Genomic DNA, 144,179 nt, shown 5'->3' on the forward strand with positions numbered 1-144,179 from the left:
GTAGAGTTGGAAGGGACCCCAAGGGTCATCTAGTCCAGTGTTCCCCAACCGGGGGCCATATGGCCCCCCGCCCCCCCCCGAATATTCCATGGGGGCCACAGATGAAAAATGTGTAAATGGGGGGCCACAGTGGAATGTGAGAAAAGAAGAAAAAAAACATATTTTTTAAAAATCCTGATTGGCTGGCTAACTACTTGCCAATCACAAGCAGGATGTAGCCTACCTTGATTTCAGCAAGGCATTTGACAAGGTGCCCCATGATATTCTTGTAAAGAAGCTGGTAAAATGCGGACTTGACTATGCTACCACTCAGTGGATTTGTAACTGGCTGACTGACCGAACCCAAAGGGTGCTCATCAATGGTTCCTCTTCATCCTGGAGAAGAGTGACTAGTGGGGTGCCACAGGGTTCTGTCTTGGGCCCGGTCATATTCAACATCTTTATCAATGACTTGGATGATGGACTCAAGGGCATCCTGATCAAATTTGCAGATGACACCAAACTGGGAGGGGTGGCTAACACCCCAGAGGACAGGATCACACTTCAAAACGACCTTGACAGATTAGAGAACTGGGTCAAAACAAACAAGATGAATTTTAACAGTGAGAAATGTAAAGTATTGCATTTGGGCAAAAAAAATGAGAGGCACAAATACAAGATGGGTGACACCTGGCTTGAGAGCAGTACATGTGAAAAGGATCTAGGAGTCTTGGTTGACCACAAACTTGACATGAGCCAACAGTGTGACGCGGCAGCTAAAAAACCAATGCAATTCTGGGCTGCATCAATAGGAGTATAGCATCTAGATCAAGGGAAGTAATAGTGCCACTGTATTCTGCTCTGGTCAGACCTCACCTGGAGTACTGTGTCCAGTTCTGGGCACCACAGTTCAAGAAGGACACTGACAAACTGGAACGTGTCCAGAGGAGGGCAACCAAAATGGTCAAAGGCCTGGAAACGATGCCTTATGAGGAACGGCTAAGGGAGCTGGGCATGTTTAACCTGGAGAAGAGGAGGTTAAGGGGTGATATGATAGCCATGTTCAAATATATAAAAGGATGTCACATAGAGGAGGGAGAAAGGTTGTTTTCTGCTGCTCCAGAGAAGCGGACACGGAGCAATGGTTCCAAACTACAAGAAAGAAGATTCCACCTAAACATTAGGAAGAACTTCCTGACAGTAAGAGCTGTTTGACAGTGGAATTTGCTGCCAAGGAGTGTGGTGGTGTCTCCTTCTTTGGAGGTCTTTAAGCAGAGGCTTGACAACCATATGTCAGGAGTGCTCTGATGGTGTTTCCTGCTTGGCAGGGGGTTGGACTCGATGGCCCTTGTGGTCTCTTCCAACTCTATGATTCTATGATTCTATTCTATGATTCTAGGTAAGGGGGGTGGGGCTCACCGGGGCCTAATGCTCCTTTTTGCCACATGCATTTTCTTGAAGCAGTCCTGGTTTTTTCCCTTTAGGAGAGGGCAATCGCTGAGCCTCCCATTTTGACCAGTAGAGCCCGCAATCCAGAACCCCCAGGTCAGGTTAAGTGCTGTGGTGGGGTGGCAATGGGTAGGGCTGGGCGAGCCAGAACTGCTTGTTGCTGCCCCCAGTGCTGGGCCTAGTGGCAGCCTGGGCCTGACTCTGCAAAGTGCAGGGTGCAATCCACCCCAGCGCCCAGTGGATCAGGGCCTTTGGATGTTGCCAAGGGGCACAGGGCCCATCAGCAGTGCCAGCCCGACTCTGCAAGGCATGGGGTGAAATCCACCCCAGCCCCTAGCCAAACAGGGTTGTCCGGTGCTGCCGACATGCATCTAGTAAATAACTGTCTACTCAGAAGAAAGCCGCACTGAGTTCAGTGGGCCTTACTCCCAGGTAAGGGTGTGGGGGGCTTTAGTGTTTTATCTAGGCAGCCAGGACTCCTTCGGATGACAAGATCTTTTTGCACCAGGTCAGTGAGGACCACTTGCTTTTTAAAATTTCCCCATATTTACAGAACACCTTGTGCATCTTTTGGACTGTATCTGTAGCTTTCCCACTTTGTGTCAAATAACTGGTGTCACATGAGTGCTGTTTACTTTTTATAGTACATGGAAGATGGATCTGGCTTGCGAGGTTCTGGACTCTCCTTCTTTGGAGGTTTCTAAGCAGAGGTTGGGTGGCCATCGGTCAGGGATGCTTCAGCTGAGTTTCCTGCATTGCAGGGGGTTGCACTAGGAAGATGGCCCTCGGGGTCCCTTCCAGCCCCAGGCTTCAACAATATTGAAGATCCTTTTTCACATAGACTACTCGACAGCCAGTTCTCCCCCAAGGTTTTCCTTGGTTGTTCTCTCTCTGCTTGAGAAACTTGAGGATGAGTCTTCTGGAAAGGCTCTGTGCTGTTTGCTCTGCTTGAGAGTCCTGCTTGGAGCGCCCCTTAGATCTGGGTGCGCCGCAAAGAGCTACTTGCTGGGCGACATGGGGTGGGTTTGTGTCTTGCTGTGGACTAGGGAGGGCATTTGGAGCCTGAAATGAGGGAGACAGGTTTAACATTGGTTAAGAAAGTAAAATACCTGGGGGTTAGTATGACTGCTAAGAATGTGAATTTATTTAAAGATAATTATGAAAAATGCTGGACAGAAGTGAAAAAGGATTTAGAAATAGGGTCAAACTTGAAGCTTTCTTTACTAGGCCGTATCGCTGCTATAAAAATGAATATATTGCCAAGAATGTTGTTTTTGTTTCAATCATTGCAAATTTTGCATAAAATGGACTGTTTCAAGAAGTGGCAGAGAGATATTTCTAGATTTGTCTGGCAGGGCAAGAAGCCCAGAATAAAATTTAAAATACTAACTGATGCAAAAGAAAGAGGTGGATTTGCCCTGCCAGACTTTAAACTTTACTATGAATCAGCTGCATTTTGTTGGCAGAAAGAATGGCTGCTTCTTGAAAACACAGACATTTTGGATTTAGAAGGTTTCAATAATGTATTTGGGTGGCATGCATATTTGTGGTATGATAAGGTCAAAGCACATAAAGCGTTTAAAAATCATATTGTTAGGAAAGCATTGTTTAATGTTTGGACAAGATATAAGGACTTACTTGAAAATAAAACCCCAAGGTGGCTGTCACCGATGGAAGCGAAGGCTCAGAAAAAGCTCAATATGGAGGCCAAATGGCCGAAATATTGGGAAATTTTGGAACAAGAGGGAGATAAATTAAAATTGCAGAGCTTTGAAAAACTAAAAAACAAAGTGCGAGATTGGCTTCATTATTATCAAATAATGGAGGCATATAATTTGGATAAGAAAATTGGCTTCCAGGCGGAAAAATCAAAATTAGAAACAGAACTGTTAGATCCCCAAACTAAGATTTTGTCAAGAATGTATAACTTGCTGTTGAAATGGAACACTCAAGATGAAACGGTGAAATCTGCTATGATTAAATGGGCTCAAGATGTTGGACACAACATTATGTTGACTGACTGGGAACAGTTATGGACCACAGATATGAAGTTCACGGCATGTAATGCCTTAAGAGAGAATATTATGAAAATGATATACAGGTGGTACATGACACCAGTCAAGCTTGCTAAAATATATCATTTGTCTGATAATAAATGTTGGAAATGTAAAGCGACTGAAGGAACATTCTTTCACCTTTGGTGGACGTGCCCAAAGATTAAGGCTTTCTGGGAGATGATCTATAATGAAATGAAAAAGGTATTTAAATATACCTTCCTGAAGAAACCAGAGGCCTTTCTCCTGGGCATGGTCGGCCAATTGGTGCCAAAGGATAGAAATTTTTTTATGTATGCAACAACAGCAGCAAGGATACTTATTGCAAAGTATTGGAAGACACAAGATCTACCCACCCGGGAAGAATGGCAGATGAAGGTGATGGATTACATGGAATTGGCGGAAATGACTGGCAGAATCCGAGACCAGGGAGAAGAGTCGGTAGAAGAAGACTGGAAGAAATTTAAAGTCTATCTACAGAAACATTGTAAAATTAAGGAATGTTAGAAGGATGCTGGAATGAAGCTATGTGGTTTTAGTAGTAATGTTATAAAGTAAAAATGGATTGTTAACAGGTCAGAATGTAAAGTTACAATATATTAAGATAAATTAGTAAGATAAAAACAAAGAAGGAAAGGAATTGCTGAAACAACTAATGAACTAGAATACAAAAAAGGGAGGTGTGAGGAGGTCAAGGAAACAAGCAAATGATAGATAAGATATGGAAAGATGGATTGGTTTTTAATTGTTTTTTTTATTTTTTCTGTATTTTGTATTTTCTGTTTTTCTTTTTCTTTCTTTTTTATTCTTGTAACTTCTTGAAACACCAATAAATATTATTTTTTAAAAAATGAAATGAGCCCCTGCTTGCTGCTATCCTTTGCTTGTTTGTTTATTCATTTATTTCATAAAATTATCAGTAAAAAATTTACAACCACTAAAGGGACCAGGAGACAGCTTATAGTGAGGGATGTAAGGCATTCCTGGGTGCTCAAGCTTCCTGGCTTCCAGTCATGCCACCTCTGCTGCTGTTCTTTAGTTAGAGAAACGACATCCCTCCTCCCACCCTAGTAATCCTCAAAATGTCTCTTGCAGCAAAAGGACCAGGGCTGCTGTTCTGTTGGGCATCTTATGGTGAGGGGGACACATTTTCCACTGCTTCCAGCCACCTGCTTTGCCCCGCCCTCGATTGTGCTTGCCCGGCTGGAATGAGTCCTCCTTCGACTTGGATTCCTGCTTGCCTGGATGGGGAGAGAGAGGTCAAGCCAGGGACCACACAGGTAGAAACTGTACAAAGATAAAATTCACATTGGTTGCTCTGCCCACCTTTGCTCTCACCCCACCTTCAAGCTATTATTTTGTGCTGTGCATTTAAGTATGGAAGCTACGTATTGTGTAAGTATCACACACAAATTAATTGATACTGAATCATTCCAGGCTCATTCACTTTCAAAGTATTCATGTTAGTTCATAAAGCTGTTGTTGCAAGCAACAAGTTGTATAGCTTTTTCCTTTGTGTGAACAAAATAATCAGCTTCAGATGATGGCTTGAAGAAGCGTAACTTCTCCTTCTGTGGAGTGCTGGTTTGCTCAGTGTTTTAACTTCACACAGGAAGTCAACTCATTTCCTGTTCACTTAAGTAATGTTAATGTTAACTAAGGTCTCTGGCATAGATGTACCATTATCAATCTCTGAACTCTGTTTAGGAGATCAGGGGCACGCAGCAGGCTTTTTCATTCCTGTCCTCTTCCCCATCTAATGAACACCTTTCTCTTTGAACATAAGAAGAGCCTGCTGGATCCAACCAATGGTCCATCTAGTCTAGCCTTCTGTTCCCATAGAGGCTAACCAAATGCTTGTGGGAAACCAGGCAGCAGAACATGAGCACATGAGCCCCACTCTTCCCTCCTGCAGTTTCCAGTAAGGGGTGTCCAGAAGTATTGCTGCCTCCAGCTGCAGACGTAGAGCATAACCATTATGGCTAGGAGCCATTGAGAGCTGTCTCCTCCTCCTCTGTGAATTTGTCTGATCATCTTTCAAAGCCATCTAAGTTGGTGGCTATCCCTGCCTCCTGGGGAGTCTGCAGGTGGACTATGTGCTGCACGAAGAAATCTTTTCTTTTACCCATCCTGAAGCTTCCAACTTTCAGCTTTACTGGACGCCAGGGAGTTCTAGTGTTAGGGGAGAGGGAGAGAAACCTTTCTGTCCATTTTCTCCATGCCATAAACCTCTATCACGTCACCTCTTACGCACCTTTTCCCTAGACAAAAAAGGCCTAAAGACGGCAACCTTTCTTTACAGGGGACTTGCTCCATTCCCCTGATCATTTTGGTTACCTTTTTCTGAACCTTTTCCAAATCTTCAATACCCTTTTTGAGGTCAGGTGACCAGAAGTGTACACGGTGCTCCAAATGTAGCCGCACCATAGATTTGTATAACAGCGTTATGATATTGGCAGTTTTATTTTCAACTTCTTTCCTACTGATCTCTAAAAGGAATTTGCCTTTTTCACAGCTGCCACACACTTGGTCAACATCTTCCTCCAGTTACCTGCTATAACCCCAAGGTCATGCTCCTGGTGTGTCACCACCACTGAAATACAGGCCCAGGGCTGCACGTCAGTATACTATAACATACAAAACCTGCTGGACCAGAAATAATAATGAGAGAAAGAAAATGAAAGCACATATGTAGAACAACAGTGACTTAAAATGCTGGAGTGGGGTGAGATTCTGTGGTGAATGTGAAATTCAGCTTAATTCTTTTGAAGTGTTGGAAGAAGAAGAAGAAAAAGAGTTTGGATTTGATATCCCGCCTTTCACTCCCTTTAAGGAGTCTCAAAGCGGCTAACATTCTCCTTTCCCTTCCTCCCCCACAACAAACACTCTGTGAGGTGAGTGGGGCTGAGAGACTTCAGAGAAGTGTGACTGGCCCAAGGTCACCCAGCAGCTGCATGCGGAGGAGCGGAGACGCGAACCCGGTTCCCCAGATTACGAGACTACCGCTCTTAACCACTACACCACACTGGAGGGGGGAAGATTGTAATAACAAGGAACAAGGTGGAGGATGGGTATACTTTCATAAATTCAACATACATATGGAAAAGATGGCAGTAATAGGGGGTTGTAAAACTAGGATTAGGGACCTTCTGAGAAGCATTTGAAAAAAACTTGGCTCCTGGAACAAAGCATGCCGTTTTGTACGGACTAGAGAGACTGCTGCACAAGTTCTGACCTGTCGAGTCCAATGCTTTCCACCTGCATGCACTGTGGCCAGTCTCCTCCAAGGAGGCTGAAGAAACAGGCTCTTGCAGGGCTGGCAGGCTAAATTCAGGCACAATTAGTTGAGCAGACATGGTAAAGGCAAAAATGCTCTACATGAGGCTACATTCATAAAAATATCTCTTTATTTAAGTCAGTCAAAACATTCCACAGGACCCAAAGTAATGATTGCAGTACAAGATCAGTTTAACATTATTTGAGGGCACACACAGGAGTCCCACCTGGCAGCAGATGGGTGGCATATCAGGCAAACCTGTTGATCCCCCAGCAGTTGAAGCAATGCCAGCGGCCTCACAACTGGTGTGGGCTGAACAGCATGAAGCACCTCAGACATGCGTGGCCTTCTGCAGCTGGCATGAGGAAATGTTAATGAATACGAAGAGAGAAAGTACATTTTTTAAAAAATGCATTAATCGGTGTATGCTTGAAATGGTTATTTGGAATATACAGAAGGTGTCCCACATCATAAAGGCATGCCCTTATGAAGTTTTGTTTCTTGACCATTCTTGAAGAAGACCTTCATTCCACAGCCTTGCTTGTTTCCCATTATCTCTTAAAGCTTGGAGTTGTGCCGTCAGAGACAGATATTCTTTCAAAGTTCAATTCTTTTTTTCTCCTTCTTATTGAAAGGATTTTGAGGTTCAGTGGGTACAAGGGTCTGTGACAAAGGCCCCAGATGCGGAAATTCAGATGGTTGCCCATGCTTAGCCAGGTAACTGCAATCACAAGAGAAGACAAGCATCTTTCTCACCTGAATGTGAATTTCAAGGTCTCAATCACTACTGACATCAAGAGACAGTGGGTAGAACTTGTTGGTATTCCAAACAATTGTAGACTGTAAGGGGTTGTTGTTTTTTTTCTTTGTTATTATGTTATATAGTTACAGTGGTACCTCTGGTTGCGAACTTAATTCATTCCGGAACTCCGTTCTTAAGCTGAAACCATTCTTATCCTGAGGCACGTTTTCGCTAATGGGGCCTCCCGCTGCGCAAGCGCCTCCGGTGCACAATTTCCTTTCATATCCTGGGGCAAAGTTCACAACCAGGAGCAGCTACTTCTGGGTTAGCGGAGTTTGTAACCCAAAGCATTCATAACCAGAGGTACCACTGTATACGGTAAACCTCCCTGTGATCTTTGGACAAAGGGCCGTATAGAAATTTAATGAGCAATAACAGTAATTCCCTCTGACCCCTTCTCCCTCACACTCCTGCAGAGGCATAAGACAGCTCTTCCTCCTGGCGTGCTTGCACTGCTGTGTCATGCGTGCAAATAAACAGAGGCATCCCATGTTTGGGGTCAATGGTGTGGCTCTTTCTGCCCCAGTTGTTGCCTAGCTTGAAGGGAAGGCAGTCAGGTGAAAAAGACACACACACCTGACCCAAGCCATGCGGGTGCACACTAGGCTTGGGTGTTGCACCGATACATTGCCCAGGACTGGTATGAGGGCCAGAGGGGGGTGGCTGCTTCACCAGTGGAATAGTGCAGGTGAAGCCGCCACTGCCACTCCCAAGTCCCTCTGCCACCACTCTGGGGTAAACGTCTGGTGCCTAAAAGTTTAATGATCACGATATGGAGGGAAGAGTTAACACCCATTCCAAGTGCCATGTTCACAAGCCTGATAGCAGCCATCAAGAAAGTTACACTTTAAAACACACACAAATGGCATTAAACTATATGACACATAGGGTGCTTCCAGAGTATAAAATATTATTATTATTATTATTATTATTATTATTATTATTATTATTATTATTATTACCCCACCCATCTGGTTCGGTTTCCCCACTCACTCTGGGCAGCTCCAAATAGAATATTAAAAACACGATAAAACATGAAACATTAAAAACTTCCCTAAACAGGGCTGCCTTCAGATGCCTTCTAAAAGTCAGATAGTTGTTTATTTCCTTGACATCTGATGGGAGGGCATTGCACAAGGTGGGCGCCACAACTGAGAAGGTCCTCTGCCTGGTTCCCTGTAGCTTCACTTCTCGCAGTGAGGGAACCGCCAGAAGGCCCTCAGCGCTGGACCTCAGTGTCCGGGCTGAACGACGGGGGTGGAGATGCTCCTTCAGGCAAACTGGCAGTATATTGTGGGAGGACTTCATGTACATACCAGAATTTTAGTTTTCGGCAATTAAAGTGAACTAAAGGGCTTTGTTGCTTCAGCCCAACTAATCCATTTTAAAAACACACAACTTATTGTGGTTAGGAAGTAATAGGAAAATGCATTGAAAAGTGTGGTATGAAGGAATAATTCCTAGGAAGACAGATAAACAGCCTGCAAGCAAATAAAGATGACTGCTCGTTGTTGTATAACCCCCACTGCTCACAAACACATCAGAATGAATGCTCAGCTGAGCTCTGTGAAAACTCTGAGCTAGCAAGTCAGGATGATGAATAAATAGGTCATCTGGAGAAGCCCAGTTTTGTCCTCCATGCTTTAGAATTCTTTCCCCCTCTCTCTCTGTTTTCAAAGGAAAAGAATACAAATTTCAAAGGAAATACAAAGGAATCTGGAAACTACAGCAGATGTCAAATAATCTTGAAAGCTTTTCTTATGGGTTTTGACTCCAAATTTTTCAAAACCAAAGAAATGTTGTGCTTAATATTTAATTGTTCTTTAATGAAATAACCATAATTAGAATTCTAATGTATCTGAGCAAATTAAGTAATGTGCCTCACACTTACCAATACATTCGTGAAATTATTGATGGTGATGTTGGTGGAAGATTAGAATTTGCTGGTTGGGTGGCTGACCAATGAACCTTGCCAGTGTATCCAAAGGTGTTTGGGGAGCTAAGGGTAAAAGTTAAAGGGAGAAAAGGAATTGATTAAATGGGCACAGGCTTGAAATAATGACTTCTTGATAGCTCTAATTAAAGCAAAAGCTTTTGTTGTTGCATCTGAGGTGGGTGGGGAGAGAAAAGATGATGCAGCAGGAAAATACCAGGCTACTTCCTAAATGAAAATTGTTATTCCACTCATCTTCATAAAACTCAATCATTTTAGATGAGGATCTTGTTGACATTTAATATACTTTTATGCCACTTTTCAGTCTAACCACACAAAGTAATTTACATTAAAATATAAAAACAATTAAATATCAGTTAAACAAAAACAGTCAAGAAAAGCTACAAGGGTAGGGAGTGAAGGGTTTTTTGAAAACCAGATCTCTCCTCTATTCAGGGCAAAATGGTTAAGTAGCCGCTGGTGGCAGATGGAGGAGGGAACAGGCCACAGCTGGGAGCTAGACGGCAGGCCCTATCCTGCACAGATACAGAATGATGCAAAATTACACATATTTGTATTTTAGACCCCAATATCAGATTTCTCACTTTTTTCCATGGGCAACATTTTGCACTAATCGAATACCATCTGATTCTAGAAGAACTTATATTAGAGACTGCCACATACTCTTGGCAGCTGTATTTCATGGATATGGAATTTTGCCCTAAAACCAAAATTCACACATATAGCTCTAAAGCATAAAATGGCAGCACAAGGCCCATTTGCAAAATAAAGCAGCAAAGAATCTTATGAACCAATGTACAAATTAGATTCAAGCAACAGAACTACATACATGTAGAATGAATTTGTGCATACAAATTGTCTAGTCTGTGGGCAAAAAATAAATTTCAGGTTCAGTTTATTTGGCCATAAACATAAAATACAGTGGAGAATTATCAAAACAACAACAGGTGGGGGGAAAGATAATATATAAATACATAATGAGAAATAGATAAAAATACAGACAATTAATAATTGTTTCGATGGCATCGAATGCATTGGAAACTGCCACTAAAATTGAAACATCAAATTCATCTCTGTCTCCCAAACTGACGGGCAAATACCTAGCAAGTTGATAATCACTACTAGATTGTTGTTCCAAGTTACAGTGGTGAGCAAGCCCCGTTTGCCAGAGCTAATGAATTTTGCAAATTAAGACCCAGAGCTCTGTATAAACGGTTGCCTTTTCTAGCTCAAGTGGCAGAAGTTGGGGTAGTGACAAGCCAACAGGGAACCTGCCAGCTGGGCAGGCCCAGCAGCCAAAGACTACATTGGATCCAGGCTGGGGAGGCGTCACTCACCTGCAACCTGCCACACCAGGAAGGCTAAGTGGACTTGTGTATCTCTCCCCCCTTTCCATATCTAGGATTTCTCAATGTATGATGTGATAAATTCCTGATTGCTGTTGTGATACATTGCTCAATAATCAGCATCCAATCACATGAGAGAGAGGCTGGGAAACTTGTTGTGTATCCCCAGCATGGAAATATAAAACAGGGAGCAATCCTGTATTTCTAAGAACATTTACTTTCAGGTTTAGCTGGTCCTCAAGTGGGCTGTGATGTAATGCATGCCCACCTATAAGGCAAGGTGAGGCAACTGCCTCCAGTGGCAGGATCCACTGGGGCAGCAGATCCCAATAGAGATATTTATTTTGTCCTTGTTCCTGATGTACATCTTCACTCACCCCTTCTGCCCTGACAGAGAGGGGGGCGCCATTTTGTGGTTTGCCTTGGGTGTCAAAATGTCTTGGGCCAGCCCTGCCATGGTGCAACATAGATAAATTTAATGATATGCATGCATGCACCAGGCCTAGAGAGCAAGGCACTTGAGATTTGCTAGGACTGAGAATTGTTACACAAAGCAATAATGTGTTAGCAGCACTAGTAATGAAAAGGAATTTGTAGTTGTTGATATGACATTTGGCTAAGAATTGCATGGCCCTCCCTCTTCCTTCCCATGACTGTTCCACAGGAAAACCCCATCTTTAGTGGCATTTCTCCCCCATTGACTTAGAACACCTGCAGAACAAAGTTTCTTGAGTGCTGTAACCTCAGTGCAGCATTGTGGGGAGGGGGAGCAGAAAAAAGGATAAGATACAGCTAAATGAAGCTGAGAAATGTGCTAAATATCAAGTCTGTGCAATTATGTTTATGCGTGTGAATCATTTGTTGTTTGCCAATGAAAAATTAATAGTATATTTTTTCTGTTTAATGTATAAGGAACAGAGGGGTTCAGATCACCAGATACAACTTCCTGTACAATAGAGGTTGCTGCTTACTGTGTTGCCTTGCAGATGTTTCTGAACTCCAATGTCCATCAGCCTCAGCCCAGCTTGATCATTGATCAGTGATGATGGGAACGTAGTCCAGCAACTCCTCTACAAAATACATTCATTGGGAGAGTATCTAGGGCAGGCATAGGCAATCTCGGCCCTCCAGGTGTTTTGGGACTACAACTCCCATCATCCCTGACCACTGGTCCTGTTAGCTAGGGATGATAGAGTTGTTGTCCCAAAACATCTGGAGGGCCATGTTTGTCTATGCCTGATCTAGGGTATTGAGGTAGCAGCAAGCAGGTGCAGAAGACGACAGGGTTCCTGTGCCTTAAACTGTTGTGTAAAGAGAGAATTTTGCAGGTGCAGCTTCTCATCACGCTCATGACAAGTTGCACCAATCAAGCTAAAAAAAGAAGACCCTGCTAATTTGAAAACTAGGCATGAGATAGAGAGCAGCAGTTGTTTAAAGTTAGAGGAGAAGTTGGGTATTATGGTAGACCCAGTGAAAAGCACTGGATTTGAATAAATTAAGATCATTGGTTTCAGTAGCTTCAGGTATGCTTAGTACTGGAAGAATATAACGATATAACTAAGGAATATAACTAAGGAAAAATATAAATAGAAAATAAATTGGGGGGAAACCAGAAACTCTACTAGGGTAAATGTAGACAACAGCACCTATGTTTTGAACTTTTACTACAAGAAACCAATACTATTTTGAGATATACAGCATAAGCAGATATAAGCATGATATCCACATAAAACGTCAAACCACACCATAGGTGGGAAGAAGGGTTTCTACTGCTATTTATATTTTGGGGTTTCTCTGACATTTAGGTCATCATGAGGACTATTCTTAAAGGCAGCATCTCCCAATTGCTGTTACAAGCCATTAAGGGCACATGAAAAGCATTGTATCCCTGGCCCTGCCCATCCTGCACTTCCATAGCAAGACCACAGCCTTGGCAGGAGCCCTGGCCATGACAACAAGGAATGCATCAGATTCCATTCATCCATAACAATCCATGCTGGGGGACACTGCCAGTCAGCCAAAATCTCACCGGGGAATGATCTGTCCATAACAGTGACCTCCCCAAGCCCTCCTAACACTGGATCTGTGCCAGCCAACTCTGCAGACCAAACAGCTGCCCTGCCACATCTATGTATCAGTCAGGCCTGTGACATATTGAGATAGCTCCATGGTTGTCATAGAGACCATGAAATCGCAAGCTAGCCCATGACAAGGCCACCACAGCACAAATGTTAGGCATGAAATCGCCTCTAAGCTGTGGAGCTGAGGGCGCTGCGGTGCATTTGGGTGGGCTATACACCAACATCATCTTGGGCCCAACACCGGGAACAACCCCTTGAAATCAGTCAGAGCAAGCTGGCCTCCTGGTGAGAGCAATGGAAATGTTATAGATGACAGTGACTTGCCCCCTGCCCCACTGGGCTGGGTTGGTGCTGCACCAAGTACCTGGGGGGGCAGTGCTGAGTCAGCACAGCCCCCTCATGCCAAGTCAGCCCACTCACCCATGATCAGATCATGAATGACAGATCACTTGTTTTGGACCACCCTGGAGGTTAGTGGCATCACCAGAAGGGGATTGGTTGGCACGCTCCACCAAATCATGACAAGTGCAGAAGGAATGATTGATTAAAAGCTCTCTCACTCCTTTATCTGTACCCCACTGTCATACCAGCCCCATGCTTGCCACTACAAAAATGGAATCCCTCTGCCCCGGACCCCCAGACCTAGCCCAGGCGCACAGCGCCATCTCCTCTCAATCAAGTAACAGTCAACAAATGCAGTAATGAACAACCCTGTGTAAAACTGCCTAAGTGCCAAGCAGCAATGGAGTGCAGATATAGAAGAAATAAAAGTATCTAATAACAGAAAAGAAGGACCATGTTCCAAGTGCAAGAGACCTCACCTTTAGGGCTAGGCAATACCTGTTTTTCAACACTGTGATATATCACCAGCTAACCATGGTGATATAGTGATATATCACAATGCCTGAAATAATGCTGAAAAAGCAGCTGGGCTGGGGAGGGAGGGAGAAGCGACCAGGAGGAAGGGAAGGAGGCTGCTGCTGACTCAGGTGAAGGAGCTCCTAACTGATCCCTCCCTCCATAGCAAAGCCTCATCCAAGGGAGCCTAAGAAGGTGCTCTCCCATCTGCTTGCCTGCCTGCCTGCCTGCACGCTTGTCTTCGCCAGAGCAAGGGGGCTGCCTCTTTCCTCTCCGTTGGTCACAGGAGTGACAGACCAAGACTGCCTTTGTCCAATGACACGCACACCCCTCTCTAACTTCAAATGAAAGGAACAGGCACATCCAAGCCATGCATAAACAACTGGTGCCAAGCAGGGCTAATGAGCTAATGGGCTAACTCTGGGGACAATTTTGAGGGTCTAACAGAGAGGCCTGCAGGGCTGTATTTGGCTCCTGGGCCAACTTAAACTGTGATGCTGTAAAACAAAATAAAACCACCCTGCAGCACCATCAGCTTTAATGGTCATTAAGGGATGGGCAAAGATTTTCTGCAATAAGCGGCCAGTGCTCGGTATAGCAGTCCCCTCCTCCAGTGGCCTCCCGTCTCTCACCCAGGAAATATACCACCACACCAAAGCTAATCCTGTCCAGGCTCTCACTTCAGAAGTCACAGATATCTGGTGTCCAGAGACCCAGCCAACTCCAATCCCTGTGCCAAACCAACGTGTGTGCGTGTGTATGTCTCCCCTTATTGCAGGGGGTTGGACTAGGTTACTCTTGGTGTCCCTTCCAACTCTACAATTCTGTGATCTCCCCAAAGGATCTTTGGTGTTGCTTTGACTGACAGTGTTCTGTTATCTATGGCAAGACTTGCTCCTTTCAACAGCTGGGCCCTGGGATTGGCCCCGTGGTGTCCCTGGCACCTCCCACTGCTCTTGCAACCAGCAGTGGGTCTAGTTGCCCCCCCCCCCCCGCAAGCCCTGTCCATGCCACTTTCCACTCTGCTGCAGATGGCAGGCTGTCAGAGAGGGAAGCCTGCAAGCCATAACTGATCTCCTCATTCAGGAATCCCTAAGAGGCTTCCAAGGAACAGCAGAGTTCCCCACACAGTTTAAATATGATTATTTGGCAGTAGCACAATATATCCTCTTCTGGTTTCTTGTTCCTTTTGGCATGCTCCACTACTAAGATTCTCTAGTTCATATAAGACTATCTTTCAGAAATGGCATGCGGCAGAAGCACGATTAGCAGCTGTGTGAAAAGTTAAAGGAACCAACATTTTTACAGCAGTAAACCTTTAGCATCTTCAGGTGACCTCTAGTGGCCAAATGTCCTCTCCACACCTAAAGTACATGGAGGTACTTGGCTTGGGCAGAGAGTATATTTCAAATAACTCCATGTTTTCCTCTTGTGTTGTTAATGGTGAAGAATCATAGAACTGTTGGAGGGGACCCAAAGGGTATTCTGTCTAGCCCAGCCCCCTGAAATACAGGGTTGTGTTTCTCTGGAAAATTCTTAGTTTTGAAAGCGTACCTGACAATTTTATAATTGAAATGAATATATATTTAGTTACATTTCAGTACACACATATAACTTGCCTTTCAAATGAGACGGTAAAGTGGGATTTTCCCATTGTGCACCATGCATAGTAAACCATTAAAGTCTCCTGTGAGCCCAAAGTCATTGGGAGTGGAATTCCTCACAGCAGCTTTGGGGTGGCTGTAAATTTCCACAGTCTGCCTGGGAGTGGCGGGGAAATGAAGGGGTGTAAGGCTTGGCAAATGTGTGTATTCTGCCAGGACTGTTTTCCATCAGGATTCTTCCATGGGCCCCTATGTCATGCTGGTGGCATCTTCCAAGACCCACGGATGTGGCTGAGCTCCCCACTCTGTCACCTTCCTAAAGCCATCAGATATCTGAGCATTACACCTTAAAAGTTTGTTTTTTTTAAAGACTTTAAGCATGAAGGCTGTGTACACACTCTGGTTTACTCTGTATCCAGGGGATTCCCATGGATAGTTTGTGAAGCTGTGTGCTCACGATATTATACTCAATGCTTATCCATCCTGTAGTTTGAGAAACACTCCATTTTCAAACCAGTTTTGAACTGATTTGAAAACAGAACCCTTTGGAAGACCTCCATGCCCCTTCTCCACCCCCTGGTGTGGACAGGCAGTGTGCAACCGAAAACACATCCATCCATACTGATGTGTACAATGACATGCAACATGCAATTAGAGGGTAAAGGACCTCTGGATGGTTAAATCCAGTCAAAATTGACTATGGGGTGTGGCACTCATCTCTGCTTTCAGGCCAAGGGAGCCGGCATTTGTCTGCTGACAATTTTTCCGGGTCATGTGGCCAGCATAACTAAACCACTTCTGGTGCAATGGGACACTGTGACAGAAGCCAAAGCACAAGGAAATGCTGTTTACCTTCCCGCTACAGTGGTACCTATTTATCTACTCATGCTAGGTTGCCAGGAGCTGGGACAGAGCAATGGGAGTTCACCCCGTCACACAGATTCGAACTGCCGACCTTGCAATCAGCAAGCCCAAGAGGCTTGGTGGTTTAGACCACAGCGCCACCTGTAACCCATATATTCAATTTGAAGTGCGGGGGGGGGGGGGACAATGACCTTGCTGAGTTTTAAGTAGGTAGTGAGTACACTGCTGAAGAGTGCCTCCATTTTCAATCTTTAAAAAAGCATGCCTCAGGGAGCTTGGGAAAGATCCATTGAAACACTGAAATAAAGAGAAATTCCTCCATACTTATTATTAAATTTATACCCTGCCTTTTTCCCCCCTGACAGGGACTCAAGGCAGCTTACAGTCAGAAATAACTGCTAAAAACATGGGGGGAATAATTAAACAATTAAACATAGATTGAATTAAAACCAGTGCAATTTTTCAAGAAAATGAGGTGCCTGAACTCACCATGAACACCTCCCTTGTTTTCATATGATGGCAATGGCCTGAGAGGTGCCAGAACTGAGTTCCGGCTTAAAAAACACCCTGATTATATGTGTGTATCTATCAATCTATTATCAATTAAAAACAAACAAATAATTACAGCAGAAACAGCATAGCACCAGCTGTCCTTACAAGCAGTCAGTCTCCCAAAGTCTCCACCTGCTGGCAGGAAGACAAGGAGGGAGCCTGTCTAGCTTATCCACAGAGGGAGTTCTGGAAGCAGCCACTGAGACAACCAAGATGGAATTGCTCCCTATTAGTGGGTCAGACTATATGAACTATTCATATACTGCGTTTAGTATCCAAAAGGCATTTGGATGTCCCTATTCTCTTTACCCTGAGGTCCAGCGCCGACGGCCTTCTGGCGGTTCCCTCACTGCAAGAAGTGAGGTTACTGGGAACCAGACAGAGGGCCTTCTTGGTAGTGGCACCCGCCCTGTGGAACGCCCTCCCTTCAGATGTGAAGGAAATAAGCAGCTATGGTATCTTATCTTTAAAAGACATCTGAAGGCAGCCCTGTTTAGGGAAGCTTTTAATATTTAATGCTGTATTCTTTTTAACACTTGATTGGAAGCCGCCCAGAGTGGCTGGGGAAACTCAGCCAGATGGGCAGGGTATAAATAAATTATCATTATCATTATCATTATCATTATCATTATTATTGTTATTATTATTTACCCTTGCAGTAATTCTGAGATATGTCACTATTTGCTCCTTTTAAGAGCTGATGCTTAATGAGTATGTTAAAATAGCTGCACCCAAAGGCTAGCTGCAGCTAAAAACTGAGCTATACAACCATATTCAGCACACAAATAATATGTTACATATTCTTGACAGATTGCAGATGTGTGTCAAAGCCTTCCCTGTCTGACTGCTCTTACCTATGAAAATGCTTCCAGTACACAGAAAACTAGCATATGATTGCAGGTGATTTTATCCCTGGCCCCCTGATATGAGGCTGATATATGCTTATGAGAGAGCATGCCAGCCAGTGATCCCTGCCAACAATGTGAAGAGGTACTTCAGCAGTAACTGGACAAAGCTGACTCTGTTTGTGTAGCTTGGCTCTTAGTCCCACTGAAATCCATGGAATTAAAAATTACAATACAACGCCCTCTTGGCTGTGAGTCCTGGAATACCTGCTCCCTGTCTTGCAGGTCTTTTCCACCTGCCTTATATCATATGATTGATGTGGAAATAGTTCAATTTGGTTGTGTAGCTTTTGATGTAATATTTATTGTTTATGAGTCATAAGCATAATTACTTTTAGTTATGTTTGTAATTATATAATTTTTCATGTTGTAAGCCACATTGAGCATGGTTTAACAATGGAAAGGTAGCATACAAATAAAATGATGTGTGGATGTATGTAATACATAAATTCCATTGGAATCACACAGTGCATGAACTGATTGGCCATAATATCCCAGAAGGGACGCGGGTGGCGCTGTGGTCTAAAGCACAGAGCCTAGGGCTTGCCAGTCAGAAGGTCGGCTGTTCGAATCCCCACGACAGGCTGAGTTCCCGTTCCTCGATCCCTGCTCCTGCCAACCTAGCAGTTTGAAAGCACGTCTAAGTGCAAGTAGATAAATAGGTACCGGTGCAGTGGGAAGGCAACCTCTGCCTTAAGGAGGAGGTGGAATTGCGGGCTCTCACGACCCCTCCACGCGCACAGGGAGTGGGTGGCCAGCCCTGCGTGATTGGGGTTTCCCGGCTGTGTCACTGGAGATCTCTCTCTTTTGGCTTCCAGTGCTCCAGTTTACCCACCCTCCTGCCCTTTAAGGTTTTTGTCCCTTTTGACCTTGCTATGGATTTTGGTTGGTTGCCACTGAGGAGCCTGGTAGGAATTTTTCCACTTGGCCAATTGGCATCTGCCACTTGGTTTTTGCCTACCTCATAGCAAATAGTCACAACTTTTATGGTATGGTGGTTAGGCATTGGAATACCGTATTTTTCGCCCTATAGGACGCACTTTTTCCCCTCCAAAAATGAAGGGGAAATGTGTGTGCGTCCTATGGGGCAAATGCCGGCTTTTGCTGAAGCCTGGAGAGCGAAAGGGGTCGGTGCGCAGGCTTCAGGAAGCTCTCCAGGCTTCACGAAGCTCTCCGCAAGCCGTGGGAGAGCTGCACGACTTTGAGAGAGAGCTGCCTGCACCCCGAAGCCTGGGGCGTGCTGAGCTCAGCGCCCCCCAGGCTTCGGGCTTCACGCAGCTCTCCCACGGCTTGCGGATAGCAGCCTGTTCTGGGGGCTCGGGCTTCCCCCGCCCCAGCCCCGCACCTGGGGGGAAATAATTTTTTTTCTTTATTCCCCCCCCCCCAAAAAAAAATAGGTGCGCCCTATGAGCCAGTGAGCCCTATGGGGCGAAAAATATGGTAATTCTGGAGAAGAGTTGAGGGGAGGTAGCGCCATCACCTGCCCCACAAATTGAAGGGTATTCCGTTAAAGGATTCGGGGGGGGTGGCCCTGTCTGAAGCCTAGGGAGGTGAGGGCCCAACGCACAACCCCTATAAGTGACCCCCGGGGGAGCTCCTAGTTGATGTGCATCAGCAGGACTCCCCCTACTGGTGGTTAACCCTTTCTGGGCTCCCAGCAGACAGGCTGGAGTCAGATATAGTTGGTTAGATCCAATGCCTAAGCCGATACTGCTCATCATCTGTAACCAATAAAGTTGTGGCCTTTTTTAGCCCATTAACCTTAATTATTTGAGTCTTGTGTCTTTATTCAACAAAAGGGGGGTGGGGTCGAGACCTTGCCATGCAAGGTAAACAGTGTTTCCGTGCGCTGCTCTGGTACGCCAGAAGCGGCTAAGTCATGCTGCCCACATGACCCGGAAGCTGTCTGCGAACAAATGCCGTCTCCCTCGGCCTATAGAGCGAGATGAGCACACAACCCCAGAGTTGCTCACGGCTGGACCTAATGGTCAGGGGTCCCTTTACTATCCCAGAAGTCTGTAGTTGAGTCACCTGCACCCAGTCCCATCTGTTCTGGTTCCAAATAAACTTAAATCCTGCTTGGCAGCATGATATGGAGACTCTCAGGTTCTCAATCAGTAATTACTATACAAGAAAGGAAACTTGAGGTTTACATACTAGGAAGATTTCACATATTGTGGTTCTGCAGTTCGAACTCTGCTGTGAACAATTACATCTACATAGGGATTGTCCAGGTCATCAGGATTCTCTGCACCAACACAGCCTCTGTTTGGATGAAAAGGGGGAATGAATCAAAAGGCAAATATGTATTATTTATAACACAGCTGGCTGAGGCCACCGAAGCTCCAAGTTTTTCGTTATTTATTTAAAAGGTGCACAAAAACATACACAGAGATTTGTGCAGTCACGTACCAAAATACACATAAAACTAGGCAGTGTGCTTGTAGGAAAAAATGGATGACAACGTTTTACCACGTAGGTGGAATAAGCTAATTTGGGGAAACTGTAAATAATGTGAGAAAGAAATGGAGTCATCATTGCTTCCACTGCCTTTTGTATTCAGCCCCAAGAAACTGGTATAGCTCATTTTTTTGTAACAGATTCATTAGTTTCTTCCATATTTCTATATCCAGTACACAAAAAACCAACCATAGTAATAGTACTAGGAAATAGCAGAGCAATGTCTCAGAAGCCATTATTTCTGACCCACAATGCTGAATGTAGCCCATTACTATCATGTTGTGATATGCTACATGCTTGATAATCCCCCTCATGCTTTTGCTATTCCAAGCAAGTGGCAAAAAACAGGAGGTTTCTCAAGCCACTGGGAAGGCAGTGGATGTGGCTGGCGGGCTGTGCTTGGCTTGCTGGATCACAAGTTGTGCAGGCCTGGGGCAAATAAATTTTAGTTGGCCTCAGTAACCAGACATGGATGGAGTTTCTTGCCAAGCCCTAATACACTCTTGCATCCTAACATGGACAGCGGGTGTAGAGGAGGAGCACAGTATCATCTTTGACCTTCTGCTGCATTTTGGAGACAAAATGCCTTGGTATATCCAGAATGGTCCACAAAAGGCCTTGTTCCTATCCCTTTTGACAAGCATCTCTTCTCTCATGTCTGACTCGACACTATGCTTTGGAGACATGATTTCTTAAACACAAGGACCCTGCCTGGGGATGTAGGAGTTAATAAGACCCTCTTAAATCCTCCAGTGGGGCTTCCTTATTGCACATTTCAAACCTATTCAGTGCTGGTATTTAGAACTGCCTGGCCTCACCTCCAAGTGAAACCCCCCCCCCAAAAAAAAACACCTCCTGTTTTTTGCCTCTTGCTTAGAATGGCAAAACTCATGTGGCAAGTGCCAACAGGACTGGAGCCAAAAAGGGACACTGAGAAACCGGGGAGTAGATATACTAAAAACCACCGGTAGATGTGGGGACCTCTCCTGCATAGCCCAAAGAGAACTGAGTATGCTCAGTAGGCATAGCAGGTTGAGTGTTACTTGGAAAAGAACAATGAAAAGGAGAAAGGAGAGAAGGGTGGGGTGGTATGCTGGAGCCCCTTATGCCTTCTACCTTATAATATGGTGCTTCAAGGTGAGGATTCACTGCAACATTTTGTCATAGGTCTGACTTGTCCCAGCTGGCTGTTCAACTGTCCACAAGGACCACAATTGCTAGAGCAACTTCTCAAGTCAGTTTCCAAGCTGCTCATAGATGATTTATGAAATCACACAGCCATAGGATAGGTTTTGCAGCAGGTAATAGCCTGAATTGCATGCCTATTCTATTTATCAGCCCTCTTAATATGAAGTCAAGCATGAGAATGAGTTCATTTCAACTGACAATATTCTAAAATCAATTCTATACATTGGGATAATCTCACTGTAGGGAAAATATGTATATTAAAATGGTGGAGGGGTGGTACAAAGTTGCTTTTTCTGCCATGAACTGCCATAAACTGAGAAGAAGCATATAAGAGTATAAGAAACTACAAATTTTGACCAAACATCCAGTGAGTCTAGAAGTGACCAGTTAGATAGGAAGCTCATATGAAGTCAACATTGTTTATCTCCAGCATACATAGGCACACTGCCTTTGAATGGGAAAGTTCTGTTTAGCTGTTATGGCTGATATTTAGTAAAAAAAAAAAATTCTCTATAATCTGTCCATTCCTTTAAATTTCAGGCTAATCTAGTGGCCACAACATACTGTATATTTTGTGGCAATGAATTTAATATGCTAATTATGTACTGTGTTTCCTCATGGACTCTACTGGACGATCAGCAACATTTGGCTTATCTCTTCCTTTAAATCTTTCCATTTCAGCTGGTCATTACATTCTGTAACTTAAGAAATGGTGCTCAAGGGCTCATCCAGACTTCCTTTTGTGCCGCATTCTAGGCACAGGTCCAGGCTTTAACTCTGTGTCTGAGTGGCTTCCTTTTCACCCTGGCACTTTCCCCAGGAAAACCCACGTTTTACTACTGAATCAGAGCAAATGCCAATGGGGTTTTCTGCAGATTGCTGGTTGCTCTGATTCAATTGTAAAATGCAGGTTTTCCCAGGGAAAGTGCCACGACAAAAACAAAACACAATAACTGCTCGGACATGGAGTTTTAAAGCATGGACCTGTGCCTCAGAAGTGCAGCACAAAAGAAAGTTTTGATGAGTCCTGATTTTGCTTTTTCCTCCTCCTTCCCAATCCCTTTTCTTTCTGTCATGTATTTTGAGACAGGAAGCCTAAAGACAAGGATTTTCTTATCAATGACATTTGTAAGCCATTCTGAAAACATTTTATGGCTAGGGTGACTAGATGCAAAAGATGCACATTTGTGTAGAAGAAATTTCAGTAGCTATACATGTAATAACAAGCTATGCCTGCTGAAAATTTCTCCCCTAAACCGCCATTAAAAGTGCAAGAGCCCTGCATTCTTTTGTGTCTGACCACCTTATTTCTGGTTGTAGAGTGGGTTAAAAATGCTTTAAATAAATACATGTCTTTTTCTTCTGTCCTCCTGCCAATTAATTTATCTGGTGATTCTGAATTCTAATATTATGAACTCACACAACATCCATTTTCTCATTATAGAAGACTGCAGTCCTACACTTACCTGGGAGTAGACCCATCAAGCTCAACTGAGCTTACTTCTGGTGCAGAGTCCTGCTATCTCCCCAGCTCAGATTCATGACATTACTCCTCATATTGTTGAATCTCCGCCTCACTTTTGGAATCTCTTTCTATGATCCTACTGCTCTTGCTTTGTTTCTCTCTGGCTCAGGCTTAAGTGCTCCTTGGTCCTCTGGATGCCATTGTAAATCGGAAGACAGGAGTCAACGGCATCCATAGGACCAAGGAGCACTTATGCAAACAGACTGCGTCTCTTTTTGAACGAAGAAATTCCCTGCTTAAGAGAAAAGATATATATTCACATAACAACTTTTACTTACGTGTATAAAGGGAGATGTTGAGTTCGAGAGCAAGGACTAACACTGTTAAAGATGAAAGGCACATTAAGTTGGTTAACTTACTCCCTACTAATGTACAATCAATATTTGGTATGTTATCAGATGTGACAACTTTCAGACAATTTGCAATGGCATGTATATTTTTAAGAGCACATAGTGGACGCAGGGTCCTAGTTCAGCCTTGGTAGGTAGTAAAAACTTTAATTCTGGGTTTTCAACACTTAGGGTGACACCATTGCCTGACCGGCTAGGTCTTGCAGATTCTAGCCTTGCCACCTGGTGCCTTTTGCACCACCAGCTTGCCCTAGATCACCAGACTTCATTTAAAGTGTGCATGCACGTGCACTCGCGCGCGCACACACACAGCAAGTCTTTTTACTCCTTGAAGAGCTTCCATTGTGATGCTTGCTCCTTAGAATGCAGCTCTGCAAAGGCAATGAGGTAATGAGGAAAGAGGGAGAGTCAGTTAAGGAAGGGCAGTTGGCAAAGGAGAGAAGCAGACTGAAGAAACTGGAGACAGAGATCTGAGGAAGAAAGGAGAGAACAAGGAGGATAGCAAACTCTGGTGGCCTGAAAGTCCTGGGGCAGAAGGACCAGGGACACAGACTGTCACATGACTATAGCAGCAGCCAACTGCGACTATTCATCTGCTCAACAAACTTGCTGTTGCCAAGTTCTGTGTGGGCAGGGCCAGCTCACCCATGAGGCAGACTGAGGCAGCTCCTCAGGCAGCAGAATTGCACACTTTGGGAGAAGCAGTGGCAGTGGCTGGGGGTGAAATCTTGCAATGAATTACAGAACTCTTGTGAGATCTTGCCAGAAGCCTGGTAGGTGAAGCTTCGGGGGCAGTGAAGGAGGCAGCAATTTGCCATTTCGCCTCAGATGGTGAAACAGGACAGGCTGCCCCTGCCTGCAGGGTTTGGGATAGGTTAGGGTGGGCATTGCGATTGTTAATCGCTCTTAAGTTTATGTGCTAAAGAAACATGGTTACACCTATTTGACTCCCATGTGTTTGTTTGTTTGTTTGTTTGTCTGTCTGTCTGTCTGTCTGTCAGTCTGTCCCTCCTCCTCATCACAGAACTCTGAGGCTTTATACCATTCTTCTTAGTCAATGAGAAGAGTCATAGCTGTGGCTGACGTTTAAGGAACTCATGCTGCCCGGGGAGAACTTAAGCTGCCTAGAGTAGGGACAAAGGATTTAATTCAGCTTGCACATAAAGGGAATCAACCTGATTTGCACCTTCCGAAACTAAAAACAAACTGTTACAGAAATGTAGAGAACTGAATTTAAGATTAGGAAAAAAGAGAAACGGAGAGAGGCGGAAATGGGCAAGATTCACCAATCTCCTGTACTAGGCAAGTTGACAGCTGGGGTGGAGTTAGTCCACACAATCCTGTGTGTGCGTGCATTCTCCAAATGTGCAAGTATTATCTGAACTGTCCTTTTGCAGAAGCAGTACTGGGAGAGAATTAACTCCTTTCCCAGGTGGCGCTGGGGAGCAGATGGATTCTTGCAAGGAAGGGTAATGGGGATAGCAAAATCAGGCAGAGTGGAAAGTACCTCTGCTGCAACCAGTATATCAGGCCCTTGTACCCTGCATTCCCCTTTTAAAAATCCCCAAACACAACCCCTAAAATAGTTTGGCCTTCAAGGTCGCTGGCAGCAAATGTTGCAGTATAAGTTATTCCCACCTCAGCTGGTCACTCTCTGTCAGGGGTAACAGAGAGTGACCCAGCCCCTGACAGAGCTCCCGGCCACCCCTCTGCTCCACCTTACAAACACAGAAAAGCACTTCTGGTCATAGCGAAGATCCGTCTAGCTCAATTGCACTCTCTCTCCCAGCCCAAATTCAGTGCCACCAAAACAACTGTACATATGCGTACAGCAAAAATCTTGCTTCGTGTCACTTTAAAATTCCCATGATGTGAAACCATAAAAGAAAGTACAGATAATTTTTTAAAATCTACAAACATTTTCAAACTATAGAAATCAATGAAGCTCACAAATTAATTGGCTTGTCCGGTGATATGAAGGCTCTTCTTTGAAATCTGTCCCAGAGGCTTCCAACAACCTGGAACAAGAAGAATGTTTTTGGGATCACCACCTGTGCGAATAACACCGTTACTGCTAATAATCACAGTAACAATAAGACTAATCACATTCTCCCCAGGAATTTTCAGTACTGTACTGAAAAGTGTCTGGCACATTGTAGCTGGTTATTCTCTCAGGCAGACAAGAAGAACTGGAAGTTTATGTACATGGGATGCGGATGTTGGGACATGCCTGGGTCACAATTTCAGCACACATTTCTGCACAGGAAGAGTAGAAAGTATCACAAGAATCTCACTCAGTGTCACAGAAAGACAACACAGGCACGAGTTCTTAGGATTATTATTTGTTCATTTAGATATTTGCTTATATACCAAGATGGCTTCTGGAGAGTGGTGAGGTTATGACACCTACCTTCACTTCGACCATGCCATAAGCAGGTCTTTGCTGTAGCCAGTGAGCATGGTGGGAATAAGATGGATGAGAGGAATGGAACAAAACTTGTTTTGGCACTGAGGTAGTTTGATCTGCCATGGGACAGGATGCCTTTAATTGTGACCTAAAGGCTTCTTAAATGACTATACTGTAGCTCCTCTCATCCAAGTCCTACATGAAGGCTTTCCCCAAAGAGCAGCTATTAAGAGCAGATGAATGTCAACTTCATGTGGATACCTGTCTGGGCAGCACATATGGATTTATGTTTTTAAATTAATGTGGATGGATCGGAAGGTTATTGTTTTTATAATGTGAACTTACGGTTTTTCTCTCACACACTTCCCCTTCTCTCTCTCTCTCTCTCTCTCTCTCTCTCTCTCTCACACACACACACACACACACACTCTTTCCTTTCCTTTCTTAGTTCTCTGTTAAATTTGTTACAAATAAAAAGAGTAAACAAAAAATTCCATATGGAAAAATCCTGTCCCAGTCATCGATTTCTTGCCTGGTTAATTCATTCCTCACTTTTCAGCGCTAAAAATGAGCCCCAAGGCAACTTAGCTAAATACTTACAAAAAACATAATGAAAAGAGACAGCATTTAAACAGAGCCATCAACTCACAATCAAGCAGGAGGGAAATGCAGAGCAGCTCAGCATCTACGGTTGGAACTTTTGCTCTCCTATATTACACGTGAACTTACCTGATACTTAGTCAGAGCATCCATCTAGCCTCATACTGTTCATTCCTGACTAGCAGCAGCTCTGGGGGGTCTCCAGTAGAGTTCTTGCCCAGCTCTGCTACTTGAGATCCTTTTAACTGGAGAGCCAGGGAATTAAACATGGGGGGCACCTGTATAAAAAGTGTGTGTTCTACCACTGATCTATGACTATGAATTAAACAACAAGCAACAACAACCCATAAACAAGCTAAAATGAAGTTCACTGACTTGGCTTGTTTCTGCTTCTGGTTCATACTGCTTCATTGAAAAACGCTGCGAGACTCTATCAGCCCTTGGCTCTAATGTCGTATCTGGAGGCTTGACTTTGGGGGGCAACATTCTATCCCATGGAATGTCTTCATTTGCTCTTCATTAAAAAGAAGGGAAAGAGGTTTTACAGCAGTGGTTGTGGCTAGACAGTGAAATAAATAACACAGATTTCCACCCCCCCCCCAAAGGTGGACAGATTTTGTAATGCTGGTTCCATAAGAGTCATTGACTGTGCATATGAGGGGGGGGCAGAGGGGGTTTGGTTATGTTATACATTCACAGAAAAAGTGTCTAAGATGGAAGAGCTTATTTCATGGGGGGGGGGGAATCTGGCTGTATTATGAAGCACAGAATATAACATGCATACTCCATAATGTATGATAAAATTATACATGGAGAGAGCCAGGACAGAAGCATGTGAGTTCTTGGCTTTTTACATCTAATAGTCAAAACTATTAACTTTACTTCGTAACAAAGGTCCCCATTCCATCACAAGCTAAACCACACATGGATGAAATGCTGAGTGGCGACTCCTCCGCTGCCTCTTCACAGCCAAAGTGTAATTTAGGATGGGCTGCAGCTTGGAGGGTGTAAATGCATCTTTGCTGATTGAACACTAGGAGCTGAGCGCCCAGGCATCAAAAGCTGACCCAAGAATGAGCACGGACTTGATGTTTATCAATATATCTCAATATATCTCAACTCAACTGAAGAAGGCATACGAAACAAAGACCATACCCAGGAGGTCTCGTCAACCGGAGTCCCTTATGTACAGTCTTATCTAGATTTACGCCATAGTCAAACTGTTGAACTCAGTGATATTGCATAGCAATTTGCATGCCTGCATATGTATATTTTCAAGTTCTTTGTGACTGTACATACCTTGTGTGGATATTATTTTGATATTTTGATAGGTATTTTGCAATACCTATTGCATTGGGACATTCAGTGCATATTATACTTTTGGTGCATACAGAGTTGTGTTTTCATTGAACACAAGTTTCATTTACATGGGTGTTTAAGTATCTATTTGCCTTAATGTTAAGACACAGAATGATGGAATATCTACTTGGTTGTAGGGGGCTTTGGGTCACCTTGAACAAGATAAAGCGACTAACAATTTTTTAATAATATTTTTATTGATTTTCATTATAATAAACATCACTTAAAACAAACATTAACAAAATTCACAATGCTGTTTATACATTCAATAAAACATCCAGATGTGGGATTTCTCAAATCCCTTGACTTCCCTCTACCCCCTCCCATGGTTCCATTGTTTCATGGTCAATTCATGCATGTCTATGTAATATTATTAATCTATTTGTTTCCAGTTCTATCTTTTATCATAATAATGCAAATGTTTCTTAAAATCCTGCTAATGTATCAACTTGTATACAATACTTTGATATATATGCAATAAAGATTTCCCATTCATTTCAAAATGTTATTGTCTTGATTTCTAAGTTTCTCTGTTAATTTAGCCATTTCTGCATATTCCATTAACTTAATTTGCCAGTCTTTTTTTGTGTGGATCTTTTCCTCTTTCCATGATTGGGCAATCAATATTTGTGCCGCTGTAGTCACATACATATTTTTATATATATATATATATATATTGGTATCTGCTTTCCTGTAATTCCTAATAAAAAGGCTTCAGGCTTTTAAACAAAGGTTATTTTAAACATTTTTTTCCAGTTCATTATATATCATTTCCCATTTTTTAAATAACTTTACATTGCCACCACATATGATAAAACATACCTTCTAGCTCTTTACATTTCCAACATTTGTATTCTCTTGATTTATACATTTGTGCTAATTTAACTGGTGTTAGATACCACCTGTACATCATTTTCATATAATTTTATTTAATTAGTGAACAAGCCGTAAATTCCAAATCATTTTTCCAAAGTTTTTCTCATTCTGACATTTGAATGTTATGTCTAACAAATTTAATAAATAATAACCATCATCTTATACCTTCAGATCAGTGACATGGCCATGTGTACCTGAATGGCTCTAAAATATCCCAACAGATCTTTGTTTTAGGCCTAATATTCACTGAGGTGGTAAACCTGTGTCTGGGTTGCATCACTCCAGACTGCAGGTCTCAGCACTCAAAAGCAAAACCCAAATCCTCCCACATAGGAAACTAGCATGTCATGAAGAAATTTCGGCAAAAATTATTGTCCCTGACCTCCAATTTCTTATGTGCAGGCAGGGTCAGCCCTGTCACGAGGTGGAATGAGACAACTGCCTCAAGCAGTGGGCAAAGGGGAAGGCTGAACTGGCATGCCCCCTGGCCCCCCATCTCTCCCTGCTGCGGGCACAGTCACCTGTTCACCTGTGGAAGGAATGGTTTCTGCTGCCCCTTTCTCCTCTTCTCCCCGCGTTGCTTTGAGGAAGGGTGCAGGGGCTGGCAGAGTTTACTGCAGCAGAAAAGGCTATTTTATTCCACCCCTCTAAGTCTAAACAGCCTTCCTTTGCCCACCCCATCCAGAATGGTTGGCTCCGAGGAAAGATCCCGTCCTGCGTTACTGAGGCACTGGAGAAACTACGAGTGCTCTTGTTGGCAATGTGGCAGTGGTGGCAAGAAAAGTAATGGGGGGAGGAAAGTGGGGCACAACAATGGGGGGGGGAAGGAAGGGAGACAGGATGCCTTCTTCAGTTCAGTTGAGATATATTGAGATATATCAGGTAGGGGAGAGCTTGGAAGTGGGAGCTGAAGAAGCATTTCCCTAAATTTCTCAGCTGTAGCATTTCAGATTACAAGTGGGGATACATATGACTGAATGTTCTTCCCTGTATTTTTTAAAAATAAAAAACCCTTCACAAGCTCTCCCCTACCTGATGGCTAATCTTTGGAAAAGAAGCATGTCAACTTGTATTATTATTATTTACCCTCACTTGACTGTAATGTTCCAGGGCAGGCTATATCATTGAAATGTAATATTAAAAATAGTTTAAAACAACTTACAATCACAGAAACAAAGTGAGACCTAAAGGAGGGGTTCAACCGAAAGCTCCTACGTAGCATCCTGTCATCCAGGTGAACACCAACTGTTTGGAGGTGAACACCAACTGTTTAAATAATCCTTTCCTTACCAGAAACAGAAGCTCACCTTTGAGCCACTGAGGTATACATATACTTCCGCGCTTTCTCATCTCTGGCTTCAGAGGACGGATCACTTGACTTTGTAAGAAACCATTATGAAGAGAAATCATAAAAGATAATGCAGGGATTAGTCCTTTAATTGAATAGTTTTCCAAGCTGTGTAATGTCTCAAGCACACAAGCGTAAGATTGCTACCCCTTTTCCTAGTCCTGCACCTTTAGAGCAGCCTAAAATGTTCAGAGTGGCTTATTCAATAGAGCATGAGACTCTTAATGTCATGTCAGGAGCATGGATTTGAGCCCCACGCTGGGCTAAAGATTCCTGCATTGCAGGTAGTTGGAATACAGAGGTGCCAGGTTGCCCCTTACGATTGAGGGGGCCCATCGCGTGCCACATGTGAATGACGCCCCACACAGACAACCGCACATCGTCTGGAGGAGGCTGAGCACTCTGGAGGAGCCAGCTGCTGAAGCTGCAACACACCCTCTCAACACTGAGGAGGCCCAGCCCCTTTCTAACAAATAGTGAGGGGGCTAAAGACACCTCGGCCCCCTAGATTTAAGATGCCTGTTGGACTAGTATTAATTTGAAAATATGTTCCAGGTTTATACAAACAACAAAATCAATAGCAGGAAACAAAAATACCTTAATGTCTGGGTCCACATGAAATGCAAATGTATGAGGTGAAAAATTTCCTTTGACTTTAGGTGGAGCAGGTATAACTTTTACTGGACTTGTCCATCCTGAAAAAAATGTTGAATTTCTTGTGCTATGCAGCCTACTACAGTATTAAAGATTACAACTAAGATAAATAACTCTTATATTGCTACGTTAACTAACTTAAATGATTTTATGATGACTGTGGTGGTTACTGTGGTGGAAACAATGCAGTCTATGGCAGTAATTTGCCAAACTAATGTTATACCATGAAATGCTTGCAAACATACTTTCTAATGAGGGATGATATCAACAACTGAATGGTTGCCGCAGTCCACTTCAATGAGTTGAAGTGAATTTTGAGTTTGGCTGAGAAAATACCACAGAAAACCCTGAAGGAGCACTATAGGTCAAAAAGAGAGAGTGAAATCAATGGCTAGCAGACACAGTGAGAAAGTGGTCCCAAGATGCCGGGGAACCTAAGAGCCAGGTAACAACGAGGCAGAGTAATTGAAAGAGGGGGCAGAGCAGCTACTGAGAAGCAAGAACCTGAAGGAAGGGCAGGCAGAGGAGAAACAAAGGGCTTGACAAAATGAGCACTTAATAATGTGTGTGAGCTGCGGAGACGCATGTCAGGAGGGGCTGCATGACAGGAAACGGGGGGGGGGCACACAAAGGAAGACATGGTGGGCAGAGTTCGGGAAGAGCCATCAAGGAATAAAGATCCAAGGAACTGGGGCAGTGGGTGCATGGTTGAAGAAAAAAGGGGTTAAGAAGGAAGTTTGTTTGGGATCTAGAGAGCTAGACAGTGCCTTAACCTGGGGGGGGGGGAGCTGGGTTTTTTGCCCTGGGTGAAGCCTCCAGAGCAGCCCCATTGAGGCTCCCAGCCTGGGTGGGTGGGTATGTACACAAATGTGAGTGGGTGGGTGGGCCAAACTGGGTCTTTGGCCCGGTTAAAATAAAGCCTAGTTTCGTCCCTGGATCTAGAGACAAAAGAGACAGTGAGGTGCTGTCAGGAAGTAGACAGGAGGCTGGAGGTTATGACCAAGAGAGCCAATTGCTTATGTTTACCAGACCCAATAGGGTGCCATTTTCTTTACTGATGCTCCCCCTTTTAATATAATTTATATAACATTTTAAATTTGATGTTTTACAGTTTTTACTGTGTTTGTTCTTCAAACTCTCCCATGAAGTACATATTGTTCCTTTTATTTCCCTCCCACAGATATAGGTTACATCCACACCACACATTTAAAGAACTCTTATACCCTCCCTTCAGCTTCCCACAAAGAATCCTGGGAACTGTAGTTTGTAACAGGTGCTAAGCCTTGTCAGAACCTTAAACTAGTTCCCATGATCCTTTGGGGGAAGCAATGACCGAGTCCTTTCAATGTGTGGTGTGGATGTGACCTGAGGCCGGGGTGCGGTGATTTACCCAAGGCCACATAGTGAATCCATGGCAGAGGTGGGACTTGAAATTAAATTTAGCCTCTTAGATTAAAATGAACCACCAGCTCTCTTCTGCTTTAGATTAGTGAGCCTTTGGAACAACACAACGTATACTTTAGCAAACAGTTACATGATCTGAGTTGTTTGGACAGGCAAGCTATATCTCATCTTCTATATTCTTATGTTATAGCTAACAAACCACCTATCAATATTTAAATTTATTTGTTTTAAAAACTTAGATTTCTACCTACTTTCTTTATAAAATAAGTCAAGGTAGCTTACAACCACAAAATATCAAACAATATAAAAACAAAACAGGAAATAAAAATTGCAGCAACAGGAGCAGTCTATCACAATGGAGGGGGGAGGGGGAAATGTGCCTGTATATTGCAGCAACAACTTGTTGTCTCTGTCAGTGGAGCATAGATCATTCAGGATCAGGAGAGGGATGTGTGCATTTGCTCGCAGTGTCCTCAAAGGCAGTACTCCACTTTTCCCCTTTGAAGTGCATGACAGCATTTACTCATACTGCATGGAAGAAACCAAAAGGGTGCACCCAGAACCCTGTCTGAGGGAGGGTTAAGTCCGCCCTCTACATTTGATAAGCCCAGTACTGCACGGAGGAAACAGATTTTGCCCCTGCCAACGCCCTGCCAACTGAACTTAAGTAGAACCATGGTCAGCAGGGAAAAGGTTAAAAAACCCATTCCCCTCACCTGTTCTCCTTCAGCACTGCAACTTTTTCATTCACTAAGGGGAAAGTTAAATAAAACTCTGCGTAGCATGCATTTTGGCACTTTAAGGGACAACATTTATGTACCAAAGCTGCACCTTGCGTCCTTTCATCAGACAATATAGTGAATACAACGAGAACAGTAAAAGATAGCACCATGTACCTCCAAGTTTGGACCTGAGAGAAATATCTGGCACTGCTCTTGAGTTCCACTGCTGGTCCTGCTTTATCTCTTCCAATACCGAGAGTCTTCTGTTTGCAGGCTGGTGTGTCGTATGTGGGAAGGGGGCCGACGGTGGAGGCTGCACATCTTTACCATTCCCCAGGGGTTCCTTGTTTTTGCTATACATGATTTGGTTAGCTTCAACAGCACCTCCTGGGCTCACAAATCCTGAACAAGGGTCAATTATTGGCAGATCATCCCGATGTGGAGCTAAAAGGTAGGATTTATCTTCAGGTCGAATGAATGGATTGGATTTGAGAAAAGCATTACTGCATTTGTCGTGGAAACTGGTAAAAAGGTGTCTGTCTTCAGGTCCTCTCACAAAAGGCATATACATTCTCTTTAAGAGACCTTCATGCTGCTTCTGATGCATCTTGTGAGAATTGAAGTGGCTGAATTGCCTTGCAGTGACTCCAGAAGTCATAATTATTTTTGTATTGTTTCCAGGTAGAGATATATATTAGAGTCTTGATTGTTTTCTAATCCTGTCCAGGAATTCACACGGAAACTAACAGCACACCTAAAACCTTTCCAACTTATGGAAGAAAACACTACTTTAAAACCAAAGTAAAAGGAGATAGAAACCCGGAAGGGAACAGAGCTGTAAAATGAGAAGAGTCTCTTTGTTGCTTAGTGACAGTAGAACATGAGCACACAATGGAAGTTGTAGTGATGCATTTCATAGGGATCTGGATCCAGGAGAAATGCAGTGATCTTTCTGATCTATGAATGAAACAATCATTTTCTCTGCTTCACACACAAATTATATGCTTTTTTCTTCCCTACTGCAATGTTTTAAAATGTATTAAAGATTTAGATTGTCAAACATCAAAGTTCAAAATAATCACCTTATATATTGTTATAGATTTAGGGTAAGCCCTAGAAATTAATAAATGCTACGGTTTGGGTTGTTTGTGATATGATGGGAGAACACAAGCTGCAAAGGAATTCCTGAGCTACAGTGATCAAGGAATAATTGAGGGACAAGAACAATACAAGGGAACTCCTTCTGCCAGGTGTGAACAGAGACTGGGGATTTGGGAGATTGCCAGAGTAACTGCTCTGATGGAGAACAAGGGGTTTCTGGGAAGAAGGGGAAAGAGGAGCAAAGATTCATCTTTGGGGGAGGCTGGCTGCAGGCAGCCTGCGCTGCTACCTCTTGAAATGACTATGCCATAAGATCTGGACTCCCTCCGTGCAGACTGAATAAACCCTATTTCTTAAAGCCAGACAGTCTCCGCCGTGTCTTCTGTTCTCCAAAGGGACACAGACCCCATGGGCTCTTGCCTCCACTTGGCAGAGAGAGGGGCAGGCTTGTAACAAGAGGGACTTTTGTAACAATATTATAGTTTGGCCTTCCTCATCTTCCTGAGTGGTAATGTTTGAGGGTCAGGTCACCTTTTATAAGGTCAGCGAAGAAAGTGTACTAGAGCCCTCTGGTGCTTTGGGAATGTTTGTTTATCTCTTTTCAAAAGATTACTGTGAAGATAAATGAAAAATGAATTGCAAAGCTTTCCCTCTTTCTAACCCAGCACCACATTTAGTATGCTAATACTAGACTCATAGACTCATTTTTTCAAGTGCCTATCCGTATGTAGTAAAAAAAAGTGGTCACACACACACACACACACACACACACGGGTGCTGGGGAAGCCCAAGATTTGCAGTAGTACAAAATAAAAACTTTAGAAAAAATCCTAACAGAACCCCTTCAAAATAGCCCAATGAGACTTTGGTTCAGTGTGCATGGACTGCTGAATGTGTGTGGGGTAGACAGAAAACTAGGGAGAAGAGAGTCTCCTGAACAGAAGCACTCTACACAACAACATTTTATTGCAGGTCCATCTTGTAGATGCGAGTGCCAATGCTTACATTGCCAAAGCAACAATATCCTCATACAAGAGGAAGCTACCAGCGGATGTGGAGGGAATGCCAAGGTTTGCAGAAGTCCAAAGAAGCTTTAGAGGACAATATTCTAAAGGAAGAACCCCCTTCCATCCCCCCAAAAGAGCCCAGGAATAACTGAGCACACCATGACCACAGGATGTTGTGACTGACTCGTGGGGTGTGAAATGGAAAAAGGTGGGTAAAGGATTACAGTACAGTAGAGGACAGGGCAGACCTGATTAGAAGAATAAACAAGAATATTCCACAGTACTACAGTGTACTGTTGCTGGATCCACCTGTTCCTCTCCAATTCCACTTTCCTACACAATCTTTTAAAATGAATTTTTTTAATTAAAAAAAAAGCTGACCAAATTCCTTTATACTGCTTCCAAATCTACTGTGAAACACATCTTTTACCTGATAAGTTTGATAACAGATTTAATAAAAAAGCTAAAAGATTAATATTACTTGCACCGCCCCTCAAAAAACCCCAAGTGTGCTTAAAAAAATATATTGTACAGTGGTACCTCGGGTTACATATGCTTCAGGTTACAGACGCTTCAGGTTACAGATGCTTCAGGTTACATACTCCACTAACCCAGAAATAATACCTCGGGTTAAGAACTTTGCTTCAGGATGAGAAAAGAAGTCGTGCTCCAGCAGCACGGCAGCAGCGGGAGGCCCCATTAGCTAAAGTGGTGCTTCAGGTTAAGAGCAGTTTCAGGTTAAGAAGAGACCTCCGGAATGAATTAAGTATGTAACCCGAGGTACCACTGAATACTCTTTTTAATAATATAAGAAGAGATCTAATGGATCAGGCCAAAGGCCCACCTAGTTCAGCACCCTATTTTCAGTGGCCAACCAGATGTCTATGGAAGCCTGCAAGCAGGACCTTCTCTTTTAAAAAAGATAATAAATTTTATTTAATTAACATATAGACAAGGCAATTTAAAAAGAATATGACAGCAGATGACTGGTACATCTGTTTATAACATCCTGGCGATTAACATTTGACTGATAAGTTTTTTTACGGCATTGTTCAGTATCTAAACCAATATTCCATTTCCGATTCTGGATCGCAGAACTGTTAGGTGGTGAGTGAATGCAGCGACTATTAGAGCAGTATCTGGGCATGGGGAACTTTTGTTGTCCCCTACCCACCCCACTGTGGGACTGCAACTCATCCCTGGTCATTGGCCACACAGGCTGAGGCGGACGGCGGACGCAGCTCAGCATCATCCAAAGGGTCCAAAGTCCCCGGCTTCTGCTTGCCCACACCTCCATTTGCCTGTGCTTTCTAGGCATTGGTCTGAGAGGTTTACTGCTCACTGCATCATTTTCCCTGGGAAAACCTGCTGTTTACTGCTGAATTGGAGCAAACATCATCTGCAGGAAACCCGATTGATGTTTGCTGTGTTTCAACAGTAAACAGTGGGTTTTCTGGGGGAAAGCGGCGGCACAAGTGGTGGAGAACACAGGACCAGTGGAAGTGTGGGTGAGCCCTCAGTTGCCCCTGGCATATCTTGATGAAAGAGAAAGTCTTGAAGGACAGAGGACTTAACTTTCAGGCAGGCTTTTAAGCTCAGGCACTTAGCAAAATAAGGTTACATGGATGATTGTTTAAAAGCTAATGAATTCCTTCTTTCCAAGAAGGCTTCTTACACACTCTGCCTGCAGCTGCTACACTCTACCAAAATGCTGGTTCTGCCACAGGGTCATTTGCTCAAACCACTGGCTCGGCCGTTGCTCTATTGTCTCAAGCTGCTCAAGGAGCGTTGCTGTTCCTCCGTCCATCTTGATTCAGGCACACTTTGCTCACAGGCCCTCCTCCAGAAAACGCGGACCCCACTTCTAACCCCCGTGTTGCACGCCACTCCAAATCTCTGAGCAGTGCGAGGTTCCAGGCACTCATCCAGGGTCTGTGTTTCCTTTTGTACAGCAGACACGGTGGTGTCTTTATGACATAAGACTTATTTATGCATATACAGTCGGGTTACAGACGATTCAGGTTGTGCGTTTTCGGGTTGTGCACCGCGCCAAACCCGGAAGTACCGGAACAGGTTACTTTTGGGTTTCGGCACTCGTGCATGAGCAGAAGTGCTAAATCGCGCTTGGCGGGTGCACAGAAGAACTGAATCACAACCTGTGCATGCGCAGACATGGAGCTGCGGCTTGCGAACGTGCCTCCCACACGGATTGCGTTCACAACTTGGGTCCACTGTATACAACCTGAGTCTATGGTGGAGGGGCTGACAGCATTAACACCCTAAAAGATGCAGCCGTTGTGGCTCCCTCACTTCTTGCTCTACGGTTTCCCGGCCTGCTGTTTCCCACTTCTAGTTCACCTCCCTCTCCTCTGCCCTTTCGTCTTCTTCTTGTCCTTTTTAACTAACAGCTGAGGGAGGGTATCTGCAAAGAACCCCTTCCTCTCTTCCCTTGACGGCCCATCACCCAGGCCATCACCTGGCTTGATCCAGGGGTCCCCTCTCCCCCCCCCCCCACATATCCTCCTCCTCCTCCTCCTCCTCCATCATTCAGTTGATAGGCTGCCCTTCATGGAAGACCGCAGGGCCTTTGCTGAGGCCAGAGCGGAACCTTCCGAGGCGCCTCCGCCGCCCTGCCTGCCTCCCCCCCCTCCCCCCGCCTCCGAGGGCCGCGTCAAAAAGGCCAGGCCGACCAATCAAAGGCGAGCGCGCTTGCGCTTGCGCTTCAAGTCTTGGCGCGTGAAAAGCAGCGGCGCTAAGAAGGGCGAGAAAGAGGGCGGGGCGCGAGGCGGAAAGCCCGCCAATGCTCTGCGGCTGCGCAGAACCCCGGGGCGCGCGGCGGTGGTTCTCCTCGGGCGGCGGCGGCCATTGTGACGAGGGGCGTCGAAGGCGGGCGGTTAACGACCTGGCTGCGCTCCCGCCCTGGCTGGGGAAAGAGCGCGAGCGGCAGCAGGAGGCGCCTTTTCCGGCGGGGGAAATGCGGCGCCTGCGGCGGAGGAGGCTCGCGCCGCCGCCTCGCACCTTCCTCTGCGCGCCGCTGCTGGTGGTGGCGCTCTCGGTGCTGCAGGGCCTCGCCTCAGGTGAGGGGGCGCTTCCATCTGGCCCGGAGGGGCCTCAGGCGAAGCCAGTGCCCTCCTCGCCTATCAGCTTCTCCTCGAGATGTGCAGAAAGTGCGCCCCGTGCGCCCCGATCCTCAGAGTGCCAAGCTTCCTTTTGCTTTTGAATTGAGGCTTCTGGCATTTATAACTATATAGGAGGCGAGCGCGCAGACCTTTGCTCGCGTTTGTTTAGTGCAAAACGTAACTGCTCCCATACGTATTTCCCCAACTTCCTCCCAGAAATACTCCCGCAGTTGTTCATGATGGTGAGGAGGATGCCGTGAGAGAGTAAACGGGGACCTGGGGATTCTGAACAGTGAAAGGGTGGAAGTGTGGGTGCAAACTGTTTCAAAAGAGAGGAGGATCTCTCAAGAAGTCAAGGCTTAAAAAAAGAGCAATATATTATTGATTTATTAAATTAATATACTGTACCACCCTTCATCTGAAAATCTCAGAGCAGTATATAATTGAAAGTGGTGGGCCAGATAACAAAGAATGGGTACCATAAGCCTACCAAGACCTGATTCTTGTTAGAAATGCTAAGAAAGCACTATACTGTATTTGGAGCAATAACAAGAAAGGAAGGTGATTTATTAAATTTTTATACTACCCTATACCCACAAGTCTCAGAAACCCAAGAACAAACCTTGGCTTTACATTGTGGTTTGGAGAGAAACAAACCACAAACACTGATTTGGATATCCGGCTAAGCCAAGTTCATGGTTGTGTTGCTCTTGGGTGGACAAATAGAGGAATGCTAGAGCTTGTGTTTAAACATATCACACCTTGATTTAGCATTATGTAAATGAAGACAGTGTGTGTCTTAGCTAATCATAAGCTAAAGCATGACTTGAAAAACTTGGTATCTGAAGAAGTGTGCATGCACATGGAAGCTCATACCAACAATAAACTTAGTTGGTCTCTAAGGTGCTACTGGAAGCAATTTTTTAATTTTGTTTCAACTATGGCAGACCAACAAGACTACCTACCTGTAACTTGAAAAACTTATACTGCATTAATGGGCAGATTGTGGCCAAATCATAATAGTTGCACTCCATTTATGCTAGTCGGGTTGCTTCTGGAGTACTGTGTCTAGTTTTGGATGCCACATTTTAAGGACATTTACCCAACTGGAGCTGGTCCAGAGAAGGGTGATCAGGATGGGGGTGGGGGGCTGGAAACCAAGTCCTATGAGAAACAGCTGACATGTTTAGCATGGACAAGAGAAATTTAAGGAGGAACATGATAGCAGTCCTCAAATCTCTCAAGGGCTGTTACAACAGAAGATTGAAAATATTTGTTTTCTGTTTCTTCAAAGGACAGGAATATAATGTTATTATTGTTTAGTCGTGTCAGACTCTTCGTGACCCCATGGACCAGAGCACGCCAGGCCCTCCTGTCTTCCACTGCCTCCCGCAGTTTGGTCAAACTCATGCTGGCAGCTTCAAGAACACTGTCCAACCATCTCATCCTCTGTCGTCCCCTTCTCCTTGCGCCCTCCATCTTTCCCAACATCAGGGTCTTTTCCAGGGAGTCTTCTCTTCTCATGAGGTAGCCAAAGTATTGGAGCCTCAGCTTCAGGATCTGTCCTTCCAGTGAGCACTCAGGGCTGATTTTCTTAAGAATGGATAGGTTTGATCTTCTTGCAGTCCATGGGACTCTCAAGAGTCTCCTCCAGCACCATAATTCAAAAGCATCAGTTCTTCGGCGATCAATCTTTATGGTCCAGCGCTCACTTCCATACATCACTACTGGGAAAACCATAGCTTTAACTATACGGACCTTTGTTGGCAAGGAGATGTCTCTGCTTTTTAAGATGCTGTCTAAGTTTGTCATTGCTTTTCTCCCAAGAAGCAGGCGTCTTTTAATTTCATTACTGCTGTCACCATCTGCAGTGATCATGGCGCCCAAGAAAGTAAAATCTCTCACTGCCTCCATTTATTCCCCTTCTATTTGCCAGGAGGTGATGGGCCCAGTGGCCATGATCTTCGTTTTTTGGATGTTGAGCTTCAGGCCATATTTTGCGCTCTCCTCTTTCACCCTCATTAAAAGGTTCTTTGATTCCTCCTCACTTTCTGTCAACAAGGTTGTGTCATCTGAGGTTGTTGATATTTCTTCCGGCAATCTTAATTCCGGCTTGGGATTCATCCAGCCCAGCCTTTCGCATGATGAATTCTGCATATAAGTTAAATAAGCAGGGAGACAATATACAGCCTTGTCGTACTCCTTTCCCAATTTTGAACCAATCAGTTGTTCCATATCCAGTTCTAACTGTAGCTTCTTGTCCCACATAGAGATTTCTCAGGAGACAGATGAGGTGATCAGGCACTCCCATTTCTTTAAGAACTTGCCATAGTTTGCTGTGGTCGACACAGTCAAAGGCTTTTGCATAGGAATAGAATAGAATAGGTGGAAATTGCAGGGAAGTAGATTTTGGCTAAAGATTAGAAGGAACTTAAAGGTAAGAGTGCTTGACAGTGAAACTGCTGCATGAGGTGGGTTACCTCTCCTGAAAGTTTTAAAATATTTGAACAGAGATTCAACAGGCATCTGTCAGGCTTCGGCAACCCAGTCATATGGACAAGTAAAATAATAATAATAATAATAATGCAATCTTGGATTGCATATCCTGCACTGATAGCAGGTTGGACTAGTAGGTGACTCCCAACTCATTAATTCTGTGATTTCCTTGCCTGGTTTATGGTTATCAGGACAAGTAGACTGCTGCCTTTTTGTAAATAGTTGCCTAAGAGCTCATCCCCCCACATACCGTATTTTTCTGTGTATAAGATGACCCTTATTTTTTTTAACCCGAAATTAAGTTATTTAGCTTTGGGGGTGGTGGGGGAGGTCACTTCTGCCAATCGTTCACCTGCCTGCCTGCCACTGCTGATCGCTTGCCACTCCCAATTGCACACCTCGCCACAGCAACCAATTGCCCGCTTGCCGCCACCAACAGCCCACTTGCCGCAGCTGCCAATCGCCTGACCACTTCGCCACAGCTGCCAATCGCCTGACCACTTGCCACAACCAATTGCCAGCAGGCCTGGCCGCAGCCGCCAATTGCTGCTGCCAATCTCCTGCTTGATGCTGCCATTAATCGCACATCCCTCCCTCTGCATTTGCACCCAATTTTTGCCTAATTTTTTAAAGCAAAAAGCATCATCTTACACATGGAAAAAAACGGTATTTCTGTCAGTGGCTGATTAACCTGTGGCCTTCCAGGTGCTGTTGGGCTATAGTATAGCTCCCTTTGCCCTGCCCATTGGTCATGCTGGCTGAGGCTGGTGGGTATTGGGAGCCCAACAACATCTGGAGGACTGCCAGTTAATTCCTCTTGCCCTACATGTAGGGCAAATTTTCCTGCCTACAAACACTGGTCATGCCTGTGCTGCTGCACCCATAGAGCTCACAACCCAGAAAGTCCTACATGTTACGTGGGGTAAAACTTTATTCTAGTAAATAAAACGGTACCAGGTCCTGAGTCAAACATCCTTATGTGCCGGCAATGGGTTTCAGCTATGTCCACAAGGTTCTTCCTGCTGAATAGACGGACAAGGGACATAGTGGGTATATATTTTTTTAAAATTTTACATTTATATCATCCAAAGACTTCAAAGAGACTCTCAATTGGCCTAAACTGGAAGTCCCAAACCAGTGCCTGCGGGTGCCATGGTGGAAGCCTTTCAGGGCAACTGGGGGACATGTATCATCACTCAGCTGTTGTTTCCCACCAGCCATGTGGAGCTTCTGGCAGGCACTTCCTCTTCCTCACAAAGGGCCTATATTCCACTGGGGGGCAATATAGGGATAGCCTTACTTGCTCAGCATTGTTGCCCACTAGCCATATGGAGCTTTTGGCAGGTAGTTCCTTTACTCTTTTGATGGACTTTTCTGAAGTTCCCCGCAGGGCTCCCCTTGCTGTGGATAGCAGCCTCCCGCCCAGCGCGAGGGGCGCCCTGAAGCAGAGCGCCCCACGCGCCGGGCAGACATCCGCAGCGTGGGGAGCCCTGCAGGAGTTCCCCGCAAGGGCTCCCCATGCTGCGGATAGCAGCCTGCCGCCCGGCGCGACACGCACCCTGAAGCAGAGCGCCCCTCGCGCCGGGCAGACATCCGCAGTGTGGGGAGCCCTGCAGGAGTTCCCCGCAGGGCTCCCCCCGCTGCGGATAGCAGCCTCCCACCCGGCGCGACGGGCGCCCTGAACCAGAGCGCCCCTCGCGCCGGGCAGACATCCGCAGCGAGGGGAGCCCTGCAGGGAACTCCTGCAGGGCTCCCCTCGCTGTGGATAGCAGCCTGCCGCCCGGCGCGAGAAGCGCCCTGAAGCAGAGCGCCCCTCCCGCCGGGCAGACATCCGCAGCGTGGGGAGCCCTGCTGGAGTTCCCCGCAGGGCTCCCCTCGCTGCGGATAGCAGCCTGCTGCCCGGCGCGAATGGCGACCTGAAGCAGAGCGCCCCTCACGCCGGGCAGACATCCGCAGTGTGGGGAGCCCTGCAGGAGTTCCCCGTAGGGCTCCCCTCGCTGCGGATAGCAGCCTGCCGCCCGGTGGGCAGGGTGCGCTGAAGCACAGCGCGCCGGGCAGACATCGGCCAGCCCCACAAGCTTGAGGGACAGCAGGGAGGCGCAGCGCCGCCATCCCGCTGTTCCTCGACCTGGTTCGGTTTCCCCAACCTGGTTTTGGGGGGGAAATAAAGGAAAAAAATTTTTCCTTTATTTCCCCCCAAAAAAACTAGGTGCATCCTATGGGACGGAGCGTCCTATGGGACGAAAAATACGGTATATTTCTTTTCTCAAGGAAAATGTTCTACATTTTAAAGAACTGGTTTTGTTTTGGTTTTCAGTCTTTTATACTGTTTCTGAACTTTGATTTGATGATTTTTTGTAGAATTTAAAAAATAACATAATGTTTAAAAATAAACATATATGCATAATGTTGGTGCATTACCGAGCTTTTTTATCAGTTCATTTATAAATAAATAGACGGTGTGTACTGAAAACATGCTCAAAGAAGTTTGATGTATACTCAATAAATCAGTTTTTTTATTTATACTACTAGTATTTTGTATTAGCAGTTAAAGTGCTCCATCTTGTGGCTCTAGCTACTGCATGTTTTTTCTGTTCAGAAAATCTGAAACTAAAAACTTAGAAATATTGAACAGATGGGATGAAAGTAGCTTGAATAATAGATCAAGCTCAGGATGCTTGACAAGCACAGGTATGTTGCTCAAAATAAAACCCCCCAAACCACTTTTCATATTTCGACTGATGTTATTTGTTGTTTATATAATATGATTATAATATAATATAATATAAATATGTATAATTATATTATATTATGTAAAATTATTATATTATATTATATCATATATTATATTATATTATATTATATTATATTATATTATATTATATTATTATATTATATTATATTATATTATATTATATTATATTATATTATATTATATTATATTATATTATATTATATTATATTATATTATATTATATTATGATGTTATTTGTTGTTTATATTTGTTATTATAAGTGCAAGTAGATAAATAGGTACCGCTCCGGCGGGAAGGTAAACGGCGTTTCTGTGCACTGCTCTGGTTCTCCAGAAGCGGCTTAGTCATGCTGGCCACATGACCCGGAAGCTGTACGCCGGCTCCCCCGGCCAATAAAGCGAGATGAGCGCCGCAACCCCAGAGTCGGCTGGACCTAATGGTCCACGACTGGACCTAATGGTCAGGGGTCCCTTTACCTTTACCTGTTCGTTGTTTAACAAACACTCAATTTTATATGCAATGGATTCAGAAGTTTTAAGGTCAAATTAAGTTAATTTTATGGACGCGGGTGGCGCTGTGGGTTAAACCACAGAGCCTAGGACTTGCTGATCAGAAGGTCGGTGGTTCGAACCCCCGCGACAGGGTGAGCTCCCGTTGCTCGGTCCCTGCTCCTGCCAACCTAGCAGTTTGAAAGCACGTCAAAGTGCAAGTACTGTAGATAAATAGGTACCGCTCCGGCGGGAAGGTAAACGGCGTTTCCATGCACTGCTCTGGTTCACTTAGTTATGCTGGCCACATGACCCGGAAGCTGTACGCCGGCTCCCTTGGCCAATAAAGCGAGATGAGTGCCGCAACCCCAGAGTCGGCCATGATTGGACCTAATGGTCAGGGGTCCCTTTACCTTAAGTTAATTTTATCAGATGGGATCACATTGACTCTGGTAGCAATTAGATTAAAACTTCCAAGATGTAAGAACTTGTTGAAGTTTTGTGGTCCTAGGCTTAGAAGAAATCACTACTCAAATGATAGAGTTCTAAAAGTGTTTTGATGTTTTGCTTGTTTAGCCCCCCGCCCTTTATGGTGCAGTCCCTATAAACACATCTACTCATAAATCCTATTAAGCTCAGTTGGCTTATTCCCATGTAACTAGTTGCTTGTTAAATATTTATATCACCGCTATAATTCTCTCCTGTAAATAACACCCAAGGAAATATACAAATAATTATATTAATTAGATTTAAAATTTCTATTCCAGAAACATTAATACAAGGGTCTTATTTATTAATCCATTTATTAAAGTTTGCTGTCTCAATAATACGGAATTGTGATTCAGTAAGTGCTGTGAAATCTTAAATGTGTTGAATATTCAGTATCAAAGATCTATTTTAATATAAACATAGCAGAGTTTTAGAAAAAAGAAATAAAGCAGTATCTTTCACATTAATATATTAACTAGTAGATAAACCATGACAAACCAATGATTAGTCTGGAGTTAACACATAGTTAAGCACACAAGCCTATTGTGCCAAAGGCCATATGGGATTTCCTGTTAATTTCAGAGTTTATCCATAATTGCAAACCTTTTCTTTAGCTAGATCAGATCTCTTCATGTTTGACGCTTGTAAAATCAGGAGCTTTGGTAGTTTTGCTGAGACCATCTTGCACTTTGCAATAGGAAATTTATTTACTGAATATAGAATATGTTTAAAGTACAGTTGCACCTTGCTTTTCAAATGGAATCTGTTTGGGAAATCCGTTCAACTTCTGAAAATGTTCAAAAACCAAGGTGCAGCTTCTGATTTTTTTAAAAAAATGATATTTATTAAAGTTTCGAATAAACACATATAAACACAGACAACAATAAAAACATAAACCAACAAACCAAAAACAAGTATAAATTCAAACCTTATTTTCTAAACCTAATTTCCCCGACCTCCTCACACCTCCCCCTTCTGTATTCTAATCTCATTTATCTTATCAGCAAATCCATTCCCATATTTCCCATAGTTTTTGATAATTCTATTCTTTTTCCTTAATCAACGCCCCTGCAAACCACTAATTTTTAAACCCATATCTTTTTAGCCTTCATTAATTTTATAATGTTTATTAAGATAGTCTTTGAACTTCTTCCAATCTTCTTCCACTGTCTCTTTGTCCTGGTCTCGGATTCTGCCAGTCATCTCTGCCAGTCCCATATAATCTGTCATCTTCATCTGCCATTCTTCCAGGGTGGGTAGATCTGGTGTCTTCCAATACTTTGCAATAAGAATCCTTGCTGCTGTAGTAGCATACATAAAAAAAGTTCTGTCCTTCTTTAACACCACATGGCTTACCATACCCAGGAGAAAGGCCTCTGGTTTCTTCAAGAAGGTATATTTAAATACCTTTTTCATTTCGTTACATATCATTTCCCAGAAAGCCTTAATCCTTGGGCATGTCCACCAGAGGTGAAAAAATGTACCTTCATTTTCTTTACATTTCCAACATTTGTTATCTGATAAGTGGTAAATTTTTGCAAGCTTGACTGGGGTCATGTACCACCTATAGATCATTTTCATAATATTCTCTCTCAAGGCATTACATGCTGTGAATTTCATACCGGTGGTCCACAACCTTTCCCAGTCAGCGAACATAATGTTATGACCAATATCTTGTGCCCACTTAATCATAGCTGATTTAACTGTTTCATCCTGTGTATTCCATTTCAACAGCAAGTTATACATTTTTGACAAATTCTTAGTTTTGGATTCTAACAACTCTGTTTCCAGTTTTGATTTTTCCACCTGAAAGCCAATTTTCCTGTCCAACTTATAGACCTCCAGTATTTGGTAATAATGAAGCCAGTCTCGCACTTTGTCTTTTAGATTCTCAAAACTCTGCAATTTCCACTTATTGCCCTCCTGTTCTAAAATTTCACAATATTTTGGCCATTTAGCCTCCATATTAAGTTTTTTCAAAGCTTTTGCCTCCATTGGTGACAGCCACCTTGGAGTTTTATTCTCCAGCAAGTCTTTATATTTAATCCAGACATTATACAATGCTTTCCTGACAATATGGTTTTTAAAACCTTTATGAGCCTTGTCGTACCACAAATATGCATGCCACCCAAAGAAACTGTTAAATCCTTCCAAATCTAAAATGTCTGTGTTCTCGAGAAGCAGCCAGTCCTTTAGCCAGCAGAAAGCTGCTGATTCATAATAAAGTTTCAAATCTGGCAGGGCAAATCCCCCTCTTTCCTTTGCATCAGTTAAAATCTTGAATTTTATCCTGGGCTTTTTGCCCTGCCAGATAAATTTAGAGATATCTTGCTGCCAACCCTTGAAACATTCCATCTTGTCCACAATTTGCAAAGTTTGGAACAAAAACAACATTCTAGGCAATACATTCATCTTTATAACTGCTATTCGACCAGACAAGGAAAGCTTCAAATTTGACCAGATTTCTAGGTCTTTTTTCACTTGTTTCCAACATTTCTCATAGTTATCTTTAAATAAATTCATATTTTTAGCTGTCATATTGATCCCCAAATATTTTACACTCTTAACCACAGTTAAACCTGTCTCATTCTGAAACTTCTCTTTCTCAATAACTGTTAAATTTTTCTCTAATACCTTAGTTTTTGACTTATTCAATTTAAATCCTGCCACATGACCAAATTCTTGCATCAATTCCAGAACTCTTTTAGTACTAGATTCTGGCTCTTGTAATGTAAGTACCAGGTCATCTGCAAAAGCTCTCAATTTATATTGTTTCGCTCCGACCTGAACCCCTTTAACCAGCTGGTCCTTTCTTATCATGTTCAACAAAACCTCCAGGACCGAAATAAAGAGTAACGGGGAGATTGGGCACCCCTGGCGTGTCCCTTTCTCTATTTTAAGTTCTTCCGTGATCACATTGTTCACTATAAGTTTAGCCTTTTGTTCAGAATATATTGCGCCTATACCGTTTTCAAACCCTTGGCCTACCCCCATACCCTGGAGATTCTTCTTCATAAAGGTCCAAGAAATGTTGTCAAAAGCTTTCTCCGCGTCCACAAATATCAAAACAGCTTTTGTATTTATATTAACTTCTAACATTTCCAAAATGTCTATTATATTCCTTACATTATCTGATAAATGTCTTCTCGGGAGAAAGCCTGCTTGGTCACTATGAATCTCCCCCATCAATACTTTTTTCAATCTTCTAGCTAAAATGTCAGCAAAGATTTTGTAATCCACATTTAGTAAATAAATTGGGCGGTAGTTCTTAAGTTGGGTCTTCTCAGTCTCTGTCTTCGGTATAAGCGTGATGTAGGCCTCTTTCCACGTTTCAGGTGCCTTTTTCCCCTCAAGAATTTCGTTACAGACTTCCTTCAAAGGTTGTAATATCCATTCCTTTAAAGCTTTGTAGTATTTGGAAGTCAGTCCATCAGGCCCCGGAGATTTGCCCAGTTGCATACTTTGAATGGCACTCTCTATTTCTTGTTCCGTTATTTTCTGGTTCAGAAGTACTTTACCCTCACTTGAAATTTCCTTCAATCCATTTTTCTCCAAAAATTGTTCTATATCAGAGTCTTTTTTTGGCCCTTGTGCATACAGTTGTTTAAAGTATCTCTGGAAACAACTTCTAATTTCAGTTGGATTATAAATGTTCTTTCCATCCACTTCCAAATTTGTCACTGTGTTCAATTTTTGTCTCTTCTTCAATTGCCAAGCCAGGAATTTACCACATTTATCAGCAGATTCAAAGGTCTTCTGTCTCATTTGTTTAATTTTCCATTCTATTTCTTGGTTCATCAATTCCATATGCTGAACCTGATATAATTTAATTTCTCTCAAGATCTCCTGAGACTTTGGTTTTGATCTTAATTTCTTTTCTCCTTCTTTTATCTTTTCCAAAATCTTATCCTTTTTCGCATTCTGGCTTCTCTTTTTTATTGCATTTTGTTGTATCAAGAACCCTCTCATAACGGCTTTACTTGCATCCCAGATTACTCTTTTTTCAACATTGGTCTTCAAGTTGATCTCAAAGTAGTCTCTCAATGTTTTTTGGGCCTTTTTACAGAATTCTTTATCTCTGAATAGGGTGTCATTCATTCTCCATCTGAAGGTGCCAGCTGTTGTTTGGTTCATTTCCATCTTCACGGCGTTATGGTCAGAGCATGTTTTTGGGCAGATTTCCACTTTTTTTATCTTTGGTGCCAATCCTCTAGTAACCCACATTTGGTCAATTCTAGTCCAGGTCATTTTGGCTTCAGAAAAGAAGGTTCCCTCTCTCTCAAGGGGATTCTTTGTTCTCCAGATGTCAACCAGATCCATATTGTCAGTCAATTCAAAGAAAGTTTTTGGTAGTCTTCCATCCTTCGATATCACTTGTCTTTGCACTTTGTCCATGTTTGTGGAGACAACTCCATTCATATCTCCCATCAAAATTACATTCCATTCTAAAAAGTCCAGCAAGGTCTCATGCAACTTCTTAAAGAACTCAGATTTACCTTCATTCGGTGCATAGACTCCTACAATCAAAAATTTCTGTCCTTGGATTTGAATTTCAATTGCCAGATATCTTCCTTGTTCATCTTTAAATATCAATTTCGGCATCAATCTGTCTTTTGCATATATAACAACTCCTATTTTTTTCACTCTATCAGATGAGACAAATTCTTGTCCTAATTTTTTGTTAATAAGTAATCTATGTGCTCTCATCACATGTGTCTCTTGTAAGCAAATTAAATCCAATTGTTGTTTGTTTAATATATGAAATACATTCTTCCTCTTCCGAGGAATGTTCAAACCATTACAGTTCCAGCTCAGAAGTCGCAGAGCCATGATGGGGTTATTTACTTACTCCTCCTACAGCTCCTAGTTGTTGTTCCTCTTCTGTCGGTGGCTGCAATCCAAACGATAAGTTTGCTAGGTCTAGGATTTCTTTTCCCGATGGTGTTGGTTCCTCTCCAGCTTCCACTTCCTTCACAAGATCTTCTTCGTGTTCTCTCAAAAATTTGTCTTTGTCACTCGGTGTCTTGATTCTTATTTTTCCCCCTCTATATTTAAAGGACAGGCCTTGAGGAAATTCCCATCTAAAGAAGATTCTGCTTTTCTTCAATAATATAACCAGCTCTCTGTAGTCACCTCTCGCATCTAGAATAGGCTTAGGTATATCTTTAAAAATCTCCACAGAAGAATCTTCAATTTCCAATAATTTTTGGTAGTGCAGATTCAGAATTTTATCTCTTTCTTCCTTTGATCTCAAAGTAATCAAGCAGTCTCTTGCCTTGTTCTTTTTTTGTCTTATTCCAAGTCTAAATGCACTCACAATCTTTACTTCATCCTCTTCTAGGCCCTCTTGCCAAAAGTCAAGGAACTCTTTTGTAAGAAAGTCCACCAAATTATCCTGTTCTTTTTCTGGTACAAATCTCAATCTTAGATTCCGTTCTTTCCTTTGTAGGTCCAGCATAGCAAAGGACAAATCATGGTCCGCCAGTTTCTTAACAACCGGTGGTATTCTCTCTTGTGTTGCAGTTGCAAGCTCCTTTGCCTCCTCGGCAATTTTCCTAGTAGTTGCTGATTCTTCTAAAAGTTTCTCTATATTTTGAGCATTTGCACTAACTTGTGTTCCCAATTCTTTTATGCTTGAAGTATTCAAATCAAGTTTTGCTGAAATCTCAGCTACATTTTTATTCGTTTCTGCAACTTGTTTACTTGTATCACTCCCTTGTTTCGTAAGAAGTTCCAAAGATTGATTTATTTTTTCCAGTGCTTTGGTCAAAACATCTTCTGATGACATAGTTTTAGATTTTGTTTGTGAGGCAGCAGCTGCTCCTGTCAGTGAGGCCCTTCTTTGCTGTGAGGTATCAACTCTGTATTGTCTGCCGGATCTAAGACTTTTCTCCTGAAATGATTCTATCTTTCTTTTGTCATTTGCCATGCCACTATCATGCCCAGCCAAGGTCAGTCTCAGGCTTGAGAGTTTGTTTTCAATAGGAAATTTCCACTGGCTGGGCTTCTAGTAGCTTAGTTGTTTCAAAAAGTAACAAAGTCTCCTCTAGGGGGGGAAGTTCCCAACTTAGTTTCACAGTCTTTTAAAATAAAGATACTGTTTGCAAATCCCCCCCCCCCCAGTTCTTCTTACAAAGAGAGAGAAGCCCTAGTCCCAGCTCTTTTCTAAATAGTTGCAGATATGTAGCAGTTTTAAAAGACAGTCCTCAAGTACAGTATCTTTCAACAAAGTTCAATAAAGTTCACAAAGTTGTTCCACAATTCAGAGGTCTTTATCCCTTTCAAGGCAGTCCTCCCTCAGGATGTAAAGACAATGGATATAGTTTCCCTTCTCCTTTCATGCAGGTAATAAACTTTCAACAGGAATTCTCCCCCACCGCTCCTGCCGGCTAAGTGGGGGGTTAAATCTTGCTTTTTGTCAATGGGTTACACTTAGGCAAGATACAGTCTTCAAAGGTTACAGTTTAGCAGTCTCTTTGCTTTGCTATGTCTACAGATCGGGAAAGGCAGACTTCCTTTTTGTACCTTTTCCCGTGATGGAATTTATAAAATTCTTAAGTCCAATTTAAGCTTTTTATTCCTACTCACGAGTAGTTGTTTTTAAGTCCAATTTGCCGGAAGAAATCAGCGCTCTCCGATAATGGCGATGCGGCTTCGCTCCACGGACTGGGTGACAGCTCTCAGTGCCGCGCTCCCTCCGCGCCGTTCCGAAGCCTTTAAAAAGGCTCCTTCACGGTTTGGGGAGACCCCTAAGGCACCCGCCGAGCCTCCTTGTTCTCAGGCTTCACTGCCTGCGATTTCTAAGGGTCCCCGCTTTGCCGTAGCGGCAGGACCCGAACCCGCGGAGCAGACTTCTCTCGGAGCTCCGGGAGAAGTCCGCCATTAATCGCTGGCGCCGACCGGAAGTGGTGCAGCTTCTGATTGGCTGTAGGAGCTTCCTGCACTCAAGCGGAAGCTGTGTTCGATGTTCGGGTTCCAAAGAACATTCACAAACTGGAACACTCACTTCCGGGTTTGCGGTGTTTGGGAGCCAAAACATTTGAGTCGCAAGGCGTTCAACAACCAAGGTACAACTGTACTTTTTAAAAGAAGATCTATCCTCTTTCCAAATGAAGATAAAGAAAGGAATAAAAGGGAGGTTACCATAGAATGATATTTTATCTTTATCATTGTTATGTGTTTGCCATCTGCAGCAGCTCTTCTACTAAATCTCTCAGACTTTTAAAAATTGCCCTTCCAAGGAGCTCAAACAGCTTTTCATGGGAATCATTACATTGCATTCTGTAAGGTTACTTAGTCTGAAAGTGAATGAGTGACACCAAAAGTGTGTGAATTTGATCCCTGCAGTAGCATCCACATCTGAAATTCTATCCACAGCACTGCACTGAGGCTATGTTGGAGTTTTGATGTGATGGGTAGCTCTGGCATAATTCAAGGTCGGTTCTTCTCCAAAGCCAGCAAGTGACAGGTGGGAAGGGAGGGGGATGGGCCACCATGGTCCTTGACCACTGCTTCATAACCTATGATTTATTATCATGTCTCTTGTTACAGTCACTGCCTAATTATACCGTATTTTTCGCCCCATAGGACGCACTATTTCCCCTCCAAAAATAAAGGGGAAATGTGTGTGCGTCCTATGGGGTGAATGCAGGCATTCGCTGAAGCCTGGAGAGCGAGAGGGGTCATAGAATCATAGAATCATAGAGTTGGAAGAGACCACAAGGGCCATCGAGTCCAACCCCCTGCCAAGCAGGAAACACCATCAGAGCACTCCTGACATATGGTTGTCAAGCCTCTGCTTAAAGACCTCCAAAGAAGGAGACTCCACCACACTCCTTGGCAGCAAAATCCACTGTCGAACAGCTCTTACTGTCAGGAAGTTCTTCCTAATGTTTAGGTGGAATCTTCTTTCTTGTAGTTTGGAACCATTGCTCCGTGTCCGCTTCTCTGGAGCAGCAGAAAACAACCTTTCTCCCTCCTCTATGTGACATCCTTTTATATATTGGAACATGGCTATCATATCACCCCTTAACCTCCTCTTCTCCAGGCTAAACATGCCCAGCTCCCTTAGCCGTTCTTCATAAGGCATCGTTTCCAGGCCTTTGACCATTTTGGTTGCCCTCCTCTGGACACGTTCCAGTTTGTCAGTGTCCTTCTTGAACTGTGGTGCCCAGAACTGGACACAGTACTCCAGGTGAGGTCTGACCAGAGCAGAATACAGTGGCACTATTACTTCCCTTGATCTAGATGCAATACTCCTATTGATGCAGCCCAGAATTGCATTGGCTTTTTTAGCTGCCGCGTCACACTGTTGGCTCATGTCAAGTTTGTGGTCAACCAAGACTCCTAGATCCTTTTCACATGTATTGCTCTCAAGCCAGGTGTCACCCATCTTGTATTTGTGCCTCTCATTTTTTTTGCCCAAGTGCAATACTTTACATTTCTCCCTATTAAAATTCATCTTGTTTGTTTTGGCCCAGTTCTCTAATCTGTCAAGGTCGTTTTGAAGTGTGATCCTGTCCTCTGGGGTGTTAGCCACCCCTCCCAGTTTGGTGTCATCTGCAAATTTGATCAGGATGCCCTTGAGTCCATCATCCAAGTCGTTGATAAAGATGTTGAATATGACCGGGCCCAAGACAGAACCCTGTGGCACCCCACTAGTCACTCTTTTCCAGGATGAAGAGGAACCATTGATGAGCACCCTTTGGGTTCGGTCAGTCAGCCAGTTACAAATCCACTGAGTGGTAGCATAGTCAAGTCCGCATTTTACCAGCTTCTTTACAAGAATATCATGGGGCACCTTGTCAAATGCCTTGCTGAAATCAAGGTAGGCTACATCCTACATCCTATGAGAGGGGCGTGCCCCGACCCCTATCACTCTCCAGGCTTCGCGCGGCTCTCCGCAAGGCGCGGGAGCCCAGCGCTGGGCTCCCGCGGCTTGCGGAGAGTTGCCTGTTCTGGGGGCTGGGGTTGGGGGAAGCTCGGGCTTCCCCAGCCCTGCACCTGGGGGGGGGGAATAATTTTTTCCCCTTTATTTCCCCCCAAAAAAACTAGGTGCTCCTTATGGGACGGTGCGTCCTATAGGGCGAAAAATACGGTACTTGCTCAAGTTCATTGATTTTGTTATGATCAATCGTCATTTTTTTTTATTCCTAAGAAGCTTGAATTTTTATGCTAACTCTTAAAAATTCTGTTTTGACAGTTCATACTTTGGCCAGTACAGATTCTAGTACATTGAAAGTTGTAGGATCAACCAATTTACCAGGTATAAAGTAAATATTTTAAATTCATTCATGTTAATCTTTTGAAGTCTTTTGAACAATTAAAATGTTATGGCTGGATTTTAAAATACTGTTTTCTTTAAGGTCAGTTATACTATTTATATGATTATTCTGTGACACTAAGACTGCAATCCTAAACATCTAACTTGGAAGGAAGCCCATTGAACTCAGTGGGACTCATGTCTGAGTAGACATGCATAAGATTGCCGTGTTAGAGTGGTATTGACTATTGCAGAATAATATACTTGCCAAAAATAATTCTAAATTTTTTAAAATAGTATTTAACTACATCAAAACTTAGAATGAGGGAGCGTCAAAAACATATTCTTGAACAGTGCTGCTTTCATTTGATAGGTTGCCAAAGCAATATGGAATGATATAAAAAGGTGTTTGAAGTTGTACATGTGACTTCGTATTTTGACAGAACAATTACCAGATTTTCCCTGTTTCCCCTTTAACGTGTACACATTTTTTTCCTGCTACTTGTTTCTAGTATGGTTTAGAAAGTCTTGGTTTTATCTTTGTTGAGGGTATGTAGGACTGGATCCAGTTGGCTTCTTAGCATGTGCCATTAAGCATGTTCAAACAGTTCTGAGTTTGTAGGAGAGCTGCCTATGTGTTTGTATCTTAAGTGCCAGGAGGATACAGGAGCCATGAGTGGAAGGGAACAGATGCTAGAAGAGGGGAAAGGACAAGACCAGGAAGGTAGAAATAAAATAGACAGGCTGCAATTAGAACCAGAAAGGAAAGAGACTGATTCTGGGAGGAAGGGAATATTGCAGAATAGCATGGGCTGGTGAATGGAACTACTATGCTATGGACATTTAGATGTGGGTGCAGGGAGAAAAGCCATACACCTAGGAAATAAAAACAAAAAAGGGTTCTTGTGAGAAAAAGTCATCTCCTAGCCCCTGGAGTAAGGGTTTCACCAGGCAGTCTCTGAGGTCAAGAGACTATTTGAGGTTCTGAGGATCCTGGGGACCTGGCAAAAAAAAAAAAAAAAAAAAGGACACCAGGGTTGGCACCTTCTAAATATGGAGCAGAATGCACAAGAAAAGGTGAAGATGCAACGTACGGCTTGAGAATTAATCTTGCAATCAAAATACTTTTCTGTTTAAAGCATAGCCTTGTTTTTATTAGTAGAATTCCATTGAACTTTTGATGTACTTTGCTTTGCCTACAATTGATGATTAAATTATACTGTATTTTCAGTCAAAGTGTACGTCAGGTTGAATCATAACAGTCCACGTATTCTATGTGTAACAAAGCGTCTGAGAAATTCAGAATTGATCGATCCAATATTTCAGTGGCATGGACCTGGAGGTGACCTGGTTACAGGTAAGGTTTCTTACTCTTTTAAGTCCAGCTGGCTGCATTTGGATGTTGTACTAAACTGTTGAGTGAGATGTGACTGAGCCATGCTACTCTGTATCCAAACCTCTCTAATTGCTTAGAATTGAGGTAAAATGACACCACCCACACCCACACACCCCCTGCCCCCGCTTGGAAAAAGAACTCAGTGTTTCAGTGATCCACCCCCCCCCCCCCGAAAAGAGATAAATTCTGGTTAAAATGTTTTCTTACATATATGAGCCAGTTTTGCCCTGCCCTTAAAGACTTTGTTGGTAAATCCATGGCATAGCTTTTGTCTGGGGTCTAACGGTGAATTTTAGGGGTAGATTCTAAACTTGAGGTGGTTCTGTCAATTTTGTTGTTTTCGCTTGAAAGGTTTGCTGCTCCCAAGCACACACCTTTAGCTGCTTGTTCTAGGCAAGGCTTGACATCTGGCTAGCAGCTTTTACATAATTGATGGGGGTGCTAGTTGGTTTTTTTCATCTTGTGTACATTCTTACCAATGAAAAGTGAATTATTCTTTGCATTTTTCCATTGTATGGAATCAAATACAATGTTTTGGAATTTGAAGGTCTGCAGACTATTAATAAACTTGAACTGACCTACTTCAGAGTGAAGACTGAATTGGATTCTTCTGCCCTTAGCAATGGAGTTGCATAAGTGACTTGTATTGGCTGAGCTGGATTGGCAAGGCAGCTATAAGCAGTGGCTCGCTTCTCCGAAAGGGTATGGGAAAATATGATGCTAATGTTCAATACTAAGATGAAGGTCTACCAGGCTTTATCAAGGTGTTGAGCCCATTGCTTTATGGAAGTGAGTTGTGGACAACTTAAAACTTTCAGGAGTGATGCCTCAATGCCTTCCACATGCGCTGCGTCAGGAGGATTTTGGGTGTCACAAGGCAGGACAGAATTCCAAACAAAGATGTGCTTTCCCAAACCCAAATTCTGAGCATGTTTACACTCCTGTCTCAGTGACATCTACACTGGCTTGGTCATGTCCACAGGATGCAAAATGGCAGGATCCCCCAAGGACATGCTTTTGGTGAGCTGGCCCCAGGCCCATTGGCAAACCAACTCTTGAGTTACAAAGATGTCTGCAAACTTGGCATGAAGGCTGGCAACATCAATCCTGCCATGTGGAAATCCCTTGCAGAGGACTGCAGTACCCGTAGGCAGTCAAGTTGTTATCCATAGCAGTGACCGGAGGAGAAATGAGCACTGGTGGAGCACAGAGAGAAGAAATGCCGTGGTGCATCTGCAACAGCACAACTGGATGCCTTCCTCTACCCCAGCTGCAGCAAAACATGTCTCTCCTGCATCAGTCTCTACAGCCACAGCAGGTGCTGCAATCTCCCAACAGCTTGACCTCACCTGCAAAGGTGCACTCCTCCCCAGACAGATGGATGCCAACAACATGACAGTTTCATTTGCTTGAGATTTATTTGAAAATAAAAAAACCCAGTGGCCAATAATGGCAGTGAAATGGTGTACAAAAAGTTTCATTTAGTAATTTGGACTCTCAAAAGCCTTTCTTGTACAGAATATGTGCAATTCTAATGATTTCTAATGGTGGAATTGCAAAAGCAATTTTTAAATACGCTTTAGTTGCATCTGGAATTTCAAGGCTTTGCTTATTCTTGGATTTTCCTTCTCCCAAGAGACTAAGAGGCCTAAGGCAACCTTAATGTGTCTGAGATCATGACTGTATTCACATGGATTAAAAAAATAATTATTGTACAATAGTTTTGACTGATCTTTCTTTAAGCTTGCCCTTGAACTTATTTTCTGCTCTCCCTTTAGGCCAAACAGAACCTTCTTGATATTCCAATAATTACTACTAAAAGTTTTGCAACTAAAATAGCCTGTTTGTTTGTTTGTTGTCCTTTGTCCCATACTTCCTCCTGAAAGACCTGTGCTCAAATGTTCATTGCAATCTGCAGCTGCATAGTACTGACTTAGATTCCTCGTAGGAATTAAATGGTCATGTCAGAATGTCTTGATTTCCATGCTAAGTTGTGCCCACCCCAGTCCCATATAATGGGATTAAAGTGGCTGTGACTCTTGTTGGATCAACATCTCTGCTTGCTTAGTCATGGGTTGTATGTGCTGGACCTTCAAATTCTACTTTGCCTATGTATTGTACCAATTTGAATATTGAAGGTTTTAGTAGAAATTGTAATCTGAGTTTGAGTTCTTTCAGTTCTTCATCCAGTGGGATACAGGACAGTTTGAACCTACACTTCCTTGAGAGGGGTTATCAATGTTCTAATAATATAGGATTGGGACTTCCGGGTTGGCGCCATCGCCGAATGGCGGACTCCCTCCGAGCTCCGGAGGGAGCCTGCTCGGCAGGGGCTGGGTCCTACCGCGCCGGCAACGCGGGGACCCTCAAAAACCATGGGCGCTGAAACCCATGGACATGGTGACTCGGCTGGCACCTTTTGCGCCCCCCCCCCGACCCGCGAAGGAGCCTTTTTAAAGGCTGCGGAACGGGTGACGGGGGGGGGTGCTTTGAGTCCTCCGCTTCCCCTGCCGAGCGAAGCCGCATGCCATTCGACGGAGAGCGCTGACTTCTTCTATTGAAAATTTGGACTTAAAAGAATAATCCGTGAGTAATTGGAACCTGGACTAAAAAGGGGGATAAATTTTTTTAAAAAATTGGAGCGAGCGGGGGAGGCGCAAAAAGGAAGTCAGCCCCCCCCCCCCGTCGTAGAGGAGTTAAAGTAAAGGATTTGACAACTAAGATCGAGCGCAACCCTATTTTGACAAAGTTACTAACTTCGCGATGGAAAATTATAAGACTGAGCTGGAGGAGAAAAGTGGAATTGAATTAAAAAGCAACCCCCCCCCCCCGGAATCCTGGGAGCGATTTTTGAGAGCGCCGGGAGAAGAGAAAGAGAGGTTTTGACAGCTGTCAAAGAGCTGTCAAAGCGGAAGAACAAAAATGAGAACTTTGTTACGAGGACTTTGCCGGTTACATTTGTTATAAATTGGATACAAATTGTTTAAAACAAGGAATAACAAGTTATTTTGACTGGTGGGCGTGATCTGGAAGGGAACTGAGTTATTGCAATCCATCTAGAGGAGCTGAGGGATATTACAAGTATTGTTGGCTTGGAATTTGAATAGAACTTTTTATCTCCTGGGAAACTGCAGAAATGGAACACTATTTTGTCTACAGAGGTCTACACACTAAAGGAGACAATAGATTTATCTATTGAAGAATGGAAGGGACTTGGCATAATGTTTTGTTCCTGAATAACAGAGCCTCTGCAGAGGAATTAGAAGTTTTTGGAATTAGAACATTTGTGCAGGAGAGCAGGGGAAAAAAAAAGGAGAGAGATCAACAAGAACAACAAGAATTGGATAAAGTTGGAAGTGGGAACATTTGGGACATCCAGATTTGAAAGGTCTAAAGAAATAAAATTGGAGTTTTTACTCCTAAATATAAAAATCTGGATGGAAGAAATGGGCCTTTTTGAGATAGACTCCTTCCAAGATTGGACATTCGAAATTAAAGATGACTGGTAAAGGACTATGGCCTAGATAGATGTGGGAGCTCCAGGAAGACATCAGACGTTGAAGAACATTGGGAACGCAACCGGGAAAGGGGGGAGGGAAATTTGGAATCCAAAGGGCGTAAAATTATATTTGATTATCTTAATTATATTTTATAATTTTATCTTAATTAATTATATTTGATTATTTTAATTTGTATTGTATATTAAAGGGGGGAACGCGTGGAAGGGAACAGGTCGATTTTAGGGGATGGGAAAATATATTTAAAATTGGGCTAATGATAATAAGTTCAAAATCTGGGATAAGAACTTGCTGAATTTAATTGTAAGAATTGGAATACAAGAGGGGGGAGGGGAGGGGAAGTCCTGGAAAGATGTTATTGAAAATAAGATTTTAAATTGGGATGTTTTGTTCTTTTTATTTTGTTGTAATTGGAAATTTCTAATAAATATTATTATAAAAAATAATAATAATATAGGATTGTCCAATAAATCGGAACAATGATACTTTCTGGGCAGAAATCTCAGTTCAGTATTCTTGGAGAGGCATCCTGGGAGAATGTCATGAGTGAAAGGATGTCTATTAGCTCTATTGTGTTTATTTGAACATGGTAACTTACTGTCTGCCTATTGTGTCCCCACAATATTCATTTTCATTTTTTATCTTTATTTTTATCTTTATTTTTATTTTATTTATTTTTATTTTATTTATTTATTTTTATTTATTTATTTTTATCTTTATCTTTATTTTATTAAATTCATTTTTTATCTTTATTTTTTATTTAACATTTTATTAAGATAATTTCAATTATAAAAAGATAGAGTGAGGAAAAAAGAAAAAAAGTGAGAATGAAAAAAAAGAAATAATACTCTTACATTACCATACATTAATATTCAGATGTGTATATTCTTATTATCCTAATGTACATATAATTGTCAGTAACCTAATATATTCTGTGTAAATTCATTCCAGATATTGTATTTATCCAAAGAAAGTCTGTGTCTATAAGCTGCCTGTTCATATGTTGCCAGTGTTGTCATGTTGTCATTGATTAAGGGGAATCATATTCTTTCATTTCATCAGTACCAGTCTCTTGGCCACCATTAGGGTGCATAGGATCCATTTTTGCTGTTCTGTTGTCAATTTCGATACAATGGGTATATAAGAGCACCTCTGAAAATCTTACATTTTCCCATAGTGTCTTGTTTATATAGTCCAGCACATTCTCCCAAAACTTAGTAAGTGTGGGACATAATAAAAGCATATGTTTCAAAGAAACATTTGATAGGCCTTTCTTATACAAGTGTCAGGGTGTTCAGTAGATTCTATGTAGTAGTTTATGTTGTGTAAATCTTAATTTAAGACCCACTGATACATCTGATACCAAAGCCAAGACATTTTCCCATTGTCTAGGTAATAGTGAACATTCCAATTCTTAATTTCAATCATTTCTTAAGCTCTGTGTATGAAACATATTTGTTGATAATTAATATCTTTATAAAGTAATCACTGACTTTTTAGTTTCAAATGAATTATCCATTTGCACCAAACATTCAGGTGTCTCAGATGCTGTGAAGGCTGCTGGACCAAACAAAGTTACTAAAAGATGTTGTAGCTGCAAGTATTGCCATTGGGCCACCTCTGGCTGATAGTGTTTTTCTCTCAGAGCATCGTACGTACAAAATTCGTCTTCCTCATCTATCAGTTGGTCCAGGGTCAATACACCTATCATCCAGTTTTTCCACATTACCATCTTTTTTCCAATTATTAAAATAGGATTTTTCACAGAGTAGGTTTAGCATGTGCAAATGAATCAAATTTATTTTTATTAGCGAATATGTTCCAAATCTTTCTAACTGGCTTAATTGTTTCAAGATTTGATGGAACTTTCAAATATTTTGATTGTAATATTGTCCACCCAACTAAAGGTGTTATATATTTATACTCCAACCTTGCCCAACTTAGGAGATTACAACCGTCAGCAGGTCTCCAGTGTTTGCTACTTGTCAATAAATAAGCATGATGGTATAATTCCAAATTTGGAATTCCAAATCCACCTTCCTTAATTTGTAATTGCATTTTCTTCAACAATATTCTCGGTGCGTTTTCTGGGTATCCCTAGAAAAATGGTGTATGTGTGTTGAGCTGTTGTGGAAATACCTTTCTGGGTGAGTATGAGGTATAGCCTCACTGAGTTAGGAATGTGTGTGGCCAGTTTAATCTTTATTCTTGAAAACTAATGAGTCCCATAGAAAAAGCAATATTCACAGAAATCTATACATATTTGTGAGATATTGGGACCTTAAAGTGTAATTACTTGTTCATGCATAATTTTACTATCCATGAGGATGTAATAAATATGGAATAAATATGGAAAGGATGCAGTATGAAGCAATAGTTGGGTGGTGGTAATTTCTTTTTCAGTAAAACTAAATTTGTTACATTTTTTGAAATAGAAAATCAGACTGTGAAAATAACACCAACAGGAACTTTGCTATTCCGACACTTCAAAAATGAGTTCAGTGGAGTCTACACATGTTCTCTTGTTTTTAAGCCAACCATTGAACAAGATGAAAAAAGCTATTTAATCAAATATATCATTTATGGTAAGAAATTCACCTTCATTTCTGAACCATTTTTCCTTTTAAAAATATTAGTGGATTTGTTGGAATTATGAGGGAAAATCAGTGCATAGTTAAAAATCCGAGTTGAGTTTGGTGATGTGCTTCATTGTCTTCTGCATTTCACCCTTAATGAGCAAAATCAAAACCATTTACATTTGATTCTCATTGATAGACAACATGTGGTATATCCCAAACAGATTTTCTTTAGTCTTCTCAATCAGAAGTTGGGGGTTACCAACCTGGTGCCCATGGGCGTCATGGTGTCTGTAAAGGCCTTTGTTGCTGTCCCCAGGAAGCACTCTCTGACTTTTGAGTTAACAGGGAGCATATTCCAGATACCTGAGTTCCTAGTTTTCCTAACTTTTAAGCAACTGAAAAGAAGTTCATGTTTTATTGATTAGGAATGCACGGGGGTGGGGGGCTTTTTTCCTTTGCTGTGGACTCCCAGCCCCCATTTGCGCAAGCCAACTTAGCCATTGATCAGGGATGACGGGAGTTCTGTAGGGGTCCCCATCCCTGCTATAGTCAGCACTTCTAGAGATCTGGTTATTTTCTTGAATTAAAGTTTTGCTGCTGCTGCTTCCTTCTAAACTTAGTATTTCATACTTTTCTATGAATTTGAGTGAAAGGAATTCAATTGGGCAGATCTTATATTATTGTGGCTCTATAGCAGCTGAGCAGCCCTGTGGTGCAATTGGTATCTGACCCAGAGCTTGCATAGGTGTAGATGCCACCTGTCAGCAGAAATCTGAGCACAGTGGAACATTTCTGATCTGCTGTGCTCATGAGAAACACAGCTTAGAACCAACCCCTGTAATCATGGGCATGCTGAGTCAGGCATTATATCCATTGCACTGTGTCTGTTGGACTGCTCAGTACAGAGGTATTTTCAAAAGGTTGTTGAAATTACAATTACAGTTCCAATAAAACATTCTAAACAGATGCATCTGACTGCTTCTGTTTCACTCTTTTTTGTTTTGTGAAACCAATCATTCTTTTGTATTCTCTTCATTTTTAAAGCAAGTTGTCTTTGAGATATTCTTATGTACCATTTTCCTTCAATTATCATTACATTTAGATCCTCCCCTTCCACCAAGGGAATCGAAGTGACATACATGGTCTTTCCTGGTCCTTCCCCCAACTACCCTGTGAGGGAGGATAGGTTGACAGGTCATAACTGACTCTAGGTCATCCAGTGTACTTTGTAAGTAAACAGGGATTTCGGCTTTCCACTTCTAGTCCCAAACTCTCTTGACTTATCAAAACAGATTGGGAGATTGAGTTGTAATGTACGCCTGGATAGGAAGAACTGCATGAACCCTGGATGATGAAGAAATCTTTGGATTTGTGTTTCTTGAAGAGCAGCCTTTATGCTGCTGCTAAACTTCTTTAGAAACTAGGGGAAGTTTCAAAAGCAATTTGATGTTCATAAGAAAAATAATAACCCACACAGCCTAACCACTTGGTTGTGCCTGTTGTAGTTTGGATCTTTGGTGTAATCTTTGGCTTGGATGGCATTTTCCAAGCCTCCGTGAAAACCAAAAGGTGTATAATAAAAGCATGTGTTTGTTAATCAACAGTTCAAAATGTAACTCAAATCATTTTATAATACCATCAATAAAAGGGGAAAGCTGAAATGTTAATCTTGTGTTTTTCTTCTGCAGCTTACTCTGACCCTAACTTTTACTATGAGTTTACAGCACGATATCATGCAGCTCCCTGCAACAGTATCTATAACACTTCATTTGAGAAGAAGTTGCTTCAGATACTGACCAAGCTTGTCGTTGAGCTATCCTGTGAGGTTGCATTACGCAAATCAGAATGCCATCATGTAAAAATGCAGAGAGCTGGAATGCAAAATGAAATCTTCTTCACTTTTACAGGTAAAATTTGTTGCCTTTTGAAGAATTGCTTGAATAAAAAATGTTGTGATACATGTATTAAAAATGTTTTACCGCCATCAGCCAGATACATGGAAAGGCACTATTTGTACAAATGCTGTCTGAAAAGTGTATATAATAAGTAACTTATTTGAATGCACAGTTGATACTGCATTTTTGGTAACTTTCCTGTTTTGTTAATTGATTGGATTATTTTAAAATATTTTGTGAATCAGAACATACTGTTTGAGATTTCAGTTGTTTCTTTGGAACAAATTTTTTAATCAGCTTTTAAAAAACCACTTTCTCATTTATTGACCCATAATGGCCTGCTTCTCAAGCCAAACTATTCCAAACAGTGGCTTAGTGTGTCCACACATACCCAGAAAGGAGCTTGCAGCCATATTGCTCCTCAGTCCTCATTGTTGTTACACCACATGGAACTGTTTTCTGATTTGGGGCTCATGGGTAAGTTCTCTTCTCGCTAACCATGAGCTATAATCAAGGTTTGTTCCTGGTTACAGCTTGTGTTTAGCAAAGAAAGAGCGCAAGAAAAAGAACCAGGGATGAGCAGAACAGCTGCAAATTCCTCTCCAGGAGCCTACACACGTTTTGCTCAACCAGGGCTTAGCTAAGGTTGGTTAGGGTGAACCAAACCAAATCTTTGGCTACTAAAATAATAGTGATCTAGTTGCCCTTCAAAATGTAGACTTTTTAGTAGCAAAATATTGCAGCTTGTATCACAGACCATAATGGATGCCAATCCTGAAACTATTCCAAGACTCAAACGTTAAAAAAATGTCTCTGTGAAAATAGTTGGGTGCTCTTTCAATTTTCTGAATATACCGGAAATCTTTCACTCAAATAAAGGTACAAATAGAATTGCAAATTGAGTTGTTGCTGAAGGTCAGAGAAACAGAGAATGATGTTACTGACATGATACTGAAGAGTAATGTTAGTATGTCGTTTTTATTGTACGGCAGCATTTTAGTTCTTGGTAGCAATAACACAGGGTGGTGGTATCAGTGCACTAAATGCATTGATTTCAGTGGGTCTATTCTGAGTATGACTGTTGGATATCACCCACAGTTTTTCCACATTTTTAAGCCATTGCAGGATTGGTGTATGGCTTTCAATTGATTTATTTTTTACGATAGCACTGTCTTAATTTCATAGCAAGATCCATCTCCACACTTTTGCATTATCACTGCTTTTAACATTCTGAGCTCTATGTCTGGGCTAGAGCAGAGTTAACCTATTTAACATCAGAATGGGCTTAGTCCTAATCAAAAGTATGTGGAAGGAAATGTATGACTATGTATATGTATTTCTTAAAAACAATGAAGATGAGAGTTAAGGGACTTAGAAATGTGCAAAAACACATTGAAGTTGTAAGTTACCGTGTTAACTTTTGTGCAAAATGTTTTCCAGCAGGCATGGGAAACCACCCTGTGGGTCATACACGGCCCTCCAGGCTGCTTTCTCATAACCATGCTCACCTACCCCATACCTGGTGGCTGCAGAAAATAGGCTTGCACATCAGTCCAGTTCGAGCAGTATCCTCCCCCACCTCCAACTTTGATAGGTGGGCAAGAATACCCACCTCTCAATTACCTGGTGGCGATATGATGCCAGATGATTGACAGGTGGGTGATCTCACTCACCTGTCATAGTTGGCCCACTAGGGTGGGAGAGAGAAAGAACTCGCCTGTCGGGCCCAAACATTTCTCCACTCCTGAAAAAGCAACATCCTTTTTCAGTTGTATGGGTATAAGAATATAATTGTAAAATTCCTAACAGTTGGTGACCCTTGAATAAGAAATAGGGCTTTTTAAAAAACAATCAAGTGGTATATAAATAAATAAACAACAAAGATTTTTTAACTTCATAAAATTCCTGAGATTTATTAAGAAATGTGGCTTAAAGGTTTGCATTTAAATGGATGCAATTAATGACCTTGGAAAACAATGCTTTATGTTGTGCAATGTGTGTTGCTTCCCTTGTAAAGCAGAACATTATTTTACAGTTGCTTCTTTAGATACAGAGAAAGGCAAAAGTGTGTGTCAGAAAAGCGCATGTGACGTCACAAGAAGATTACGAAAGGTAGTGTAGATCCACCTTAAAGGAAATAAAAGTCAGCAGAAGTTTACCATTGTTTCTAACTCTTCATCATTTAAAAAGGGATTGGAATGTTTAAAAAGGTAATAATGATGACCGCTGGCTTTGATGACTTCAAAGGGGGATGGGATGCATTCATGGAGGATAGCTTTGTCAACAACTGTTAGCTATGTGGAGCCTCTGGGTTAAAAGGCAGTAGACCTCTGAATACAAGTTTCTGGGAACTGTGGTGTTTAGTCTTTGTGTTCTGTTTATAAGATTTCCCAAGGTACCTAGTCAGGCACTGTAAAAAAACAGGGTGCTGGACTAGATAGATGTTGGTCTGATCTAGCTGTGCTGTTGCATTGTAAGGTTATGAGAAGATGGTTCCAAATTTCCTAATAAGTCTTTGCACCCTCAAAAAATAGTTTTAGAAGCCAGTTGTTGACACACATTATACAGTAGCATCACACAATGGATATGAATGCATAATGGAAGCATGTTCATGGAAGGAGGAAGAAATTGCTTGCAGCATGTTCTCCATGGCTTTTATTGTGCAATAGTGGGTAAACTGAATGAACTACAAAGCTGAGAGAGGGCAGAATTTGCTTCAAGCTGAAAAGACTACAGGATGTCAGATTTTGCTCCAATGGTGGTTCTGACTGAAATCCTTTGCTTTTTCCCATAAAGGTGAATGACCACCATTCATCCATATGGAGAAATACAAAGCACTGAATAAGAAACAGCATAGCAAAAGCTATCCATCACTACAATTTTATCTGGCAGAGGTTCCCCAGCATACAGTCTTTCCACAAATATCCTGCCGGTCATAATGATGGACTTCTCACTATTTAGAATTTGTAGTAATATTACTGGCTATTGCTACTAATGAGGTATTTTTTCATGATATTTTCTAATATTAACTTGAGAGTATTAGAAAAAACATTGGCAACCCAGAAGCTGTATCCACATACACAGATTAATTACGCAAAGAATAAGATAAATTGAACTTATTCTTTGGTCTCTGTGCAGTCACACACAATGGCTATGATCAAGAAGACTCTGACCAGTGGTTTTCCTTCTTACTTAGGGAAAGGCAAAAGTCATCTCTCACATAGTACTTTGCATTTCAAAAAGAGAAATTTGTGAACTTGCAGGTTTTCTGTACTCCAAACAGCAATCCTTGTCTTAAAAAGGGCTTCCATCTGCAGATCAGTCTTCCCAGTGTGAGCCTACCCATAAGGAACTCTGTATTGAGCACTAGTGGGTGGAAACATATCACTTCTACAGTTATAGCTACATTTTCACACAGGTGATTAGCGCTGTCTCCCGCTGCTGGTTGCCTGTTGTGGGGCTGTGGGTGGAGGGGGAAAAGAGTTGTAGGCATTGCAAATGGCACTCAGCCACCACCCTTCATGCGGAATGCAAGATTGGCACCTACGGCTGTGCATTAGGATCGCTAAACAGGGCCCATGTATAAATAAGCTTCAATTAGGTGCTGCGCTATGAACTAAACTCTTCCCGTAAGCTATGGTTATCTCAAAAGGTTGCTCTGTGTGTGATCGCACAGAAACGTAGACAAGAATTGTTCAATCCCAGCTATTCAAGACCATCCCCACGTCCTTTGTGTGGAGAAGGTAAATTTGCTGGACTGAGTCCAACTTTACATGATTAACCAAACTGAACACCAGTGCTACATTAAATTATTTTGTTGCCTTGAGTTTTACGTGTGTGTGTGTGTGTGTGTGTGTGTGTGTGTGTGTGTACACGCACGCTACTCATTATCCATGTCAGTCATGGCTAAAAATTTTACTAAGGTTATAGGCTATTTAAGAAATAAAGTATTTTGTTTAAATGCCCAATTTAAATAACCATATTTAGATATAGATAGTTTTGGTGTAATATATGCAGAGGACAGACTAAAGCTGTGCCTCCGTGACCATTTTTATGCTCAAGTTAAATGCAAAAAAGATTTCCCCCCCTCCATCACTTACTATCTTCAAAATATCAGTGATACCTCTCAATGGATATCAATATATTCTGGATCTCTTCTGATCAATTGGCACCCTTGGAATCTTTATGGACAAAATGTGTGAAATGTGTATTATGTATTTTAGGCTATTTTTTTATGCAAGTAAGATGTTTGGTATTTTTCAGTGGAAACTCAATAAAAATGGCTAAACATTTTGTCAGTGTACTTGTAGGCTATTGAGCAAACTGTCTCATTTAGCATTCAGAATGGTACCAACAACCTCTTGTGGCCTATAGACTAGTTCTAATAATGCCTGAATGGGACTTATGGTTTACCATGGAAGAGGGAATGAAAGGAAATTCTTACCATGAATTTCTATTCCCAGAGACTCCTGGAGGACAGCCTTTATGCTGGGATGGCTCCTCTCCTCTGACTGGACAGGCAGGGTCACATAAAGATCCTTGCTGGGGGAGGAGTCATTCCATGGTCCCCAGACCAGCTGATCAAGCAGGAAAGAACCCCTCCCCATACATTGCCACATTGCAGATACTTTGCTGTACCCCGTTTTGGTTGGCATCTTTCGTGACGTTCATGTCCACCTCAAGTTCAAGAGTTTGGTTGTATCCCCAGCCATGTGTGACTCTCCCAGAGTGGTGGGTGCTGTCCTCCAGGAGTCTCTGGGAATAGAAATTAATGGTAAGAATTTCCTTTCATTCCCCAGAGGCTCCTGGAGGACAGCCTTTATGCTGGGACTACCTGAGTTTCGCTAACTAGAGGCATTATGGCTGTACCACCCTTTGCAGCACCTTCCTACTGAAGGCTGCGTCAGTGGATGCTCATTTGTCCAGTTTGTAGTGTCTAGTGCTCTGCATATGTCCAAGGCCTATATACCATATTTTTCCGTGTATAAGACAATGCTTTTTGCTAATGACTAAATGAATGAATGTGTCTTCTTAAACACGGATGGTGAATGCAGAGGGAGGACATGTGATTAATGGCAGCGGCAAGCAGGAGATTGGCAGCGGCAATTGGGCGGGTAATTGGTGGCTGCAGCAAGGTCTGCTGGCGAGTGGCTGTGGCAAGGCGGCCAGGCGATTGATGGCTGTGGCAAGTGGGCAGCTGGGGTGTTTGGCAGCGAGTGGGCAGACGATTGGTGGCTGCGGCGAGGTGTGCAATCAGCAGTGGCAGACAGGTGGGTGAGCGATTGGTGGAAATGACCTCCCTGACCCCAAAAAGCTAAACAACTTAATTTCTTAATTTTGGGTTAAAAGTAATAGGGGTCATCTTATACATAGAGGGTATTATACATGGAAAAATACTGTGTGTGTGTGTGTGTGTGTGTGTGTAGCAGCTGATTGATTGCAGCCCATTATTATATGCCGTTTCAGGAGCGCCTCATAATTAACACCAATATTCCAAATTAGTGAGGAACTGATCACAGATCATTCCGGAGACAGAGGTTCGTCCATGGCAGGGACACACTTCCCAGGTCACACCCATTCTTCCTTTCAAGTTGACAGATATAGGTTTAAGTGACACTGCAGGATGCAGTAAATTCCCCAGAACCTCCTGAGGAGCCTTGCCAGGAATTTACCGTATTTTTCGCCCTATAGGACGCACTTTTTCCCCTCCAAAAATGAAGGGGAAATGTCTGTGCGTCCTATGGGGCGAATGCAGGCTTTCGCTGAAGCCTGGAGAGCGAGAGGGGTCTCGCTCTGCAGGCTTCGCGGACCTCTCCGCAAGCAGCAGGAGCGCTCCCGCTGCTTGCGGAGAGTTGCCTGCATGCCAAAGCCTGCGCGCGCTGAGCTCAGCGTGTCCAGGTTTTGCGGACCTCTCCGCAAGCAGCGGGAGCGCTCCTGCTGCTTGTGGAGAGTTGCTTGCATGCAGAAGCCTGCGCGCGCTGAGCTCAGTGCGTCCAGGCTTCGCGGACCTCTCCGCAAGCAGCGGGAGCCAGCGCTGGGCTCCCACGGCTTGCAGAGAGCTGCCTGTTTGGGGGCTGGGGCGGGGGAAGCTCGGGCCTCCCCCGCCCCAGCCCCGCGCCTGGGGGGGAAAATAATTTTTCCCCCTTTATTTCCCCCTAAAAAACTAGGTGCGCCTTATGGGACGGTGCGTCCTATAGGGCGAAAAATACGGTACCTCATAAATCCTGTCTTTCCCCTGCCCAAACAGCTCCACTGCCTCGGAGGGCAGCAGAACACGATCATCATAAATTGTGATGTCAGCCGGAAACATCCATGGCCCCATTGAATGCTGTTGATGTCCCCCCCCCCCCCCGCCGCCTTGGAATGTGCTCTCAGCCCTCCCAGGGGTGTTTTCCCCACTGTCCGGTGGACACTGAGATGGCTTCCTGGAGCTATCTGGAGATTGAGGATGTGAAAACTTTACACCCCTGATTATCTCCACACTTGAATGAGACCAATAGGGATTCAGGTTTCTAAAGACTGCCTCTTGTGGTACTTGTTGGGATATTGCCAGGGAGACGGAGGCATCAGGCAGGCCCCTAGTTGTCTCCGGACGATCACTGGTCTCCCGTGGAACAGCAGCAGTCAGTTAGCGACACGAGCCTCAGAGACATTCCAAGACGCATGCACACCCTTTCAACAGTGTCTCCACAACGAAAGATTCAAACAGGAGAGCATATTTACAGCTTTATTTAACATAGTTCAGAACAAAGGAAAAACATGACTGCTTGCCTCCGTGTCCAGGAAAACAGCCAGAGCAAAAGAGAAAGTTCCCAGCAGACAGTGCTGGACGTAAATAGGCATGTGATACACAACAATCATTCATGACTCTTTTAAGGTGGAACAGAACTATCCTAACAGTACTACCTCTTGTGCCCTGTGGAATAGGGAATTAACCTTAGGAATGAAGGGTCTAGCTGTAAGACCACCTTGTCCTGGTGGAAGATGCATAACTGGGTGTCCGAGGATTTGGGCTCCTATCTGAAACTTCTCACTGATGTGATCACAACCAGAAACACTGTCTTTAGGGTTAGTAGACAGGTATCTGTTGTTGCCAGGGGCTCGAAGGGTGAGCCTGTTAAGGCTGTTAGCACCCAGTTCAAATTCTAATAGGGGAGTCTATGCACTACTGGTGGGTTTTTCTGGTTCACCCCCTTTAGAAACCTATGGAGCAGAGGGTGGGTGTGAAGACAGAAAACTCCCCTTTGCATCCCAGGATGCTGCTCAGGGCTGCTGCTTGCCTCTTCACAGTATTGGTGCTGAACGCTTTATCCAGTCTCACCTGGAGTAATTCTAGGATGTCAATGACATCCGTAGCTGTAGGGTCCTTTTTACTCTGACCATGCCACTCTAGGTAGACCTTCCACATAGAGCTATGTGTTCTATAAGTCGAGGCCATGTGTGAAGCCAGAAGTGTTTCTAGGACCCTCCCGGGCTCTTAGTCTTCAAGCAGTTAGGTGGAAAGGCTCTGGGTTGGAATGGAGTAGTCCTTGCCTGAGTACATGTCTCCTGTTTGGTAGTCACCACAGAGCTGGTCTGGAAAGATGCAAGAGTTCTGGGAACCATGGCCTCCTCGACCAGTGTTGGGTGATGAGGATCATCTCTGCTGCTTGATCATCTGGATCATTCTTGGCAGGAGACTGAATGGTGGGAATGCATATAGGAGACCCATTGGCTGTTCTGTCACCAGTGTCCATGCCCTGTGTTCCCTGAACATTGTAATGTGACATAAACATTGCTGTCTGAGCATTTTGTCCATGACTGGTTATCCAAAGAGCTGTGCTGGCTGCTGGAATACCTGAGGGTGTGTCAGTCTGTTTCTGATGGTTTGGTGGTTGAGCCAGCCTGCCTTTGTTTTCCACCCCAGTGACATGTTTTGCCTTCAGAGAAAGGATGTTCCCTTCTGCCTATTTGACCAGTCTTTTGGCCTCTTACATCAGATCCCCCCAATAGTTCAAATATGCCTTGGCGGAAATATTGTCTGAATGTATCAGCAAGTGTATCAGCATCCCCTGATCATAGTTCTGAACTGCGGTATTGCCAAGTGTACTTCTCTCAGGGCCAGCCAATTTACGCTCATGTTCACTTCTGCTCTGGATCAAGTTCCCTGAGCTGTGTGGCATTGCATGTGAGCTCCCCAGCCTGATTTGCTGGCGTTGGTGGTTATGACTTTCCATTGGGCATTCTGTAGGCTGACTCCCTTCATTAGTTTGGGGCCAGCTACCATTTCAGTTCTTCACACATAGACTTTGGAATTGCTTTCTGCAAATGGTGTGCTGATGTGATGTGGTCCTGAAATGGTAGAAGGATCTGAAGAAGGGGGTGTTTGTGGAAGCATGCCCAATCCACCAATCCTTTGCATGAGACCATCATGCCTTGAAGTTGGACCAGGACCATGATGTCTGCCTCTTCTGCCTCTCGTCTCTGTTGGCTTAAAGATCTGAGCTTCTAGATTTGTTCCTCTGTGAGGTGAAGACGGTATTTTTTTTTTTGAGGCTATCTGTACTCCCAGGTGAATTATGTTTTGTAGGGGATTCGACGAGCTCTTCTCCATGTTTAGCATGAAGCTGTGTCTTCCGAGTGTGTCCAGCGTACTCTCATTATCCCTCTGACATCTGTCTCTTGTCAGGGCCCAGATCAGAATGTTGTATAGGTATGGGGGTAAGCCCCTAATGCCGCCAAGACCTTGCTGAATACTCTTGGCATGGACATGAGGCCAAAAGATAATGCCCGGTATTGCAGAGGTAGATTTCTGTAGCAGAATCTGAGGTGTTTCCTTTAGCTCTTGTGTATGCGGTGTGTGGGTCTGTCTCTGATAGAGCTATGGAGGCCGTCCAGTCCTCCCACTCTATCGCCTCTGAAATGGAGTTCAGTGTCTCCATCTTGAAGTGTTCATACTGGATGTGCTTGTTGAGCCATTTGAGATCTAGGATCTTCGGCACCAGAAAAAAATTGAAGAAACCCCCACCCCTCTCCCTGCATAGGACATGCTTGATTGCTTGTACATTCATTAGGTGTTCTTTTGCTTTCATGTATGCCTTGTGCTTCTCTACTTTCTGGGAGTGAGAGTTTCCCACAAACTTCTCTCTTCTTGAAAACTGCAAAGGGTATCCTGAGGAAATCATACAGTTGATCCATCAGTCCAGTGTTGTCCTTGCTCACTTGTGGGCAAAGTGTAGGAGTATGCATCCTATCGGGGCTCCATTATTTGTTGCTTGGTGTCATTGAGCATTGCCCCTTTTCTTGGGGCCCTTGCTGAATCTTGCTAAGGCACTGTTCCCCCTGCCGGATCGTGTCTTGGAGTGCCTGATCTGTCCCAGTGTGAGCGGAAGGAGTTAGAACTCCACTTCCCTTTCCCTTGGCAGTGCTTTCTGTTTTGCCCCTGGTCTCCACCAAGACCTTCCCCAGGGCGCCCCCCAATAACTTGCCAACTCCAAAGGGTGAATTGCCAAGCCTTTCTTGGGAACCGGGATTGGCATCGCAAATGTGTAGATACAGATTCTGCCTCATGATTGTCCTGGCTGCCGTAACTCTGGCTGACATCTGCATGGCATCCCTGGAGGTGTTGGCTTGGAATGTAGATGCTATCAAAATCTAGTCTTTAATCTGCTTTATTATGTCCTTCTCAGAAGTTGATCTGTACAAAGCATGGTCACTCTGATCATCTCTGAACTCTGCTAGGAGTGTCCCATTCTGAGTCACATTTGTAGAAAATAATTTGGGAGAGGTAGCACCAAGATGTGTGGCTGGCCGTCTGGGAAGGCATTCTTAGCTCCGCCTCCTGAGATGCTGGTCCCCCTGTCTCCTTCAGCTTCTCTTTGGGTACTTCCAAAATCCTCTTCGCCTTGGCTACCATGGATCAAAAGTATTATGAGGTGAAAAGCCTAGCCTTGGGTAGGGAGTGACTTCGATCTCCTCTGAAAGCTCTCCCTTCTCCTCTGAGGTATGATCCAGATCATCTGATGAGACCAAGCCTAATGCATTAGCCATCCACCTGCTATTCAAGCGGCGTTTTACTATGGCTTTGTCACTGCATGACCTGCAGTTTATCTGCCTAGGCTCTTGTTCCTGTGCGGCCTTCTTCTGGTACTGGGACTGAGGATGAGAGGGACTCCCTTGATACTGAGCAGGTTGGTGATAGTAATGGTGAAAGAGATGAGTATGGGCTGAAAGGAGATGCCCTCTGTTGCCGCCTCCTTGAACTATGGGTTTTCCTTGTGCCCTTTCTTCCCCGTCCCCTTCTCTCCTACTGGTTTGGGGTGGGAATTAGTTGGGATGGGGTGGTGAGTTTGCCTGTGCTGGAGTGGAGGTTTGGGTAGCTGATGCCAGCTGAGCCACTACTATCCCCTGAGCCCCCTGCGTCATTATTCCACTTACCCAGGATATGAATCTAGGAAGCTTCTCCCCTGGCCATGTGGATGCTGCCCCATTGGGTCCTAGGGAAATTCCCCTTCTGATGGCTGTGTCAGTGGTGCCTGGTACCTGTTTGAGTGGCCTTGGTAGCAGCTGGATCCTGTCTCCTGCTCTCCACTGCTATATCCACCAGCCTCCTCTGAGAGGGCACCCTCTGATGGTGGAGATTGGGTGCTGGGCAATGCCTCTTACACTGTTCTCTGGCCTGTGGTGAGGAGGGAAGTGCATTGAGTTGGGTCCTTGTGGGCAAGGTAGGCCCAAGATGGTGCCTGCAGCTGTGTTAGCCAATAAGGTGATGGATATGGGCCACACTGCTCTCCTGCCTCTTGCTAGCCTCCTGATCTGCACTTGGCTTGCACGCGGAAGAAGACTCTCAGGTTAAAAAGCAGTCCTTTGGTTTTGTCAATGATAGAGACTACGGCGCAGGCTAAACATGCACACGGGAGCTCCCTGTGCTAAACAAAACAGCTGAGAGGTGGGAGACACATTTTCAGTGGAGCTGGTGTGCGTCTCTCCTGCTCGCTCTGTCCTACTTTGCTCAGTCCCTCTTGCTACTCAGAGAGAGGTAGAGCTCTCCCTTGCTCTTGCAGGCAGTCCGAGGCATGGAAAAGGGGAGCGTTCCAAAATTCCCCTGAGTCTGCTCTAGTGCCATCTCTGCAGCATTGAATTGAGGCAGTTGAAAAAGGGAAGCTAAAGGAACAAAGCCTTGGAGGAGCCAGGAGGACTGTAAAAGTAAATTAAATTCAGTAGAATCCAAAGAAAACCCTCCAAAAGGAAAAATAAGTAACTCCATAGAAAGGCAAAATTAAATCCAAGCAAAGAAGAAAGGAAGTTTTTAGGGTCGCTGAATTTGTTCAGCACTGGAGGAAAAAAAAACCATCTGCCCATCTCGAAAGGCAGGGACAGTCTGGGGACCGTGGGATGACTCCTCCCCCAGCAAGGATCTTCATGAGACCCTGCCTGCCTGTCCAGACAGAGGAGAGGAGTCGTCCCAGCATAAAGGCTGTCCTCCAGGAGCCTCTGGGGAATCATGAGTGCACAAGGGTGGAAAGGAATGGATGAGCCTTGGACTTGTTTATGCAGTGTCAAACTGTAGAGCTACCCATAACTAAAATCAATATTGTTTCAGTTAGTCATATAACACATTTATTTTTCCATGTGTGAAATTAATACATAAAAACAGGAAGGATAAATTTCAGGTAAAATTTAGTTACAGTTAGAAGGTTATTTATTGCTGCCCCTTATGTTTTTCAGAGTAAGACTGAAACCATTGTAACTTTACCTTTAACAAATTATGTGTTATCTCAGACTATAGGAACTCATTGCACTGAATATGATAACTTGCTAGAATATCCGTACAGTACAGGATATCAATGTATTCTGTATTCTTATCTAGTTAGATAAGAAAAGTATTGCTTTTTATTTTCTCCCTCCCCAAGAAAACCATTTCTGTTTACTTCAGGCAAAAGACCTAATAGAGAAATTTTTTAGCCAGCAAGTTGAAGTTCTTGGGAAACGGACAGCACCGCTGCCTGAGATCTACTATATTGAAGGCACTCTGCAAATGGTGTGGGTTAATCGTTGTACTCCAGGTTATGGAATAAATCCTCTACTACATCCAGATTGTCCAAACTGTTGTGGTAGGTAGAAAGTATAACAATCTCCCAGGTTATAAATCTTAATTTTTAAGAAATACTTTTTATTTCAATGGAATTAGCAGTTGTCCTTTCATCATTTCAGGTAATGTAGTTCATGGGCATATGCTGGAGGTATTGAAAAATACTAATTAATTGCAAATATATGTTAATTACTAATTGGTTAATATGGTGCATTAGAATGTTGGTAGCCACTTAAAATGTGTCTGCAATTGCTGGCCTGTCTACAAAGTACATACAAATACATGGAATAAATACGCGAATGTGTGTGCAAACCTCAAGCTCAAGTGAGATGTATAGATGTAGCCATTTAACTTGATACATTCATACCCTTTTGAGTAGTGTTAGAATGATGCTTGATGCTGAAGAGATTGCCTGTCTCTGCCAAGGGATCTTGCATTATGCAAAATTCATTGTAACTGAGTGCAAGTTTGGCTAGGAGACCATTGTGCTGAATACAGCAGTGGTTGGGTTGTGCTTATTGTATTGTATTTTATTTTAAAAGCCTTGATATAAGGCTATGAATTATGTCATCAGTATTGTGGTGAATTCCATCTGAATCTGTCCTTGAGAGTCTCATGTTCTGTTGGAGGTCTGCAGTATGGGTGCATTTCTGTCACATTTTAGCCAGTATAGACTGACTTTTAGGCTGAAGGTGCAGTCATCCAGATCTAAGTCTGTGGACTGAAGCATGATCTTTTATTATGAAAGAGCCTTTGAAATATGCTTCCATAGTAGTATAATTATTTCACAGGGAAAAGGGAGATTATTTCAAAGGGGAACATATGTTTAACTACCAAGTTCAGCTATCTGTCTATCCAGCTCAGTGTTGTTTGCACCCCAAGAGCTCTGCAGGGTTTCATGCAAGAGTCTTTTCTAGCCCTACCTGGATATACCAAGGCTTGAATCTGGGACCTTTTGCATGCAAAGCATATGTCTTGCCACTGAGCTAGGACTCTGTATAATATAGTATATAATGTAATCTGCATTGTATTTGCTATAAATCAAATAGAAAATGTCACTTAGAACAATTTAACATGTTCAGTGCACTAAAATATTTGCAAGGTGTGAAACGGCACAATAGGCCATAAAATAAATCAAGTAGAATATACTTGTCGAGTTGAAACAGCACCATGGAAGCTGATGTCCCCTAAAGACAACTTAGGTGTAGTTTATTTATTGTGTAGATAAATGCTATTTACTTTCTCAGCAGTGATCTAGTGCCAGATCACCCATTCACGTTCCCCCTGCTTGCCTTCTAAGAGACAGAAATTATGCTGTGTTCAAAAATGCAAGTCTTTGCAGATCTAGATCTTTCTCCCATTGATTTTGCTTAAGAATCTTAGGAAATCTTATGTGAACTCTTGGGGCCAGTTGGGAAATAACAATCTTTGCTTAATAAATGAAGTTCATGAAGCAGAGAGTGATCATTGTACCTTTGTGCTCCTCCTTGCATTGCAATTAAACCCCTTTCCTGTATTAATGTAAGTAGAAATTAACAAACCCTAGAAGTCTTCAATTCTAGCCTGTGAAGAAACCACAATACTAGCTTTTGGCTTTATTTAAGCTGAGTCTTATGTCTGAAACAACCCTTGCTATTAAGCTGAAAAAAGAGTAGAGAGTAGAAGTTAATCTTACTGGTTGATGTAGTGCTAAGTTTGCTCTGACATATTAAAGGATTATTTACTCCATTAAAAAACAACTTGAAATTATCTAAGACTATGAGTTATGTCATCAGTATTGTATTACTGTACTGTATTACTTCCATTTGAATCTGTCCTTGAGTGTATTACAGTGGTACCTCTGTTTAAGAACAGTCCAGTTTAAGAAATGATTTGGTTTACACTATTTCTGCAAAACCGGAAATAGTGTCTTGGTTTGAGAACTTTACCTTGGTCTAAGAACAGAATCTGAACGATGGAAGGGCACCGGCGGCGGGAGGCCTCATCAGGGAAAGCATGCCTCGGTTTAAGAATGGTTTTGGTTTAAGAACAGACTTCCTGAATAGATTAAGTTCGTAAACCGAGGTACCACTGTACTAGATTCCTAGTGTATGCTTTGGTGTGTTATTCTAAAGTATTTCAACTTTAGTTGTACCAAAATAGCATTTATGTTTTGCTTTTGAGTTTTGTTGTTGCTGTTGAAAAGCACTTAAAGCATGTTGTTATATGTAAAAGGGACACTGTTGAAGTTTTTGTTCAATTGAATGAGGAACTTTTTTGAGCTGTGCCCTGTGTGGTTGTACATGGACTGTACAACTGTACACTGAAGCCTTGAAACAAATCATTTTAGGTCTTTTCACAGCTCTGGGCTAGGCTCCAAGATTGAGGGCTTATCCACACTTACCTTTGCCCTAGACTTTCTAGGCTTTAAAGCTCCATGCCCAAGCTCTTCTTTTTTTCCTTTTTCTTTCTCCCACCATTTTCCCCAGGAATTGGAACCTGCTTCTTTACCGCTGAATTGGAACAAACAGCAATTCAGGTTTTCCACGGGGAACATGGAGCTTTAAAGCATAGGCCTGCCTGTGCCTAGAAACGCAGCACGGAAGGAAGTCTGAATGAGACTAGACAAAAGGAAGAGAAACCTCTCCAGTTCTCATGTCATCTTAAACATTTGAAAGGTTCTCCTCTTCCATACCACGCTTTGCACTGTATGGAGCAGAAATATTCAGGCAACTAAATCATAGAATGGGAGAATTCTTTGTTCGTGTTTAGTGTGTTAGCTCATATGACTCACTAAAGCCACACAACTGATTCCACAAGCACACTAGTTTGCCTGAACCCGAGTCTGCCTTGGGTGCTGATGGGGGTGCTGTGTCAGTGAGGGAGCTGAACCTGCATCTTGCTTTCCTGTCCCTTCTTTTTAATCTTAAACCCTGCCCTTCTGAATATACTGTATAGCTTCATAGAGCTATAAACGTTAAACCAACTTAAAGGACTGTTAGTTTAGACAGCAGCCTAGGGGGTCTGTTGCCACATCTAGTTTGACTATTAAACTGCTTGAACAGTCTCCTGGTGGAAGGGCCTTGGCAATTAAAAGTGGTATTAAACATTGTGTAACTAGGGTTTAAACAAGAGCTACAAGGGTCAAGATAGGGTGAAACTAAGCCCCCCTCCTATTATATGTCTGGGGGAGCCCTGCTGTGGATACTCTAAATACTTCATTATGCAGATGCTGTTTGAGGTAATTCATATAGTGGATGCTGAGCAAATTCATCCCCTGCTGACCAATTTATTTAGAGCAACTGATGATTATATTATGCTTAAAAGGAGGACATGGACCCCACAAATGCTATACTTCTTAAAACTGAAGTAGCCCATGATGAATGCCTATTTATTTGACTCTATGCCAGATAAGCTAACATAGGCAAATGTTCTTGCAAAAAAGTAGTAGTAGTGATATTTATTTATTTACTTAATTTCTAGTCTACTTAATTTATTTACTTAATTTCTAGTCAATGACAGGTGATTCCAGGGCAGTTATTTCTTAATGAAAACAAATGCTTATACCATAGTTCAATTCAATTGATTGATATAATATTAAACCTTCATTAAAATACTATTCAAATACTGTTTGGCAATGCTTAGTTCTAACTGGCCTGCAATATTTTGATCACTAGGTGGAGCTAATGCTATTTAATAAAAATCTACAGTATGACAAACAAGAGGCTAAGGCAGTGTATTCCTCTGAATACTTCAAATAACAGCCTGGGAATCTCGTGGAGAGAGTGCTTTTCCCCTCAGCTCCAGCTTGCAGGCTTCCCATTAGTATCTTTTCTGGTCCCTGTGAGGACAGGGTACTGCCTTTAGATGGGCCTTTGTTGTGATCCAGCCAGGCTCTTAGGCTCTTTTCTTAAATCTCAGTAAGTCCAGTGGAACCTACAAGTAAATATGGATAGTATATGTAATGTAACATCGTCCATTTCCTAGGAGTTATTTCCATACCAGCATCCAGCATTATGTCTGCACAGGTGTTAGTTTGCAAACTCTGGTTATGTTCTCATGTCCTAAAAATCACATACACTGAATATGGAACACATACAGGTAATGTGTTTTTGTTGGCATGAATGAAACTAGTAGAGATCTTTGTGACCTGCTGTTCACTTTTTGGGACAACTGATCAATAGGAGGAAATGCCACAATATTGAATACATAACGCACAGGTTCTTGCTTGTCTTTTATAGACATTGCTGTTTCAGTATATTGAGAAATCCATGAGAATAATAGAAACCAGAATGAAGTGAACTCATAGCATCCGTTGGGGCTATATGGTTCCAAAAGAGTAATTCATGGAATTTGGCCTTCATTATCTCTCTATAGCATGTGTTCATGCCTTCAGAAAATCTGTATATGGAAACTGGTTTACATAAATCAATTCAGTTTTCCAGTCATGAAGCTATCACTGCAGCTTCTTAAAAATTAAATGGTTTGCCTAAAAGTAATTCAGAATATAAGGCAGGGATGGGGAGCCTGACATGGCCACTCTCATACGCCACATTTGGTGGGTGGGTGAGGCCATCCAGTTGTCAATTGCTTGATGTCACAGTGGCATCAGGTGATGATTGTAAGGACTTAAAGCACCACACAGGCCTTGCAAAGATCCCTGCATAGTGCTTTGGAGCACTGCTGATCAGCAGGTTTGAAGTCATGGCCCATCAGCTGTTGGACTATGACTTTATACTTGCTTTCTGTAAGGATTGGGTGCTCAGTTGATTTCCTCATGAAGAGCTCAGTCACACAGTTGGTCCAGATATGTCTGTCTGCCACACGCTGATTGTCCCATATGATGTCAAGTGGGCCTGCTTTGGGGAAAACAAACTTGAAGGCTCAGTTGGGACCCCTGCCAAGCCACAGTTGACCCACAAGCTGGAGCCTCCTCACTCACCCCTGACACAAGGAGTTAACTTGGTGGCCATTTTGACCAGGATAATTTATTCCGACTGGCAGCATCTCTTTCCCAGCCTTGTTACTGGAGATCCTTTCTAGACATGGCAGAATTTGAAATTTATATGAAGAATTAAAGCAGAATGAATTTCAGAGTTTAAAAATCCTAACAAATACTCTATAAATGATTTTTTAAAAAAATGATTGTTCAATGTGTTTGTTTACAGTGGTTTGCAGTCCAGGATCCTATAACCCTCGTGAAGGAACTCACTGCCTTCCATGCAACAAAAGTTTGGAATATGGAGCAACACATTGCTAACAGAATACCAGCATAGACCTTGTGCTATATTTAGTAGCACTGATGTACTTGATTTATAATATCTTTGTAATGCAAATAAAACGATTTTTTTAAACTCCAATTTAATTGGTATTAAATTTGCATTTGGTTGAATGAAGAATGGTATGAGATTGCTGCCAGAAAAACTACACCCTGTTTTGATGCCTCTGGTAGTTTCACATATTTCACATATTCTTAAGGGCAAAGGGATATGTTATTTTTACCAAGTTATCTTATCTTAAGACCTTTCTCAGACCTTCTCTGTGTCTGATGTAGTAGATGATCCAACTTAGTGCATCCATATGGACTGAACAGAACTGGATCTGCTCAACCCTTATGCTTACCTTGGGCCATTCACTAGCACTCACCCTGATGAGCTTGAGAGTTGCAAAAAGGCAGGATCTGAATCAGGCATAGGCAAACTTGGCCCTCCAGATATTTTGGAACTACAATTCCCATCATCCCTGTTAGCTAGGGATCATGGGAGTTGTAGGCCAAAAACATTGGGAGGGCCGAGTTGGCCTGTGCTTGAACTCGATGGCCGAGTTGGACTCGATGGCCCTTGTGGTCTCTTCCAACTCTATGATTCTATGAAATGCTGTCCATAAAGAAATAAATATGAGGGGGAAATATGCTAGCAATGCATGTTCCCTAAGTTCTTTTGGAGAGATATAAATAGGGTGCAGATGTGGCAAGTAAGTGATAATTCCGGATATGGAGCCAAGGCTATTTTTCGTGTTGCTATGTACTAAAATTATGAAAGAGAAAGTTAGCAACCCTCCTGAAATTAGCTTAACATAATTGTTGAACAATACAATTCATCTGTTCGCCGCAATCAATATATTCTGGGCTATAGGGCTTTGAAGTGTGCTGGTTCATCCCGCTATTTAAGTCATAATATGAAATGGCTTTTGCAAATTCTGTAAAAGGTCACTAAATAAATTCATGTGGAAATTATAGGCTCCTTCCATTGAAATAGAGATTCTTGTACATGCAAAAAAACAGTGAGTATATTTGAACACAGAGATCTCTATCGGAAGCAGTTTTGTGAAAGCTAGTTAGACCCAAAGATTGTTACTGATCTGTGTTGCTGGCATAGAAGACAGTGGAGGAGTGTGCCTTTGGGGGTGAGGTCAAACTTGGGTGGTTAACGCAGACCTGGTCTGTCAACAGCCTAGTGCACGTCCTTGGGGTTCCTGCCATCTTCCATTCTGCGGACACCAAGCCAGCGTAGACGTCGCCAAGACAGGGGTGCGAACATGCTGGAATTGTGGGCTTGGGAGAGCACATCTTCGTTTGTAACACTGTCCTGCCATGTGATACCCTGATGCAGCACATGTGGAAGGCATTGAGCCATCACTTCTGATGGTTGTAAGTAGCCCATGACCTCCATAAAGCAACGTGCTCAACACCCAAGCCTTGTAGACCTATATTTTGGTATCGGACGTTAGCATCACATTCTCCCATGCCTTTTGGAGAGGTGAGTGATTGCCATAGGTGCTTTGCCAATACACTTGTGCAGTTCAGCCTTGAGGGAGAGGTTTGCTGGTCATGGTGGAGCCCAGGTAGACAAAATCATCTATTGCCTCAAGTGTGTGGTCACCAATGCTGGTGTATGGAGTGCTAATGATGTCCTGACCCAGGATGTTGGTCTTTGTCAGGCTGATGGGCCTCTGATCTTGCTGAGCAATGTGAAGAGTCCTTTATGGCTGGCGAGGTCAAAGATCTGTGCTGCTTGTGAATCAGTGATGATTCTAAGGTGGGATGGTGGAGCTGTGACCTATGGGCCAGATCAAGCCCTCATCTAGCCACTTCATGTCATCCACCAGCCCCAGGCAAAATCAAATGTCTCTTGACATTCAAAAGCTGCTACTTCCTGTGACAAGATGACCTTGCTAGGAGTTGCTAGCAGCTAGGAAGGGCTACCAAGATCTCCCTAACAATGGCACCATGCAAGATGGACAAGAGGTGCCTTTTCAAGGTAAGCACTGGGTTCTCTTCCTCATCACAGTGCTAAGACTGAGAAGAGGCTTAAATCTGCTGTGACCGGGCAGTTTGAATCTCCATCCCCCTCTATGCATGTGTGCAAGTAGGTCCTTTGGCTGTGCTGATTACTAGCATGTGGCTCTTGGAGAGCTGGTCAGCTCTGAATATGAACCTCAGGCCAACAAAAGGTTAGCCACTCCTGCTCTGAGAACTGAAGCTCTCAAAATGGATGAATAATTTTATCTATAAATATATGAATAAAAACCAATGTGGCTTTGTAGCAGGAAGACAGATGTCTAGTTTAATAAGAACAGTGTTGAATAAAGTAGATATAAAAAGAAATAAATTGAAAGCTGATATAGTAGCATTGGATATTTTTAAGGCTTTTGACTGTGTAGAATGGCCAGCATTAAAAATTATTATAGAAAGCTTAGGATTTGGAGAATGATTTAAGGGATTAATAAATCAATTGTATTTGAGGAACAAGGCATTTGTTGTAGTGAATGATGGGATAACAACAAATTACACTAGCCTGAGGTACAAAACAAGGATGCCCCCTTTCCCCAATTTTATTTGTATTGGTCATTGAAACTCTGGCCAATATAATTAGAGAAGATGGAAATATAAAAGGCATAAGCAGTAATGGAAAATAGAAAATAAGTTTATTTGCAGATGGCACCTTGCTAACTATCAAAAAACCATGGGAAAATATGCAGGTAATAAGAGACACATTTGAATTATTTTTGGAGAAATAACAGGGTTGCAAATTAATTGGTTGAAATCAGAGAAGATATTTAACTGATGAAGATGAAAAATGAACATTTTTGAAGGAAATAAAAATAGATACAATTAAGAAATGTAATAAATTAATTGGGAATAAATGTATCAAGAAATTCAGAAAATTTAGACCAAGGGAATCTTAAAAAGGGAAATTAAGGAAAAGCTGGAGGAATACAAGAAAATTAAGCTTTTATGGTTTGGAAGAATAGTTATAATTAAAATGAATTTTTTGTCTAGAACAATTTTTTTATTTAGATTGTTACCAATTAAGCTATCTGAGACAGAGATAAAGGGTTGGCAAAGTATGATTAATAAATTTTGTAATGGGGATAAGAAACCTAGAATTAGAAGATGGTATAAACTCCAGAAAAGGAGTGGACTGGTAGCTCAACAACATCAAGTTATATAGCAAATATATAGTTATATATATACAGTTATATAGTTAAAATATATCATAGATGGGATAACAGAACAAGGTGAGTTAGAATGGTTAGAGAGTGGTACACAAGAAATGAAGAAGTTAAGTTGGGGATATTTTTTTATCAAACCAAATAGGCAATGGTGACAGAATATTGAAAATACCTTATTAAGAAACATCATTGAGATATGGGCAAAATATAAAGGAAAACTGGTACCAGCAAATTCCCTATGAACTCTGGTAGTGATGATGGAAGACTTCCCAGTAAATTTTAAAAAGGAAATTGAAAAAGTGAAAGAAGAAAATACTTAAAGGCAAGGGTGGAGAAAATGAAAAGCCCCACCCAGCACGGCCAATGATCAGGGATGGTGGGAGCTGAAGTCTCAGCAACATCTAAACGGGCATCTCACTGGGTACCCTTGTACTAAACCATCTGAAACACGAGCTCTTGAGATGAATGAGAGCATAGTGAACTTGCCATTGCATGGCAGGTATGTCACTTGAAAAGGGAAACTATCTGAAAGCCATCTTAAATCATCCATATTTTGCTGCTGTTTGTACCTTTCTCTTTTTTAAAAAAATAATATTTATTAACAATTTAAACACTACAAAGAATAAAACCAATACAATACAACACAAAAACACTACACAACACCAACACATTTAAACTAACAAAACAAAACAAAAAACAAACAAAAAAAAAAACAATTTAAAACACATCAAATAGTTTCAGTATCATATCTTTCATTCACTTATTTCCGTGACCTCCTCACACCTCCCTTTTTGTATTCCACTTCTATTAACTGTTTCAGCAATTCCTTTCCATCTTTCTCTGTTTTCTATCCTATAATTATCTTAACACATTCTAACCTTATTTTTTCCTTTGATACTCTATTAATCTATTTATACTTAATTCCTTATAACATTTCTACCAAAGCCGTATAACGTCATTCCAACATTTTTCTAACATTCATTAATTTTGCAGTATTTCCGTAAATAATCTTTAAACTTTTTCCAGTCTTCTTCCACCGACTCTTCTCCCTGGTCTCGGATTCTGCCAGTCATTTCCCCCAGTTCCATATAGTCCATCAACTTCATCTGCCATTCTTCCCGAGCGGGTAAATCTTGTGTCTTCCAATACTTCGCGATGAGTATTCTTGCTGCTGTTGTTGCATACATGAAAAATGTTCTATCCTTCTTTGGCACCAATTGGCCGACCATGCCCAGGAGAAAGGCCTCTGGTTTCTTCAGAAAGGTATATTTGAATACCTTTTTCATTTCGTTATAAATCATCTCCCAGAATGTCTTAATCCTTGGGCGTGTCCACCAAAGGTGAAAGAATGTACCTTCAATCTTGTTACATTTCCAACATTTATTATCGGGCAAATGGTAAATTTTTGCAAGCTTGACTGGTGTCATGTACCACCTATAAATCATTTTCATTAAGTTTTCTCGCTCTAAGAAATTTCATACCTGTGGTCCATAACTGTTCCCAGTCAGCCATCATTATGTTATGTCCAACATCTTGTGCCCATTTAATCATAACTAATTTCACCATTTCATCCTGAGTGTTCCATTTCAACAGCAAGTTACACATTCTTGACAAATTCTTGATATTTGAGTCTAACAATTCTGTTTCCAATTTTGATTTTTCCACCTGGAAGCCAACTTTTTTGTCCAAATTGTATGCCTCCATTATTTGATAATAATGGAGCCACTTTATTTTTCAGTTTCTCAAAACTCTGCAATTTTATTCTGTCTCCGTCTTGTTCCAAGATTTCCCAATATTTCGGCCATTTGGCCTCCATATTGAGTTTTTTCTGTGCCTTCGCTTCCATTGGTGACAACCATCTTGGGGGTTTTTTTTCTAACAAATCCTTATATCTTATCCAAACATTAAACAATGCTTTCCTAACAATATGATTTTTAAACGCTTTATGTGCTTTTACCTTATCATACCACAAATATGCATGCCAGCCGAATACATTATTGAAACCTTCTAAATCCAACACATCAGTGTTTTCAAGAAGCAGCCATTCTCTCAGCCAGCAAAAAGCAGCTGATTCATAATAAAGTGTTTGTACCTTTCTCTTATGGATGGACTCCCATCTCTCAGCTTAAGTAAATACTTCCTGTGCGGTCTGGGAAACATGCTCCCCTTATCTTCTTCCTTGGTTCCTTCAGCAACAACTGCAAGCTGTTATCAGTTTCTAGATAAGAAGAGCCCTCCTGGGTCAGGTCCCTGGTCCATCATAATCCAGCAGGACCTGAGTGCAACAGCGCTGTCTTACAATTCCCAGAGGCAGACTGTCCCTTCCAGCGGAGATAGTACATAACTACCACGACTGGCAGCCATTGAAAGGCTTACCCTCTATACATTTGTCTAGCCATCCAAGTTGGCTGCCATGATTTTCTTTGGGAAGGAAATTTCATAGTTCAATTGCACTGTGTGAAGTACTTCATTTTGTCTTTCTGAATCTGCCAACATTTTGCTTTATTGAACAGTCCTGGGCTCTAGAATCAGAGAGAAAAAATGTACCTGCACCATGCCTAATTGAATGCATAATTTTATTGCTCTCTATTATTATGTTGTGCTGTACTTTCTTTTTTTCTAAACTAAAAAGCCCCAAATGCAGCAATCTCTTCACAGAGGCATTGCTCCCCTACACAGAGGCATGGCTGCCCCTTTTGGAACCTCTCTAATTATGAAACCTGTGTGATTTCTTCTGTTTTTTACCTCCAAGTAATTCAAATGTTTTATATAATGAACATTTCTGAGTGATAAGTTCTTCACTGATGGGTATGTTTTGGTATTATAAAAAAATAATAATTCTAGGCTAAATCTGAAATATATTTCATGAGCTTATGGCATTGTGCCATTTGAAAAAAAAAAATTCTGCTTCCTTGTGCTCTTATACATTGTCTGATTTTCTGATTCACACAAAGGAACAGCACACCAACCTGTCTTCAAACAGCAAATGCCCCATTAAACCATTCTTAGCTCAGAAGCTTTCCCTTATGTTGAAAAGGCCACTGGGAAATGGCTGTTCATGGAGAGCGGATAAAAATGTTTTTTGTTGCACTCACTTTTTTCACTCTGACACCAAAATCACCTTTGGGCATTTTCAGTTTCTATGCTCCTTCCAGGCTTTTGCCTTGCTGTTGGCATTGCCAGTCCAGTTGCTGCCTGGAGCTGTTTGTTTTGCTGAAGTCTGCCTACTACGGATATTCTTTAGTCTGTCAGCTAATTTCACACTGAACAGCCATCAAATGTTTGTGGTCTCTTGCTAGCTACAATGGAGGCTAGAATTGAGTCCAGTGACCTAGATGTGAAAGACTTCAATGCCCATTATGAATCCCCTGAGACATCTTGTCATTGCTGCTAGTGTGATGTAACCACATCAAAAAGCAGAAGGGCATCCTTGCTCCACATTGCAGCGATGGTCATGCAAAGATCTAGGTGTGGGTAAGAGGAAATTCTCTATAAAAAGCTAGAGTTCAATAAAAACATTTTATCTTCAGCACCGTGACGTGAAAAGCTTTCCAATTTATAATTTTATTTTTATTTTTTTATATAAATATTTATTAAAGTTTTTGAATATGAATGCACAAATAATAAACAATCTTACTTCTGTCACAAACATAGTTTCATCACTTCTTTGGACTCCCTCGCATCTCCCGCTCCCATTTACATCGTTAAAAGGTTTTTCCAAACAAATTATCAACTTGTTTACAATCTCGTGTCCACTCATTCAAATATAATCTAGCAATTCTTCCAAAAAATTTTATATTTTCTTTAGTCTCACTTATCCTCAAATAAATCTAATTTAGTGGTGGCCAATTTTTTATAATCTAGCATCCTTCTTAACATTCAACCAAATTACAATGTTTTTGTAGATACATCTTAAATTTCTTCCAGTCTTCCTCCATTTTCTCTTCTCCCAGGTCTCGGATTCTGCCAGTCATCTCGGCCAGTTGCATATAGTCCATCAGCTGCATCTGCCACTCTTCCAGTGTGGGTAGATCTTGAGTTTTCCAGTTTTTTGCGATGAGTATCCTTGCTGCCGTTGTTGCATACATAAAGAATGTTCGGTCCTTCTTTAGCACCTTCTGGCCGACAATACCCAGAAGGAAGGCCTCTGGTTTCTTGGTGAAGGTATACTTAAATACCTTTTCCAGCTCATTATATATCATTTCCCAGAAGGCCTTTACCTTAGGGCATGTCCACCAGAGGTGAAAGAATGTTCCTTCATTTTCTCTACATTTCCAACATTTATTATCAGACGCATGGTATATTTTGGCAAGTTTAACTGGGGTCATGTACCATCTATATATCATTTTCATTACATTTTCCTTCAGAGCATTACATGCGGTGAAGTTCAGCCCAGTGGTCCACAACCTTTCCCAATCCTCAAACATAATGTTATGCCCAATGTCCTGCGCCCACTTTATCATAGCCGATTTAACCATTTCGTCTTGTGTATTCCATTTTAACAGCAAGTTATACATTCTAGATAGCACCTTAGTCTTTGGTTCTAACAATTCTGTTTCTAACTTCGATTTCTCCACCTGGAACCCTAACTTTTTGTCATTTTTTAAAACTTCTTTAATCTGAGCGTAATGTCCAATTTATAATTTTAAAAAGAACATCCTACTGAGGTCATTGCCACAACAGTGTTAGGAAAATGGGGTACATACACATTTTAATATGTTTTAGCAGATATTCTGCAACACGTACATGTAAGACTAGCTGACTGCTCAATCCAGTGAACTCTCACACTTCCACATGAAGTTCATTTTTTCCATGGAACACCATGACTTGCCCTACAATGCTCTCGTGTGCCCCAAATTGTGTGCTCAACATAGCAAGCTTATCTTGTGCCACTATGATGCTTTTGCTATACTCTGCACTCAATGATTTGAAGGATAAAAATTTTATTTACCTATTAAATGCTTGTTTTGGCCTACTACACATTTTAAAATTGATGTCTAAAAATGCAAACCTCTGTTGCATTTCAAAGGCTTCATTAACGTCAGTGGGACAGTAGTGTCACCCTAGGCATTGCTACTCAAAACTAAGTTTTGAGTTTAATGGAACTTAGACCCAGGTAACTGCATAGGACTGCAACATAAGATACATATAAGCAGGTACAAGATGGCAGCTTAAATGGCTGACAACAAATATCTTACAATATATTACAGCTCTGCACCCCAATTCTTTTTCAAAAACATAATTGCACGAGAGTATTTTTTTTAAAAAAAACATGCTATAGTCTAAAGTTAGGGATAATATATGATACTTCCAAATAGCAAACTTACCCCGATTAGCTTTGGTGATACGATTTTATTTGTGGCAAATAAATACTTCATTATTTGCTCTCGAGAGTGCAGATTCCTACGTGAAGATCTAGCGTGTTTTCCAAAAGTATTGTAAAACAATGTTGGCATAGACTGCTATTGCTACACATTTCAACAAATTTATTCACATTTCTGTTACTTGGATATGGGGGGCCATGAAGAGATTTGAGGTGTAACACATTCCCTGGGGACAATTGGGCAGTGATAGCTACAAAAATATAATATGCTTCCTATGCTCACTATCAGAGCATGATTTTTTCAAAAAGGAATTTTGTGTATAAGAATTCCTTCTGGAGGTCTAGAAATATATAAAGACAATCCTCTAATTAGTTTTTTACACTGATGTAATTATTTGTATATTACCATGAACATTTTTGGTAAAGGGTAACAGTAGAATTCTGTACATGTCTAGTAAGTCCTATTTTCGTGTGGGTTTACTCTCAAGAAAGTGTGTAAAGACTAATATCGGTAGAATTTGTCAAGATACCAAGCCAGGTCACAAGAGTAACCCAATTTTGGCCAGCCAGAATATATTACTGCTAGTGTAATCAATATTGTCCCACATCTAAGAAAAGAAAACCTGGCTCACATTTTGCACACACATACACTCATAAACTCACTGAAGTCAGCAACAAAAACCCCAGAGGCTAGGACCGAACCTATTGTAAACTTTTCAGAGTAGACCTCCGTCAAGTTCTTATCATTTTCAGATTTATCATTTCCCTGCCTTTTTGTCCTCCCCCCACAAAAACAGCTTCTATCGCAAAGTCATGTTTTCTTTTAGTCAAGACCAGGTATGCAAGAAGACAATCATTTATCTCTCCCAACATTTATTTAATCTCTCAACTATATAAAACATTTATTTTAAACTCTATAATAGGATTATAGAAATAATATAATCTTTTAATGTAATTTACAGTACTCACCTTGGAAATATAACACATTTAATAAGATGTGAACAATCAAGTCCAAACCTTCTTTTGCTCAAATACTGTTCTACTGTGGAAAAAGAAAATACCAGCAGGCTCCTTTGTCCTCAAGCAAAACAATAGTTCTTTTGAAGATGTTTCTCGGTTCACGCAAATATTGTTTGGAGTATGGAAGTATTTTTATAAAAACATCTCGCGGCATTGGGCTTGTGGATCTAGATTTGCTTGCAGTCATGTCTGGTACACATCGCCTGTCGTTCAATTCGCCAAGTCACTTCTTCATAGGTACAGTGGCATATAGTGCAGTCGTCAGTCTTTACCTCTCGACCTGCAGGGATGACTGTGGTCTCTGCAAAGCAGTTGGGCCCTGGAACAGAAGGAGGGGGGCACTGAGTGCAGCAGCTTCACATGGTGCAGGTTGTGCCAGGTGGACAGAACACGGGTTGGATGTGGAGACGGCCTGAAATCCTCTCTCTGACTCACAATGTGGACTCAAGCAAATCACAGCCTTAAAGCCCACAAACACGTCACACGTCAGTATGGTAAGAATGGCAAAGCTTTTAGTGTATTCCAAAGTGTGACTGCAGTTAATTTTAGTAATGACTCTTAGGGAATCTCCAAATGCATTCTGAAGCAGAGTTTATTTTATTTATTAATTTCCTAAAATGTATACTTCCCTTGATTGTTAAAAAAACAACAACCTCAAAGTGATTTACAAAAGAAAAAATATCAAGGAAAAAAATCACAATCATACTTTAAAACACAGAAAAGTTAAAATCCTAAAACAGATTAAAATTACCTCATCTTTCTAAGCATCTGGGTAGGCTTGTCTAAACAATAATGTTTTTAGCAGGTGCTGAAAATGGGAGATATCAGACAAATGAGCATTTTCCCCTTCCTTGTTTCCTTTTTGCAAAGTTCCCGTGGATTTTCCTGGGTTTTTCCCATCACTTTGGGGGTCAAAATTCCATGGTCGGGAACACATTAGAAATTTCCCCATGGGAATTAATAGAAATCATTGACTAGTTACGTGAGCACCCAGCTAACAAATGATTTCTTGAGGACGCATTGCGTTCAGAGAAAGAGACCTGTGCATCCTTATATCTGAGCCACGGCATCCGCTGCTGGTGGGGCTGCTCCACAGGCTGCTCTTGCTCCACCATCCTCTTCTCCTCTCAAGGAGTCCTGCTATTCCTCCCTCCATTTTCAATTTCAGGAGAACGCTGCTCCTAGGCCTTCTCTCCAGAAAACACAGATCCCACTGAGAACACCAGGGTTACAAACGTTGGGTGGTACACCCCACTCCGTCAAGCGAGAGCAAGATCCCAGAGGGTTCCAGGCACTCACCCAAGGTTCTGTGTTCCTTTGGAGAATTGAGACACAGCAGAGACTGTCTTAGCTTTAAGAAATATAGTTTATTCACCTATTTACACCTTCGGTCTGCATGGAGGGAGTCCAGATCTTACAGCATTGTCTTTTTTAGAGGGGCTTGTCCCCACAGCAGCACAACCCTGGAGTCCAAGGCATTTCTCCCAGTCATCTCTGCAGCCAGCCTGCCCAAGATGGATGCCAGTCTCCCTTCTTCCCAGAACACCCAGTATTATAGATTTGGATGGGGGACCCCCTAAACCCTAGAAATTAATAAATGGTAAGAATTTCATTATTTGGTCATGTGAAGGGAGAAATACAAGCTGCAAGGAATTCCTGGGTTAGCCTAGGCAAAACAACCTGGCCAAGCTAGGGCCATTAAGAAACAAGAGAGGGCCATGCAATGCAAGAGAGCTGTCCTCCCCCCTTGCCCCGAGGTGTGAACAGAGACTGGGGGGTTGGAAGGATGGCAGGGTAACTGGGTGGGAGGTGACAGGAAAAGTTATGAACACTAGAAGATTCTATGGAATCAGGAAGAACTTTCTGACAGTAAGAGCTGTTCATTTTTGGAATGTTCTCTCTCTGGAGGTGATGGACTCGTCTTCCTTAAGAGGTTTTCAAGCAGGGGATGGGTGGGCATCTGTCAGGGAGGATCTAGTTGAGATTCCTGCATTGCAGGGCGTTGGACTAGATGACCCTTGGGGTCCCTTCCAACTCTTCAATTCTATGAAAATCTGAAAGCTCTAATCAGTTAAATAATCATATTGATAAATGTAGATTTCAGGTTTTAAACATCCGTGGCGTAGTGAGGCATTTCCCCTGAGGCATCAAGCCTCAGAAAATAAAACAACCCTATACCTGTAATTACAAGACTGATTTTTGACTAATTATGACCTATTTATTCGTACTAAATAAAACTGTGTTGGCAGATTGTGACTGAATACAGACACCAACTGTCAGGAAAGAGGCAAAACCTTAAAATAGAACAGAATGTTTGCTCTGGCTGACAGAGACAGCAGAATCCCACCTTTTCTAGTGTGACATCTGCCACTCAGGAGCCCCTCACAGGCAAGTGCTATTTTGCGTTTGGCTGACTTAGCCCCAAGTGGGGCTGGGAAGAGGAGAAGGGAGGGGCGAAATGTGTAAGATATTGGAAAGGACTGAAGGCTGGCCCAATGAGAGAGAAAGGGGCTGAACAATCCTTCCACTGATCTCTGATAGCCCCATTCTGCTGCTAAGCTTTAGGCATTAATTTAATAAATAATAACAATAAACTAATATTAGAAGATGCTAGAAGTGGCTCAACACTGTTTCTGGCTACTATTCAAGGGTGAAACCTCAAAGGTTCAGAAAGTATAGCCGTGAAATTTAAAACGGATCACAGGAGGGTAAGTGCACAGCATCCAGCCCGCCATCTTCCACTGATACCACCTGGAGCAAAGGACTATGGCAGACAATCACTCAGCATAGGAGGAACATTCTCTGCTAAAAGAACAGGTGCCAACATTTGGGCTCCTTCAAAGCCAGTATTGTCACTGAACTAATAAAAATCCTAATGACAGTGGAATTGGCCCATGGGCCTCTCGCAGTGGAAGAGGTTAAGAAAGGAGGCATCTGACCCAGCCCAAGTGATGTGGAACCCATAAAACAGCTTAAAGCACAAAAATCCCTGAAAGAACAAGAAGCTGTGCTTGGGATGGTGTCACGCATATCAAAGTTCATTCCAAGATTCACGGAAATCACAACTTGCTAAAGAGGCCTGAAGAAAAAAGGCACTGAATGGTACTGAAACAACAAGACACTTCAAAACACAAAAGAAGTTATCACCAACTGAAGTATTGTCTTGAAACAAAGGAATTAACATCTACAGTTGTGGCTGCGCTGTTGAAGCTGTTGAAGGAAGGGCACCTTGTGGCAGATGCTTCAAGAGCATCAGCATCTACTCAGCAGAATTATGCTCAAGTTGAAAATGAACTACTTGCTATTGTCTCTGGGTGTACACCTGAGGGCACTTTGCAGCAGTGGAAACTGATCACAACCTCTTGCAAACTTACTAGAGAAACCGCTAACCTCTGCTCCACCAAGACTTCGGCTTTGATCCTGAAACAAACTCAAAAATAACATACAAGCCTGGAAAGAGATCCCTGCAGCTGATCTGCTCTCACACAACTGTGCAGAAGGAGAAAAGGCCACAGAGAAGGACTGGGAAGAGCAGGGGCCCGTGATATTGCAACACCTCCCTGCAACCACAAACTGGAAGAAAGCAGGCAGAACAGAGAGAGGCGAGGGAAAGGAAAACAAAAACCTAAGTGCAGAATGTCTTACCTGCAAGCATCAAGTTACATTGGCCATAAGAGAATTCTGGAATGATTAAGGCAAAACTCACAGGAGAAAATTTTCTGATTTTTGAAGGGGAGTAGGTAGTAATCCCAAAGGCAGGAGTATTTTAGTATTTTAACTTCTTGTATATTTTAATGCATTGTAAGTTTTTCCTGATTTTATAGTTTTATCTTCTTTTATAGTTTTATCTTCTTATAAATCACTTTGAGGTGGTTTTCTTTCTTTTTTTACAGTCAAGTGGTATATAAATTTTATGAAATCAAACGATCTATAAGAGATACCCTCTGCTGGCCTAGCATGGCAATGCCTCTCTCATTCTTCCACTATTGTTGCCAGCTCATGGAGGTGAAATCTACACACAATATAAAAAAAAAGTTCTGAAAATGCTTTTTTAAAAGCATTTCTAAAAAATATACTGAATTTTCCTTAAGGCTCACTATCGCTGTCTAGTGTCACATTATATATTGCACTTAAAGCACACTTGGAACATTTTATTTGCAGCTGTATAGCTGAGTCCGGAGTCTTCAGAAAACTGCTTGCTTGCCTACCTACGCCTCTGCAGGAAAAAGCTCTGTGATGAATGCTCATGGCATATGAGTTGCCTATGTGATAAAAACTGCAGCAATAATTTAAGCTCAATGACACTTCCAAAGAAGAGATTTAACCAGCAGTTACATCATAGGTTCCTAGCATAGCTCGCTGCATATTATTCCCCAGTCTGCACTCCCCTCCAGATTGCATTGGGTAATTTCTTCAGAGGCAAGAGTCATCTCCACAATCACCGGGATTATTCCTCTCTGATACTTCCATTTATTTCTAGAGATCTCCCATAAAGTCGAATCCTACAGCATTTGTATTTCTAATAAATCCACAATATGAATGGGAGACCTTGCATGCTACCTGTTTCAGAAGGGAACACTAGAAAAAGCTCCTAACAGCTTAAATATGCAGGGCTGGCCCACCCATGAGGCAAGGTGAGGCAACCACCTCAGGCGGCAGCAGCTATAGGGGAAGCAGATCCCAATGGAGATCTTTATTCCCCCCTTGCTCCTGATGCAGAACTTCACTCACCCCTTCTTCCCTGGTGGGGAGGGGGGCACCATACTGTGGTTCGCCTCAGATGCCCATATGTCTTGGGCAAGTCATGGTCAATGCACTTAGAAGTTAATACAAATAGCAGCCCACTATTCAACAGAACCTTCCAGTTGAGCCAAAATAGCATTTTCTTCTGTGCAAAAGTAAAATGTCTTGTTAAATCTGAAATCAATGGGACCTCAAACTATTTTACTTTAGAACTACCACTCAATGTTTGTTTGTTTTTTAACCAAACTTTTCGACTTCTTAAAAGAGTGAAATTAAAGTATTAGTAATTTAGAACACTTCAAAGCTTTGTCCTCAAGGTGGTAGCTGAATACAGTAATATGACACATTAAAATGCAAAGAAGGGGGGGGGGAATACCTCACAGGTATCCAAAATATTAATCAGGCTGAAATTTGATTAAAGGACTCTTTGTCAATATAACTTACAGAGCGAGGCCTTGTTAATTTCCATGAGGTTTTACTGTGTTTGAAAGCTGGAATCATTAATTCAAAACCCATAACAAGATCATTTTAAGATCATTTTAATTAATTTTAATTTTAAGATCATTTTAAATTCTGTGTGATGTAAATTTCCAAGTTATCAAATGCTGAACTATTATTAAAATTGACTTTCCATTTTAATGGTCATTCAATTTCCTGTTTCATTCCACTCCCTATTTCCCATTCTGCCCTATATTTATCTCTATTTGTTTTGAAATTATATTTTACAAGTGAGGCAAAGATGGATTTGACATTCTGAACCTAGTTTTGCTGGAGGCCAGAATTTCAGCAAATAAAAATTTCAGCTCAAATGAAAGGTAATATCGTGAATGCTAATAAAAAGAATTTATTTCATAAAGCTAGGTTAACATAAACCTATATATCAACTTCTATTTGTGTCAATAACCTAAAGATTAGCTAAATTTGCACAGAAGATGGAAGATGATTCTGGAGTGGCTTTCTGCCGCTAAGCATTTATTACACTTTAATCTCTCTGTTTGTTGATGGAATTCCAGACTTCTTCAGCCTTGCACTTCAGTATCTAAGTGCAATATATTTTAATGTCTATGTCTGAGGTAATCTTTCACTCTAAAAAAAAAATATAGCACTATTATACTCAGTATATAAAAGAGGGAAGTAGATTTCACATGAAACAGTCCTGTTCTGAGGTTTCTATATCTATATCAGTCCTGTTCTGAGGTGATCTATATCTCATGGATGCCAAGAAAAAGGATGGGTTCTTTATGCTTTTGTCAATGAGGTTAACACATCTGTGCTTGGCAAGAACTATTGAAAAGTATAGTTTGAGGTGGCCCTGCCATGAGTTTTTGCCTTAATAGTCTTTGACAACAGAAAGCAAATTGACATTGGTTCAAAAAGAAAGAAACAAGGAATTAATGGTCTTATGTTTTTATGTGTTATGTCTGTATTTAGCCTGAAACAGATTTTCTGTTAGATACTTGATTAGAACAGCTGGGGCGCTATGGGAACATGAAACGGCCATTTGCAGCACTGTCAGAGACCAGGCTGATGGTGTTTCCTGCTTGGCAGGGGGTTGGACTCGATGGCCCTTGTGGTCTCTTCCAACTCTATGATTCTATGAGGAGAGCTATTCTGATGAGGAATGGTGGGAGCCTCCCCGGCCCCCGGCCCCCGGCCCCCTGCTCCTGAACAGGATCCTGAAGCTGCCCAGGAGCAATGGAGCAGTATAGATTTGGAGCAGTGGTTTACAGAGGGATTTAGTCTGGAAGACAACAGCTGGGCGGAACTGAGTGGGGAACAGCTAGGAGAAGAAGAACAGGGAGAGAGAGAATGAACAGATTCCCTTTCACTGGAAAGTGTCCAAGCGCTCAGTCCAAGGTCAAGGAGAGCAGAAAAGGCCAAATGGTTGCGAGATCAGGTTTCCAGACAAGTAAGTGACAAGGGTGGCTCGGGGGGGGGGGAGTGGGTGGAAACCTTAACTGGGAGCACCTTTCCTCCGAGATGGAGTCTTTGTTCTTTCGCTGTGAACATTAAATACTCTTTAAATGGTAAGAGACTATTTTCTCTTTGTTCTGCTTATACACAGCCGAAGGGAGGGAGGGAGCCACTTCCCCGAAGCCTGACAAGCACCAAGACAAGTCACCAGACACATTGGCATTAAACAGTTTCATCCTGTTCAGATCTGTCCGGTGCCAGTGTCTGATGGAGCTCATGGTTCCCTACAGCACATTGCCATCAGACCTCACTCTCAGCAGGATAGTGGCGTCCTTCCTATGTCAGGCAGCCAGAGAAAGTGTGTTGGTGCAGCTACAGAGGGCAGTAGCACAGGCTGCACCTTTAATTTTGAATATTTGGAGAAGCTAGGGTGGAGAGCCATTCCTACCAGTGGGTACTGGTGGAAGCTGTGGGGATAGGAGCAGCCAGCACTTGTGGGACTAGTCATTTCAGGGAGAGGTGACAGACCAGTGCCACATGGAAATTGCAGTGTTCATAAGACACATGCTGGCCAGAGCAAGCTAGTGAAGGGAGTCTGCTTCATGAGCTCCAGGGAGCCCCAGCTCACAAAGATCAAAGCGAGTTCAGCAGAGAGGCATGTTCAGCAGCAGGGCAAAGAGGCCAGGGAACACCATTGTGCCCCTCCTTTCCTTGTCCTAAAGGAAACCCAAGCTCTCTGTGCAGAAACTCAGTAAGCTACATGGACAATTACGCACATAGTGTGCCAGCCGGAGAGTGGGGATTTCCCAGTGTCTGTCACATGTACAACTATCTGCCTATTGTGAAGGGGACCCTAGTGTGATTAACAGGGCCCATTCAAAACTTAATGCAGAAGCTGAGGTTGGCAGTGCATAAACAGGGAGGGTCACTAATTCGCTCCCCAGATATCATGCCCAGTAACACTGAACTGCATAGGCCAGATGCAATTCGCCTCACAGATGTTGGCAACAACAAATTTTTGATAAACTTTCAGAAGGGCCTGCACAAGATAGACTGTTCTCAACTGGAGAAAAGGGTGACTAAAAAGATTTCTGTCTCTTTTCTGGTGGTTAGGTACGAGAAGGAAAAGAGTTAAGTTTTAGCCAAGTTTTAGCCTGAGGCACCTTTCCTGGTGATGGCCTGGCCTCGAGGCTTGTTCTCTAGGTTATGGGGCCTTGGAGTGGGATATGAGCCCCCTTTGAGGCCCACCTGCCTCATCTGCCCGGGGGGGGGGGGAATGCAGCAAGGCCTATCTACTCTCCCTTCATGGTGCGGCCTGGGGAAAGGCAGTCCTACTTCCATTTGCCAAAGACATGAGCCCCATCACACAAGCGGCTGCGGTTTCGCCTTACGTTACAGTTAGCTCCTGCGCCGATAGTTGTTCCCCTCTGCCTCTGTTTTTTACTGATTTAAACTTAAGTAAAGTAGTCCTAGTTCATACAACTCTGGGTGCTGTGCTCTTTATTTGGCCATCAGGTAACAAATACCATTCCCTGCAAGAAAGGCACATACTTGTCGAAAATGCACTTTTGTTAATGTTGTGGGGATAGTTTTTTAAATAGCTGAAGCTTTAAGCCAACTGTCGCTTGAATTTGTTGCTTACCATTTTTGCAGATAGGACAGCACTGATCTGGCTCATATACGGGATCCACGCAGTCCGTCTGAGGACATGCAGACACCGTACACACTACTTCGCCATTGGCTTCACAGCGGCATTTTTCACAAGGTGAAACCTGAAAACAAAACAAACTATGTTTTAGCTTGGGGGCTGTCAGATTTCAAGTTTGAGGTCTACTTTGTTTTTACTAGAATCCAAATTGCCACCAAGCAGAGTCAGGTACAAAGTAGTTCCTTGGGGAAGGAGGGATGCTGTTGAGCTACATGCAAAATGGTAGCTCAGAGGACAGAGCCCCTCTGGGCTTATTACCAGCTTCTATAAATGTGCCCATGTTATAGATGGGTGTCATATATGGATTGGAGGGTGGTACATTCACAAAATACAAAACAAGAATTACGAAGAGAAAAAAAGACATCTGAATTACTATTGATCAGCATTCAAACAGCCAAATTTCATGCAGGGGAAACTTTTTGGTGTTGCTGTTAACCAGTATTGAACTGTGAACTCCTGGCCAATCTACTTGAGACCATCTGACATATACCAATAGATCCTCATCTATCTTCTGCATACCCTTGTTTTAATCAGTATATTCCAGCAGGTTAGGTTCTAAGCATTTGATTTCATGTTGTAAATTCCTCTTCATAGTAATTTGAACAAGGAGATAGCATGGGCTCATGTGAACATGCTGGTGCCAGGTGCCCCCCTGAAAAATCCCTAGATCAGCCAGAAAATCCTTAGATCTGCCAAATCCAAACTCTCTCGTCTCATCTCAGTTCAGATTGTACTGTAAATGAATTTGAACAACCACAAACAGAGTTAAGGATAAACATGTGCAAAAAAGGAGGGGGGAAGCATGACAGTACAATAAAATTACTCATTCAGACTCCTTACCAGCATTACAAATGTTAAATAGGAAAAATGAGTTTACAGCTCTGCAATTCCAGTCTCTGCACTCTGCTACAGCTTAAGGACGCCACTGGTGGATTCTGCAGGAGGCGTGTGCATCCAGGTGGGGCGATGTGCCTGACGACTGATCCCACTGCTTACTTGTTTGCCCAATTTATAAGGCCTTAAGAGCAGCCTTGTTCAAAGACTTAAATATCTCAGCTGACAGATCAATTGAGTGCTTGGTTAACTTTCTATTAGGAGACCTGTTCTCTGACATTTCTGAAAGGCAGGTTGTTTTGCCTTCAGAGCAGCAATTTTAAGGAGAAACGTTTGTGAGGGTGCTAAGTTAAATTATTCAGTGGTGCAAATTTCTATTTGGCAGAATGCCTATTTTAAATTGTTATTTTAACTGCACAACATATTTTGTTTGTGTGTTTCTTGTTTTGGCTTCAGCTACACAAATGAATAAACAATGACAATAAAATACCCGCAAGAGGCCAAATCATAACCATATATGACAACATAAGACAAACGCATTTCAACAGAGAAGTCCTTACAAGTAGCCTAATACAGTATAGTAACAGAAACCTGAGCAGAACAATTATGTAAGAAATAAAAACAGTGATTGGAACAGCACTTCCAGAATTAAAAATAATCACATATTTAAGAAACTCACAAGTTGCAAACTAAGACTCACCAACTGGCTTTGGCTCTTGTATGTGAGACTTCAAAGAAGGAGGGCAAGACCTGGAAATAGACTGGGAACCAGTGCAGATTAAAAAGTGCAGACTTAATATGGTCAAGCTGTTCATTGCAATTAATCATCTTGTGGCAGTTTCCAGACTGTTTTTTTAAAGAAAACACCACACACAACACATTGCAATATGTTAAGATCTCATTCTCCCATGCCAACCTGCCCATGCATTAAGATCAGCAGATTGGGGCTCCCTGCTGCTATACAAGATGTGGTGTCCCATGGAAGGGCCTTTTCAGTAGTGGCTCCATGTCTGTGGAATGACCTCTCCACTGAAGGGTGTCTGTCTAGCACCAGCTTTGGTATTTTTTATAGATGCTCACTTTTTTGCTATGTTTATGAAGCTTCTAGTTATCTAATAAGTGTATTTAATAAGCATTGTTTTTGATGCTCTTGCATATTACATTTTAGATCACCTTATATTCCTGTAAACTGCCCTGTGAGCATGTTTGGCTAATAACAAATACATTTCTAAGTCAAGCTGCCTCCATTCAAGGAAGGGCAAAGCTGGGGAACCAGCTGAAGCTTTTAAAAAGGGCTTTGGCCACAGAGTCAGCTGAGCCTCAAAAAACAGTGCTGGATCAATAAGCATGCCCAGACTGGGGACCTGGTTTGGAGGAAGTGCAGTCCCGTCCAGAATATTCATCTGAGTGGATGAATCAGCAATCAGCAGTAGCTCCATCTTGTCTGGGCTAAGACTCCATTTATGCATACAATCATAGAATGGCAGAGTTGGAAGGGACCCCAAGGGTCATCTAGTCCAACCCCCTGCAATGCAAGAACAGAATCATCTCAACTAAAGCACACCTGACAGGTGGTCATCAATCTGTCCCTTCTGACGGAGTCCATTCCACTGTCAAACAGTTCTTATTGTCAGAAAGTTCTCCCTGCTGTTTAGTCAGAATCTCCTTTCTTGTAACTTGTATCCATTGGTCCCACCCTCTGGAGCAGGAGGAAAGGAGCTTGCTCCATCCTCCATGGGACAGGCCTATCATGTCTTCTGTCAGTCTCCTCTTTACCAGGCTAAATGTACCCAACTCCCTCCACTGTTCCTCCTAAGGCTTGGTTTCCATCTCATCCAGGCCATCACTGGTCAAGGACAAGCACAGTCTAATGAAAAAATAGAGCTAAAGCCTGGTGTCATATACTACAGTAAATACTAGCTAAACCCTGGGCCAAATTTCTGGATGAATGTTCAACAACACAAGAAAAAGACTAGATATCTGTGGAGCTCCCCCAAAATTACTGCCAATGGTCAAGCAGTAATCTTCCAGCCCACTTTCTGGAAACATCCATCCTAAGTAAGAGGGGAATTTCAGCCACTTAGCCTGGACAATATATCCAGAAGGATACTGTGATTCATAGTATCAAAGTACTGATACTTTTTTCTCAAAGGGACTTTGGGAGTCAAGCACCTTATATAGTTCTGCTGTGTGTTCTCCAACATGGTACTTTAATTCCACCTTGCTCACTTAAAATACCACTCTGTAACCATTAGCGATTCTTTCTTACAATATTTTCAATTAAATGTGGACATTGGTCTGGCATACCCAGTAGTTTAGGATGCTATGACGGTGGTCCTTTGTGGAGCCCCTACAGGCAAATCTATTAAATAAATAAAAAAACTCATCCTGTATCCAAACCCAATTAACCACCGATATCCTGGGATTGGAATGGAAACACAAGCACACCATTTTTCCAAGGGACCTCAAATATCATTAATCTAAGCGGTGCATACTTGAAGCTTTAGAATTCAATGATTGCTAAGTCTTTTATTTATGTTAATAAAAAATACTACAAATTTTAGAAACAAGAATTCCAAATTATTGACTAATGTGTTTAAAAGGCAGAGCTACATGCAAGATCTTATCAGTGAATGATCTTTCTGGATCTCAGGTTTAGGAAAGTATTTGTGAATTGTTGTTGTTGTTGTTTTATTGTTTGTACCCCACCCATCTGACTGGGTTGTCCCAGCCACTCTGGGTGGCGGCTTCCAATATATATAAAAACATAATAAAGCACCACACATTAAAAAGCTTCCCTATACAGGGCTGCCTTAGATGTCATCTATAAGTTATATAGGTACTCATCTCCTTAACATAGGAGGGCGTTCTACAGGGTGGGCATCACCACCAAGAAGGCCCTCTGCCTGGTTCCCTGTAGCCTCACTTCTCGCACCGAGGGAACTGCTACAAGGCCCTCAGAGCAAAACCTCAGTGTCTGGGCTGGACGATTGGGGTGGAGATACTCCATCAGGTATACAGGGCCAAGGCCATTTAGTGCTTTAGAGGTCAGCACCAACAAATCTGAAGTATTATGTAGATATATACTTCCCCACCAATCCAGATGTTGCACAAATTACAAAATCTTTTTGGACTCACTCTGTCCCTATTTTGTACCCTTCAATCTCTTCAGGGAAGCTCTTTCTCATATAATTTCTAAGAAGGAAACAGGCCATAATTAGAGGCTTAAAAGTCGCAAGTCAACAGGCCCAGATGGGACTTCTGGGTGATCCAAAGAAGCGTTTGAAGGATGTCTTTTGTCTTGCAGTTGTCTGTTCTTGTTAATAACATTATGCAAGGAGATGCCATTCTTGAGTCCTAGTTGGGGAAGTGGATGATTCTGATACTTAAACCTGGGAGAGCCCTCCCTTGCTGGAGTCTTATGGCTCCAACTCCCTCCTTCAGCAGGACCAGAAAATATTCACAGCTGTACTTGTGGCATGCATTTCATCTGGACCAGGTAGGGTTTATTTCAAGTAGAAAGATGGTTTCCTCCATCCAGAGGGTATTAAATATACGCCACAGCTGACAAAACAGAAATCCCCTAGTTTGTACCCTTAAAGGCGTTTGACTGCACTGAGTGGCCTTTTTCAATACTTTTCTTCACAAATACCACTTTGGAGATGGCCCTGGTATGTGTTATATCTAGATTATATAGCCCCACACTGGTAGAAGTGGATTTTGACCCATTCTTTCTCCACACTCTGCCTGCCCTTCATCAACAGATTGAAGTTTAAGGGGCTGGCAGGATGGGGGTGAGGATTAACTATGATAAACTGGAGTCCATGTTCTGGAAAATTGGTTCTAAAGATTATCTTTGTGTTTGTTGAAAAATGAATATTAAGGGTTGCCCTGTTGTCTTGTGGTGTCTAGTTGTGTATCTCCTAGGGAGTTAACGTAATTATTTGCTCTCAATAATCTTCCAGCTCTTTCTCACATTAAACCTGATTTTAAATCCTTTGTGGCTCTGTATTAGAACTGCAGGAAATGTGAGCTTGCAGTAGCTCAAATGGTGTGAATAAACACCCTGATGTGGAGGTGCAATGGCCAGGTGTTTCCCCTGCACAGTTCATTCTTGACAACTGCAGAGCAAATGCACTGCGATGCATAAAGGACACATGTGAGGGAGCATGGCTTAGAAGGATAACAAAATGCTGGCACTAATTAATAAAGACATGGTTATAGCTTTATGTGAACAAAAAGGCCTTCTTGCATAAATGTTCATAAATACGCCACACAGTCTAGTCATACGTGGCCTAGATTTTCATCACTTTTCAAACAGTTCTTGACAGTAACACTTTTGGGGAATAATTTGTAACTGAAGGTAAAGCGATGCTAAGGCAACATTAACTCTGCCCCTTGAGGACTACCTAAAGCTATCTTACATGAGTGTTCCTTGACCAAATGCCAGTGAATTTCTTCTTTCCCCTAAAAGCTACAGGGAAAAAGAATCAGTTCATTTTCTCATGCTAAATAATAGGAGATGTTTTGATGTCGTTTGATTTTATTGATGACACAAATGATGAAGCACATGGAAGAGAGATGCCTACAGCTTATAATATGGTGGAGTCTCTAGGTGGTTAATTCTTCTCTGCTTTCTTGTTCTTTATTTTATATTGGAAAACAGATGTAAGGGGTCTGTAACTAATGCATATAACTAAAAGTGCACAAATGTAATTGTTATTGGTAACAACCAAGTATTACTTCTCTGTTTAACCAGTATAACCTACCTTTCTGTATTGCCAAAACTGTCAAGATTACCATGTCCTCTCGGAATCCAGTTTAAATTTTCTGTTCTGTTTTGTTTATATGAAACAAAGTGTTTTGTGCTTGACTCTGTGTATCTTGGGCTTTATGGAAAACCAATAAAAACTGAAATTAAAAAAGGGAAAGGAACCAAACTCTTTTATGCACATGTGTATCGCCTGCAGGGAACAGAATGGCAGGTTTCAAAAAGTGAAGGCGCTGCTGTCCCGCTGCTTTATCAACACTGCAAAAAGCTCAGCACTTCTGGTCATCATAACCATTTTCTAATGGCCTTCTGAACAAGTCTTGCTTGTAGGAAGGCTGAAAATAGGTGTCTAGGAGATGTCTAGGAGATAATCTCTCAAGAGTTCATATCCAAAGTGTTCCAACTAAGAATAGAATCATTTAGTGAGGAAAAGAAGCTGAGGACTATAGTTCTATACCTCAGTCATGGACACTTTAGCTTGAAAATAAGATTGCTGACTAGAACTGAATAGAACATAATTTCTAAACTATGCTTAGGAATGAAATAGCAACATTGCACAGGGTCAAGCAGCATTTGAAATTAGTCAGGCCCCAGGCGCATTTTGCAAGGGGAATGTCAGAATGCGAGCATTTCGAGAAATCTTGTCACCATGTATGGCAACTGAGACTCAAGAATAAATTTGCCGCTGCTGGCACTGACGGCATGGGAGGAGAAATGCCCACATGCCCACCTCCACAGTAGGAGAGATCACTGCGGCTTCTGTGGGAAATGCCACTTCCCCCAATGCAACAGGAGTAACTCTTGTGAAAAGGACAAAATGGCAACTAGACTTTCTGTTTTTGCGCCCATAATGTAGGTTCCAGGAGCCGTGCAACAGAAAGCTCTCCTATCCTAGTTTCTAACACTGGAGTCAAGCATTACTGCTCTGTCCCCAGAGCCAGCCCCACCTTTAACAATGGCTTTTAGTAGTAACGTGAGGGGGAAACACACATGCAGGAGCATCCTAAGGACAGTCAAAGTACTTCTGTCCAGCAGCCCAATGTAATTCTGGCAAAAAAAAAAAAAAAAAAAAGTATAACAAGGGTTTAGACAGGTTTTATAACTTTGCTCCACTTTCTTGCATAGGAAGCCAATTTAGCTGTTGCAAATGACAGAGTTCTCTGCTTGCTCCACATCAGCTCAAAGGAGGGGGGCAATGGCAGGAGGCTACTTGTGATTCGCTTTGCCTTAGCTACATAATACCATATCGGCCCAAATATAAGCTGCACTTGAATATAAATCGCACCTTTAAAATTCAAGGGGAAAATATAAAAAAGACAATACATAAATATAAGCTGCTCCCTTAAAATTCCGCAGGCACTCACCCCCTTTCTGTTTTACGGTTTCAGCAGTGATGTCGTAAAAAGCAATTTTTGTCAGGTTGCAAATTTAAGCCACACTTTAACTTTTCACAGTTGGAATTTGGGGGGAAAGTGAGGCTTATATTCAGGCCAATACAGTATATAGAAATTATCTATTGTATAAAGCACTTTAATGTTAGCAGGAAGAGGGTACTTTTTAGAAAGTAATACTGCAAATACTAACGACACCCCACTATGATCCTTGCTATTTCAGACAGAGAAATCCTGACTATAGCAAACTGGTGCAACTTACCTGACGGTAAGCTGCCCCTATCCTAAACTCTGTTGAGAAGCCCCTGGGAGGGGGCTAGTGCTGGCTGAGTGGGCAGGTGAGTGTCGGCAGGTGAGTTTAGAGGATTGGGTCCTAGGTCCCATGACCAAGCTGAACAGGATTCAGAATAGGTGCAAGACTCTCCTTGCCCCATCCTCCTCCTGCCACTCCCCCAGAGCCCCCCTTGGAGGGACTTAAGTGGGCACAGGTTCCACCGGCTGAACTGGGGTGAAGGATTTATGCCAGCATCGCCACAACTCAGCTGGGAAATCCTGGTGGATTTTGCATTTCGGTTGCACTAATTGCTTCTCAACCTATTTGTTTCACCAGTAAGCTACATAATTATCTCATGTTCCTGAAATTATGTGTCGTTAAGATGCTCTGGGCAACTTTCCAAATTCAAATTTGTTACTAGTTCACCATGAGTATTATCCAAATAAGAGAGTGTGTATGCACCAAAGACTAGGGACGGGGGAGAAATCTGTTCCAATCCAAAGCTCTAACAGAAGTTCCGCTGCCATGTGAGCACAAAGTGCCTTTACAACATCATTAACAGAAAAAGATCACTTTCAACATTGGTTTTATTTTATTCCATTTATGCTAACTTCTCTGGGTGTTTGTCACACTGGTACTGTGGCAAATTCAGTCAATGGAATGACAAGAATAATGTTGGTTAGAAGTCTGATGCCTGAAGCAAAAACTCAGAACACACTGAATGTGTGCAGGGCTCCAACCATAATTGTAATGAGCGAAGCTGGAACATAAAGGTGAATGAAAGATTCACCGGTGCTGCATCCAGCTGCAGTATAGATTTCTTGAGGTTTTAGGAATCATTATTATTGTTTATATACTGTTCAATGCCAAAATAGGCTTCTAATGGTTCGGCATGAAAACCAACTATACAAATACTAAAATACAAATATTCATAATTAAAATACACAATAAAACAGGAGGTAAGTGCATAGGACCTACTAACCAGAATTATAAGAGCATGCAATCATGTACATGTTTACTCAGAAGTAATTGTGTTCAGCTGGATTTACTCCCAGGTGAGCCTACACAGGGTTGCAGTCCAATTCCACCCCCCCCCCTTTTATTACTGTTCATAACACATACAAAAACCTGGGGGGGGGTCAGCTCTAGGTATAATTACTTCATTTAACAAACTCCCAAACAAGATATGCTTTGGAACCATAACCAGTCTTTAGTAAAGACTATGTCCTTTGACATCAGCATAAAAAACATGCAATCATGAAGCTCGCTGTGTGACCTTGTGATGGTTTAAAAACTGAAGCCTGCCATACAATCTCCCAGGGTTGTTTGTGAACCAGGTGTTGGTGGCTGCAATTCAAACATTGAACAATATATTTAGGAAAATCACAAAAACAGTACAAAACCATTCACCAGGGTGCTGCTGTGCACAATAATAAAGCTGGAGTAAATTTTCCACGTGCCCTTTTTGGCATCACCTCAAACTTATGAGGTTCAACCATTGCAATATACTTAAAAATAATACCGTTCAGATGAGCAAGCCTCAACATATCTCCATCATCACGGGGTGGGGGAGTGGGGTGAGGAGCACAGCCATGTTTGTATCCTTTCATCATTCACGTCCTACACCAGAGGCTTTCAACCTTTTTAAGCCCATGGCTCCCTTGACCAACTACATTCTTTCTGTGGCTCCCCTACAGGGAAATGTGCTCTGAGCCTCAGAAGCACAGCCCTTGAATGCAGAGCCAGCAGCCCCCCCACCCCTTTTTGAACACCCTCCCTTGTGGAGTGTTCCCTCAGCCTCCTCTCCCCTCTCCTTGGGAGTCCTCCAGGCAACCACCACAGCTGCCCCTGCTCTCTGAGCTGCGCCTGCCCACCTCAAATAGAGGAACCTCCTCACACTGCCCCCCAGGGGCCTGGGAAGAGGGTGCCCCCAGCCTTCACAGCCCAACAGAGACTGGCCAAAGGTGAACGTCAGGCCAGCACCTTACTCACCTTGGGGGCACCAGTGGCAGCAGTGGGCACCCACTGGACCTACATGGCAGAAAGGCTCCCCTTCGGTACTGGGCACTCAGCTCCCAGGCAGGCATTGCACACAGCAAGCAAAAAAAAAAAAAGGCCAGTGCAGCACCTGCCTGCCTGCCCAGCCTCCCACTTGGGGCTGGTGGACTGACCATCTGGGCTCCCTCACCTGCTTACCTGCTTACTCCGAGGCCGCCTCAGTTCCTGCCAACTGGCACCTCCTGGCCAGACCCAGAGGCACCATTCGAATGTGGACCTTGTAGCCAGGGCTGCTGCAACATGCATGTCTTGGGGAGGCAGAGACGCGAGGGGGCATCAGAGGAGGGGTGGAAGGAAAGAGGGATTCAGGCTAGTGTTGCCCATGGCTCCCCTGACCACATGGGCATAGCCAGGATTTTTGTTGGGGGCAGGCTTTCATTGGGGCAGCAGAACCTCATATTTGTAATGATTTTTATTGATGGGGGGCAGCTGGCCTCTGCTCCCCTGGCTACGCCCATGCCTGACCATCATTCAAGGCACCCTGGGTGCCACGGCACACTGGATGAAAACCCCTGTCCTAGACAGCCAATAACCCTGAAGGCAGATGGCTACCTAACAGGCAATTAGATGGGTCATTGATTTGTGAATAGAAACATATGGAGAAAACAGCAGCTGTACTGGAAGTTGTGTAAGATATCTATGTAAGGGACAGCAGTAACATTAGATTTGGCCACTATAACTTGGTAGGACAGTAAAGATCTATTTTGGGGGACTGCAAACACCCACAGAAACTGTCTGTTGGATAACACCTGAAATGAAAACATATGGCATACTACTTCCTTCCAAAGAACATGACACACTGCTTGATCTTTGGGCTTTTGTAATGATGGGTGCTTGTCTGCTTTTGGCACTGTTTATTTCTATGAATCATGCCATCAGTGCAGTTAGAATGAGTTTAATACAAAAATACATTTCATCAGTTATCTGTGACCCAGATACAAGCACCTATCTAAGACCTAGCTTGGAAGGTACAAGCAACCATCTTGACCCTTAATGCTTACAGAAAGGATCAGCATAATAATCTGGTGTTGATTGGGAAACTTAATTAACACCCTTATGTAAGTAGGAAACAGACTTTGTACAGACAATGAAGTTCCTTTCAAGATTCCATTCTTATTCAGGAACTGTATGAATCATAGAATCATAGAGTTGTAAGAGACCACAAGGGCCATCGAGTCCAACCCCCTGCCAAGCAGGAAACACCATCAGAGCACTCCTGACATATGGTTGTCAAGCCTCTGCTTAAAGACCTCCAAAGAAGGAGACTCCACCACACTCCTTGGCAGCAAATTCCACTGTCGAACAGCTCTTACTGTCAGGAAGTTCTTCCTAATGTTTAGGTGGAATCTTTTTTCTTCTGGTTTGGAACCATTGCTCCATGTCCGCTTCTCTGGAGCAGCAGAAAACAACCTTTCTCCCTCCTCTATGTGACATCCTTTTATATATTTGAACATGGCTATCATATCACCCCTTAACCTCCTCTTCTCCAGGCTAAACATGCCCAGCTCCCTTAGCCGTTCCTCATAAGGCATCGTTTCCAGGCCTTGGACCATTTTGGTTGCCCTCCTCTGGACACGTTCCAGTTTGTCAGTGTCCTTCTTGAACTGTGGGGCCCAGAACTGGACACAGTACTCCAGGTGAGGTCTGACCAGAGCAGAATACAGTGGCACTATTACTTCCCTTGATCTAGATGCTATACTCCTATTGATGCAGCCCAGAATTGCATTGGCTTTTTTAGCTGCCGCGTCACACTGTTGGCTCATGTCAAGTTTGTGGTCAACCAAGACTCCTAGATCCTTTTCGCATGTACTGCTCTCAAGCCAGGTGTCACCCATCTTGTATTTGTGCCTCTCATTTTTTTTGCCCAAGTGCAATACTTTACATTTCTCCCTATTAAAATTCATCTTGTTTGTTTTGGCCCAGTTCTCTAATCTGTCAAGGTCGTTTTGAAGTGTGATCCTGTCCTCTGGGGTGTTAGCCACCCCTCCCAGTTTGGTGTCATCTGCAAATTTGATCAGGATGCCCTTGAGTCCATCATCCAAGTCGTTGATAAAGATGTTGAATAAGACCGGGCCCAAGACAGAACCCTGTGGCACCCCACTAGTCACTCTTCTCCAGGATGAAGAGGAACCATTGATGAGCACCCTTTGGGTTCGGTCAGTCAGCCAGTTACAAATCCACTGAGTGGTAGCATAGTCAAGTCCGCATTTTACCAGCTTCTTTACAAGAATATCATGGGGCACCTTGGTCATATGATCATATGGTCATATGATATTCCCAAATTAAAGACCACGTCCCCTCAGCTTCAAAATACATTAGTAAACAGAATAGTAAACTAGCACATATAACCAATGGTTGAAAGAACTCAGTAAGGAAAGCCTCTTTCTTCTCCATAGAGTACAGTTGGCCCCAAACTGTACTTAAACCCCAGATTTTCAAAGCTTGGGTTGCTCACAATCTCCACTGGTATCCTCTTTTTTGCTCTACATTCTCAAGGACCAACCTTACGCTTTGATGGATCATAAGCAAAGGAACAGGTGAGAAACCTGTTGCTTTCCTGACACAGGATTCTGAAGGATTCCTAACTCTCACAGGAGGTACAGATCTCTGATCCTTGGCTTTCCGCTGGGCTTGCTTCTAGATCTGGATCCCTCCCTATCTTCTCTTTTAATGTGAGTCTGTGGCACATTGTTGCACTCACTCTTCAGGCTTAGGTACTTAGAGACTCTCTTTGCACTCTATAATTAAGGTGTATAAATGCTTAGTAACTGTATTTATTGCCCGCAAATTTTGCTCCCTGAAGCAGCATCTATATACGCTGTCTCTTTCAGTTTCATGTAATAAACCAGTCTTTCTTCATTCCTTTGGTGTATTCCTTTAATGAGCATAAGGTGAAGGGTAATCACGTTTTCATAGTGGATGCATATACTAACTCTTTGCAAAAGAATCCGGTCCTTTCTGAGTACACCTGGGTGGGTGGGGGGTTCAGAGTGTTTGCAAGCTATTCGCAAAATGTGGAGACAGGCAGTGTAAAACTTCTAGCTCTAGTTTATAGCTTTCTGTGAGCTTTCCCTTAACTGCCAATCGAGAAAGAGAAAGAGAGAGAGTGTGTGTGTCATGTGTCTAAAGTTTTAGGGCTTTCAAGCCAAACCACATTGATTTAAAGGTTGAGGGCTTTGAAGCTGAAACCAACATAATTTAATGTCAGAGTTGTTGACCTGTGGACCCCTAAATTTATGTAACACTTGCACCCATCCTCAGTTTCCATGCAAATACTTTGAATATTCTTTCTTTTGAGGTTAATCATCTCATGGGAGGGTTTGTACTTAAAAGGCAGAGGCTGGTTTTGCAAATGTCTAGGGTCTTTGTGGAAGACTCAGTGGAATCCCTAATTGTTCATGTTCCATTAAAATTTAGGTAATTTTCTTTCTGCAGTTGCCTTGGAAACACTTATCGACCATCGGCCAGACTTAATACCATAGACAGAAGAACACAAAGAAGTGTCTCAATTTTTTTCTTCAATACATATTGTATTTTGGAACATTTTATGTACGGTATATTAGGTGAGATTAACATGGGTCTCAATATAGTTTATTTTGCTTTTGAAGGCTTGGGTGGCCCCACTTTCATAGAGTCCCCTGGAGCACAACTCCTAACCACAACTGCATCTGGGACAAAAGCCAGTTTTAGAAGGAGAAAGCATATTCTGAGTGTGACATAAGCAACAGGTAAAACTTTTTCACGATTGCAGAAAAATCTTTAAACCTTGCCAGAACAACCGACTGCCACACCAACATGTGCTGTCAAGAGGCTGTTTAGCAAGGAAGGAGCTGTGACATTTCTAGAAAGCCTCCCAGTGAAGTGCTTGTGCATTTGGGAAGATGAAGGTTTTAAATCTGACAGGCCACTAAAACAATCAAGTAAGGTGTATGACTTTTCGTAAGGACTGCTAACGTTTAAAATTCAGTTATTTGGGGATTGTTTAATGCTTGCCAATTATATGAGACATATTTCAAATAAGTTAAGAAGTAACTAGGAGAGAGGTTTTGAGGAGTTAGGAAATGAGAGCAAGTTCCAAGTAGTAGCAGTGGAGGAGGAAGCGGAGCAGAAGAGGCTCAAGGACAACGAGACATTCACATCTTCTACTTTTTAAAAAGGAAGCTCAGAATCTGTGCCCCTTGCAGCCCTGCCCCCTGGTGCAATTGTACCACTGGTAATCCAGCCTTGCTTGAACCAAGAACTATGGTTAATGGCTTCTAAGCAAGTCAAAATTCAGAAGTCAACTTTAAGCATAATTAACTGGTTTGTTCTGCTGACCAAAAAGGTTACTTCAACTCTTTCCACCTTCAGAGGTTTTCTGCTAAAAAAAAAGAAGAGTTAAGCAGTTCTTCCCCCATTGGTCCTCCACTGAAGACTGAACTCTCCCATGGCAGCTTGTGGTTTGTTTGTTTTTAAAAGAAGAAATTGGGAGAAACGCCGCCTCCCTGCATGTCACATATAATTCCAGCCCTAGAAACATGCTTTCCAAGTGGCATGTCAATAAAGTGCAGTTCTCTACATACTGATAGATAAGAACTCTTGCAAACAATAAGCCGGCAGCACATCGCCCAGTATTTTTCAAAAAAGTTCCCCTGAAATCAACCATGTCACTGAGCCTAAAGTACAAATCATTTCAGTGTTCTGTCAAAGATTAATTACATTTCCCAAGTTAATGAAAATATTGCCTCATTAGAGTGTTTTACCAGATAGAAATGCCAACCCTGATTAAACTAGCCATATCATGCTCCCTGAAATATGCTCTTAGTGTTAGACTACAGACTAACAGACCTGACAGAAAGATTATATAACTCTGACATCCTCATTTGAAGAGGCAAAAGCAGGAGAAAATGTAGAAAGCCAAATCAGAAATACTGTGTTCTTAACCACAAATAATATTCCTCCACCTTCCCCCACAAAACCCCTTAATGCTAATGAAATACAGGAACAATAAAATTATTATTCTTAAAATACAATGGGCATCCACAGGACATCCCAGCTATTATTAAATTACTTAACTGTGATTATGAGCTTTACAGATGTTTTTAGAAAATTATATAACAAAGGAATGGAAGAATGATCCGAACCTCCTTGTTAAAATATTGTGCTTTTGTCTAATGTAAAAGCTTGTATTTCTGGAGGACTGTAAAGTGCAAGAAAGGATGGGAAAAAAATGTCAAAGAAACCATTCTGTGAACACGAAAGCCAACAGGAGGGCAACGTCACGAGAACAAGCCCCTTTCTGCTTACCCCCAGTGCCCCTTTCTCCTTACCGTGAATTCTTCCAGTGTTCGGTAGGTTTTGCCCCGGAACTCACAGTAGTTTTTCCTCTCTTTGCACTGCGGGCAACACTGGCTAGTGTCCACATGAATACAGCGAGGGTGGAGTCCGGGGCACTCGGGCTGAATGCACAGAGGGCCCTCTTCAGTGCAAAGGCAGGGGCATGCAGAGGGACCTGGAGTAAACTTCTCCCCAATCGCATAAACAAAGCCGCTTTCGTCCACACAACCTTTCCCACGGTAATCTGGATAAGCATATTCCTCTGGAGGCTCAGGAGTCCCACCAGCAACATCCAAAAAGGAAGACTCTTCAGCAGCTGGAAACTCCTCCTGAACAACTTCCATTTGCCCTTGGGCTTGGAGACTCCCAAACTTGCCACTTGTTGCCTGGCTACTCAAAGCTTGTTTTTGCTTAGTCCAAGATTCCTTATTGGAATAATTTCTGCTGCCCTTGCTTTTCCAGTCTCTGGTGCCCTCCTCCCTCCCACTCCTGCCCATTTCGTTCATTTTCCCAGGTCTTGTCTGATTCTGGCTCTCCCGGGCTGATGTGTGATCCCGCTTTTCTTGGCTTGGTCTTATCTCCTGCTTGTCTTGAACTTTTGCCAGTTTTGGGAAAGATGCAGCGGAACTGCAGAGAGCAGCCATCAAGCAGCAAGTCACAAGGAGCGAGCCAGAGAGTGCCCCAATTGCCATCGCAGAAGAGCGTGGCATCACCTAAGGCATCCCAGAAGGGCAGGGCACGCTTCATTCACATCCAAGGGAACCACTCTATCAGGCCACAGTCCCTGGAAAGAAAGCAGATACCTCAGTTTTCAGCATGCATTTTTTGTTCATTGCAAACAGAATATATACACCTTTATCTGTCATGTATAGAAAGTCAAGGATTTTGAATTGCAACACAGCCATGGGTTGGTCTGGCGTTCTTGAAAAAAGACCTGCCCAGTTAGCATATTTATTTATTTTTAAAAGATAGGTCAGAGATTTGGTATCATATCATAGGATCAGGGAAGGAACACTGAGGGTCATCTAGTCCAACCCCCTGCAATGCAGGAATCCTGCCCATAGCTAACCCTGGGTGGGCTCAAACCACCAACCTTCTGAATAACGCACTGACCCATTGCGCCATGGGCTCACCGTAAATCATTAGAAAGGATAAATCAATATAATGCGTATGAGAATCCAAAACATCTGGATAAATATATAATCATACAAAAATAAATGCTATTTATAAAAAGATTACATTAAGAGCGGCAGATGCTGAAGACTGGAGAGGGAAGTATTACTGTATTTTAGTACAACGAAGAGCTCCAAATAAGATAAGCTTTGCATAGCTTTAAACCATCTTTCTTTCTTTTTTACACTCTGAAGAGGGAACAAACTTCACAGATGGCTTTGTTTAAACTGGATGTCCATGGAAGGAAATGAACCTCCTCAAATCACAACACACTACATAACAAGCATCTGTCAAAATATTTCCATATTCTGACTTCATGTGCCAGCATTTTCACTAATTTTTCATTCAGTCTGGGTAGAAGAGTTGCATACCAGGGAATAAAATTATAATCTAGGTTTATGGGGAAAAGCCTACACACACACACACACAAAAAGGAAAAAAAGCTTACACAGAGAAAAATCTCACAGTCCAACAAGCTAAGTTCAACCAAACTGAAACCAAACTTCCATGTGAATTCCGTCCAACAAAATTTCCTAACTTTTATTTCTCATATACAGAATGCTTCTCATTAGAGAACTGTGGTGTATAATTTAAAATAAGTTAGAAACAGCAGTCTCGAATAATAAATTCCCTGGATTAAAGAAAGGTGAATCTAGATGTGTCATCAATTACCCTCCACATTAATTAGCATGTAAAACATGCAACCTCTTCTGTTGCTTGCCAGTGAAAAGAAAATACTTCTTCACACAACTGATAGTAAAACAATTGAACTTGCTCCCACAAAATATAGTGGGGGCCACCAACTTGTATGGCTTTGAAAGAGGATCAGACAAATTCATGGAGGAGGAAAAGGCAACCGGTGGCTCCTTGTCACATGGCTTTGTTCTCTTATGTCTCTGAGTACCAGCAGATGGGACTCACCAGAGGGAAGAGCGCTCTCGCATTCAGGTCCCCCATGTATTGTTATTATTATTTGTTAAATCTGTATACCACCCTTCATCTGTAGATCTAAGGGCGGTTTGTAAGGTAAAATTGCAATATCGGCTTTCCACAGGCCCAGGGCGGATCACTATGAGAACAGGATGTTGGACTAGATGGGTCTTTAGCTTGATTCATACAGTGGTACCTCTAGTTGCAGACACGATCCGTTCCGGGGTGCCGTTCGCACCCCAAAAAGTCTGCAACTAAAGTGGCGCTTCTACACAAGCGTGGAGCATGATAGAGTGCTTCTGCGCATGTGCAAAGTGCGCAGAACGCTTCTGTGTGTGTGGCAAAACCCAGAAGTGTACACTTCCGGGTTTGCCGCGTTTGCAAGCTGAAAAGACGCGACATGAAGCTAACGCAACACAAGGTATGACTGTATGTTCCTATCTATAAATCAATCAATCAATTGGTTAAAGATTGGTTATAAATTAATACTCCCACCATTTCCACTCAGGTCCTCTATTTTTAAATGTAAATACACCTGATCTCACCTTCCAAGCTCACAGCAGAAAGGTTTCGTGTCAGCAGCTGAGTCACCATGGGCATGCAAGGGCCCACCAGAGCTGATGCCACTTGCTACAGCATCGCTTCATTCTCATATATGCAGACACAAACAGTGTATACCTGGCTACAGAAGCTCATTTTATTATTTTTAAACATATTATCCTTTTCCACAAGAAAATGCTTATAATTCAAGTAAATTCACATCAGGGCAGCAGAGGCAAGTTCCATTTTATTCCTGTAATCATTATAGTGCTATGATTTAAGAGAGTATAAAATGTGAAAATGACCATGCTCAGAACTTTGTTTTATTTTTGTCTGGGTTTGTATACTGCTTTTTGTTCATCAACCCCCGCCCAACATCAGGAATGCAGAAGCAATTGTAAAGGAAGGAGTGGGGAGGAATGTTTACTAGGTGCCTCACAGATGACTGTGGGGAGGGCCTGCAAGATCATTAAGTCCAAGGACTAAAATGATATTGGGGAGAATGCAAACTCATTTATCCCTATGCACAGATGTTGAGAAGAAGGAAAGGAATGAAAAATAAAATGAAGAACCATCGTGGTGTAATGGATAGTGCTGGATTTGAGACTCCTTAGTTCAAGGGACGCCAGTGGCGCTGTGGTCTAAACCACAGAGCCTAGGACTTGCCGATCAGAAGGTCGGCGGTTCGAATCCCCACGATGGGGTGAGCTCAGTCCCTGCTCCTGCCAACCTAGCAGTTCGAAAGCACGTCAAAGTGCAAGTAGATAAACAGGTACCGCTCCGGCGGGAAGGTAAACGGCGTTTCCGTGCACTGCTCTGCTTTGCCAGAAGCGGCTTAGTCATGCTGGCCACATGACTCGGAAGCTGTACGCCAGCTCCCTCGGCCAGTAAAGTGAGATGAGCGCCGCAACCCCAGAGTCGGTCACGACTGGACCTAATGGTCAGGGGTCCCTTTACCTTTACATTCAAGTTCACTTGAACAAGTCAGTTACATTTACATACCTTAAAGACTAGAGTGTCCTGAGCTCTCCTACTTCATCTGTTCAGATGCTTGGAAACAGAAACCATTATGAAGGGTCAGCTCCATCTTTTCTAATTCACTTCTGGTGATCAAAATGTGCAAAAGGCCCCTTAAAGAATGGCCAAAAAAACCCAATATGTGCAACTGTATGTGCTCTCCCAACCGGGGCTTTTTTGTAAGAGAAAGAGGGAGATGTTCCTGCTGAGTCCCTCTCTTCCTAGAAAAACAGCACTGCTCCCAACCCACTTCTAATTCTAGCACTGCTGTTGTCTCCTGCCTTTAATTTAGTTAGCATCTTACACCTCAACTCACCTTCAGCCTCAGTTTCCCTATCTGAGAAATAATACCCCAGGCTGGTGAGGAGTATGAAGACTGTAAAGCACTTTTCATGTTTCAAAAGTTCAGGGTTCAGACACTTGGGAACTGCTAAAACCTCTGAGTTGAAAAACAAGGCAAAACATTCCAATACATTACAAAAACAACCCAGAAATAAAGACTGCATATACGCCTTAAGGGTAGTTTGTGAAGAGTGCTGGGAATTGTAGCTCTGTGAGGGGTACACTACAATTCCCAGGATTTGGGGCAGGCAGGGGTAACATGTATGATGTGAATGCAGCCCCCGAGGAATGGGCTCTCGGAATGAGAAATAACCCCCTGGGGATTGTCAGGAGAATGAAGACTGTAAGGAACATTTCATGTTTCACAAAGTCCCAAAGAAAATGACAAAACAGTGACAATCCTAAAATGAAGAGAACGCCTCAGGGTTCAGGGAGGCTGCACACCAGCACACATTGGAGGAAAAGAGCCCTCCTGGGGGCCGCACAGGGGCCGGATGGGGTGGCAGCTCTTTGGAGGGTAAACTACAGCCCCCAAGATTCTTTGGAGGAAAATATGTGAAATAAAGGCGATGGTTTGCAAGAGAAACACTGACTGACAGACAGACAGACAGACAGACAGACAGAGGGACAAACACTCTGAGACTGTAACGGCCTTCTTGGAAGACAACCCCGCTCCTTCCGGGGAAACCCAAGGCAGGTTGCATCTCCATCTTCGAGCCCATCCCAGGCGGGCACGTCGGGAAGGAGCCAAGCCAGCCGCGACCTCCCGGAGCCGCATTTGGGCAGCGAGGGAGGGAGGCGGGCAGGGCGGGGAGGGGAGGGCGGCCGAGGGGCAGCGGGGGGACGGGGACCCGGCGGGGCTGCAGCTGCAGGACCCAGCCCGGGCGGGAGGCGGCGGCGGCGGCTCGGTGGCGCTGCCTGGGCAGGCGCCGCGGGGCTCTCGGCTGCAGAGGCTGATGGGGGCTGCCGACGCCGCGACCCGCGACCCGCAACTTCCCGGTTCCCCAAGCAGGCAAAAGTTCCCCTTCGCGAGGAGGACGAGGAGGAGGAGGAGCAGGACCCCCTCGCCCGCCGGCGCTTACCTTTGCGCGCATAGCCCGAGCCCAGCAGCTGCCCTCGGCTTCCCGTCAGCGGCGGCTCTCCTCGGGGCTGCCCGCCATCCTCGGCTCCGCCGCCGCCCTGGCCTCTCCTCCGCCCGGCTCCTCGCTTGCCCAGCTCCGGCCGCTCCCTCAGCCGCCGTCCTTGGCGCTGCTGCCTCCGCCTCAGACGCGCCGCGAGAGGCTGGCGCGGGCGGGCGGGGCGGGGGCGCGGGTGTCGCGGGAGGCGAGCCGCGGCCGAGGGCGCCGCGCCGCGCCGAGCCGAGCTGCCCGCTTCCCGCCCGCCCGCCCGCGCGAGGAGGCTGAGGGAGACGGCGGGGCGGCGAGCGGGGGGTGAGGCGGGAGGGCGCCTGAGGCGAAGCCCCCGCTCGGCTCCCCGCCCGCCCAGAAGGGCGAGGGAAGCGCCCCGTCGGGATCCCCGGGGCCGGCTCTTCCGGCGGGGCGCGCCGAGTCGGGCTCCCGAGGCGGCGGCGGCGGCGGCGGCTGGGCGGGCAGCAGCTCCGGCTCCGTCGCGCCCCGCGGGAGGACCCCCCTTCGAAGAGACAGCGCGACGACGCCGCCGCCGCCGCCCAGGATTCCTCTGGCCCTCCCTTCGTTTGCCCCGCTTGCTTCTGCTGCCGGGAGTCAAGGAAGGGGGAAGAGGGAAAGAAGAGCAGCTCAAAACGCACAAGGGGAAGGAGGGGAACCAAGAATTTGAAAACCATTCAAGATTAATAGAAAAAAAGACTCTTTGTATAGGAAAAGATCTATTACAAGCATACAGTGTTATTAATATCGGTTGCTTGATGGCATCCGTCCGACTCAAGAGACAATGGAGTGTGCCTCCAGGGGTGATGTAAAACCAATCTTTGCAGCAGCCAGGTGACCTTCCTGGGGCACCAGCCTGGGCGGGGGGCATGGAGGTCCAGGGCTGCCAGATGACAACCTCGCCGAGCTGGTCCAAAGGAAAGCAGGGCAAGACGTTTGGCACCAGCTTGGCTGCAGGAGCTGACAGAAGGAGGCGTACAAGGTGCCATCCAGCTGCCTTAGGACTCACTCCAGATTTGGGGAGGGTTTCCTCCTGAGCCCTTTCTTCTCCTGAAGAGATCCTGGAAGCCAGCAGAGACTTAGGATCAGGGTTTCCCTTCTTCTAGGTGGGCTTCCTTCCCAGGTGGACGAGCCCCATCTTGCCCCCCCACATGCAGAAACTGCCTTCTTGACCACTGGACCCACCCTTGGTCCCCTTCGCCTGTCTTTGCATGCAGGGGAAGTCCTTAACTCACCAAGGGATCATTAAGACCCGTCAGCCAACCTCACCTGGTCTAGCCATGCAGTCAAAGCCGATCCCATAAAACCCAAAGAGGTCAACTGGTCAGCACTTCTGAATAAAAAACCCCACATGAAAAACCAAACAGCTTTATGCTCCTCAAGGAGCATATAAAGCTTGAGAGGAAGCTGACAAAAAAGAAAATCATTTCCAATCTCCAGTGGAAAGTGAATAGTAAGAGGATCCATACAAGTAATGCTGACACAACCCTTCTCACACACACTAAGAATAACAGAAGCATAACCACCCAACCCAACGCCACTCACCCCTTCCCTCTTTCTTTTCTTTTCTTCTTCTTCCTAATTGTTTAAACCAATTCATAAGCCAAGACCGTATACATTGACCACTAATAATGAAACATGTATATATTTTTCCAAATTTATTAAGCTATTTTGGTGATATACAAATGACATGAGAAAACTTGGTATACTTGTTTGTATAACATTATTCTTGTTTATGAAACCCGATTTTTAAAAAACAAATCACAAAAAATCTCCAGTATAATAAAGAAACCCTGAAACATTTTCAGAATGTATAAGTTGTATTCATTGGTATGTGAAACTTTGTATTGATAGCCATATTGACTGATAATAATTTGGTAAATCTTGAAAAGCTTAGTTTTGAAGCTTGGGATTTGTGAAGGCAGATGTTCATGTGATTTTAACTTGTGATTCTTGAAATGTTAATGCATTTAGAGATGTCAAAAGCACTGAAATTTCAAGGATGTTGATATGGGTGCTGCAGGGGGCCTCTCCCATTAAACAACTAGCTGGGGGTCATGGAAGAAGTAAACAGAGTGGTAAATGCACCCTTGTTGAAGAAGTCGCCTTCGAAGGCTCCCATCTTGGGCACTTGCAAAACAGTTTCATATTTATTTACTTAGCAATATGTTTTAGCAGATGGTGGCTGGATAACTCCAGTCTCTTGCATGAAGCTGGTAATATTTCAGCCTGATCTCAGGCCTAGTTTTGTCACTGATATCACACTGATCACAACCTACACTAGGAAAGAGAGATAAGAGTGGAACCTTGTTGATTCCCTTGAAATCCCTTTAACCGCCTCTTTCTGTTTCCTGGATTGGGGGTGGAGCAAGGCAGTGCTTTACAGTGGATCCTATATTCGTGGTTTGACCTCATATGGGGCTTGGCTCTTTTTGAATGGTGAGCTGGGTGTTTCTCCCTGTGCTGTATAACATCTACACAAAACAACTGGGGAGGCAGTGGTCTGTGGTATTGTGTCATAATGTACTGATGACACCCAACTCTGTTTTTCATTTTCATAGAATCTGCTCCTCAATTGCTTCTGTATTGTACTGTTGTTCATAACTGTATTTTCATTCAGTTAGTTGCTTTTAGATGTTGCATTTTAAATTGTAAAACTACTTGGAAATTGTTTGGAAAAAAGTATAAGTTCATAGTCCATATTTTGGAGGGGGGCAAAATGTGAACCTTATATTTCTAAATGTTAAAAAGAAACGGCACATTATAGCTTCTTTCAGTTCAAAGCAGGTGTTTTCTTAGGGGAAATCATGAGCTAACCAGGAAGAATGGGTTGGAACAAATGCAGTTCCCTGATGAGTCATTAAAATGCAGGACATTTCATCCTCGAGCATGTACTTTTTGACATTTAACCATATAAGAAATGTCAGAGAAATAATGTGCTGAACTGTATAGATGGGATGAAAGGGTTATGCATCTGAGGCTTTCATTACGACCCTTGGTTACAATCCAGACCAATTCAGACCAAAAGATCTGAAGGTTTGGGGTTGGCAGGAGACTGGAGGACATGCAGGAAACAGCTGCTGCCCAACTACACACGTCAGCTGATGGTCGGGAAGGCTGAGCAGCTGAAACACAGCACCACTGCCCCACTGTCTCTCCCTCCACCCTCACCGATGTCTTCTTCAGGATCCAGGATTTGAAGTTCCCTCGCCAGTTTCCACAGATCAGAATAAACAGTATTACGATTAAGCAAAACACAATGCTATCAGTAAAATCAATCACTTTCAGGTAATGCTCATCAGGCATCTGGATCATTAGGCGCGAGTGATCATGCTCTTCTGAAGTTTACTATACAGCGGAAAGGAGCAGCCAAGCATACTAGGACTCAATTTCTTGACTTTAAGAAAGCCGACTTCATAAAACTTAGGGAAGTGCTGGGTGAGGTCCCATGGACAGTAATACTAAAAGGAAAGGGAGTTCATGATGGCTGGGAGTTTGTTAAGAGGGAGATAGTAAAAGCACAACTTCAGGCAATACCAATGAGACGGAAACATGGAAGGTGCCTAAAGAAGCCAGGGTGGCTATCTAAAGAACTTTTAACTGAGTTAAGATTAAAAAAGGAGGTGTACAAAAAATGGAAAAGGGGGAAACCACCAAAGAGGAATTCAAACAAATAGCCAGCACGTGTAGACACAAAGTCAGAAAAGCTAAAGCACAGAATGAACTCAGGCTTGCTAGAGAGGTTAAAAGCAACAAAAAAGGCTTTTATGGGTATGTTCTTAGCAAAAGGAAGAACAAAGAAACAGTGGGGTCACTCAGAGGAGAAGATGGTGAAATGCAAACAGGGGACACAGAAAGGGCTGAACTCCTCAATGCCTTCTTTGCCTCAGTCTTCTCCAATAAAGAAAACAATGCCCGACCTGAAGAATTTGGAGCAAATGATTCAGCAGAGGAAACACAGCCCAGGATAACTAAGGAGATAGTACAAGAATACTTGGCTAGATTAGATGTATTCAAGTCTCCAGGGCCAGATGAACTGCATCCAAGAGTATTAAAAGAACTGGCAGATGTGATCTCAGAACCACTGGCAGTCATCTTTGAGAATTCCTGGAGAACAGGCAAAGTCCCGGCAGACTGGAGGAGGGCAAATGTTGTCCCTATTTTCAAAAAGGGGAAAAGAGAGGACCCAAATAATTATCGCCCAGTCAGTCTGACATCAATACCAGGGAAGATTCTGGAGCAGATCATTAAGCAAACAGTCTGTGAGCACCTAGAAAGGAATGCTGTGACCACCAATAGTTAGCATGGATTTCTGAAAAATAAGTCATGTCAGACTAACCTGATCTCGTTTTTTGACAGAATTACAACCCTGGTAGATGAAGGGAACACAGTGGATGTAGCCTACCTTGATTTCAGCAAGGCATTTGACAAGGTGCCCCATGATATTCTTGTAAAGAAGCTGGTAAAATGCGGACTTGACTATGCTACCACTCAGTGGATTTGTAACTGGCTGACTGACCGAACCCAAAGGGTGCTCATCAATGGTTCCTCTTCATCCTGGAGAAGAGTGACTAGTGGGGTGCCACAGGGTTCTGTCTTGGGCCCGGTCTTATTCAACATCTTTATCAACGACTTGGATGATGGACTCAAGGGCATCCTGATCAAATTTGCAGATGACACCAAACTGGGAGGGGTGGCTAACACCCCAGAGGACAGGATCACACTTCAAAACGACCTTGACAGATTAGAGAACTGGGCCAAAACAAACAAGATGAATTTTAACAGGGAGAAATGTAAAGTACTGCACTTGGGCAAAAAAAATGAGAGGCACAAATACAAGATGGGTGACACCTGGCTTGAGAGCAGTACATGTGAAAAGGATCTAGGAGTCTTGGTTGACCACAAACTTGACATGAGCCAACAGTGTGACGCGGCAGCTAAAAAAGCCAATGCAATTCTGGGCTGCATCAATAGAAGTATTGCATCTAGATCAAGGGAAGTAATAGTGCCACTGTATTCTGCTCTGGTCAGACCCCACCTGGAGTACTGTGTCCAGTTCTGGGCACCACAGTTCAAGAAGGACACTGACAAACTGGAACGTGTCCAGAGGAGGGCAACCAAAATGGTCAAAGGCCTGGAAACGATGCCTTATGAAGAACGGCTAAGGGAGCTGGGCATGTTTAGCCTGGAGAAGAGGAGGTTAAGGGGTGATATGATAGCCATGTTCAAATATATAAAAGGATGTCACATAGAGGAGGGAGAAAGGTTGTTTTTTGCTGCTCCAGAGAAGCGGACACGGAGCAATGGTTCCAAACCAGAAGAAAAAAGATTCCACCTAAACATTAGGAAGAACTTCCTGACAGTAAGAGCTGTTCGACAGTGGAATTTGCTGCCAAGGAGTGTGGTGGAGTCTCCTTCTTTGGAGGTCTTTAAGCAGAGGCTTGACAACTATATGTCAGGAGTGCTCTGATGGTGTTTCCTGCTTGGCAGGGGGTTGGACTCGATGGCCCTTGTGGTCTCTTCCAACTCTATGATTCTATGATTCTATCTGTAAAGATAGCAAGAAAGAAAGAACTTCCATACTGGACAGGTAGAATCGGAAAGATATAGACCATTTCCCCAACCCTGTATTTCTTTCTGGGTATATGGGAGCACCAATGCAGAGGCAAAGCTCTGCAGGCAGGAGCTCATTCATTCCACGTTTGGAAGCTTGCTCACATTTTTTTCTGAGTGGAGGTTCTTTTGTGAGCGAATGTTTTTCCTCCATTGAAATGAATGAGGCAGTTCACAGGCCTGAAAACCTGGTGTCTATATTAACACACACATGGGGCTGGGGGTTGGTGTGTGTTTCATCCTCAACTCCATCTCCATCTCAATCTTCAGGCTATACTTCTAAGGTGTCCTGCCATTTAAAATCAAGTGAAGCATTTAAATTCGTACCCCTGCATTAGATAATTTGCATTTTTTTAAAGAGCATAAAGTGTGATTTGTAGGCTATTGAAAATGTCATGTTCTGCATATTCCCCTGGTATTCTCTCTTTTATCTCTAATTACTGGAACTGATTACAGTTAAAAGATTATTATTTTTCAGCTGGGAGGGATACGGATACATCTTCTTAAATTTATTCCTTAGGCCATTTCAACATGAAAACTGGTGAATAGGTGCTGTACTAGCTCTGGGCAAGCTGCTTTGCTTCTCTGCTGACATGGATCAGCATGTTAAGTGAGTGTGGAGGCGCCTAATAAACTGCTTTTACCTGGAGGCAAGCAAAGTGCAAGCTGGCTGGTATTTAGGCAGCAAATCCTTGGAGTTCATGAAACGGTTTTGCAGCTTCTGTTTCAGCTTTATGACTAGTGTGAACATTTATAAATTGTCAAAAAAGAGTTAGTGTATGACCAAGAAAGAGGTCAAAGAAGGACAAGAATTTGCATGCAATTTGAATATTTTAATTTACATGCGTAGATATATGTAAATTTAGAAATAATTACTATAATTTAAATAGAAATACAGTGCCTAGTACTCATAGTGGGGAAGACTGTAACCAGGTGTGCCTGTTCCGTTTGGTCCCCAAGTGCTAAATGCCACTGGGCAACTTCAAGGTCCCTGCTCTTCCATCTTATAGTTCTTTACATTTAAACCAGCCTTGGATTACACAGCCCTTCAAACAGAGGACTGTCTGCTGTAGAATAGGACACACTGCCAAACTACTTTGAAGATTCAGTCCTTATTAGTGAAACATCTTCATTACTGTTGCTTCTGCATATACCAACATTCCATGCACATGGAAAACTTTCATGTCAGGAACAATCAGCATTCTCCCTGGCATACTAATTGTCTATGTCCAGGGTTAAAAAAGAAAAAAAGGGGGGGGGGAGACTTCAGTCATGGGAATCCAAGGGGTCACAGCAGAATGTGGTCTGACAGTTTGAATCCAACATGGCAGCCATGGGAGAGATGGGACCTCCTTGGAGTGCAAAACGGGAATCTCCCTCCCATCTAAGGAACTCAGGATAGGTCAGTCGGTAGAGCATGAGAATCTTAATCTCAGGGTTGTGGGTTCAAGCCCCACGTTGTGCAATAAATTCTTGCATTGCAGGAAGCTGGACTTGATCCTCACGGTCGCTTCCAACTCTACAATCCTAAGGTGTATATGTGTGCAATTAAACTATCTATCATAAAGACACCACAGTTTCCCCTGTGCCTCATTGTTCAAAAGGAAACAGACCCTTGGTATCCCTGGAATTTTGCACCACTGGGACATTGAGGTGGCATGTAACAATATCATGTTAATTAGATGGGGAAATGCTACAAGCGGCAGTGCGCCGGCCTTCTGTTGAAAGAAATGAGCAACTGAATAGAAAAAAGAAAAATAGGCTTACCTGGAAATGTCAAGAGTTGAACCTGGGATCCTTCAGCAAGCAGAGCATGTGCTGTGCAACTGAGCCATTCTCTCCATATTGGCTAGGAAGCATGGCCCAAATCCTGGGCCCTAAGGAAATCAGCCCTGAGTGCTCCCTGGAAGGACAGACCCTGAAGCTGAGGCTCCAAGACTTTGGCCACCTCATGAGAAGAGAAGACTCCCTGGAAAAGACCCTGATGTTGGGGAAGATGGAGGGCACCAGGAGAAGGGGACAGCAGAGGACGAGATGGTTGGACAGTGTTCTCGAAGCTACAAACAACAATTGACTGGGCAAAGAAGAAGGCAAAAGCTGTTCATGAGCGCACACACACACACTTTTCAGTCTAATTTGAAATGCAGAGTTAAAAAAAATAAATTGACCCTCTTTTGAATAATGAGTGGGCAAAATCAATAGGAGATGCTTTCTTTTATGTTTTCAAACTGCGATGCAGATGGCAAAGTATCCATTTTAAATAACTTCCTACTCTTTCAGATCTGGCAATCTCATTTGGGGAAAAACACAACATTTGAAAATTTTATTGTCCTATAAGACAGCTCGGAGAAGTCACTGTGTAAGGTAATTTTTTAAAAAATCAAATAGTGACTAACTTGATACAACCCTCAGCAACTGGACAAGGGCAAAGTTCAAAGGCCATTTGCTTTGTGGGGCTCGGAGCATGCAGGGACACAGGCTTTTAGAAATGGGCCGATTGGATGAGGGGTTGCGCACTGGCGGAGGAAGAGGAGTGCGGGGGGAGCGCACTGCCCCCGGCAGCACGATCCCGGTGGGGTGCCATCGCGGTTGCTCCCCACCCGTGTGGGCACCACGCCCCCGCAGGCGGCACGCCCCGCCCCCAGGACGCACACCAGCCCCTCCCAAACCTGCTCTCTGCCCCCCCCCCCAGTGCTGGAGCATGAAGCTCCGCCACTGGGGTTGCGATTCAGTTCATGGTTCAGAACAGCTGACTAAGTAGCACTGGCAGATATTTTTGTGTTCCTGCACCATCCTCTCTGAATAAAATGTAAAGGTACCCCTGACCGTTAGGTCCAGTCACAGACGCCTCTGGGGTTGCAGCGCTCATCTCACTTTATTGGCCGAGGGAGCCGATGCTTGTCTGTAGACAGTTTTTCTGGGTCATGTGGCCAGCATGACTAAGCCGCTTCTGGTGAAACCAGAGCAGTGCACGGAAACGCCGTTTACTTTCCCGCCGGAGCGGTACCTATTTATCTACTTGCACTTCATGTAAATGTAAAGAACTATAAGGCTGCAAGTGTGGAAGAATTGAGAGATGCAGCTTTCCTTAGGAAGTGCTGTCACTGTGGCCTCCAGGTGGAGAAATTTTTCTTGCTTGAAATGCTCCCACATGGAAAAAGAACAAGTTCTACACATAGCAAACTTGCTAATCAGTAAAAAAAAATCCTAAGCTTACATCAGGCCACTGAAATTCTAGAAAGTAACTCTGGCATTTTGTCTTTGTCTCTCAAGGAAGGAGGGGCTCATACCCTTCTGCTGTTCAGCGCAGAGTAACTGCTTCGCTAAACTGCCCCTTGGTTTGCGTAATGATTGTGCCATTCTCAAGCTCTATTCTCCTGAGGACCCACACTCAGCGAGGGATCATCATCAGCGAGGCTTGTATCTTTAACTGGCTTGGCACGGTTTAACTCCCCAAACCTTGATTAATTCTAACTTTTATTAGACCCAAGAATTTAGGGTGTCTTGCACCCGACGAACCCTTAACAATATTTTCAGGTATTCATCCAGACTTACTATAAACATTAATGAATCAAGAATATGCCAGGCACACAAACTGACAAAGATCAGACTATTAACTAACATCTCTCTAAATTACAGATAGGTAGCCGTGTTGGTCTGCCATAGTCAAAACAAAACAAATTCCTTCCAGTAGCACCTTAAAGACCAACTAAGTCAGTTCTTGGTATGAGCTTTCGTGTGTATGCACACTTCTTCAGATCTCTCTAAATTACCAGCTACAATTAACAAAGCACAAGGGAATGCGAAAGGTAGAGAAACACAGCATGCAATGGATTGAAAATGCTTAAAGGAATCTTAAGAGGTTTCCAATTGGGAGCTGTTTTGCATGAAGACAGAGAACATGTCAACAGAGGAATGTGCAAATGTTCAGTCTTGAAGGAAAAACATCCTACACAGAGTGAGGGGAATCATCATTTTCTTCTGTTATGGTGCACACACTTTCTGTGCAGGACTGTAACTTCAGGATGTTAGGCACCTTTGCTAGAATGTGCTTAAGATAAAGACCAATCTGTCCAAACTCTCTTTTCCTTCTCTCTCTCTACTTTCCCTGTAACACAACCTATTCTGACTGGCTGCTAGAGGGAAATAAGCAAGTTTCAAATCAGTAACAAATGGGTTTTAGTTATTGTGTGATGTGAGCAGGAACTAAAGTGATTCAGAAATGGGCAGGGGCTGGGATCAAGTTCTGGGTGACACTAGCAGAGAAAGGCAGCTGAGAAGTTCAAACTAGTTTGACTTTTGTATATACTGCAGCTTGGAAACAGCATTCTGCTTCTCTGTTTAATCCCGTCTCTGTGGATCATTTGTAATATTTCAAATGCTACACATGGTACTTTCATGACCCTGACATTAGTTCCTTTAACATCAGCCATGAAATGAATGAACCCCATTTCTATTTTTCATTTGGTACAAAGCCCAATGACTGACTGTTCCAATAGCACAGAAGATATTTCAGCTTCAGAGCAGAGGGTGGAACATAAGCCAGCTTGAGCACAGTTTTAACTTTGGAAAGGTGGCATACAGATAAAATGATTGATTGATTGATTGATTGATTGATTGAGATGATGACTAAGATGAAGCACGTCTGCCCTCAGGTCCACCCCTGTAATGAGTCATCCGACGGGGACCCCTCTGACCTCAGAGCATCTTGACAAGGAAGACTGCATTTCCTTGGTTTAGAAAAGTTGGCAGTTAGAAGCACAGCAAGCCTTTCACTACTCAACATGAATGTATAGCAACTGCATCTGACATGTAAGCTAATAACAGAAACTGTGTGGCTAGAACCTTTGAAAATGTCTTTCCCTGTCCTCTGCAATAAGGCTGTGGAGGGAAGGAGGAGCTGAATGCTTAGATGGGAAGAGAGACCTGCCGCCTCTCCCAGTGGAATCTGACTCAGCACAACAGTGTCTAAATGTGATCAGTGATTCACAATAGGATGCCAAAATAAAATGTAATGGTGGGAACTAAAGAGGCTTTTCTATTTTATTTTTAAAAAAACCAAACGAATATGTTAATAAATAAATAAATAAAGTTTATCCATGGGTTACTTCAGAAAGCTACATTTTTAATGTTGGGAACATTTCATCCTAAAGCAATCTCTACTGTTATTTTAAGGGAGATCAATTTTATCTTTCCTTTAACCCAAAGGTAAACAATACACAATTGGGGTAATGTTGAAAGCAGCAGATTCATTTAAAGTGTGAGATATTTCTGCCCAAATGAATGCACACTCGAAATGAGAGAGCCATGCATCACGAGGAAAGGATCAGATTAAAGTGACAGCACTCCGTGATAGAACCAGAGCAACACGCAGTTGGGAAGCCGGCCAACGAACAGGATACTATCAACACTTTTCCATCAGGACAGATAAAATTATAAAATATACTACCAAGGTTTTTCTCCACCTACCTGTGGCCTGTAATGCTAATGATGTTTAAACATTTTTCAAATAAATAAAAATAAAGGCCCTGAGCACTGTGTGTGTGCATTGAAAGCTCAGAGATATTGACCTCAGTGCTGCAAAATCACTGTCCATATTTCAGACATTGTGATATGTCAATAAATCACAATGTTTAGCTGGTGATATATTGCGATATTGAAAACCAGATATCGCCCAGCCCTGTTGACCTGCTTGGTTACTAAGTTCTGTGGGTGAAGCCCACCTTTTTGCGCCACAACCTGTAGAGGTTCATCTTGTAGCAACCAGGGGGAGGTTCTTCTTTTTGTGGAATTACCTCTCCTCATTTCATGACCTGGTATTATTTCCCTAGGCCTTCACTGACATTTCATACCAGCTTGTCAGTTTTATAACTGTCCTAGCTTTTACTGCCATACCCCTTCCATGTTATTGGGCTCTGAGTCCCTTCGGTGCCAGTCAGCACAGCCAGTGGGCAGGGATGCTCAAAACTGTAGTGGAGCAACATCTGGAAGGGACCATGCGGGTCCCCCAGGGTCTAGAACTAGATTTTAACTATAAAAGCTGCAATTCTCAGAATTTCGAGGGACAATAACAAAAGTTGCCTTGGGGAGGAACAGAAGTTGTCCATCTCTAATTTATATACTAAGAATGAGATCTGGTGTCTGTGGGTTTTTTTAAACTTAGCTTTCTTCATTTGCAAGTATTCTCAGCCATTTTTGTCATTAAATGTCATTAATTTTCAAGTACAAATAGAGATAAATCAAAGAAACTACAGTTGCTACCGTTGCTCTAAAAATCATTGCCATCATAGTTACAACATTCCCTTCATGCTAAATTTGAGTGAATCAGTACTAAAATCTTCTGCAGAAAAGCAGACATGGTAATTTGGATGATAAAAGCTAATATGTTCTGACAAGAGGAAAGGCCTGAGGGATTAGGTTTGCCACATATCCCACATAAAAGCAGAACTATTTAAAGGCTTTAGAATACAAGTGACCCTGAAATGATGTAAAGGAATAAAGCTGATGTGCTTGAAAATGTAACTCGTTAGCCACAAGTTTTATTCAACAATTCAGAAATATGCTTCACAAAAAGGTGAGTTTTAAAGAGGAGAGATTTAAAGGGAGAGAGAGGTGGCCATATTGATCTACCCCCCCCTCTCTCTATATATATCTGCCGTTCATCAATCCCACTTGCTTTCTACCAGAGGAGATGGCCACTAATATAGATGGCTTTAAAAAAGAATTAGCCAAATTGATGGAGGAGTAGAGGGCTGTCGATGGGCTACTAGGCAAGATGGCTCTGCTCAGCCTCCACAGTCAGAGGCAGAGGTGCTTCTGAATGCCAGTTGCTGGAAACGGCAGGAGGGGAGTCGGGGCCCTTGTGCTCAGATCCCGCTTGCGGGTTTCCCAGAAGAGGCACCTGGTTGGAAACGGCGAGAACAGGATGCTGGGCTAGAAGGGCCCCACTTGGCCTGATCCAGCAGGCCCATGGTTTTGTATGACCCCAGTGTGGGCTAAAATGCAGCAGAACAGCAAAGCAACACTCCAATGAAACCACTTCTGCACGAGTTATAAAAGCAGATAAAAATAATTAACAGCATCCAGGGAACAGACACATTTAGGAGCCTGTGGTCTTAAGTCTCTCTCTTCCGCACCCATTCAGGTGTTTAGATTTTAATGGGAGCTAGAATTAAGTACTGATCCTTAAACAAGGTGTGAGGAGCTCGGGATGTTTCTAAATGCCTTCCAGGATACGTTTTTGAGATCAGTTGGGTACCAGGGTCAGGAAAGTTCATCAGGCTTTATACTTATACCATGATCTACAGCAATAAGCCATGGAATAAGTTCAGATTGACACACATTTATTCACAAAAGGAACCCCAAGAATACGCTGAAGGGTGGAGTCTTAGCTCTAACCCATAACAACAGGATACAATATTTAACTCTATAATTACCAATTACTACACTTATGGAAGATCTGGGGGGAAGGTTTGTCAGTTTATGGCAGCTACAAAGAATCCTACTTATTTAATAAAATTTACATATTGCTTGATTATAAAAAATAAAATAATAAACCCTCAAACCTTATGGCTTTATTAAAAAAACTGTTAAATAACTGCTGCAATCCTATAATTATGTACCTGGGAGTAAGTGCCATTCAGAGTAGACATGTATATCAACTTGCACTGTAGATGCAGTTTTTTCAAAAGTGCATAGAATTTGCTCCCTGCTTAAGCATCCGGCAGATGGAGGCTCCCCTCCATCTCCATGGAGCCCCTGAGGGGATCAGGCGCATCTGCCTCTAGAGCCAATATGAGAGGAAAACATGACAACATTAATTATTTTAAGTAAGTAAAGACCTGCCATTGGGGGGGGGGAGTGAATCAAATTGTGATTTGTTTTGCAGGAAACAAAGAGCAACAAAACTGGGAAAAATACCTTTCTTTAATGCAGATGGGAAGGGACAGCATCCCTAGTGTGAGCAGCCTGCAAAGTTCTCTGGCTCCGCCACGGTGGGCACATGCAGCAGAAGGAGGCTGGTGAGTCTTGAACTGGCGGAAACAGCAGAAGGAGTCATATCTCTCCAGCCTGTCAGTGAGAAGTTATGTTTTCAAGTGTTCTCTACATGTGTGTCCCCTTCCAGTAGAAATCTAGCAATGTAATGAGTAGACTTATTTCTTCCTTCTGCTTCTTTTTTTACCTACAATGAGGGGGGCAGAGTTCATGGGAAAGCGTTTGTGGGTTGTGCCTCAGATAACCCGAGCATTCTTGAATTGAGTTTGCCCGCACTAGGTAGTGAGCTGAGAGGGCACCTGCCAAGGGCTGGGCAGAGGAGGAGGAGGAGGAGGAGGAGGAGGAGGAGTGGTGGAGACAGCCTCCCCATCCTGACCCCTCCAGGGAGGAGGAAGAGGAAGACAGTATAGATTGACAGCAGGGGTTTGAGGGAGGTTGCAGCTCAGAGGCAGATGAGGGGGAAAGTTGGGAAATCATGGGAGAGCCAGAGCAACACCTGGCTGACACTTTATCATCGGAAAGCATTCCAGACCCTCCATCTCCCAGAACCCGGCGAGCCTTGAAAGTAGGAGAGCAAAGAGCTCAAAGACAGGGCAGCATCTGTAGAGGAGGTGATGATGAATGAGGAAGTAGGAGAGAAGGGGGTGGAGATTCACTTGGGACAAGGCCATTATCCAAGAGGCTGGGTTCTATAGCCTCTCTCTGTAAAGATTGAAATAAAAAAGGACTGTAAGAAACTTTGCCTTGTCTTCATACTTTCCTGAACAACCAGCCATGAGCTGCTGACAGCACCCAGGCAGGAAGCACTGCAACAATGATGAACAATGCATGGCAAGAGGCGGGGACACAATGAATTTTCACATCACACAGGTTGCTGCTGTAATTGTAAAACCCACAGTTTGTCACTGTCAGTCCAAGTAGAGCTGTCACTCACAGCAGTGATAGTGGGGACAGTCACAGGTTCCTTGATGGTCCTTGATGGCAGCTGTTGTCCTGCCAAATGTCAAACCAGTTGGTTTGCATTGAAATGTGAAGGACACAGCTTTCTTCCCCATTCCTAGCTCTGAGAAGACTCAGAATAAGAAAACTTTTGAACTGAAACCTACATGTGAGCTAATGGAAGGAGGTGCTTGCCAAGCTGCAAGTAATTAGAGATAGCATGAAAGTATAAAACGCTTCTGGCAGCTTTCTGCATTCTCACTTCAGACCAGCTCTTTAAACATTCCAGTACATCTTTTTTGCCCCTGTTTATCTTCTTCAGAGTCACTATTGGCAAGAAATCATGCATATACAGAACTGAGGGTGAATGGCAGGTGTCCTGTTGGTGACTTCTTGAGGCAACATCTGGGATATTGTTTTACGCTATCCGAACGCTGCTGTTTGTGTTGGTTTCTTAACCCATTTCTTTACCTTGTTTCCCATTGTTGTTTGTGATCTGCTGATGGTTTCATGCCACAGAAGAAGATGAAAAGAGAGAATAACATTTTTCTAAAAAAAATAATCCACATGTTTATACTTCTGTGCAGTTCTCTGTGTTTTTATGCCAAAGGCAATGCTTGGGGCAAGAGAAAGCCTCTAATTAGTTGCATAAGTTTGCTCTTTAATTACGGGAGATCTTTAGCTAGAATGACATCTTCAAGTAATGAAAGCATGGCTGTGTGTTTCTGAGGGGGAGGTTGGTTGGTAAAGAATGATATAAAGTGTAGTTTGACTTTTTTCAAATTTGACTGTCATTGCTTAGTTATCTTCTGAGCCAGTTGAAGGTGGTTTGCAGTGTAATCCATTGCATTTAATGGAGCTTATTATCCAGTAATTGCTCATTACTACAAGAGAAATATTAACTTCCTGGTGTTTGTGCCCTTTTCCTCTCCACCCTCCTGTCATAGCCCCAACACAGGTAGTCATCCCTATGGCCAGGTTCACACTTTCCTCCCTGCAAGCATGTTTCTCAGAACAATGTGAGGGACTTTGTTATAATCTGAGACTTAAATATGTGTGATTTCCTCTCCTCTATCCCCAGCTATTGTATTTTTATCTTACTATGTTGTAAATCACTCTGAAATCTGTTTTGATGAAGGATGGTATAGATTTATTTAAAGGCTTTGCTGTATTGTATTGCAGGCACAATGAAAATCTGCCTTCGTTGACACACTGAGCAAACTAAAACCTGACTTTTCATCTGCCATGTTTAATTATCTCTGCTTGAAAACAAAATATTACATAATCAAATGTTATTTTAGATAACTATTAATGCCTTACCCTCCCTTTAGTACCCCTATCCAGGTTGCAATGGGGTAGGTATCTTTGGCTCCCTGCCCTTTTCTACTGCCAGTGCTTCATCGAGTTGGACTCGATGGCCCTTGTGGTCTCTTCCTACTCTATGATTCTATGATTCTATGACAGACGGCCATCCAGCCAAGGATGGAGAGTCCATCACCTCCAAGGGAGACTGTTACACTCTCAAACAGCTCTTACTGTCAGAAAGTTCTTATTGATGTTTAGTCAGAATCTAATTTCTTGTAACTTGAAGCCATTGGTTCCGGTCCTACCATCCAGGGCAGAAGAAAACAAGCTTGCTCCATCTTCCATGTGTCAGCTCTTTGGATATATGAAGATGGCTGTCATATCTCCTCTCAGTCCATATCTCCTCTTTTCCAAGCTAAGCATACCCAACTCCCTCAACTGTTTCTCATAAGGCTTACTTTCCAGACCATGGTCACCTTGGTTGCCCTCTTCTGCCCACCTCTCAGTTTGTCAGCATCCTTCTTCAATTGTGTAACCCAGAACTGGACATAGAACTCCAGGTATGCATATAGTGGGACTATTACTTCCCTAGATTGGGACACTAGACTTCTGTTGATGTAGCCTAGATTCTTTTTGAATTTTAAAGGGTTTTTTGCCTCTGCATCGCACTGTAGATTCATGTTAAGCTTGTGGTTTACGAAGACCCCCAGATCCTTTTCACATGTACTGCTAGTAAGCCAGGTGTTTCCCATCATATATTTGTGCATCTGGTTCCTTCTTAAGTGCAGAATCTTACATTTGGCCCTAATAAAATTCATTTCTGTGCCCAGTTCTCCAATCTGTTAAGGTCATTTTGAATTCTGATTCTGTCTTCTGCAGCATTAGCTACTCCTCCCAGTTTGGCGTCACCTGAAGACTGGATGAGCATCCCTTCCATTTCTTCATCCAAGTCATTTATAAAGACGTTGAATAACAACGGGCCCAGGACAGAACCCTGCAGCACCCCACTGGTCACTTTTTCCTGGGATGATGAGGAACCAGCCCACATTTTACCACCTGCTCTGCAAGAATATAATGGGGGACTTTGTTCAGGGTGTTCTTATAGTTAGTTCTAGCCTTCTTTTTCTACTACAAGGCAATGTTGTATTTCCAGCAAAGATTTCTCCCTGCCAATGACGCCCCATCTGTCCAGTTGGTTTCTGGGCATCTCTCCCGTTTTTTGTTCTTTCCACTGTTGTCTTTAATCTGGCTCCTATAGTCTCTTCTCATCCATCCCACCCCATCCGTCTTTCAAATACCTTGATGCACCATCTCATGTCTGGGTCTGTTCCAGGCTGTTTTCTTTCCCTTAGTACCATAAAAGCAGATCAACTGTTTTGTAGCACAGCACTTTGGTGTTTGTGATCTTTCTTGCTTATTTCTTCTTGCTTATTTCTTCTTGGAACAAGGAAGCACGATGAGTGCTTGTAAATTTTCTTGTTTATTTTTCAGCAACTGGTTGTTTTTTTAATTCTCTCAGCATTGCTGGCTCTTGTCTGCTTTTTTTCCTTCACATTTTTTGTATTTGTGGGCTACAAGATCAACCCTGGCGATCAATGGGGTGACAGATGTCGCAGCCAGATCGCCCTCACATCCAGCTACAAGATCTAAGATTCATCAAAACACAAATTAGACTCAGTTTGTCCAAATACTCTTGTCTATTGAATTCTTTACCTGGGTTTAGCAACTAGTGATATTGTAAAGACTATTGCTTAAAGTGGGGTTCAAGGAATAGAATAGAATAGTACCTTCATCTTCAAAACAAGGTTGCCAAGCCCACTACCTGCTACCTGGAGCAGGGCAGGCAAACCCGGAGACTTCATGTCAGCCCTGGAGGTCTGGCAACCTTAGCTGGTACCCAGAGGCAGAGGATGGTCAAGTGAAGAGCTAATGTCAAATGTTTTCTATTTCTCTCTCATGGCTTGTTGTACCATGTGCGGAAGCTGTTGCAAGCAGAGTTTGCCTAGGTTTCACTGTTGTGCCACGATTTTGTGTTCTCTCCCCTGCCCCATCTCCTTCAGCTCTACAGAGCCCATGGAGAGCAGCCACAGAGAAACCATTCTCACGCATTCGATATGAGAAGTTGTGTTTTGACTGTGCTCAGTGACCTAACACCTTCATGCCCATGCTTAGGCTGGACAGTGAAAACTCTATGGCTGTTTTAAGACCAAAAATCCAGCTTTTCTTTCAAATAAGATACTCCAGCAACAAGGCCAAATTTCCTGACACTGGCAACTAGCCAAGAAACAACAATGGCCAGCCAGGCCATTCTCTCTCCCCCCCCCATTAGTGACCAGAGAGAGCCCATTATATTAACACATATAATGCCTCCTCTCAGACAGTAAAAATGTAGGAATGAAAATAAAAAACAAACTGCTGCCATTTAATGGTACTACAAATCCTGCCACTAGGGGTAGACTACTGCACCCTGCTGAGTGACAGGCCAGGCTACCTGGGTTTTGTACGCTCACTTGCCCAGTTTATTCAATTGCTTTTGCAACATGTCACAGGCTCCTTTAAGGATTTACAGGTCAGGGGCTGACAAAACCAGGTGAGCAGCGATGCCAACCAACCCAGCCTACTTCAATTTTATGTGAAGACTCAACAGTATAGGGATTTGCTTGGCAGGATTTATTAGGTACTGTGATGATTTAAGATGCACATTTGCAGCTGACAAGTTTAAAAATTACACAAGGAATACTCATCTGTTGTGAAGCCTCTGCATTTATTTTGTTTGCCAATGAATCAATGTTCTTTAGGGTCTGGCTCTGACACATCATTAGCTACACTTGTATAATTGTATTGGTATTCTGAAGTGCAACACACAAATGGCCTATTGCAGAAGATACTTTCAGCGAACTTGCTTTGGCTCACTTTGCAATCATTGCAAAGCACCATTACCTAATGTATGCCCTATAGGTTCTGTGGGTAGTTCATTAGCAGCAACATCTGTTATTTAAGGGTGTTTTCCCCCCCATGCTCTGCTTTTCAGAAGATAGAATTCCCAGCCCATTTCTCCTAGAATTGAAAGTATGCTCTTGCAGGCTTTCCGGAGGCGGCGCGAAGGGTAATGGCTGCCCTTTCCTAACGGGAAGGGAAGCTCCGCACGAGAAAGGGTCGTCCGCTACGGCGCAGCGGAGACCCAAAAACGGAAAACCGCAGGCAGCAGAAGCCTGCGGTCCCGGGACCCGGCGGGCGCCAGAAGCGGCCACCGAAACGTTGAGGGAGCCTCGTAAGGGGCTCCGGATCGCGGAGGAGGCTGCGGCGCTGGGGGTCGTTCCGCAATCGGCGGAGTGAAGCCGCGTAGCTGTTGCCAGTGAGCGCTGACCTTTCTTCCTGAAATTTATGCTTTAAAAACAACAACCCGTGAGTAAACAACTGACTGTATGTAATTCGGGACTTTAAAACATTAAATTTGGCTGAAAGCGGATTGACGAAAAACAGGAAGTCCGTCTTCCGCTCCCATTGAACTTGAACGCAAAGAGCGTGGAGGAGTGGAGGCAAAGAGAGACCTTTTAAACTATTTGATCTGAGCACCCATTGAACTTTATTTTAAGTGGAATAGATAACCTCATGTGCTGGACTCTTATGAATTTTAGTTATATTTTAATCTTTCTCCCTTTGGAGCTACATTTTAACTAAAAACCCCAGGCGCTGGAACTGCCTGAGAAACTGAGCTGTCAGCTTGCAGTTTGCAGCTTGGATACTTTGAATCTGAACTTTGAAACAATCTGAGAGAGTCTGAACTTGTTACTTTGAAGCATTTGGATTACCAGCTTACACCATCAGAAATACTGTTGTTGTACTAAACCTTAACTCTGCTGAAAAATCTTTTTATTGAAGGTTCTTGGACTTAGAAATTTGACTTTATTTTAACTGAAATTGATTTCTTCCCTGAAATATTTTAAACTCCCCCTAGAGGATTTGGGACTTATAACAGTGACTTTTACTTTACTTTCTTTTTCCCGGCCCCTTATTGACTGTGACCATCTGTGCCGGGGCTTTCTCATGGGAACAACTCAGCTTGACCTTGAATTTTAGATAACTTTGGAATGAGTGGTACAAGAAGGAGAGGAAGAACTAAACAAACAACTTTGACAACTTTAACCGCAGCCTCACAGGCACGTAGATCATCTGTGCCTACTTTGCCCTCTGAGGTCGAAACTGTTTCTCTGCCACGGGCAGGGGAGGGAGAAACTGAGGAATTACAACTGGAAGATATGGCCTCAGGGGCAAGCACTACTATTTTAGAGAAAATTTTTGAAAAATTAGAATCTTTGGATAAGAAAGTAGAATCTTTGGACAAGAAAGCTGATGAGCAAACATATAAAATTGAGCAGAACATAGAATGTTTAAATAAATTATCTGGACAAGTCTCACAGAATACTCAAGCAATCGGAGAATTGAAGGAGGCTGCAGGGGAAAATCGGAAATTGGCTGAAGATACCAGCCAAAAACTTGAAAATTTAGAACAAGAGGTAAGACCACTCTGCAAGCAAGTAGGCGAACATCAGACCTATTTGTCCATGCTTGAACTGCGGAACAGGGAGAGCAATTTAAGGATAAGAGCAATACCAGAAGTGGAAGAAGGCAACCTAGCTGAGTTTCTGACTAAAGAATTCTCCAAATTTTGGAGTTTAGAGGAAAAGGACTTTAAAATTGTCTCAGCTTTTAGGCTCGGAAGACTTCTAAAGAAAGAGAAGCCCAGAGACTGTTTGATAATATTGAGGTCAAAGGAGGAAAGGGATAAGATTTTGGGCCTACACTACGGAAAGTCACTGGACATTTTGGACAAAAGAATTGAGATTTACAAGGATATTCCTAAACAACTGCTAGATCTTAGATCTGACTATTTGGAGTTGACAAGACTACTAAGGAAGAATTCAATCATCTTTAGGTGGGAATTTCCTCAAGGACTATCTTTTACCTTTAGAGGGAAGAAGATCAAAATCAGAACATCGGAAGACAGAGATAAATTTCTGAACGTATACGGAGAGGACCTTCACAAAGGAATTGACCAACTTCCAGGGCCTGAAACACCAGAGGCATCTGCACCCTTGGACTCTGAAGATTCTCTGAACAAGATACCACCCCTTGAAAAATAACCAGATTTATTCAGGATGTCTCTGCAACTTTTGAGTTGGAATATTAATGGCTGCAATATCCCGGAAAAAAGGAGGAAAATTTTTCATATACTAAAAAAAGAACAATTGGATATTATCTGCTTACAAGAAACACACGTGACTAGGCTCCATAGAAAGGTGTTAATAAACAAAAGACTTGGCCAAGAATTTATATCTTCGGACAGAGTAAAGAAGCGAGGAGTGGTGATATATGCAAAAGAGAGCCTGTCACCTAAATTCTTATTCAAAGATGAACATGGAAGAATATTAGGAATTGAGATACAACATCAAGGAGAAAAGATTCTGATATTAGGAATCTATGCACCAAATGACGGGAAATCGGAATTTTACAAGAAGTTGCATGAGACTATGCTGGACTATCTGGACTACAACAACATCATTATGATGGGAGATATGAATGGGGTCGTATCGACAAACATGGATAAGTCACAAAATCAAAACGTTACAAAAGACGGCAGACTACCAAAGACCTTTTTTGAAATGGCTGACAATATGGACTGGATTGATATTTGGAGAACTAAGAACCCCCTGGGAAGAGAGGGAACATTCTTCTCTGAAGCCCAACTGACTTGGACAAGAATCGACCAAATATGGATATCTAGAGGTCTGGCACCCAAGGTCAGAAAAGTGGAAATCTGCCCAAAGACCTGCTCCGACCATAATGCGCTGAAGATGGATATGACACTATTGCCTACCGGCTCCTTTAGATGGAAGATGAATGATAGCTTGTTTAGAGATCAGGAGATTGTCAAGAAGGCCCAAAAAACCTTGAAGGACTATTTTGAAATAAATATGAACACTACGGTGGAAAAAAGAACTATCTGGGACGCAAGCAAAGCTGTGATGAGGGGGTTCTTGATACAACAGAACACTGTAAAGAAAAGAACACAAAATGAAAGGAAAGATAAGATTTTGCAGAAAATTAAAGAATTGGAGAAGAAATTAAGATCAAACCCGAAGTCACAGCCGATTCTGAGAGAAATTAAACTATATCAAGCCCAATATTCTAAATTGATAAACCAAGAAATAGAATGGAAGATTAAATTAATGAAACAAAAAACTTTTGAATCGGCAAATAAATGTGGAAAACTGCTAGCTTGGCAGTTGAAGAAGAGACAGAAATTAAATACAGTTACAAACCTAGAAATTGAAGGAAGAAATATCCAGAACCCCATGGAAATTAGAAAGTGCTTCCAGAGATACTTTAAAAAATTATACACTCAAGGGCCGCAAGATGAGGTTGAGATTAAACAATTTCTGGAAAGAAATGGATTAACAAAGTTGTCACAAAAAAACAGATTAATCCTGAACAACAAAATAACACAACAAGAGATTGAACAAGCTATTCAGAACATGCAACTGGGCAAATCTCCAGGGCCAGACGGTTTGACCTCCAAGTATTACAAGACATTAAAAGACTATCTGACCCAACCAATGATGGAGGTCTGTAATGAAATTATGGAAGGGAAGAAGGCGCCGGAATCGTGGAAGGAAGCCTTTATCACATTGATACCAAAATCTGAAGCTGAAAAGACACAACTCAAAAACTATCGTCCCATCTCCCTTTTGAATGTGGATTACAAAATATTTGCAGACATTTTGGCAAGTAGATTCAAAAGAGTGCTTAATGAAGTAATTCATAAAGACCAGGCAGGCTTTCTCCCAGGTAGACATATGTTTGCAAATACTAGGAACATTATTGACGTTTTGGAACTTTTGCAAACAGACATAAATACAAAAGCAGTGTTAATTTTCATAGACGCGGAGAAGGCCTTTGACAATATTTCTTGGAAATTTATGAAGGGAAATTTGAATGAAATGGGAGTGGGACGGGGGTTTGAGAATGGGATTGACGCAATATATTCAGAACAAAAGGCCAAACTGATAGTTAACAATGTGGTTACAGAAGAGTTCAAAATTGAAAAAGGAACACGACAAGGCTGCCCGATTTCCCCTTTGTTATTCATTTCGGTTCTGGAGGTGCTCTTGAATTTGATTAGAGGGGACCGGTTGGTGGAAGGGATTCAGGTCGGAGCGAAACAATACAAATTGAAAGCTTTTGCAGATGACCTAGTTTTGACTCTGCAGGAGCCAGAATCTAGTACGAAAAGAGTATTACAACTGATACAGGATTTTGGTCGGGTGGCAGGATTTAAATTAAATAAACAGAAAACTAAAGTGTTGGGAAAAAATTTGACAGATACAGAGTCGGAAAGGTTTCAGAGAGAAACAGAACTAACTATGGTTAAAAAAGTAAAATACCTAGGGGTAAACATAACAGCAAAAAACCTGAGTCTATTTAAGGACAATTATGAAAAATGTTGGTCTGAAATTAAGAGAGACTTGGATAGTTGGACAAAATTGAAGCTTTCTTTGTTAGGCCGAATTGCTGCTATTAAGATGAATGTATTGCCAAAAATGTTGTTTTTGTTTCAAACATTACAGATTGTGGACAAAACGGAGTGCTTCCGGAAGTGGCAGAAAGATATATCTAAATTTGTCTGGCAGGGCAAAAAGCCCAGAATTAAGTTTAAGATATTAACAGATGCGAAAGAAAGAGGTGGCTTTGCCCTGCCAGACTTAAAGCTGTACTATGAAGCCGCAGCTTTCTGCTGGCTAAAAGATTGGCTACTTCTCGAAGACACTGACGTGCTGGATTTGGAAGGTTTTAACAATGCTTTTGGTTGGCATGCATACTTATGGTATGACAAAGTTAAGATCAATAAGGCCTTTAAGAACCATATTGTCAGGAAAGCACTGTTCAATGTCTGGACGAAATATAAAGACTTATTGGAAAACAAAACTCCAAGGTGGCTCTCACCTCTGGAGGCTAAGGCCCGAAAAAGACCCAATATGGAGGCCAAATGGCCAAAATATTGGGAATTATTAGAAAAAGATGGAGACAATTGGAAATTGCAGAGTTTGGAGAAAATGAAGGATAAGGTGCGAGACTGGTTACATTATGCTCAGATTAAAGAAGTTTTTAAAAATGACAAAAAGTTAGGGTTCCAGGTGGAGAAATCGAAGTTAGAAACAGAATTGTTAGAACCCAAAACCAAGGTACTATCTAGAATGTATAACTTGCTGCTAAAATGGAACACACAAGACGAAATGGTTAAATCGGCTATGATAAAATGGGCACAGGATATTGGGCATAACATTATGTTTGAGGACTGGGAAAGGTTGTGGACCACTGGGTTGAACTTCACTGCATGTAATGCTCTGAAGGAAAATGTTATGAAAATGATATATAGATGGTACATGACCCCAGTTAAACTTGCCAAAATATACCATTCGTCTGACAATAAATGTTGGAAATGTAAAGAAAATGAAGGAACATTCTTCCACCTCTGGTGGACATGCCCTAAGGTGAAGGCCTTCTGGGAAATGATATACAATGAGCTGAAAAAGGTATTTAAGTATACCTTCACTAAGAAACCAGAGGCCTTCCTTCTGGGTATTGTCGGCCAGAAGGTGTTAAAGAAGGATCGAACATTTTTCATGTATGCAACAACGGCAGCAAGGATTCTCATCGCAAAAAATTGGAAAACTCAAGATTTACCCACACTGGAAGAGTGGCAGATGCAGCTGATGGACTATATGCAACTGGCCGAGATGACTGGCAGAATCCGAGACCTGGGAGAAGAAAAGATGGAGGAAGACTGGGAGAAATTCAAGATGTATTTACAAAAACATTGTAATTTGTTTGAATGTTAAGAAGGATGCTAGATTATAAAAAACTGGCCACCACTAAACTAGATTTAAATTTGATGATAAGTGAGACTAAAGAAAATATAAAAATTTTATTGGAAAAAGTGTTAAATCATATTGGAATGTGTGGACATGAGATTGTAAACAAGCTGATAATTTGTTTGGAAAAATTTTTTTTTTAATGATGTAAATGGGAGAGGGGGACGTGAGGGAGTCCAAAGAAGTGAAGAATTTGTTGTTATAAAAGTAAGATTGTTTTATGTGTGCATTTATATTTTAAAAAAAAAACCTTAATAAATATTTATAAAAAAAAAAAAAAAGAAAGTATGCTCTTGCAGCAGAATTTAAAGCACATGGCTTAACCGATGGAAGCAATTTTTTACAAAGAGGGTCTAATTCTGGTTTCACGTTTGTGTGCAAGCAGCACAAGTAATCACGTGCCATGTTCCCCCAAACAGATAATAGGGGGTGTGCACGCTTACTTAAAATAGGTAGAACGCCACCTCCATGGTCAGCCAAATCACTACCAAGGCATGATCAATCTTATCTGGATTGAGTTTCCACTCAATTAGCCATCATCTGGTCCATCATCACTGATCTCAGACATTGCTACCACACCTCCATATTTATTGTTCTGTATTTCTTGAAGATTCAAATTGTCTACTAACATTGTGGTTTTTCTCAAGAGTTTTAATACATGTGGTTACCCCTTTTAATAGTGGATTAATATAATTGGAAATCTCTATGTGCATCTCAGACTTCCACAGGAATGTAGCAGCCTTAAAGAATTCATCTACATTCATAGGCAAAGAAAACAAAGGACAATCAAGCTAGACCTTTTCCAAAATTATATTGGAATTTTAAGGCGATTATCATAAAATCTAAGTAATTTATCCTCAAGAGTTGTTTCTCCCCCCCACCCCAGATCTAGAAAAATTGGATTTAAACCAAAACACTATTTCAATATTATTGTATTAAAGACCCAGTTCAAATTGGGAGTGACTATTGCAGATATTAATATTGCACAGCTGACTCCTCTTGGAATAAAAAGTTGTCCAGACCAAAATATGGTTTGAAAGCTTTACTAACAGAAACTTTCTTCATAACAGACACAAAACAGTAGTGATACATCCAAATAGTTGCATAAAATAGTTGCATAAAATCATGGGCTTGTCCAAGCATAGGTTCAGCTTCTAACAAATATGAAATACTATTTATAATCAGAGCTAAGAAGCAGAACTCTGTCTCTTCCACAGACTCCATTAGCCTGGAGGCTGTTTTCCTGGAGGAGAGACTCATTTGTACATTTCTGTCTTTGGTGGCTTGAGAACAATGGACTCCCTCAAAATGGCGATTTGCAACTACGGTAAATGCCTTACTCGTGTGATCTAAAGTTAAAACACCACATGTGGAAGCAGAGCAGAGATACATCTACAGTTAATTATCAGCCTGGTGGCATTTAGAGAGCCCTTATTTGCTTCAGTGGAATTTCTCCAGTGGTCCCTTTAGTAATACACATACACACCCATTTTTATTTCAGTGTGCAATTAAACAATTATACTTAACAGTGATGTTCTTAGCCCATCAACAAATGCATCACAGCCAAAAATATTACTTTCCAAAACACAAATTATTAATAACTACAGGATAGGCAGGATGTTCATTAATAGTGTCAGTGAACGAACATGGCACTTAATGAAGCATTTATAAATAGCTTAGATTAAAGGAC

The 144,179-nt window shown here is 42.7% G+C and overlaps 3 protein-coding genes across 6 annotated transcripts; 1 reads left to right on the forward strand and 2 right to left on the reverse strand.

Annotated features, from left to right (window-relative positions):
* Positions 1–6,871: 6,871 nt before the first annotated feature.
* SPMIP7 (sperm microtubule inner protein 7) lies at positions 6,872–36,878 on the reverse strand. The gene is made up of 10 exons (XM_081835103.1): positions 36,402–36,878; positions 32,793–33,406; positions 30,428–30,533; positions 29,798–29,863; positions 26,631–26,769; positions 25,199–25,266; positions 23,177–23,218; positions 19,883–19,990; positions 9,453–9,560; positions 6,872–7,480 (listed from the first exon to the last, which is right to left on the reverse strand). Exons 2-10 carry the CDS (start codon positions 33,274–33,276, stop codon positions 7,357–7,359), a joined length of 1,245 nt encoding a protein of 414 aa, XP_081691229.1. The 5' UTR covers positions 33,277–33,406; positions 36,402–36,878; the 3' UTR covers positions 6,872–7,356.
* A 712-nt stretch (positions 36,879–37,590) lies between these two features.
* ZPBP (zona pellucida binding protein) lies at positions 37,591–80,125 on the forward strand. 3 transcript variants are annotated; one of them, XM_081835107.1, is made up of 8 exons: positions 37,591–37,803; positions 53,276–53,338; positions 54,567–54,692; positions 60,685–60,834; positions 62,517–62,735; positions 64,759–64,835; positions 74,638–74,815; positions 79,941–80,125. In XM_081835107.1, the coding sequence occupies exons 1-8, from the start codon at positions 37,701–37,703 to the stop codon at positions 80,030–80,032; spliced, it is 1,008 nt and encodes a 335-aa protein (XP_081691233.1). In that variant the 5' UTR covers positions 37,591–37,700; the 3' UTR covers positions 80,033–80,125. The 3 variants fall into 3 exon arrangements, with proteins under 3 accessions (XP_081691233.1, XP_081691234.1, XP_081691235.1); XM_081835108.1 differs by lacking the exon at positions 74,638–74,815; XM_081835109.1 differs by lacking the exons at positions 64,759–64,835; positions 74,638–74,815.
* Positions 80,126–88,152: 8,027 nt separating this feature from the next.
* VWC2 (von Willebrand factor C domain containing 2) lies at positions 88,153–117,779 on the reverse strand. Of its 2 annotated transcripts, none has more exons than XM_081835113.1 (4): positions 117,663–117,779; positions 112,572–113,362; positions 97,869–97,998; positions 88,153–89,888 (listed from the first exon to the last, which is right to left on the reverse strand). In XM_081835113.1, the coding sequence occupies exons 2-4, from the start codon at positions 113,286–113,288 to the stop codon at positions 89,737–89,739; spliced, it is 999 nt and encodes a 332-aa protein (XP_081691239.1). In that variant the 5' UTR covers positions 113,289–113,362; positions 117,663–117,779; the 3' UTR covers positions 88,153–89,736. The 2 variants fall into 2 exon arrangements, with proteins under 2 accessions (XP_081691239.1, XP_081691240.1); XM_081835114.1 differs by lacking the exon at positions 117,663–117,779 and adding an exon at positions 116,224–116,345.
* Positions 117,780–144,179: the final 26,400 nt, after the last annotated feature.

Source organism: Podarcis erhardii (genome assembly GCF_964252035.2).
Source record: "Podarcis erhardii genome assembly, chromosome: 13".
Classification (NCBI taxonomy): Eukaryota; Metazoa; Chordata; class Lepidosauria; order Squamata; family Lacertidae; genus Podarcis; species Podarcis erhardii.

Bases quoted from the DNA above. Each gene is read 5' to 3' on its own strand.
- VWC2 (XM_081835113.1), bottom strand. From the start codon at position 113,288: ATGCCACGCTCTTCTGCGATGGCAATTGGGGCACTCTCTGGCTCGCTC. The intron at 97,999-112,571 runs GTAAGGAGAAAG...TTTTGTTTTCAG, and splicing joins GAACACTGGAAGAATTCACG to GTTTCACCTTGTGAAAAATG. The intron at 89,889-97,868 runs GTAAGCAACAAA...CTTCTGTTCCAG, and splicing joins CTGTCCTATCTGCAAAAATG to GGCCCAACTGCTTTGCAGAG.
- SPMIP7 (XM_081835103.1), bottom strand. From the start codon at position 33,276: ATGACTTCTGGAGTCACTGCAAGGCAATTCAGCCACTTCAATTCTCAC. The intron at 19,991-23,176 runs GTAAGTAAAAGT...TCATCCAAACAG, and splicing joins CAACATCTCCCTTTATACAC to AGGCTGTGTTGGTGCAGAGA. The intron at 7,481-9,452 runs GTAAGTGTGAGG...TTGTGATTGCAG, and splicing joins ATAATTTCACGAATGTATTG to TTACCTGGCTAAGCATGGGC.
- ZPBP (XM_081835107.1), top strand. From the start codon at position 37,701: ATGCGGCGCCTGCGGCGGAGGAGGCTCGCGCCGCCGCCTCGCACCTTC. The intron at 53,339-54,566 runs GTATAAAGTAAA...CTGTATTTTCAG, and splicing joins AGGATCAACCAATTTACCAG to TCAAAGTGTACGTCAGGTTG. The intron at 60,835-62,516 runs GTAAGAAATTCA...TTTCTTCTGCAG, and splicing joins AATCAAATATATCATTTATG to CTTACTCTGACCCTAACTTT.